Source organism: Culex quinquefasciatus, chromosome 2, assembly GCF_015732765.1.
Source record: "Culex quinquefasciatus strain JHB chromosome 2, VPISU_Cqui_1.0_pri_paternal, whole genome shotgun sequence".
NCBI lineage: Eukaryota > Metazoa > Arthropoda > Insecta > Diptera > Culicidae > Culex > Culex quinquefasciatus.
Window position 1 is genome coordinate 68,739,297 of NC_051862.1, and position 144,179 is coordinate 68,883,475.

A 144,179-nucleotide genomic window follows, 5' to 3' on the forward strand; every position below is an offset into this window, starting at 1 on the left:
TGTGCGCGTGTATGTATGTGTGTTTGTGTATTTTTTTTTGCTGTAACGTAACTTTAAGCAAAACTGAACTTAACTCCACTGAACATTTCAAGTCTCTAAAACAGTAATTTAAATTAATTAGTTTTTTGTGTGATTGGCTGAATGATTGAAAGATTATGTAAATTACTAATGATATATTTGTTTTCAGGGCAAGCTTACTGCTGATATAAGAACAAACGGGTAGCGTTTCTCGGTGGTCGTGAGATCGATTTTATTTAATGAAATTTAGTCCGATAGATTAGTTCGATTAGCACCGCGTCGGGTCAGTTTTGTGTTGCGCGTTCGTCGCCGTGTTTGATAAACGATATAGCCGTTTTTCCGTGTATTATTTCTACGATTTGACAGTATGTGTTTTGTAGGTTCGCTATACGCTTGCGAGGTATAAATTTAAAATTTGAAGAGACGTTTTCCGTAAAACGCATGAAAAAATAATTCTCAGCATTATAGCTCGGAGAGCACGATAACGAGTATTTCTCCTACGCGGTTGTTAAGCCCTTTTTTTAGCTTCGTAACTCATCAGTTATCGGTCGCTAATCTTATAGTTATTCAAAAGTTGAAATCGTCTATGATCCACTCGAATTAAACACTTTACGTAGGGTTTAATATTTTACCTGTTAAATACATTCTTTGTGGTTTTATCTTTCCACAGCCGGCTGTCTAAGATAATCCATCAAAACGTAAATAAATCACAAATAAACGGGAATAGTCTCAACAGCAGCATCCGATTGCTAGCCTTGGGAATAATACATCAACCCATTAAACAAAACTTATCGATTATTTGGGTCACATCATCATCTTCTATGATGAATCCTGACCATTACCCTTCCCTACTAACAAAATCCCAAGTAGAAGTAGTTTTCCGGCACACGCGGGGGGTGTGGATATCGTATAGAACCCACCCTTGGTAGCAGCCTGTGCTAACTAACATTCCCGTCCCGTTCCCTCGAGATCTACAAACTGACATGGCGGGCGCCGTTGGTGGCCAATGACTGTTTCTTATCTACAGCAGCTCTAGTTTTGATGATCTTGATGTTTTATCTTTTCAGCGCATTCATGCATGCTGTTGATAAGGGAAACATCACAAGATCGTTGAAGCGTATGATCGCTAGTGCTGATAGGATTTTACGGTCCTGTTCAGCAACGGAGAAGGACAACCATGGGTGGTCTCTCATGCTCATGCTCATGCTCAAATGCGCTATTTTTCGAAAACACATTTTTCTCCGAATAAAAAAAAAGTCGAGAATCACACACAATTACACGCCACCCACACACCAACGCAAGCACCACTCGTTCCAAATTTGCCAATTTTTTGCTTGAAACGTCATTCAAAGTGCCCCGCAATGATAGAATCATGAAAGAGAAGCAGCTTATAATTCTGAATTTGCGATTTCGAATCAGACTCAAATCCGCGTTTTTCCCCTCCAAGTGTGAGGAAATGCACGGAAAAAAGAGACGATGTGAAAGCTTGAAAAAGTTCTGATAATTTAGTTTGCGCTAATTATTTTGAGTCTTTTTTTTTTGCGTTGAAAAATATCATTTGTAAGCTGGAGCGGAAAAGTTTGCCAGGCTCGCGCTAGGTCTTTCGACAGAGTTTCTTATCATTTTCAGTTACTGTTTTGTGTTGAAACATTCCTTTTTGTTACTTTCAGAATTGCAAAACTTTTATTTTTGTTGAAAACTTTTACCATTGCGATGAAAACGATTTGATTTTATTTTTTAGCTTACAGGCAAATAAAATTTACAATCGTGACTAGTCGATCAACTTCCTCAATGGTAACGTACTAGAGAGAAAATTATACGTTTGAAATTTAACAAAAAAAAACTCATTCTAAGGACTCTGTTGAAGAGACCTCGCGTCGAAAGCAAACATCTGAGCGCCGGCGAAATTTTTTATTTAAACATGAAAACGCTGAAGGAAGAGTGACTAAACAAAAAAAAAAGGTTTTAGCAAGAGAAAAAGAGCAGCTATTCATCTTATAATCTTTTAAAGAGAGTGCAAATACTTTTAGGATTAGTTTGTATGGCTGATTGGATCGAGAGAAAATAAAAACAAGAAGAAAAAAACAGAAAAACCCAAGCAAATTGACACGAAATTAAAATATGTGAAAAGAAAACGTACGATTCATGCTAATCATATTCCTCTTCTTGACAGGTGTTGATGAAAAATCAAAAACATAAAGTGAGGGAAAAATATGCAAAGCTTTCGAAAGAAAAAAGAAACATGAGAAAAAAATGCCGAAACGAATAAAGCTAAAAAATTACAAGCAAAACTACATTTGAATCATCTCAGTAAAATAACAAACAACAGTTACGATAAATCCAAGCGGTTTAATGACATACATATGAAAATCTTACAACAACAACAACAAAACTAACCTAACAATTTTCCGCAGCAAAATGAAAGAACAAAACCAATACCCTTTGGGACAAAACAGCATACTTCTCTTTGTAAATAATATTGAGAATGGTAATAAAATATATTTAAAAGTGAAATTGCCATCTGGTTCAAAATGTTTGAAAGAAATCCTTGGAAATATAAAGCTTTCTATTTTAACTCGCTCAAAATCCGAAAAACTTGTAGAACTTGAAATGTATATAAATAGTGAGTATTTAGAACAGAGCACAGTTATTTGACTCTCACCAAAAATAAATACATTCGCACAGAGAAAGAAAAAGATAGTGGTAACTTGTCGCACGTCGATTTTAGACGATCAGAGAAAAACGCGTTTCAATGTTTGACCTTGAATTAACAAAAAACGAGAGCACTCAATGTATACAATAACAAACACGTTTTGTTTGGTTGACCATTCTGTGCATTGTCCTGGTTAAATTTGGTTGCTTGAGTCCCAAGTTATAATTACAAATGAAAGTCAGCGGAAGAGATTCGAAAAAGATCCGGTGCCCATTCCTCTGGCTGCGACTAAACGGGTCGTTGTAGGCCGTTGTAATTTTTGCGAGGATGAAGGCTCTCCTTGCCTATAACAGGATGAAGAAGGCTTCCCTGTCGACCTGCGCGTTTGTTTCTCAATAGCTTTTAACAAGACGCTCGTAGAAAGCGTCGATGTTGGATCATTTGCCCTTTATTTGTTGAAAAATTTGCCCTTTATTCTCAACACGCAGATCCGGTCATCCACCACCTTCCACTTAATGACTCGGTTCTGCTGGTCCTCAATCACTACGAAACCGACTCCACACATCATCGTTTCGGCGCCTGCAGCAGGTTCTTGGAGAGTTTGAATGTTCCAAGTACACTGAAACCCCGATGGATTATTTCGGTAAGCTTGGCTGCCACATTGAAGCTCCGGTTTTCTCTCGACACCGTAACGGGGGCTTTTGTCTCGTGGCCGAATGGTCTAGCTACACCTACCGAATAGGATGGAGGCCCCCTTCCCTGTCAGCATTCTTCTAAGGACCGCTTAGGTGGAGTCTGTTTTATATTTACGGTACCAATACAGTAAAAACTCAATTAAAGGGTCAAAATTTAGCTTATTATTCTCGTGCTGGTCCCGCTGGTCCAGAAAAGAAACAAACCTGACAACTACTCAATTTTGAGTAGGTTTCGGTTTTGACTCAAGTTGTTTCGAACTTTCTCTGACGATTGGAGCACCCCTCAAATCATGAAGGAACACCTTCTTTCTACAACTTTTGTTCTGTCAAATTATGTTTACAAAACAGTCATAAAACAAATTATTTTGCCAAAACAAACTAAAATTTGGTAATCTTCGTAGCATTTTCTGCAATATCTATCAGCAAAACCATGGAAATTCGCAACGAAGTCAAGACGGTGGACAAGGACTTCGAGAAGAAAAAGTTTGTGGTCCGCAATGCCGCCGACATCCAGCGCGCCAAGCTGGAAAAGCTGATGAAGAATCCCGTAAGTCTCATTGTTTACTTGTGCGTACATACGATTGCTAACTGTTTTCTCGCTACCTCCCAGGAAAAGCCCGTCATAATCCCGGAACACCCGAAGGCGCGCGACTTTTCGTCGGCCATCCCGTCCTTTGTGCGCAACGTGATGGGCTCCAGTGCGGGTGCCGGTTCGGGCGAGTTTCACGTGTATCGACATTTGCGGCGGAAGGAGTACGCCCGCCAAAAGCACATCCAGGAAAAGAGCCGCGCGGAAGAGCTGAACGACGAGTTCCAGGACAAGCTGGAGCGGAACCGGCAGGAGGCGGAGGAGCGTACGGCCAAGAAGCGCGCAAAACGGTTGAAGAAGAAGAAGGCGAAGCAGTCCGGCCGGGGGAAGAAGCCACGAAAGGAGCAGGAATCGGACAAGAGTGAGAGCGATGAGGTGGAGGAGGAAGGGGAGGAGGGTGAGCAACTGGTAGGGGATGGTGAGGAGAAGGAGGTTGAGGAGGGAAAGCAGGAAGCGGGTAAGGAAGATTCGAAGGAGGTTGCGGGAGATACTGAAAATGTTGAAGCGGGTAAGGAGACACCAGAAGGATGATAAGGATCAATAAATGTAACATTTTCTTGTTAAGTTCAAACTTTATTTGGAGTTAATGCTTTAGACAACAAACTTCAGTTTCAATGAATCTTGGAAAACCTCGTGACGTGTTTCAGCATGAAAAATAGGGGTTTTATTTCGAGTCAATGAACTAAAATTGCATGAACAACACTGATAATATTTCTACCGTAAACAATGCTCTCAAAAATGGCTTATCTCGACGTTCTTCGCTCTTCTTAGCCGATCGTAGGCCACCATCGAAAGCGTCTCTTTGGGGTACACGCGCAGCCATCGTAACTCGGAACAATGCTTGACCATGTGCTCCACGGACACTTCGGTGATGGTACAGTTGTGAAGACACAGGATCCTCAACCGGCGCGCTGGACGGCAAATCTCCTCAACTGTAGCGTCATCGACGCATGTCTCGTCGATGTACAGATAGTCGATTCGAGGACACAGCTTAACCAGCTGAATAATCCACGAAGCGGACACATTGCAGCTACCAATGCTCACGTTCTCGAAATTGAACGTCCGGTGTGTAAAGATCGCACGGTTTTCCAGCACGTGGATTTTCTTCAGCGTGAGGTCATTCCTTTGTGGACCATCATTCAGTGAGGTACTCCTGGATTTTAGCTCCTGAAAAGTGCTTAAAAAGTGCAAAAATGCCTCAGGGCAAGAAAAAGAGGCGGTCCTCACCAGCAGGATCGGCAGATTTGAAGAAGCTAAAGAATGCCGAAGCGCTACCTGCAAAGCCAGGCAGTTTGAGCAAGGACGCTCAAAAATTGTCTGGAAACCAGTTCGCTACCCTCCCTGTGGACGTGAGCGAGAAGGAAGAATTTGAACGACGGGAAAAGTTGCCACCCATTTATGTGAAAACATCAAATCTGGTGCTTTACGAGCTTCCATTCGCTTGTGTGCTGATGGACTCAAAATTCTGCTACCTACCAGAAAGGATTACAACTACGTTCGGGATTTCCTGAACAACACAAAGATTGAATACTACAGCCACAGAGTAACCCAGAGTGCCCAGTCCGAAGAAATGTCATTAAATTTTTTGGCTCCATAAGGTTTGCTGGTAGCAGGCGTGCGATGTACCTGCGATGTACCACCAAGTTGAACCAAAAATCAAGAGGCAGTGCGAACTCTGTCTTACTCTGTGCTACAGCCATGACGACCCAGGTAAACGCCCCATGAAACAGGTCCGCCGAGGCCTGTACGACATGGATGTGAGTGTGCTAAAAGAAGAGCTCAAAACTCTTAAGTTGAACGTGATCGAAGTCTTCAAGATGACGAGACACAACAAGGACATCAAGTATCGTGATCAACTGTACCTGGTTCATCTCGAGAGAGGATCGACAACGCCGTCTGAGCTGAAAGCAGTTCGGGCAATTTTCAACATCATCGTGACTTGGGAACGTTATCGTCCAGTGCACCGTGACGTGACGCAATGTTCGAACTGTTTGCAGTTTGGGCATGGTGGAAGGAACTGTTTCATCAAGAGTCGTTGTGCAACCTGCGGAGGTGAGCACAAAACTCAAGCTTGCGAAACAATCAACGAGAACATCGAAGCGAAATGCTTCAATTGCGGCGGCGACCATTCGACCAAGAATCGAAGCTGCCCAAAACGTGCTGAGTTTGTAAAAATTCGGCAGCAAGCGACGACGAGGCACCAACCAAATCGTCGCAAAACACCACCAGCATACACGGACGTGGATTTTCCTGCTTTGGCGTCACCAGGAGCAGGATCTACTCGAGTGGTTCCAAATCTGCAGCCATTGCCGTTGAATCAGCGGCAAAGAGTTGCAGAGCATACAACACCTCCAGGCTTCAGTCAGCAACCGAGGGAAAACCAACCAACATCAACGGGTGAAGGCAGTAGTGACCTGTTTTCACCACAAGAACTTCTGAACATTTTCATCGAGATGACAACAACTCTGCGTGGGTGCAAAACTCGTGCGGAACAAGTAAGAACTCTTGGAGCATTCATCCTAAAATACAGTTCGTAGTTTACTCGTTCTAGTGATTTTGAATATTTCAATGGATTTATTTTTTTAGTTTTAGGTTAGGATTAGCTGTTAAAGTGATTTTTTTTCTTTTTTACCCAAATGTATTCAATTCAATGCAATAATGTAAAACAATTTGAAGCAAATAAATAAATGTGATCAGTTAATAATAAAACGAAAAATACAACAAAGATGAAGAGCATTAGGCCATACCACTTATTATGTAAAAGAAATGTAATTATTATAAGAATGTTCAATAAAGACATATTTAATTTAAAAAAAAAAAAAGATTTCAGCGTGAGGTGACGCAATGATGAGGGCAGTTCGTCGGACAATATCTCCGACCAACTGTGAACGGTACAACTCTCGAGCCGAAGAATCCTTAGATTTTGACAGTACTTGAGGTACGATTGCAGACAGTTCTGCGCTAAGTCAAATGTCTTCAAATCCAGAGCCCTCAGCTTTGGCGTTTTGTGTCCGCAGAAGTTCAGCGATGGACTTCGTACTCCTTGGATTCGAAGATGCGTAAGCTGTACCATGTTGGCAAGGAACGAAGCATTGCTTGTTCCATCCAAATCAACTGTGGTATCAATTTTCTTGAGATTTGGTAGATTTCTACCGGTTTCACAAATTTGCTAAAAATGAGAGGTGATTAGTTGAAAGCCTACCTTTAATAAAATTTAAAAAAATCTTACCGCACTTGTAAGCGAATGGTCCAGAACAAATAGCTGTTCGATCGATGGTTGAATTCGACTCAGCATTACAGCATTGTAACTTTCTCCAGATAGAAACACCGTTCTCAATCTTAACTGATCCATGCTACTCATCTGGTCCAGGACGAATGGTGTAAATCTAATCGCCAGCTTTTCCAGCGTGGTCTGAACGGAACGTATTAAGTGGCATGACTCTAATTGATGGGTGTTGTTTAGCCTTTTGGGTGCTATAAGACTGGTCAAGTTTGGAAATATTTTCGAATAAACGTCGAACGCTCTGGCTGTAAATTCCACATCAAGCGTATGAAGCTTATGCAACTTAAAGTCCGCCGTTCTTGGTTCGTCTGTATATGTGTAGATGGCACCACGTATATCCAGCTCGCTCAGATTCGGCGTGTAACGGAGCATTTCCAAAAATGTCGGAAGTGATATTTCACAATCCCAGATGAATAACGTTGTCAGTCGCTCTCCGAACGATGGCCACCACAGGCCGACCCGGATGATTTTGTTCTGCTGCAATAGGGCAAAAGTTGCGGGAAACAGATTCTCCGGCCGAAACTTTCGATTCATCACGAGCCCACGTGGAAATACAATGCCGAATCTGTTCTGCAACGAAACCTTCCGGTCCACGATTTCCCTCCAACGGCGGCACGTTAGCCGAATCCGCAGCAGCGACTTTTTGTCCAACGTACGGAAAATCATCTCCAGCAGTTCGGTCGGAAGATGCGGGCAAAGATCTGCCGCTGGGACTGCGTCCCCAAGACGGGCCCGTTTCCGATTGCTCGAATCATGTGCTAACGGGCGCGAGACTTTCATTCCGCTTCGGAGCTCCATTTATCTAGGCTTTTGCTACTTAATCTGAAAGAAAAATGATATTTTTAGTTCTAGAATTACAATTTGAATTTGGCACAATTTATTACAATGATTTCTCAAAATTTTCAGGTTCTTGTTTAAAAAAAAAAATAGCAAATAAATTTAGTCAGGTGAAGTGATTCCCGCCAAAACAAGTTAACACTGGAAGAAATCGTTAACAGTTTACTGTGTGGAACGTTTCATCGGACTTGCAAGCGCAACATGCTTCCTCACTTTGACAGTTTGTAACGATCAACTTGCGACATTTGCACTACACTCAACCCCCGGTGGTTGGTCACTTTTTCGTTTGACACTTTTTTAGTTTGTACCCCGTTGGTTGGTCACAGTCAAACTAAAAAGTGACGGACTGTCACTTTCTACACGGCGCTCACGCACACTATCAAAACAAACGTTTGGTAGTGTGTGTGAACTCCGTTTAAAAGGGGTGTCAAACTAAAAAGTGATCCCGTTCGTTTGACAACAGTTAGTGTGAAACAATAGGGGTTTGAGTGAGAGATCTTGCTCAAGCTAGGACAGTACAGATTTAGCCACAAGAACCATGCTCCAGGACCAGTGTCCAATTAGTAAAACAATCAATTCTGACCTACTGTGACCTGCCCCGGGGGAATAATTGGCCACTTGGGTCTAGTAAAAGGCTAGTACGCTGATCGGAAGGAAAGGGGTCAAGAAACAGCTTTACGAACAGCAGAACAAAGAAGAGGTAACGATTTCTTGGGGCTTTTCTTCACCCTCTCTGGCTTGCTTACTCTGCCGCTGTTGCCCATTTGAAATTTTTCTTGACCGATTCCTTCCGAAGTGCGTATACACTCAAACCCCGATCGTTTGACACCAGGTCCGTGATACTGACGTAGCTTGCTGAAGCCGCCACCAAATGTTTGGTGGCGCTGTTTCGGGAATAACATTTCAGAGGGTCACAAATCAAAATATAATAAGTCTTATTTAATTTTTTGGAAAATAATCCTGTAGCTGCTCATATTGATTATTTTCATTAAAATAAACCATAAATGTCGCCAACAACAATATATGTTTAGCATCAGGTCTCAGGCAAAGCTCCCAGCAGGTGTCTTTTTCAAATCCTCTGAAATGTCTTCCGCAAATTCTTATTTGGCCAATGAACATACAGATCATCATAATGTTAATTTAAATCTACAATTGAGGCGGTTGAGCTCAACCATGTTGTTAGGAATCCTTAAGAGCGAGTCCACGAACAGGGCATAGCCCATTGTTAGGGACGTTGTGGGGCTCACGTTGTGGGGCTTTACAAAAAAGCATGTTTTTGAGTCAAACAAACCAACTTCTATGGTACCCCGTGGTTTGAACGTGTTGGTAAATTTTCAACAAGAAAGCCAAAACAGCTAGAAACTAATTTTGTTGTTTTGTGTCTATTCCTACTGAAACAAATTAAAAAATATTCAAATATTGTGCAAAAACATTGCTAAAATCACTTCTCAATTCACCCCATATGTTTCGATTTGCCCCGGATAATGGTACACATTTAATTTCATTTTAACTAACGAAACAAAAATAAAGAAAAAAAATATTTTCGTCCTTTCGATTTTGCGCCCTTTTTGTCATGTTACTCCCCATAATTTTGACACTAGACACCAAAACTTTGGTACTTTTTAGGCTTCAGTGACATTGTATGCAGATGACAGCCGAAGCATCCCCGTGTTTGACACCAACTGTTGTCAAACGAACGGGGTCACTTTTTAGTTTGACACCCCTTTTACACGGAGTTCACACACACTACCATACGTTTGTTTTGATAGTGTACGTGAGCGCCGTGTAAAAAGTGACAGATCGTCACTTTTTAGTTTGACTTTGACCAACCAACGGGGTACAAACTAAAAAAGTGTCAAACGAAAAAGTGACCAACCACCGGGGGTTGAGTGTACCGCTAAAAAAAGGCAAGATGCATGTCAAACTTCATGATTATCACCCACTCTAACTTTAGGGGGGCTGCGGGCGAAAATCGGGCATCCCCAGTGCCACCCACTCTAACTTTAGGGGGGCTGCGGGCGAAAATCGGGCATCCCCAGTGCCAGTTCAGACCCTCTATCCAAGACTCAATCCGCGAAAATGTTGATTTTATATTTGCACACGCACACCAATAAACTTCGTGCATGCCAAAACGCACACTCTCTCTTTTTTCATAACGCGCGAACTGTCAAACTTTTTCGTTTGAACTTTTCAGTTGGCTAGAAAAAAAAATGTTGTTCTGGTGTGTTTTGGTCGGCAGATTAAAAGTAAGTTTTTATCTTTCATTTTCATTCCACCATCACCGTCACTACTACTGCCTCCAGGACACGGTCATCGAGGAGGAGCCGGAGTGGATGGCCGCGGAAGTGGATGGCCGCCGGAGGTTGCGCCAGCGGAACGGAGTCAACTTGGAGAACCGCCCAATCCGGACCATGCTCCAGTGATTGGTTCCGCCGTGCCAACTGGTGCTGGTCATCATGGTGACCCGAAATCGAGCAGGCAACTAACTCCTGGCCCAGAACCAGCAGCACAAAGCAACACCAGCCGCACATTCCGACCCCGCAAGAGCTGTAGATTCACACCCAGAGCATCATGCAGAATGAGCTGCTGCGCAAGATGTTGTACGAGTAGGCCGTCGAACCGGCCGCCGCCAACCCGGCCGTGCAGCAGTTTATCCCGTCCGCCTGCCCCAACATCCAGCGCAGTTTGTCGGCGCTGAGCCAAACGGCCGCCGGAGGGAAACAGTTCTCTGCGCCGCCACCGCAGCCGTCGGTGGCCAACTAATTGTTCCCCGTCGGATCAACCGTGACCGAGCTGACCAACTCGAGGCAGCAGATGCAACCACTCACAACTTCAGGGACGTCACGCCGCCGGAACCGGCCGAGGTCGCTTCGGCAAGAGTACCGTCAGCGGGAACCTCAACTGACCAGCGTTGATTTGCTAGAGCAGCGATTCTCAACCTTCTTCTAGGCTGGTACCCCCTACCATGTAAATCAAGTAGGCTTGGTACCCCCGTTGAGAATCGCTGTGCTAGAGTATTCCGCATTTTGTCCCATTTCTTCTTCCGAGAGAGAATTGACTTCTCGCACCCTTTTTGTTCTGCTTCATCTGCAGGAAAGTAGCTTTCATTTTTACTACTCAAAGTTCAATGTAATTTTTTTAATTTTGTTTGAATGTCCCCCAAAACATTTTTAATCGATTCTTTACTGTGTTTCGTTCCTCAGTATTTCTTTTACGACATAAAGTTTCCATCATTAATACATATTTTTTTAATGATGTAGAAATTCCCAATTATATAAATACATCGATTCAAAGATACAAAATACAAAAAAAAACACTGCTACGAATATACAATTAAACAAAAACACTAAACAACTATAATATTAATATTCTCGACTGCAATAAAAAATATAAAAAACATAGATTAAAAAATCAACAAAAATAAAAAAAAACAAAAATTACAGAAGTTCAAAAATACAAAAATATAAATTAGCAACGTCATGTTGTTTTACAACATCAAAACAGGACACCATTTGTTAAGAAATTTCAACTAAAGTTAACTAAATTTTAATTGAACATAAAAAAATTACCAAAATTTTGATAATTTAACTGAATAATCTTAATAAAAAAATTAAGTTAATTTCTTTAACTTTTGCAATTTTGAGTGATTCTTACTACAATTTACGAAAATTAACAAACTGAAACTAATTTAGGTAATCATTTTAAATTATTTTACTTAAATTAAACTAAATTTAACATAATTACATTAAATTAAGTTAAAATAAATTTTACTAGAAATAACTAAATTCAAACAAATTAAAAATATTTGTAACTAAATTGAAATCAAATTAGCTAAATGTAAACAAAATTAACTAAGTTTAAATCAATTTTACAAAATTAAACATTATTTTACCAAATTTAACAAAATTTTCAAAATTCAACTAAATTCTACAAAATTTAAAGTTTTGTTAAATTTTGATTAATTGAGGTTTAAGTTAAATTCTGCAAAATGAAGTAAAAATTAGTTAGATTATGTTATATTAAGTTAAATTTAGGTAAATTAAGTGAAATTTAGTTGAAGTTAAAAAAGTTAAACTAGGTTAAATGAAGTTAAGTTAATTTAAATTTAAAAAAAATAGTAAAATTAAGGTAAATTTAGTTTAATTAAGTGAAATTTAGTTTAATTCAGTTTAATTTAGTCAAATTTAGTTAAATTTAGGTAAATAAAGTTAAATTAACTTATATTAAGTTTAATTAACTTAAATTTAGTTGAAATAAGTTTAATTAAGTAAAATTTAGTTAAATTTTGGTAAATTAAGTTAAATTTAGTTTAAATTTGTTAAATTGAGTTAAATTTAAATAAACAAAGAAAAAGATAAGTAGAAGCAAGTATATTAAGTTTAATTAGGTAAAATTTAGTAGAAATTAAAAAAAATAAACTAGGTTCAATTTAGCTCACGTAAGTTCAACTAGGTAAAAAGTAGTTAAATTTAGTAAACTAAAGCTAAATTCAGCTAAATATGTAAAATTTAGTTAAATTTAGAAAAAAAAACAAATATCTGAACTCTACTAAATTTAGTTCAATTTAATTAAAAAGGGTTAAATTCAGTAAAATGTTGCTGAGTTAAATAAAATTTTGTTAAATTTAGTAAAATTTGTAAAACTTAGTTAAATTTAGTTATATTAAGTAAAATGAAGTTAAATTTAGTGAAATTAGGTTGAATTTAGTGAAATTTAATTAAATTAAGTTTTAAATTTGGCGAAATTTAGTTCAATTAAGTCAAATTTAGTTGAATTTGGATAAAATAAGTTAAATTAGGTAAAATTAAGTTGAGTAAAGTCAAATTAGGCTAAATTTATCTAAATAAAAGTAAAATAAGGTAAAATTATGTTAAATTTTGTTAATTTGATGTCAATGTAGCCAATTGATTCAAATTTAGTTATTTGTTTAAATTTAGTTAAATTTTTATTTAGTTTAGTTAATTTCAATTTTGTTTAATAAAGTTAACATTAGTAATTTGATTTTAGTTAATTTTAGTAGTAAGATTTAGTTAACATTAAGTGAAATTTATTTAAATTTAGTTAACTTGAGTTAGAGTTAGTTAAATTTAGAAATTAATGATTAAAATGTTGTACAATTGATTTTATTTAAGTTGAATGTAGTTGATTTTAGTAAAATATATGTGAAATTTTGTAGAAGTAAATTGAATTATGCTTCATAAGATTCAGTTTAATTGATCTTAAATTAATTTATCTTAGATTAGTTTATTTGATTTAAAATTAGTTAAATTGATTAAAACTTAGTTGAATTGATTTATATTTAGTCAAATTGATTTTAATTTATGTCGATATCAATTTATAGTGAAATGTAATTAAATTTTGCAAAACGTGTTTTTTTTTTTAAATTTCGTTACAGTTATTTACACTTTGTTACAATGAATAAAATTTAGTTACAATGAGTAAAATTTAGTTACAATGAGTAAAATTTAGTTACAATGAGTAAAATTCAGTTACAATTTGTTAAATTTAGTTGAATTCAGTTATATTTTGTAAAATTTAGTTAAATTTAGTAAAATCTATTAAAATTTAGTAAAATTTTACTAAAATTTACTAAATATTTCTATATTTTACAAATTTCGCAAAATATAACTAAATTTAAATAAATAAAATCAATTGTAAACAATTTTAATCATTAATTTCTAAATTTAACTAACTCTAACTAAAGTTAACTATATTAAACAAAATTGAAATTAATTAAACTTATTTAAAAAAATGAACTAAATTAAAACAAATAACGAAATTGACATCAATTTAACTTAATTTTACAAAACATAACTTTTTTTTCAAACTTTATATAAATTGAATTATTTGTTATTAATTTTTTACTAAATTTCAATAAATTTTACATAAATAAAATCAAATTGAGAAAACTTAACATAATTTTACTTAATTTTACTGAATTTTACTGAAATAAAGATAAATTTAGCATAATTTAACTTTATTCAACTTAATTATACTTAATTTAACAAAATTTAGTTGAATTCAACTAAAATTTACTCAATTTAACCTAATTTCACTAAATTTAACTTAATTTAATTAAATTCAACTTAATTTCACTACAGTTAACTTAATTTAACGAAAATTTACTTAATATAACTAAATGTAACTTAATTTTACAGATTTAACTAAATTTTACTAAATTCATCTACATTTCAATAAATTCAACCATTTTCAATCAAATTTAAATAAATTTAGTGAAATTCAGCTTTTTCATTTTTCTAAATTAAGATAAATTTATATTTATAACTTTATTTAACTTTATTTAGCTAAATTCAAGTAAATGTTACTGAAATAATTTATTTCGACTTAATATAAACTAATTCAACTTAATTTAACGTAATTTAACTTAGTTTACCTAAATTTTACTAAATTTAGCAATATTTAACGTAATGTTACTTTGTTTATTTTTATTTAACTGTATATAAATGAATTTAACTTAATTGAACAATATTTAACTTTATTTAAGTTTATTTAACTTTGTTTAACTCAATCTTACCTTAATTCAACATAATTTATTTAAATATATTTTAATTAACTAAATTCACTATATTTAACGTAAACTAAACAAACCCAATTTAACTTTATTTAATTTAGTGAAATTTAACTTAATTTATCTAAATTTGACTAAGTTTAACTGAATTTAACTAAATTTAAAATCAATCTTAAAATCATATCTTAATTTAACTTAATTCAATTAAATTCACTATATTCAACATTACTTTAAAACTTTAACTAAATTTAAAGTCAACTGTTTCTTACTAAATATAACTAAATTTAATTGAAATAAACTTAATTTTAATAAATTAAACTAAATGTAACTAATATTAACTAAGTTTAACTAAATTTTACTAGATTTAACTTAATTAAACTTAAATTTACTTGGTTTAACTTAATTTAACTAAATTTTGCTGAATTTAACTGATTGTAACTAAATTTAACTTAATTTTATTTTATTTAACTAAATTTTACTGAATTCAACTTAATTGAACAAAATTTAAAAACATTTGACTTAATTTTGCCAAATTTTACTAAATTTTACTAAATTTATCTTAGTTTAACTGAATTTAACTTTTTTTAACTGATCTTAACTAAAATCAATTTAATTTAATTTACCAAAATTTAACTAAACTGAACTATTGAACTAAATTTAACTTAATTTAGCTAAATTTAATTAAATTTTACAAATTTCAACAAAATTTTACTAAATTTAACTAAATTTTACTAAAATTAATAAATTTTACTTAACTTTACAAAATTTAACAAACTTTAACTAAATTTTTGAAATTTTACTAAATTTTACTAAACTTAACTAAACTTAACTAAATTGAACTAAATTGAACTAAATTGAACTAAATTTTACTAATTTTTACTAAATTTACTAAATTTTACCAAATTTTACTAAATTTAACTAAATTTAACTAAATTTAACTAAATATAACTAAATATAAATAAATTTAACTAAATTTAACTACACTTAACTAAATTCAACTTAATTAAACTAAATTTAACTAAATTTTAATAAATTTTACTAAATGTTACTAAAATTTTACTAAACTTAACTAAACTTTACTAAACTTCACTAAATTTAACTAAATTCATTTGAATTTAACTAACATTAACTATATTTTAATAAATTTTACTAAATTTTAATAAATTTTACTGAATTTTATTAAATTTTACTAAATTTTACTAAATTTTACTAAATTTTACTAAATTTTACTAAATTTTACTAAATTTTACTAATTTTTTTAAAAATTTTGCTAAATTTTACGATTTTTTTTGAAATTTTACTAAATTTTACTAAACTAAACTAAATTGAACTAAATTTTACTAAATTAAACCAGAATAAACTAAATTTTAGCTAAATTTAACTAAATTTAACTAAACTTAACTAAATTTATCTAAATTGAACTTAAATAAACTTAGTTTAAATAAATTTTACTAAATTTGACTAAATTTTACTTTTTTTTTAAATTTTACTAAATTTTACTAAACTTAACTAAATTGAACTCAATTTTACTAAATTAAACTAAATTTAACTAAATTTTGCTAAATTGTACTAAATTTTACTAAACTTAACTAAATTTTACTAAATTTTACTAAATTTTACTAAATTTTACTAAATTTTACTAAATTTTACTAAATTTTACTAAATTTTACTAAATTTTACTAAATTTTACTAAATTTTACTAAATTTTACTAAATTTTACTAAATTTTACTAAATTTTACTAAATTTTACTAAATTTTACTAAATTTTACTAAATTTTACTAAATTTTACTAAATTTTACTAAATTTTACTAAATTTTACTAAATTTTACTAAATTTTACTAAATTTTACTAAATTTTACTAAATTTTACTAAATTTTACTAAATTTTTCTAAATTTTACGATTTTTTTGAAATTTTACTAAATACTAAACTAAACTAAATTGAACTAAATTTTACTAAATTAAACCAGAATAAACTAAATTTTAGCTAAATTTAACTAAATTTATCTAAATTGAACTTAAATAAACTTAGTTTAAATAAATTTTACTAAATTTGACTAAATTTTACTTTTTTTTTAAATTTTACTAAATTTTACTAAATTTTACTAAATTTTACTAAATTTTACTAAATTTTACTAAATTTTACTAAATTTTACTAAATTTTACTAAATTTTACTAAATTTTACTAAATTTTACTAAATTTTTCTAAATTTTACGATTTTTTTTGAAATTTTACTAAATTTTACTAAACTAAACTAAATTGAACTAAATTTTACTAAATTAAACCAGAATAAACTAAATTTTAGCTAAATTTAACTTAACTAAATTTAACTAAATTTATCTAAATTGAACTTAAATAAACTTAGTTTAAATAAATTTTACTAAATTTGACTAAATTTTACTTTTTTTTAAATTTTACTAAATTTTACTAAACTTAACTAAATTGAACTCAATTTTACTAAATTAAACTAAATTTAACTAAATTTTGCTAAATTGTACTAAATTTTACTAAACTTAACTAAATTTTACTAAATTTTACTAAATTTTACTAAATTTTACTAAATTTTACTAAATTTTACTAAATTTTACTAAATTTTACTAAATTTTACTAAATTTTACTAAATTTTACTAAATTTTACTAAATTTTACTAAATTTTACTAAATTTTACTAAATTTTACTAAATTTTACTAAATTTTACTAAATTTTACTAAATTTTACTAAATTTTACTAAATTTTACTAAATTTTAATAAATTTTACTAAATTTTACTAAATTTTACTAAATTTTACTAAATTTTATTAAATTTTACTAAATTTTACTAAATTTTACTAAATTTTACTAAATTTTACTAAATTTTACTAAATTTTACTAAATTTTACTAAATTTTACTAAATTTTACTAAATTTTACTAAAATTTACTAAATTTTACTAAATTTTACTAAATTTAACTAAATTTAACTTAATTTATCTAAATTTATCTAAATTGAACTTAAATTAACTTTATTTAACTAAATTTTACTAAATTTTACTAAACTTCACTAAATTATACTAAATTTTACTATATTTTACTAATTTTAAACGAAACTTAACTAAATTTTAATAAATTTAATTTTTTTTCTAATTTTTTCTAAATTTAACTTATTTTTAACTTATATATGAATTCAGCTGAATTTCTTCAACTAAATTTAACTTAAATTAACTTGATTTTACTTAATTTAGTTTTATTTAACTTAATTAACTCAACTTGACTTTTAACTCAATTATTCTAAATTAACCTTAATTTAAAAAAATTTACCTAATTTCAACTAAATTTCAATAATTTCTACTAATTTAAAGTTATTAAAACTATGTTGATTAGTTTAGTAAAATAATTTTATCAAATTCAGTTATTTAAACCAATAGGACCAGTTTAAATTAATTTATACATATTAATCCAACTTTTATTCATATAGGCTAGTTTTAAATAGGTTAAGTGGCTTTTATTGTAATTTTAAAACTCTTTGAATAAACATTTTAATCTGTTTTGTTTTTTTGTCAATCTATTTGTATTAATCATCCTAACCGCTCTAAACTGAATCCGGAAATACTAAAGAAGAAGAAGAAGCACCCCAAAATGCGCCCTGTTCCGCCATCGCTTTTTGCCCGTTATCGTGGTCAAAACGGGCCCAAAAGCGTGCCACAGACGGGCGTAACACAGCGGCCAAAATGCGTAACGCCCGCCTAAATGTTGCATTCTGGCACGCAATGGGCCACAACGAGGGGAAAAAGCGTGCTGAAAATCGGGCCCGCTTTCAGGCAAAACGTCCCCGCTTTTTGGCCGTTTTCCGCCCATTTTTCTATGTGGGCAGTTCAGACCCTCTATCCAAGACTCAATCCGCGAAAATGTTGATTTTATATTTGCACACGCACACCAATAAACTTCGTGCATGCCAAAACGCACACTCTCTCTTTTTTCATAACGCGCGAACTGTCAAACTTTTTCGTTTGAACTTTTCAGTTGGCTAGAAAAAAAAATGTTGTTCTGGTGTGTTTTGGTCGGCAGATTAAAAGTAAGTTTTTATCTTTCATTTTCATTCCACCATCACCGTCACTACTACTGCCTCCAGGACACGGTCATCGAGGAGGAGCCGGAGTGGATGGCCGCGGAAGTGGATGGCCGCCGGAGGTTGCGCCAGCGGAACGGAGTCAACTTGGAGAACCGCCCAATCCGGACCATGCTCCAGTGATTGGTTCCGCCGTGCCAACTGGTGCTGGTCATCATGGTGACCCGAAATCGAGCAGGCAACTAACTCCTGGCCCAGAACCAGCAGCACAAAGCAACACCAGCCGCACATTCCGACCCCGCAAGAGCTGTAGATTCACACCCAGAGCATCATGCAGAATGAGCTGCTGCGCAAGATGTTGTACGAGTAGGCCGTCGAACCGGCCGCCGCCAACCCGGCCGTGCAGCAGTTTATCCCGTCCGCCTGCCCCAACATCCAGCGCAGTTTGTCGGCGCTGAGCCAAACGGCCGCCGGAGGGAAACAGTTCTCTGCGCCGCCACCGCAGCCGTCGGTGGCCAACTAATTGTTCCCCGTCGGATCAACCGTGACCGAGCTGACCAACTCGAGGCAGCAGATGCAACCACTCACAACTTCAGGGACGTCACGCCGCCGGAACCGGCCGAGGTCGCTTCGGCAAGAGTACCGTCAGCGGGAACCTCAACTGACCAGCGTTGATTTGCTAGAGCAGCGATTCTCAACCTTCTTCTAGGCTGGTACCCCCTACCATGTAAATCAAGTAGGCTTGGTACCCCCGTTGAGAATCGCTGTGCTAGAGTATTCCGCATTTTGTCCCATTTCTTCTTCCGAGAGAGAATTGACTTCTCGCACCCTTTTTGTTCTGCTTCATCTGCAGGAAAGTAGCTTTCATTTTTTTACTACTCAAAGTTCAATGTAATTTTTTTTTAATTTTGTTTGAATGTCCCCCCAAAACATTTTTTAATCGATTCTTTACTGTGTTTCGTTCCCTCAGTATTTCTTTTACGACATAAAGTTTCCATCATTAATACATATTTTTTTAATGATGTAGAAATTCCCAATTATATAAATACATCGATTCAAAGATACAAAATACAAAAAAAAAACACTGCTACGAATATACAATTAAACAAAAACACTAAACAACTATAATATTAATATTCTCGACTGCAATAAAAAATATAAAAAACATAGATTAAAAAATCAACAAAAATAAAAAAAAACAAAAATTACAGAAGTTCAAAAATACAAAAATATAAATTAGCAACGTCATGTTGTTTTACAACATCAAAACAGGACACCATTTGTTAAGAAATTTCAACTAAAGTTAACTAAATTTTAATTGAACATAAAAAAATTACCAAAATTTTGATAATTTAACTGAATAATCTTAATAAAAAAATTAAGTTAATTTCTTTAACTTTTGCAATTTTGAGTGATTCTTACTACAATTTACGAAAATTAACAAACTGAAACTAATTTAGGTAATCATTTTAAATTATTTTACTTAAATTAAACTAAATTTAACATAATTACATTAAATTAAGTTAAAATAAATTTTACTAGAAATAACTAAATTCAAACAAATTAAAAATATTTGTAACTAAATTGAAATCAAATTAGCTAAATGTAAACAAAATTAACTAAGTTTAAATCAATTTTACAAAATTAAACATTATTTTACCAAATTTAACAAAATTTTCAAAATTCAACTAAATTCTACAAAATTTAAAGTTTTGTTAAATTTTGATTAATTGAGGTTTAAGTTAAATTCTGCAAAATGAAGTAAAAATTAGTTAGATTATGTTATATTAAGTTAAATTTAGGTAAATTAAGTGAAATTTAGTTGAAGTTAAAAAAGTTAAACTAGGTTAAATGAAGTTAAGTTAATTTAAATTTAAAAAAAATAGTAAAATTAAGGTAAATTTAGTTTAATTAAGTGAAATTTAGTTTAATTCAGTTTAATTTAGTCAAATTTAGTTAAATTTAGGTAAATAAAGTTAAATTAACTTATATTAAGTTTAATTAACTTAAATTTAGTTGAAATAAGTTTAATTAAGTAAAATTTAGTTAAATTTTGGTAAATTAAGTTAAATTTAGTTTAAATTTGTTAAATTGAGTTAAATTTAAATAAACAAAGAAAAGATAAGTAGAAGCAAGTATATTAAGTTTAATTAGGTAAAATTTAGTAGAAATTAAAAAAAATAAACTAGGTTCAATTTAGCTCACGTAAGTTCAACTAGGTAAAAAGTAGTTAAATTTAGTAAACTAAAGCTAAATTCAGCTAAATATGTAAAATTTAGTTAAATTTAGAAAAAAAAACAAATATCTGAACTCTACTAAATTTAGTTCAATTTAATTAAAAAGGGTTAAATTCAGTAAAATGTTGCTGAGTTAAATAAAATTTTGTTAAATTTAGTAAAATTTGTAAAACTTAGTTAAATTTAGTTATATTAAGTAAAATGAAGTTAAATTTAGTGAAATTAGGTTGAATTTAGTGAAATTTAATTAAATTAAGTTTTAAATTTGGCGAAATTTAGTTCAATTAAGTCAAATTTAGTTGAATTTGGATAAAATAAGTTAAATTAGGTAAAATTAAGTTGAGTAAAGTCAAATTAGGCTAAATTTATCTAAATAAAAGTAAAATAAGGTAAAATTATGTTAAATTTTGTTAATTTGATGTCAATGTAGCCAATTGATTCAAATTTAGTTATTTGTTTAAATTTAGTTAAATTTTTATTTAGTTTAGTTAATTTCAATTTTGTTTAATAAAGTTAACATTAGTAATTTGATTTTAGTTAATTTTAGTAGTAAGATTTAGTTAACATTAAGTGAAATTTATTTAAATTTAGTTAACTTGAGTTAGAGTTAGTTAAATTTAGAAATTAATGATTAAAATGTTGTACAATTGATTTTATTTAAGTTGAATGTAGTTGATTTTAGTAAAATATATGTGAAATTTTGTAGAAGTAAATTGAATTATGCTTCATAAGATTCAGTTTAATTGATCTTAAATTAATTTATCTTAGATTAGTTTATTTGATTTAAAATTAGTTAAATTGATTAAAACTTAGTTGAATTGATTTATATTTAGTCAAATTGATTTTAATTTATGTCGATATCAATTTATAGTGAAATGTAATTAAATTTTGCAAAACGTGTTTTTTTTTTTAAATTTCGTTACAGTTATTTACACTTTGTTACAATGAATAAAATTTAGTTACAATGAGTAAAATTTAGTTACAATGAGTAAAATTTAGTTACAATGAGTAAAATTCAGTTACAATTTGTTAAATTTAGTTGAATTCAGTTATATTTTGTAAAATTTAGTTAAATTTAGTAAAATCTATTAAAATTTAGTAAAATTTTACTAAAATTTACTAAATATTTCTATATTTTACAAATTTCGCAAAATATAACTAAATTTAAATAAATAAAATCAATTGTAAACAATTTTAATCATTAATTTCTAAATTTAACTAACTCTAACTAAAGTTAACTATATTAAACAAAATTGAAATTAATTAAACTTATTTAAAAAATGAACTAAATTAAAACAAATAACGAAATTGACATCAATTTAACTTAATTTTACAAAACATAACTTTTTTTTCAAACTTTATATAAATTGAATTATTTGTTATTAATTTTTTACTAAATTTCAATAAATTTTACATAAATAAAATCAAATTGAGAAAACTTAACATAATTTTACTTAATTTTACTGAATTTTACTGAAATAAAGATAAATTTAGCATAATTTAACTTTATTCAACTTAATTATACTTAATTTAACAAAATTTAGTTGAATTCAACTAAAATTTACTCAATTTAACCTAATTTCACTAAATTTAACTTAATTTAATTAAATTCAACTTAATTTCACTACAGTTAACTTAATTTAACGAAAATTTACTTAATATAACTAAATGTAACTTAATTTTACAGATTTAACTAAATTTTACTAAATTCATCTACATTTCAATAAATTCAACCATTTTCAATCAAATTTAAATAAATTTAGTGAAATTCAGCTTTTTCATTTTTCTAAATTAAGATAAATTTATATTTATAACTTTATTTAACTTTATTTAGCTAAATTCAAGTAAATGTTACTGAAATAATTTATTTCGACTTAATATAAACTTAATTTAACGTAATTTAACTTAGTTTACCTAAATTTTACTAAATTTAGCAATATTTAACGTAATGTTACTTTGTTTATTTTTATTTAACTGTATATAAATGAATTTAACTTAATTGAACAATATTTAACTTTATTTAAGTTTATTTAACTTTGTTTAACTCAATCTTACCTTAATTCAACATAATTTATTTAAATATATTTTAATTAACTAAATTCACTATATTTAACGTAAACTAAACAAACCCAATTTAACTTTATTTAATTTAGTGAAATTTAACTTAATTTATCTAAATTTGACTAAGTTTAACTGAATTTAACTAAATTTAAAATCAATCTTAAAATCATATCTTAATTTAACTTAATTCAATTAAATTCACTATATTCAACATTACTTTAAAACTTTAACTAAATTTAAAGTCAACTGTTTCTTACTAAATATAACTAAATTTAATTGAAATAAACTTAATTTTAATAAATTAAACTAAATGTAACTAATATTAACTAAGTTTAACTAAATTTTACTAGATTTAACTTAATTAAACTTAAATTTACTTGGTTTAACTTAATTTAACTAAATTTTGCTGAATTTAACTGATTGTAACTAAATTTAACTTAATTTTATTTTATTTAACTAAATTTTACTGAATTCAACTTAATTGAACAAAATTTAAAAACATTTGACTTAATTTTGCCAAATTTTACTAAATTTTACTAAATTTATCTTAGTTTAACTGAATTTAACTTTTTTTAACTGATCTTAACTAAAATCAATTTAATTTAATTTACCAAAATTTAACTAAACTGAACTATTGAACTAAATTTAACTTAATTTAGCTAAATTTAATTAAATTTTACAAATTTCAACAAAATTTTACTAAATTTAACTAAATTTTACTAAAATTAATAAATTTTACTTAACTTTACAAAATTTAACAAACTTTAACTAAATTTTTGAAATTTTACTAAATTTTACTAAACTTAACTAAACTTAACTAAATTGAACTAAATTGAACTAAATTGAACTAAATTTTACTAATTTTTACTAAATTTACTAAATTTTACCAAATTTTACTAAATTTAACTAAATTTAACTAAATTTAACTAAATATAACTAAATATAAATAAATTTAACTAAATTTAACTACACTTAACTAAATTCAACTTAATTAAACTAAATTTAACTAAATTTTAATAAATTTTACTAAATGTTACTAAAATTTTACTAAACTTAACTAAACTTTACTAAACTTCACTAAATTTAACTAAATTCATTTGAATTTAACTAACATTAACTATATTTTAATAAATTTTACTAAATTTTAATAAATTTTACTGAATTTTATTAAATTTTACTAAATTTTACTAAATTTTACTAAATTTTACTAAATTTTACTAAATTTTACTAAATTTTACTAATTTTTTAAAAATTTTGCTAAATTTTACGATTTTTTTTGAAATTTTACTAAATTTTACTAAACTAAACTAAATTGAACTAAATTTTACTAAATTAAACCAGAATAAACTAAATTTTAGCTAAATTTAACTAAATTTAACTAAACTTAACTAAATTTATCTAAATTGAACTTAAATAAACTTAGTTTAAATAAATTTTACTAAATTTGACTAAATTTTACTTTTTTTTTAAATTTTACTAAATTTTACTAAACTTAACTAAATTGAACTCAATTTTACTAAATTAAACTAAATTTAACTAAATTTTGCTAAATTGTACTAAATTTTACTAAACTTAACTAAATTTTACTAAATTTTACTAAATTTTACTAAATTTTACTAAATTTTACTAAATTTTACTAAATTTTACTAAATTTTACTAAATTTTACTAAATTTTACTAAATTTTACTAAATTTTACTAAATTTTACTAAATTTTACTAAATTTTACTAAATTTTACTAAATTTTACTAAATTTTACTAAATTTTACTAAATTTTACTAAATTTTACTAAATTTTACTAAATTTTACTAAATTTTACTAAATTTTACTAAATTTTACTAAATTTTACTAAATTTTACTAAATTTTTCTAAATTTTACGATTTTTTTTGAAATTTTACTAAATACTAAACTAAACTAAATTGAACTAAATTTTACTAAATTAAACCAGAATAAACTAAATTTTAGCTAAATTTAACTAAATTTATCTAAATTGAACTTAAATAAACTTAGTTTAAATAAATTTTACTAAATTTGACTAAATTTTACTTTTTTTTTAAATTTTACTAAATTTTACTAAATTTTACTAAATTTTACTAAATTTTACTAAATTTTACTAAATTTTACTAAATTTTACTAAATTTTACTAAATTTTACTAAATTTTACTAAATTTTTCTAAATTTTACGATTTTTTTTGAAATTTTACTAAATTTTACTAAACTAAACTAAATTGAACTAAATTTTACTAAATTAAACCAGAATAAACTAAATTTTAGCTAAATTTAACTTAACTAAATTTAACTAAATTTATCTAAATTGAACTTAAATAAACTTAGTTTAAATAAATTTTACTAAATTTGACTAAATTTTACTTTTTTTTAAATTTTACTAAATTTTACTAAACTTAACTAAATTGAACTCAATTTTACTAAATTAAACTAAATTTTGCTAAATTGTACTAAATTTTACTAAACTTAACTAAATTTTACTAAATTTTACTAAATTTTACTAAATTTTACTAAATTTTACTAAATTTTACTAAATTTTACTAAATTTTACTAAATTTTACTAAATTTTACTAAATTTTACTAAATTTTACTAAATTTTACTAAATTTTACTAAATTTTACTAAATTTTACTAAATTTTACTAAATTTTACTAAATTTTACTAAATTTTACTAAATTTTACTAAATTTTACTAAATTTTAATAAATTTTACTAAATTTTACTAAATTTTACTAAATTTTATTAAATTTTACTAAATTTTACTAAATTTTACTAAATTTTACTAAATTTTACTAAATTTTACTAAATTTTACTAAATTTTACTAAATTTTACTAAATTTTACTAAATTTTACTAAAATTTACTAAATTTTACTAAATTTTACTAAATTTAACTAAATTTAACTTAATTTATCTAAATTTATCTAAATTGAACTTAAATTAACTTTATTTAACTAAATTTTACTAAATTTTACTAAACTTCACTAAATTATACTAAATTTTACTATATTTTACTAATTTTAAACGAAACTTAACTAAATTTTAATAAATTTAATTTTTTTTCTAATTTTTTCTAAATTTAACTTATTTTTAACTTATATATGAATTCAGCTGAATTTCTTCAACTAAATTTAACTTAAATTAACTTGATTTTACTTAATTTAGTTTTATTTAACTTAATTAACTCAACTTGACTTTTAACTCAATTATTCTAAATTAACCTTAATTTAAAAAATTTACCTAATTTCAACTAAATTTCAATAATTTCTACTAATTTAAAGTTATTAAAACTATGTTGATTAGTTTAGTAAAATAATTTTATCAAATTCAGTTATTTAAACCAATAGGACCAGTTTAAATTAATTTATACATATTAATCCAACTTTTATTCATATAGGCTAGTTTTAAATAGGTTAAGTGGCTTTTATTGTAATTTTAAAAACTCTTTGAATAAACATTTTAATCTGTTTTGTTTTTTTGTCAATCTATTTGTATTAATCATCCTAACCGCTCTAAACTGAATCCGGAAATACTAAAGAAGAAGAAGAAGCACCCCCAAAATGCGCCCCGTTCCGCCATCGCTTTTTTGCCCGTTATCGTGGTCAAAACGGGCCCAAAAGCGTGCCACAGACGGGCGTAACACAGCGGCCAAAATGCGTAACGCCCGCCTAAATGTTGCATTCTGGCACGCAATGGGCCACAACGAGGGGAAAAAGCGTGCTGAAAATCGGGCCCGCTTTCAGGCAAAACGTCCCCGCTTTTTGGCCGTTTTCCGCCCATTTTTCTATGTGGGTGCATGAGATATCCACGGTTTCTGACACGCACACTATGATGCTGTGTTTATACTACTTTTACGCAGACATAGAGATCTCCACGGTTTCTCTCACGCACACCATGATCTTGTGTTAGTATTTGTATTTAAAGCATTGTTTTGGTTTTGATCGATTGTGATTGGCTGAATTTCAAGCAGCTGATTTTGTTTACACTATTTTTACGCAGACATAGGCAAATCGAGTAGACAAGTCGCCTGTAAAAACCAGCTGTTTACCACGTGCTCGTGGTATAACAAAGGACACAGCTGATTTTGACAGACGAATCATTCTACTCGATTTGCCTGTGTCTGCGTGTAACTAAACTCCAAACTAACACACTCTCGCGCGTGGATATCTCTATAGGCAAATCGAGTAGCCAAACTCGCCTGTAAAAACCAGCTGTTTACCACGTGCTCGGGGTATAACAAAGGACACAGCTGACTCGATTTGCCTATGTATGCGTGTAAATTTTGTTACGAACTAATACACTCGCGCGCGTGGGTATCTCTATGCATAAGCGAGTTCACACACATTACCAAACGCTTGTTTTGATAGTGTGCGTGAGCGCCGTATAAAAGGTGACATTTCGTCACTTTTTAGTTTGACTTTGACCAACCAACGGGGCACAAACTAAAAAAGTGTTGAGGGTTGAGTGTAATTGAATTTGTAGATTCAAATTACAGATTGTCGAGGGAAACAGATTGGCCGATGCAAAATTAATCGGCACTGGCAACGTATGTTTTGCGCTTGCAACCGAGCTTGCAACCACAGAGTAACCCAAAGTGCCCAGTCCGAAGAAATGTCATTGAATTTTTTGGCTCCATAAGGTTTGCTGGTAGCAGGCGTGCGATGTACCTGCGATGTACCACCAAGTTGAACCAAAAACGAGACCAAAAATCAAGAGGCAGTGCGAACTCTGTCTTACTCTGTGTTGCAACAGTTTTGCTGGGCGTAAAGGGCGGTTGGATCGACCAATCCTTTTCCCTTGACAATCTGTTATTTCAGTGCATTTTCTTCAAAAATATTTATTTCCTAGTCACCCTGTGCTTCTTAACACACCTGACACACCTTCTTCAAACTCCCAGTGCAGCTACAACTTTCAACCAAATCTGTCAGCGCGCGGCTGTCAAACTTACCTCCCCTTGCGTGTTTACATCGTGGTTTCGTTCCGTGCTTACACCCTTACCAAAAATCATGATTTTTTGAGTTCCAAATCCCACTTTTCATACGATTTTTTGAGTTCAGGTACCCATATAACCATTTTTATGGTTGTAGTACCTGAACTGAAAAATTCGTATGAAAAGTGGGATTTGGAACTCAAAAAATCATGATTTTTGGTAAGGGTGTACCGCATGTTGCATAAGGCCGTGGAGATCGTCTCGGAGTGTTCGGAAAAAAGTCGCTCAATTTCGCCGTGATTTAGCTGGTGAGAGTTGTTAAACGGTGATTAACGTAAATTCGCGTCGAAAAGTTGAAGTTCTTCGTGAAAAACCCCTTAAAATTTCGTGCATTATACGTCGCAGAACAAAGTTGCGAAATCGCCAAACCCCGATTGCAAAGGCTTGCTGCGGTTGTTTGCCAGAACTGAAAGAGGAGTGGACCGTCTGTGATAGTGTTGGTGCGCGCGGATTCTCTCTCACCGATGGAATCTTGCCACTGCCAGTGAGAGAGCCCAGTCGGTCAGTCTAGATTCTCCCGTCGCGCAGTGCAGAGTTCCTCCGTCCGCGAGCCGCGATTTACGCGAAAAGTGTGGTGGAAATTCTCCAGGCAGATTCCGAGTGTTGAGTGCGTGCGTGCGTGCGTGACAGATTCCTCCCGGTAGGGTTTGTTACTGTCTGATTAGAGCGTGAAACGGGTTTCGTGACCATCAAGCAGGAAGCAGAAAAGCAAGTCTTGCATGTGCTGAAGGGATCTGGGAGATTTTTGTGAAGAGCTTGAACCAGTGAAACGCGGCTGAAGGAAAACGGAAATGGCACCCGGAACGGACAAAGCCACCGAAGAATCGGTCCCCGCGACCAAGACCGGACCGGTCGAGTCCAAAAAGAAAGGTAGGACTGGGTGGAACCACTCCCCGGCATGTCCTGCCGGATTGATTCCAATAATTTTCTTCCTCCCAATCTCGACCTTTTCGCTAATCGATAATCGAAGCCGAGTTCCGCCCGGCCTCAGACAAAGAAAACGGGACGACCCCCTTGTCGTCGTCGTCACCCCCCCTCCCTCGTCGGAGAATCTGCCGGAAACCATCCACCCGAAGACGACCCTCCCCGGCGGAAAACACATGCACCTCGCGCAGTCATATAATCAGTTACGTAATGACCCGTTCCGTCGTTCGTAACCGACCGCCGCGCGAGAGTGACGTTCTGCCGCTGCTGTTGTTAACGCGGGCGCTCTTGAAGAGCGAGCGAACATGGTGATGAATGCCGGCTTTCGGAATCTTGAACCGGAAGCGAATCCGCGGAATCCTTTCTGGTAAGGAAGGAAAAATAACAACACCAAAAAGGAGCACTTTTTTTCGGGACGGTCTTTTTCTTTTTGGCAGTGTCTCGTGAGGGGGACAAGAACCGTCCGGCGAGGAGCTTTTTGGATCGTTGAACAGACTCTCGTGAGTTGCATGTCTCGGAAAAAGAGAGAGTAGACATGGTGAGCTCTCTTGGAGACGGCGAGAGTTGCCGGTTTACAACGAGTTGTGCGTGTGTGTGGAGGCGCGAGCGTACTACAGAAGACCATGCCGGCGCGCTGGAGAAGTCATATGGTGCTGTCGTCGCCTTCGGGAGGTTCTTCAAGGGTTCTTGGGAAGACGGCAATTTTGGGAAGGAAAAAAGTTGTTTTAGGAAAGGGCATTAGTTGATTGATTGATTCCTGCAAGATATTTTTAAGTCACATGGTTGGGATAATCTCAGGGATAATCCGGAGCATCCAATCTATTACTACTACTTTTCGTAGTTTACTTGTCCCTTCCGGGTAGCGCTGTGGTAGCAAAGTGAAACTGCTTCGTTTGCTTAAATCAAATTAACTTCGTTACACATCTTCCATCAGAACTGAGATAAGCAAGATCTGGTACCTCCACTCTTTTTGACGGAATAGAAAGCAGGAGGATGAGCAGGGGAACAAACAGAGGAGATGATAAGCGACGAAGAAGAAATGCTTACAGAGAGCAGCCTTTATCATCGCTAATCGCGTAGACAAACATGAACAGCAGCAGCAGCGCAGGCAAACGACGAAACGGATCGAAACTAGGTCGGACCAACCTCGTGGTTCTCCTCGTGCTTGATGTGCCTCTTGATCATTCAGGTTTCAGATTGCTTCCATTTTAACAGTATCTGTAAAAGTCAATAGCTCCCTCGAGAAGATCAATCTGTTAGCTTTAGTCATGGTGCGTCACACGTCTGTGGAAGAAGTGACGATGAAGATAGATGCATCGAGCAGTATCAGTCGTCGGTCAACTCTGTTTGTAATCGCCTCTTGCTGCAAGTGCCTTCATTGCATCGCGTTTAAAGTGCATCTCAGGCGAGAAGCGGCAGAGGTTGTCAAACACGGGAGTTGTTGCATATTTTCAACGTTGCTTTTTATGTTTGTCCCGCCCGTGTACTTTCATACACTTAGGAGCTCAGGGCGGCAAAGTCCTTGTAGATTAAAGAAAGGCACTAGTGGTTGGTACTAGCAATAGTAGCCGACAGCTATGTTTGAGCAATTCCTGCCCAAAACAAGAATTTAAATTGATTCAAATGAAAATTTTTAGACCTGTTATCCTAGGCCTAGATAAGCCATTTTTGAGAATGACATTTGAGAAGAGCGTAAGTTTTTTTTTTAAATATTTTTGTATTTTGTAATTTAAAAACTATTGTATCTCGAAGACGTTGCATCGTAAAAAAAATGATCAAAGACAAACTTGTAGGAGATAAACAAATTCAGCGAAAGCTCAACGCTACTTTTTGATGGTGAGAGATTTGACAGCTCTTATACTAAATGTCTCGATTTTCATACTTTTTGTTAATATTCTTTTAAAATCAAGTACTCAACATATGAAAAATATATTATTTTGGTGCACAAAATTCCTGCAGGTGTACTTATCTTGATTGCAAATTTTTCAAACAGTTTTTATTGTAAAAACATTCTAGACACATTTTGTACACCTAATCAATCAATACTTTTATCATCAATAATCATTTTATTGCTAAAAAAATAGTTTTCCTGAGCTCCCATATTCAAATACATGCCACTGTGGTTCAAAAGGCTGCTTTTGACGAATTTAATTGATTAGAGCTAAAAGTAAGAATTCTAGCAAAACAATGTAATTGGGCCGATGTCGAAGTGTAAACAAAGAGTTTATCCTGCTCGATCCTGGTGTAAACATCAACTGACGTGAGCAGGATAGACACATTGTTTACACTTCGACATCGGCCCATTTACATTGTTTTGCTTGAATTTTCGTGCTTTGACATGATTTACAACTTTGTTCAGCATTGTCATGGCCTACTTTCGGTGAAATTTCATTTTCAAAATTCTCATCACAGCAGGCTATGGAATTTCTCACTTTTGACATTTAAGAGATAGAGCTTTGGTGTCTTTGGCAAAGTTGTACTGCCGTTCTACGCATAATTGTCCCTTGTTCAAAAAAGTGCAACTGAGAAAAACTGCCGTTCTACGCATAATTGTCCCATGTCATTTTTTGACGATTCTGACTTTTTATCATTTTTAAGTTAAGTTTTACGTATACTTTCAGAAAAACACATAAAATCTAGTACTTTGTTCAGAAAATCATTAAAAACAACACCAAGTCTGTTTGTCCCATCGTTGAACTTCTACGCATAATTGTCCCACTAAGTATTTTCTATCACGAAATCATGAGTTTTACGAAGCATCTTACCTTGTTTGCATGTTTACCTGCAAGAGGATTACAAATAAGGGTGATAAAATGTTAACCGGGGTGATTAGGGACATATAGGGCGAATAGGGACCCACGGGACAATTATGCGTAGAAACACAGAAATCGATCGAAAAATTTCAATCGCGTTTTTCTCGGTTGCCCTTTTTTGAACATGGGACAATTATGCGTAGAACGGCAGAAAACGCGATTAAAATGTTTCGATCAATTTCTGTGTTTCTACGCATTATTGTCCCGTGGGTTCTTATTCGTCCTATGTGTCCCCAATCGGCCCAGTTAGTAGTTTATCACTCTTATTTATGATCCTCTTGCTATACAGTATGTAAACAAGACTCAATGCTTCGTAAAACTAATGATTCCGTGAAAGAAAATACTTGGTGCGTAGAAGTGTACCGATGGGACAAACAGACTTGGTGTTGTTTTTGATGAGTTTCCGAACAAAGTACTAGATTTTATGGGTTTTTCGAAAAGTATACGTCAAACTAAACTTAAAAATGTCAAAAGGTTAAAATCGTCAAAAAATGATATGGGACAATTATGCTTAGAACGGCAGTGTAGGACAGAAAATTTCCTCAACCTTTGTCCAAGACGCCAAAGCTCTACTTTCGTGTTGAATACCAGTTTTGAAACCTTTTTCATAAAACCCTGCCAAAAAACAGTTTTTTGACTATAACTATGTAAAATTTTGATTTTAATCAATTACAATGTTCAGAAGAGTTGTCAGTAACATCAAAACAAACAACTTTGTCGAAGACTTGGTGTCTATATGTGATGAGTTATAGCAAGATTTTGTGATAATTTAGCTAGTTTTCATCAGGCTCGATATACAAAGCCTCGGGCAAATTTGGGCAAAAACCCATACAATAGGCTTCAAGTATGACTATTCGTCGCTAACATTTCAATAGGCGCCATAAACATAGGCTTTGTGTGAGACATAGCGCCTATTGAAATGTTAGCGACGTATTCTACTACAAAATGTCGGGTGAATCATTCGTCCGAAGGTTTACGATCATAGTTTTCCGAGCATTTTAATTTATTTAATTTTTGATGATTATTTAAATGCGCTTAGGACACTTTTGAGGTACATAAGACAGTTTTGCGATTTATTCGGACGCACGGGGCGTGTAGGCCAGGCTATGGTGAAAATTGATGTCTAATAAGACTATTGATGCTACCCTGTGTATTTTTGGGCATATTTTGAAGAGAAAAAAAACCCTTCGGCAAGAGCTAATCTTCGAATATAAAAATCTAGCCAACGGCATTACTTTAGTGACAGTAATTTATTTCAAACATTCCAAAAATGTATTAGCCAATAGGTACCGAAAATCAGGCCGTTGCAGATATTTTTCAAAGTTCATGTTCCCCCCCCTCCCTCTCAAAATTGGTTCGAAAAATCAGGGGGCAAAACATTCTTTTTTTAATCAAACTGGATAATTTCATTGGAATAGAAGTCTAATCAACTCAAAACATTGATTGAACATATTTTGAAGTTTTATGAAATTACAATGTTCAACACCGTAAAAACTTAAACTTATGATTGCGAAACAACTGGACAGGTTTATATTGCATTTAAAAAAAACTTTCATTCAAATGTTGAAACCGTGGAATGTAATTTAATTTTTTTGACATCTGTAAAACCTTTTGCTGTACGGAAGATGAAGCCGAGCATAAGGCAAGCATGGGCACTCATTTAAAAAAAACGTTACTTCATCCACCCTTAGGTGGTTGGTGCCTTCCTCACATTTAGAGGGCTATCCAAAATAGATACAAAAGGGCGGACCATTCAGTGTTCTATCAACTTGATTCATTATTCATACCATCAGATTGGGTAGTCAGATCTTCATAATTCAGGGCACTTATGAGCTTACAACTTTTGATAAAAAAACGAAACTATTGGCACTACGCCCCCCGGGGCATGGCCTTCCTCTAACGTGGGATTTCTGCTCCAGCGCCTCTGACGAGACAGGAGAAACCGGGACCGACGTTTTACTTCACCATCCGATAGAAGCTCAGTGGATAAGGCGGGAATCGAACCCGCGTCTCATAGCATCATCGGGATCGGCAGCCGAAACCGCTACCCCTGCGCCACGAGACCCTCGACAACTTTTGATAGGGTTGTTAAATCTGCAATCTATTGAACTCGTTTGAAAGGTCTTTTGATTACCGTAAACCGGGGTGACTTTGATAGGATTTCAATTTATTTTTGGAATATTTTCCAACTGGTAAGGCTTGTCTTGAGATTATTATTTTTAAAACATGTACTGGGGTAGCCCACACATGGTCCATATACCATTTTTTTCAATAGTGTTTTAAAAAATAGTTACGTTAAAAATTCTTTTTTTGAATTCCGGGGTGACTTTGATAGTCATAGTTTTTCTTGTTAAAATCAGATTAAAGGTGTTCAAACTTTATTTTTACGTCAAATGTAACATTACTAAGGTTGCTAATTTAGTTTTCTAGAAAAAAAATCAATGTTTATATTTAGTTAACTAAGTTTATAAGCTTTTTAACAAAATACATATAAATTTTAGGTAAAATTGTTTAAAAGTCAGAATTTTGCCTGAAATTCGTTAAAACTTGTTATGTTTTTAAAATTATCGATTAATATTGCATTTAAAACTGAATTAGAAGCAAAAATCAAAAGTTTCCACATTTTATATGAAATTTGTTCAACTGAAAATGCCTATGAAACAAAAGATTTTTATTTAATTATGTTTCAAAAACACATAATATTTATTATTTACAAACTTATTCAACCTTCTCTTAGTGGAAAATTGTCCAAAGAATCCGAAAATGCATTCCGTTTTCCGATTCAAAATTATGTTTGTTGAGAAAAACATTACACTTTGAGAAGATTTAAATAATGTTTTTCATCAACATTTTCTTAATTATAGTTAACTGACTTTTTAAACTCTTCAAAATTTTATGAAAAGTTTTTCTTGAGGTACTTTGAACACTTCTCTACCACGGTCAGTATGATTCAATACCATTCCGTACGTATTTTAGTTGTACTCTTCATTTTTTGGAAAAAATCTCAAACCTATCAAAGTCACCCCGGCTATCAAAGTCACCCCGTTTTACGGTACCTATCCAACGACAAGTCGCATGATAGATCCGGACAACATTTTCATCAAATTATCTGAGATCCGGCCTCTAAAAAGTGCATAAAAACACTTAAGTGCTTATAACTTTTGATAGGGTTGTCAGATCTTCAATGGAAAGGTCTTTTGAATACCTTTCTAAAAATATATAACATGGCGGCGTTTCTTACGAAAACCACTCTTTTTACAATCTTCCGGACTTTTGCTAAAATCGATTTTTTAGCATAACTTTTGAAGTACTTAACTAAACTTTATAATTTTCGATAGCGACTTATGGGACCCCAAGACGGATCGAATGAGACCTAAACGGTCCAAATTGGTTCAACCAGTGCCGAGATAATCCAATGCAAATTTTTTTGATCAACATCCCACCACACACACAGACATTTGCTCAGAATTTGATTCTGAGTCGATATGCATACATGAAGGTGGGTCTAGGAGGTCAAATTGAGAATTTCGCTTTTCGAGTGATTTTATAGCCTTTCCTCAGTAAGGTGAGGAAGGAAAAAATGAATAACTGCGACTATTTTCAAATAAGTTACCGTAAACTGGGGTGACTTTGATAGCCCGGGGTGACATTGATAGAAATTTGATTTGGCCACTAATTTTGATAAATCCAATGTAACAGTCACATTTTTGCATATAGTTTCGATAATAAGCTATCCCATGGTTACATACTCAAAATTCTCAAAAATGTTTAGATATTAATTTGACGGGCATTCACCCCGGGCTATCAAAGTCACCCCAGTTTACGGTACCTAAAAATGGCTATAATTTGAAAACGGTGCACTTTATTAAAATTTCACTTAAGTACTTTTTGATTGCAAATTCAATTTTACATCGAAAAATTATTTTGAAATTTTTTGCGACCTTTATTTCGATTAAAAAAATCAGTATTGATTCAAAAATTCATAACTCGGTCAAAGATTTTTAGCCCGTTCTGGAAATTTCTGAAAAGTTGGCATTTTATGTCCCCTAAAACATATTAGAAAATAAAAAATAGTGATTTTTTGCAAATCAAGTTTTAGTGACAAAAAGTGAAATAAAAAATCAGTAAAATTTGTTTTACCGTGTATCATTTTTTTTCAGTGTATTCCTCATCCATACCTACAACTTTGCCCATGACACCAAATCGGTCAAAAAATTCCTTCCAAAGATTCAGATTTTTGAATTTTCATATATCATGTTTGTATGGACAGTTGCCAAATTTGTATGGAAAATTATATGGACAAACTAATGATGCAAAATGGCTTCTGTGGGCATACCGAAGGCACCAAAAAAGTTTCAGTCGGATTAAAACATACAAAAAAAATCGAATGACCGAAATCTCAGAGAATTGATCATATATTAGGTTGTAATATGAAATGAAAGAGAAAAAAAACTAAAGCGGTCAAAATTTAGTGAGCAAAGCTATTTTTCAGTTCCTTTTGGTGTCCTAAACAACTCCTCAAAATTTGGGAACGATTGGTTTAGGTCTCACTTGGCGCAAAGCAATTCAATTGTATGGGAAAACCATTTTTCTTATTTTGATGATTAAAAAACACTTTTCACGCTGTGTTAACACTTAAACTCCCAATCTCAAGAAAAAAGGGGAATTTCCATACAAATTCCCCCTTTTTCTCGAGCTTGGGAGTTTAGGTGTTAAAAACGGACTAGTATTGTTTTGAGCGAGTTGTGGCGCTATAACCACGGCAAATAGTGTCCTGGGCATTCGTGGAAATACAATGTCCCATCCCAGAGGGTCCCGGAGTACCAAACCTTCTTAGCATGGTGCTCCCAACGAATACAACCAAATCTCGGAGCGTATGGTGGTGTGTCCCCACGCTTCTTCCTCCCCTGTCGATTCAGAATTGTGTTGTTGTTCGAACACTCAGTGTTCAAACTCAACCCAATTACGAATCATCTTTGCGATACGGCTTTACGCAGTAGGCCTGGCCGCTTTAACGCTTGTGATGTTTCAATGCATTCTAATGCAATGGCGCACTACAAATGTTAATAAATGACAAGAAGAGTGCTAGGCGTCATCTAACCTAAGGCACTCTCCAGGATCCCTTCGAAAGATTGGCTGCGCTAATCTGATCTGATTAGATTAGATTAAAAACGGACTAGTATTGCTTCAGAAGATGCTCTACAACTTTCCCGTAGAGAGTATGGGAACGTTCTTTTATTACGTAACGCAAAATTGAATTTGATTGTTGGACCCCCTCCCCCCTCTCTCGTAATCAAATGTCCATACAAATTTAAAAACAAATGAATGGAGCGTAACACGGCCTTGGGTTTTCCATGTTTTCCCATGCAATTTTCCATAGAAAATTGCTGCAGAGTATCCAGCATAGGTCAACGAAACTGACAACTCTTTTTACGCGACAACAAAAAATCGCGTAAAAAGAGGTTTGACTGTATACAGATGTAGCAAGAAGACCAAAATCTACTAAATACAGCCTTTATCACAATATAACAACATAAAAAAATCAAGAATTGCGTCCGCGTGTTTGTGACCGACGCAAAAGTTTTCTTATATCCTAAAATAACTCGTGACGACAAATAAAACGACGCGGCACAAAACAGCAATTGAAGTTCAAGGTCCTGGCGATTTTTCAATTCAAACCGCCGTCGCCGACGCTCACGCACAGACTACGATAATGAATCGGCGAAATTACTTTCGCCGACGTGACACGTGCCCCCAAAAGAAATAATACGGTGACGATCATTGTGTTGTTTGCAGCTTTAGACGCCACTTGAGCGGCGGGATTACACAATTTGAATATCTCCGCGTCCGCTGTGTTTGAAAGTGCATTTTGTGGTTTTGAACGGTTCAACCGCCGCCGTCGCGCACTTCTTCTGTGTATAAATTTAGAACACTGTCCGGTAGATTTGTTCCCAAGCGGGATGTATTTTTCTTCTAGTTTACATAACTCGCCGCCGTTCACGCACCAGGTTAACGTTCTTTTCTTTTTTTTCACTCTCATCCACCAGGTAACGGAAAGAAGCAGAAGAACGGCAGCAAAGACAAGGAACCGACGCCGCCAAAGGAACAGCCTCTAGTCAACGGAAATCACGACATGAATGGCCACGCGTCTGATTCGGCGGCGGCGACGGAACAGCAGAACGGCGAGACGAAGAAAAAGTCCGACTCGGAAGTGATGGAGATCATTCAGGACGCCGGGTTTACGGTGCAGATTCTGTCGCCCGGGGTGGAGCCACTGTCGATTCAAGTTTCGAGCATGGAACTGGTGCAGGAGATTCATCAGCTGCTGATGGACCGGGAAGATACGTGCCATAGGACGTGCTTTTCGCTGCAGTTGGACGGCGTAACGTTGGACAATTTTGCCGAGCTGAAGAACGTGGAAGGGTTGAAGGAGGGTTCGGTGATTAAGGTTGTGGAGGAGCCGTACACGATGCGTGAGGCGCGGATTCACGTGCGCCATGTGCGGGATTTGCTCAAGTCGATGGACCCGGCGGACGCTTACAACGGGGTGGATTGCAGTTCGTTGACGTTTTTGCACACGATTACGGCGGGGGACATTTTGGAGAAGAAGAAGGGCCGATCGGACAGCGTGGATTGTACGCCACCGGAGTACATCATGCCTGGAGCGAAGGAACGGCCACTGTTGCCGCTGCAGCCTGGCGTTGGCAAGAAGGGACCGCAGCCGTTGAAGGTGCTTACGACCTCGGCGTGGAATCCGCCGCCCGGCCCACGGAAGTTGCACGGAGATTTGATGTATCTGTATGTGGTCACGATGGAGGACAAGCGGTTCCACATTTCGGCGTGTCCTCGTGGGTTCTACATCAACCAGTCGACGGACGATACGTTCGAGCCACGGCCGGACAATCCGAGCTATCTGTGCCACTCGTTGATCGACTTACTGTCGCAGATTTCGCCGACCTTCCGTCGGTGCTTCGCCCAGATGCAGAAGAAGCGCACCCAGCGACATCCGTTCGAGCGCGTCGCGACCCCTTACCAGGTGTACACGTGGTCTGCCCCGACCCTGGATCACACAATCGATGCCATCCGAGCGGAGGACACGTTTTCCTCCAAGCTCGGCTACGAAGAACACATCCCCGGCCAAACGCGCGACTGGAACGAAGAACTCCAGACGACGCGAGAACTTCCCCGGGAAACCCTCCCTGAGCGGCTACTCCGCGAACGTGCCATATTCAAGGTCCACAGCGACTTTGTCACGGCGGCAACCCGCGGTGCCATGGCCGTCATCGACGGTAACGTGATGGCCATCAACCCGGGCGAGGACGCCAAAATGCAAATGTTTATCTGGAACAACATCTTCTTCTCGCTCGGGTTCGACGTCCGGGATCACTACAAAGAACTCGGAGGAGACGCCGCAGCGTTCGTCGCCCCCCGTAACGACCTGCACGGAGTTCGCGTCTACTCTGCCGTTGACGTCGAAGGCCTCTACACGCTCGGTACGGTCGTTATTGACTACCGAGGTTACAGAGTCACCGCACAGTCCATCATCCCCGGAATCCTGGAACGTGAACAGGAACAATCTGTCGTGTACGGTTCGATCGACTTTGGCAAGACGGTCCTCTCGCACGAAAAGTACCTTGAACTGCTGAACAACGCCGGCAAGCACCTCAAAATCTACCCGCACAGCGTACTCAACGACGACGAGGAAGAAATCGAACTCTGCTCGTCCGTCGAGTGCAAGGGAATCATCGGTAACGACGGGCGCCACTACATCCTGGACCTGCTCCGAACCTTCCCGCCAGACGTCAACTTCCTTAAGCTGGACGAAGAGCTCAGCAAGGACTGCAAAGCGTTCGGCTTCCCGATCGAGCACAAACACAAGCTGAGCTGCCTCCGCCAGGAACTCCTGGAAGCGTTCATCGAGAGTCGCTACCTGCTGTTCATCAAACACGCCGCCTTCCAGCTGCAGCAACTCAACACGAACAAGCGCCAGCAGAAACAGGACACGCCCAGGGACGAAACCAAAGCCATCGAACCTGCTGCCAAGGAGGACAGCACCAACAACAACAAGGAAGAACCCGCCGCCAAAAAAGCGGAACCGAAGGCCGCCACAGGCGGAGTGCCAAAGGTCGAGACGGAGGAGGCCAAGAAGCTGATGGAATCGCTGCTGTCCAGCGACGAGAAGAACGAGAGTCGCGAGGTGGTGAAACGTGCCTGCGAAGCGGTCGGTTCGCTCAAGGATTACGAGTTTGACATTCGCTTCAATCCGGACGTGTACTCGCCCGGCATCCAGCACGTCGACAACCCGAACGCCGCAAACTCGATCAAGAAGCAGAAGCAGCTGGTGAAGGACGCCGCAGAGTTCCTGGTGAAGCACCAGATTCCGAGCTTCGTGCACGACTGCCTCGATCACACCGCAGCACCAATGGACGGTTCAACCCTCACCGAAACCCTGCACAGCCGAGGCATTAACGTGCGCTACCTCGGAAAGGTCGCCAACCTGCTGGCCAAGATCAAGCAGCTCGAGTACCTGCACACGATTGCCGTCTCGGAGTTGATCATTCGCGCCGCCAAGCACATCTTCGTCACCTACATGCAAAACACGGAAATGATGAGCATGGCCGCGGCCATCAGTCACTTCCTGAACTGCTTCCTCACGACGGCAACCAGCGTGTCGAGCGAATCGGACGTGCTCACCAAGTCCGGCTCGTCCGGCAAACAGCAGCGCAAACAGAACAAACGTACAGCCGCCGGAGGCGGCAAGGGCGGCAAATCTTCCTTCCAGTGCACCCAGGACAACAACGAGTGGCAACTGCTCACCTCGAAATCGCTCTGGACCCAGATCCAGCAGGAGCTCAAATCGTACTGGGACTACGACCTGCTCCCAGCTGGGACCGTCGAGTCCGCCGACCCCGTCGTCACGCACAACCAACTGCAGAAAATCAGTCTCCTGCGTGCATTTTGCCTGAAAACCGGCGTCCAAATCCTGCTCCGCGAGTACAACTTCGAGACCAAAAACAAGCCCACCTTCAACGAGCACGACATCGTGAACGTGTTCCCGGTGGTGAAGCACATCAACCCGCGTGCCTCGGACGCGTACAACTTTTACACCACCGGGCAGACCAAGATCCAGCAGGGCTACTTCAAGGACGGGTACGACCTGATTAGCGAGGCGCTCAACCTGCTGAACAACGTGTACGGCGCGATGCACCCGGAGAATGCGCAGTGTTTGCGGATGCTGGCCCGGCTCAGTTACATTATGGGAGACCCGCAGGAGGCGTTGGCGATTCAGCAGCGCGCGGTGCTGATGAGTGAGCGGGTCAACGGAATCGATCATCCGTACACGATTGCGGAATATGTAAGTTGAAATTATCTTCGTAATTTATGTCTGTTGCTGAGCACCTAAAAAATGCATTTGAATTAAATTTTTTTTTATTGTTAAATTTAAACAAAAACGTAATTGCTTCGCGACCTGAGCACTGGCCCACCACACACCCCCACACCAAAAAGCTCAACACTTAACTAAAAGGGGAGCTTTCTGATGTGGACTCCTTACTTAAAAGAGTCCTAACAAATTTTGAAGGCCGATTTTTCACCTTAATTTTCACATAACAATACGAAAATTTTAAATTTTGGTTTCAAGCTAACTTGGTTGATCTTCTGTTTTGCAAAATCCAAATGGAATCGTTTACAGTCTGATAACGGGTTTCACACCGCACAGAAAATTAAACAAACTAAATTTTGATTGAAATTTTCGTTTATAGTCTGATATGGGTTTCACACCATACAGAAGGAATTCAAAATTGGTTGTTTTTTGAAGCAAAAAAGAAAATCTACTAATTTGCTTGAATTTTTTCCAAATATTTTTTTAAAGATCGTATTAATATGCAGAAATTAAGGTGAAAAATCGATCAAATATCCAAACAAACTGTACTCAGGTCGCTTCTACAAACTAAAAGCTCACTACAAAATTTTGAAGTTGGTCCAAAATCAAACTACTTGAAACATAGTAAGAAAAAGAAAGAAAGGAAAATTTAACTAAAAGAAACTAAAAACAAACAAAAACGCAACTAAAATACAAACGAAAATAAAAGAAAAATATCTAGAAATCATTGAAAATTTTGAATATCGCAGTCTCAAGGTCCAGGGTAAACTGTTCCTGGGACTGCGACAATCGTAACACCAAAAATATTTGCAATCTACATTAACTTTAAAATTTGGTTCTGCTTGCAATTCCGTATTGGGAACTGCCGCAGTTGGTTCCAAATCAATTATTACACTTTGAATTTGGTTATCCGACAGTGAACCCGACGGAGTCGGATCCACCACAGATTCATCCGAAAGATTCGAATTAAAATAATTGCACATTGAATTTGGAACTGCCAGTGGATCCGTTGCCAGACCCACCGCAGATTGTTCGAAAAAGTTGCTCAAGTCATCCGACGATGATTCCGGAACCGGGATCGCATCGTAGGCTAATTCCGCCAGCGATCGCGGTCCCGGAAACACCACAGATGGTTCAAAAATACGAATTCTGATACCTGACAGTGGTTCCGGGACCGAAATCGCCGCGAAAGCTAGTTCCGCAAGCGATCTCGGGCCCGGAAGCACCGAATTCCGGCGAATTTCGTTTATCATTCCGAACCATTCTTGAACGGTGGCCTCAGTGGCCACATCGAGGTAATTATTCCTTAAATTTGTCATTTCCACATCCGAAACTTGGTCCGGTGTGAAATTCGAGTCCATTTGGGCCTGAAAAAAAGACCGCAAAATTATTCGGAAAAATTTGAGCAGCATACCTCCGTTCATGATGATTAGTTGGACTCAATTGCCGGTTGCTGGGTAGCCACCCCTATTTATAACTTTTCGGGTTGTTTATTGCTACGGTTGCTACGTTGTCGGGTTGCTACGTTTGCTACGCGCATGCGCACGACTGTTTGTTTGGCGTTCGGCTCGGCTCGCGCAAGCGAAGTTTGGCCGGAGGGGCGGAGCTTCGGTCGCGGTAGGCGTTGCGCGAGTCGGATCGACGAGCTGACAGTTTTGATTAAATTTTCTTTTGTTTTCCTCATTGCAGGCTCCCCTCGCGCTGTACTGCTTCGCCAACAGCCAAATCAGCACTGCCCTCAAGCTGCTGTACCGCGCCCGGTATCTGGCCACGATCGTGTGCGGCGACAACCACCCGGACATCGCCCTGCTGGACGTAAGTTTGCCTAATTTTTGATGTTAAAAATAAGTAAATTTATCGACCACTTTTTCCACAGAGCAACATCAGCTTGATTCTGCACGCCGTCGGAGAGTACGAACTGTCGCTGCGCTTCCTCGAGCACGCCCTCGCCCTGAACATCAAGTACTACGGTGAAAAGTCCCTGAAAGTGGCCGTCAGCTACCACTTGGTGGCGCGGACACAAAGCTGCATGGGCGACTTCCGGTCGGCGCTGAACAACGAAAAGGAAACGTACGCCATCTACAAGCAGCAGGTGAGTTCTTTAAACAGTTCTTGGCCAAGCTAAGAAGTAGATTTTAAACAATTTCTTTCTCGCAATCAACAGTTGGGTGAGGCCCACGAAAAGACCCAGGAATCGTCCGAGTGTCTGCGCCACCTGACCCAGCAAGCGGTCGTCCTGCAGAAGAAGATGAACGACATCTACTCGAACGGCAAGCTGACGACGGGTCTGCCGCCGATTCACATCCAGCCACCGTCGATGGGCTCGGTGCTGGACATGCTGAACGCAATCAACGGTATTATCTTCGTACAAATTAGGTAAACCACCCACAAATGCTCGATATTAAAGGAATTACAATCAAAACCCTCTCTTTTCCAGTTCCAAAGAGATTGCCAACCTGAAGAACGAGATCGAGAAGCGCCAAAAGGAGGGCGGTGCCGCGGGAGAATCCAGCGTAACGCAGGCCAACCAGGAAGAGGTGGACCGCCTGCTGACGGAGACGATGGCCAAAACGGCGGCCGGCATCCCGTTCGAGGAGCAGGACAAGTACGAGCTTCCCTTGCCAGCGGCGACGGCCGGTGATGAGGCCAGCAGCAGTAGTAAAGCCAACCCGGTGGCCTCGTCCAGCTGAAAATCTGGCCGCTATTTAACTCATCATCCCACGCGGCACTGAAAAGAACACACACACACAAAAGCACACTTTTCTACTGAAAACACACAACTTACTTATACAATAATCATCAAGAAGGAAGGAAGGAAGGAAGAAGTTAGTTCTTTAGTTGAGTTGAGAGAACACATAGGTTGCGTTTGTTTTTTCCCTAGTTGGTACGCTCCAGAGGTTAGTTTTTGGAGCGGATTTAGAAGTTGAACTTTAGTTTTGTTATACGTGAGTAGAAGATGAAGGAGAAAACTTTGTTCAATAAGTCTCACGCGATCACTACTTCTTTTTCCAACTCGTTATTATTTCCTTTACATTTTTTTTACTCTTAATTTTAGAGAGCTAGACGCTTTTTTCCGTAGAGTTTTAGAATGTTATGCAGCTTAAACGACGCACATAAAGAAACGATTTCCGTTTTGCCACCACATTTTGTATTCTTTCGCGATTCTCTTTGTTACAAAAGTAAACTAATTAAAAGAAAACATGTTACATGAAAAATGGTCAAACCAAACTAAAAGACACCGTGCAATAAAAAAAAACACATAAACATGCTTGCAATAAAGAAAAAGAGAAAATTGAAAATATATCACCAAAAACTCATTCAAAATGCGCTCTAGTCAGCGATGTTCATCAACTGAAAAGCATGAAAAAAAAAAACAAAACCATAATTATACCCAAGAAGGAAAAAAATAAGCAAATTATGCAAACAAAACCCCAATTTAAAAAAAACACACAACTCTCCTCTTAGGTAGTCGGTAGGATTCCGAAAGAGAAAAGAAGAAAAAAAAACGGAACAAGATTTTAGTTTCTAGTTAGTGGTGCCGAAGAAGGTGCAAAACTGACTGTGAAAGTGTGAATCATACACAAGCAAGCAAGCAAACAACAATACCAAGTAGAGAAACCCATGTAGACTTTCGAATTGTGAGGAAATACATTAAATTCGCGAAGAATGATTGAAAATGACTTATTTATGTTGGTGTTTTACAATTTTGTCACATTCCTGTCTCTATTTAGAAAAAAAAAGTTTGCAAAGGGCTGCAAGATTCCAAGTATCCACAGTGCAGTATTAAATTGAATTAAATTTTATTTTATTTCAAGTAAGCGGAACGGTAGTCCTGTTTGCGATTGTCGAAATCAGGGAAACGATCAGCCAAATGTCAGTTGATAGTAACCCTTGTTATGAGAGTCTGAACAGTATAGCTCTGGTCCTGCACCAGTCCTCCATCTTAAGGCCTCCCCGCATACTAAATGATGACTTGGACATCTGTCTAGCTGGCGGTCGACGAAGTCTTTGTTTCGCATCGTTGTGATTTACGTAATTTGCGTATAAGCTGTGTGGTGCGAGCTCTGTCGCCGTTTTCACACCAGCTCAAACTGTAAAAATTACACCAGCATATCAAGGCTTTCAAGGCTTTCAATGGTATGGCAGATTTTCAAATCAAAATATATTTTTTCAAAGTTTTTTTTGAAATTTTATTAGCTTTTAAGGCTTTTAATAATTTTTTATACTTATAAAAATTGGAAGTTGTCAGATTTGTTTATGTCAAGCTTCGGGTGTGTACCGGGTTCGTTCGACAATTCTAAACCAATCAAAGAAATTGTTTGAAAAAAACCGTTGTTGACGCTGGTAGACAGTTGGACTAACAATCCAAAGGTCGTCAGTTCGAATCCCGGGGTGGATGGAAGCTAAGGTGTAAAAAGAGGTTTGCAATTGCCTCAACAATCAAACCTTCGAACACCTAATTTCGAGTAGGAATCTCGCAATCGAGAACGCCAAGGCAATGCTGTAGAGCGAATAATTTGATTTTGATTTTTCTTTTGTAATTTGTGAATCAACTCCGGACTTGTTTCAGATTCTTGATGGCCGCAATCTGCGTTAAATTAGGTGTTAAACATGGTTTTAATTTTGCGAAATTTAACCAGTTGTGAAAACATTTGAATATGGAGCAATTCTCTACCAAAACCGAAAATGGATTTTATTTGTATTTTTTGATTTGGCTCAAACTTTGTGGGGGCCTTCCCTATGACCAAATAAGCTTTTTTGCGTCATTGGTTCACCCATACAAGTCTCCATACAATTTTGGCAGCTGTCCATACAAAAATGGTACGTAAATATTCAAACAGCTGTAACTTTTGAGTGAATTTTCTGATCAATTTGGTGTCTTCGGCAAAGTTGTAGGTATTGTTGAGTACTTTTGAGAAAAAAATAGGTACACGGAAAAAAAAAATTGCAGATTTTTTAATCAACTTTTTTTTCACTAAAACTCAATTTCACAAAATACTTATTTTTTTATTTCCGAGATTTTTTGATATGTTTTAGGGGACAAAAATCCGCAACTTTTGAGCTATAGAAAAACATGGTCAAAAAATCTGCCGCCGAGTTATGATTTTTTGAAAAAATAGTGATTTTTGGAAAAAATCGAAATTTTATGCAAAAACAAGTTTGACATTATTTTTTAATGCAAAATTGAATTTGCAATCGAAAAGTACTTTACAGATTTTTTGATAAGGGGCTCCGTTTTCAAGATATAGCCACCGAAAGTTTGATTTTAGCGAAATGGTTGCAGTTTTTCGATTTTTAAAAATAGTGACCATAATCGATTGCAAATTCAATTTTGCATTAAAAAAAATGTCAAACTTGTTTTTGCATGAAACTTCGATTTTTTCCAAAAATCACTATTTTTTCAAAAATTCATAACTCGGCGGCAGATTTTTTGACCATGTTTCTCTATAGCTCAAAAGTTGTGGATTTTTGTCCCCTAAAACATATCAAAAAATCTCGAAAATCAAAAAATAAGTATTTTGTGAAATTGAGTTTTAGTGAAAAAAAAGTTGATTAAAAAATCAGCAAATTTTTTTTTCCGTGTGCCTATTTTTTTCTCAAAAGTCCTCAACAATACCTACAACTTTGCCGAAGACACCAAATTGATCAGAAAATTCACTCAAAAGTTACAGCTGTTGGAATATTTACATACCATTTTTGTATGGACAGCTGCCAAAATTGTATGGAGACTTGTATGGGTGAACCAATGACGCAAAAAAGCTTATTTGGTCATAGGGAAGACCCCCACAAAGTTTGAGTCAAATAAAAAAAAATACAAAAAATAAAAATGGTCGAAATCGGCCGATTTTGTAGAGAGTTGCTCTATGATCATAAATAAGTTCATAGTGAATAAATTCAGCCCCTTTAAAAAATATTTAAAAAAAGTATTATAAAATTTACATGATATAACTTTAATATCTGGCATACCATAATTTTCTGTGTACCTTGACCATAACTGACAGCTCGCACGACCTAGCGTATAAGCGATTGACAAGGTGACCTATCCCACTCACATTCAAAATGAACTCTCACTAGAGCAAATGGTTACCGAAAGTAACTGTATCGTTATTATACATATAGCTTTTAGGTATATTTTACTAAAAAAAATATCTTTGCACAGTCTGGACTCTACGATATACAGCGGCACAAAAAAATAGTTTGTGATTGTAGAAGGTATTGTTTTGATTCGCAGCATGTTTAACGCACTGTTGTGGATGTACCTAGCACGGGGTATCCCTTCTACTCATTTCCAACTACCTTAATTATGTTTCGCGAATGGCAAGAAGGCTAGAAATCCGGAAAAAAGGCAGAAGCCCATAGAAAAGCAGACCACCGATGTGCGACTTGGCTCTTGGAACTGCAGGTCTTAGTTGGGTTTCGAATTCGCCTTAGCGAATGAGTTGCAGGTGTTGAACTGGCCAGGTCAGCAGACCAATTCCATTTTTTTTCTGGGTGGCGGCAGGACATCCATGAAGCAACCTGGACATCACCTGACCAACGGACTTTAACGCACCCAGGCGAAGATCGGGAGGCTCAGGTGGGCCGGCCATGTCGTCCGAATGGACGAGAGCCTGTAGGCGATTTCGGTCAGCCACGAAATAAAATACCGAGATTAAATCAATCGAGAGTTTATTAAAAAACGATGTTAACTTTAAGAAGGTTAGAACTCGAATGGAGAACAAAAGAGAATGCGCGCAGCGCGAGTGCGCTACAGTTTTGGTTATCCGAAGTTGGCAGCATTGCGTCAGGGGTGGGAGAAGGGGTCGTCCACTGCTCCGTTAACAGAGCCAGCCTGTCAGAGTGCTTTTTGACCGCGCCGAACCAGCCGGCGGAACAGGCAAGGGAGCATGGAAACCGCGCACACAGTGGGTAGATCAAGTGAATGGTGATATCCGGAAAATCTGTAATCTGGGAAAATGGGGAGTAGCAGCCCAAGACCGAGAAAGATGGAAGAGTCTTATTGCTACAGCACGCGTACCTGGTGCGCTATGCTGATTGGCATGGATGTTTCACTTCTCTTTCTACTCTTATTCTCTCATTTCCCAATAAATACTGATGTGTGTTTAACCTAACAAATACAGTTTATTTTGATTTCAAAACGATGTTAACTTCTGTTTATCATTGAACTATTTTTACTCATTTACTGATTTATTAAATTAAATCAGTAGAAAAGTGTGATTTTGTGTTGGTGTGTGGCCTCATCACCGGTTGTCGCCACTGCTCGTACTTGTCCTGCTCCTCGAACGGGATGCCGGCCGCCGTTTTGGCCATAGTCTCCGTCAGCAGGCGGTCCACCTCTTCCTGGTTGGCCTGCGCCACGCTGGATTCTCCTGCGGCACCGCCCTCCTTTTGGCGCTTCTCGATCTCGTTCTTCAGGTTGGCAATCTCTTTGGAACTGGAAAAGAGAGGGGTTCGATTGTAATTCCTTTAAAATCGAGCATTTCTGCGTGGCTTACTTAATTTGTACGAAGATAATACCGTTGATTGCGTTCAGCATGTCCAGCACCGAGCCCATCGACGGTGGCTGTTCGAGTAGATGTCGTTCATCTTCTTCTGCAGGACGACCGCTTGCTGGGTCAGGTGGCGCAGACACTCGGACGATTCCTGGGTCTTTTCGTGGGCCTCACCCAACTGTTGATTGCGAGAAAGAAATTGTTTAAAATCTACTCCTTCACTTGGCCAAGAACTGTTCAAAGAACTCACGTCCTTCTCGTTGTTCAGCGCCGACCGGAAGTCGCCCATGCAGCTCTGTGTCCACGCCACCAAGTGGTAGCTGACGGTCACCTTCAGGGACTTTTCACCGTAGTACTTGATGTTCAGAGCGAGGGCGTGCTCGAGGAAGCGCAGCGACAGTTCGTACTCTCCGACGGCGTGCAGAATCAAGCTGATGTTGCTCTGTGGAAAAAGTGGTCGATAAAATTACTTATTTTTAGCATCAAAAAATAGGCAAACTTACGTCAAGCAGGGCAATGTCCGGGTGGTTGTCACCGCACACGATCGTGGCCAGATACCGGGCGCGGTACAGCAGCTTGAGGGCAGTGCTGATTTGGCTGTTGGCGAAGCAGTACAGCGCGAGGGGGGCCTGCTCAAATTTTTGCGAATAATTTTCCGTTCTTTTTTTTTAGTCTCAAATGGACTCAAGTGGCACTTCGGACCAAGACCCAGATATTGAAATGCATAGTGTAAGAAATATTAACTCTGAAGTGACCACTGAGGCCACGGTTGACGAATGGATCGGAATAATTAACGAAATCCGCCGTAATTCGGTGCTTCTGGAACCGAGATCGCTTGCGGAACTTGCTTTCGCGGCGATTTCGGTTTCGGAACCACTGGAAGGCATGAGAATTCGTCTTTTTGAACTATCCGCGGTGATTCCGGGATCGCTAGCGGCACTTGGCTACGATGCGATCCCGGTTCCGGAACCATCACCTGGTAGGTTGAGCAACCTTTTCGATCAATCTGCGGTGTGTCTGGAAACAGATCCACTTGCAGTTCCAAATTCGCTTTGCAATTATTTAATTCAAACCTTTCGGACGAATCCGTGGTTGATCTGACTCCGTCGGGTTCACTATCGGGTAACCAAATTCACTGTGTAATTGATTTGGAACAAACTGTGACAATTCCCACTGCGGATTTGCCAGCAGAACAAAATTTCAAAGCAAAAATAGATCGTGAATAATTTTGGTGTTACGATTGTCGCAGTCCCTGGAATAGTTTTCCCTGGTCATTGAAACTGCATTGAAACTGAATATCGCAGCCTCAATGACCAGAGAAAACTGTTCCAGGGACTGTGTCATCAAAATTATTCACGATCTATTTTTGCTTTGAAATTTTGTTCTGCTGGCAAATCCGCAGTGGGAATTGTCACAGTTTGTTCCAAATCAATTACACAGTGAATTTGGTTACCCGATAGTGAACCCGACGAGTCAGATCAACCAAGGTCCGAATTGAAAAATAATTGCAAAGCGAATTTGGAACTGCAAGTGAATCTGTTTCAGACACACCGCAGATTGATGGTGATCCAATCCACCGATGGTTCCGAAAACGGGAGACGAATCGCCTTCCAGTGGTTCCGAAACCGAAATCGCCGCGAAAGCAAGTTCCGCAAGCGATCTCGGTTCCAGAAGCACCGAATTACGGCGGATTTCGTTAATTATTCCGATCCATTCGTCAACCGTGGCCTCAGTGGTTGTTACCACGCGAACAGATAGATGTTTTACTTTTCACCTTTCAAAGAATGGTAGCAAATCGGATAGGAAAATAACAGAAAATGCTCACTTATTTGCATACAAATGTTTTGTGCTCTTACTTGAGAATCATAAGGTTAGAATTAGGACAGGTAAATTTCTCATAGTTTAATGGGACTTATAAGAATCACGGGTAGCTACAGTGAGTCTTCGTAGAAGCAAACATATGCGAAAGAATTATGAGTATCCGTATCACCCATGTGTATGAAGGATGACTGTGCAGGTCCAGGTAGTATGTGAAAGAGAGGTACAACTAGATTTGCCTACCTATCTCGTTCTGCCTAACATCAAGGATTAGTTTTAAATCATATACATCAATAATGCAACACGTAGCTTTAAGTTTATATTGTACATTAAATTCCAAATAAACCAAGTTCGGAGATCACTCCAAAAACAACTGTTTTACTTCAGTCAATTGAGAACTCCTCATCCTCGTATTGGAACGAGCAGCCTCCAGCAGCCAGCAGTCTTCAGCAGTCACCCGGGATCAGCACCAGCAGTTCTACTTGGAGTCGTCGGCAGCCAGAGCGTAAGTTCCGCAAATTAAAAACGTACCCACGCGTTTTTACATGGTGGCTCCAGAGAGGATTAGGAGAAGTGCTTGTCGGAATCAAGCACTGAGGACTCCGAGCTTCCGGTCAGTCGAAATCTGATCGTGATCGTAAGTAAAAGCGTGTCCGACGCTATAGAGCGGACAAGTGATCAAGTGTGAGCAGTGTCAGGCTCAGTTAGTGCAGACGAATTATCGTCAAGAGTGTAAAAGCGTCTCCGACGCTCTAGAGCGGTCAAGTGACCAAGTGTGAGCAGTGTCAGGCTCAGATAGTGTAGACGAGTTATCGTCAATAGTGAATAATCCTGGACAATAGTCCAGAAGAACACCGTGAAATCCTGGGCAAGAACCCAGAAGAAGAAGAAAACAAGAAGAACCTTTTAATAGGTGATTCAACATTAAACTCTACTTCAAGTAAAGGGAAGACTGGATGAAAATCCAGAGATCCGCTTGGTTGCAGAAAATCACCAAAAAATAGTAAAAAAAAAAACCCTTTTAATAGATAGGTGATTTCAAGAAGTGAAGTGAGTGATTAAAGGAAGACTAGAAACACATATATATAAAAAAAAATATATATATAATAAAGGAATAAAAACTGTAAGATTGCAAAGCAGATTTAGTGCAAAGTGAGTGAAAAAAAAAATATATATAACCACAAGTTCTTCCAGGATGCTTTCTTCGGACTGGCTGCGCTTGTGTTCGATTAGATTAGATTAGATTAAAAAAAAAATATATATAAGAAGTAACACAGTGACGTCGAACATCGAAGCTACATCAACGAAGCCTAAGGTGGCTCGAGAAGTACCACAAGCAACGTCGAACCAGGGAACATCGAGCATCAAGGATCGACGAAGCATCATCGAACATAAGGTATTTAGAAATATGGATCACAAATTCATAGTGAATCCAAATGGTAGGTGCAGGAGTTGCACCAATCTTGATGATCAGCACATGCTAATGTGCAGTCATTGTGATCGGTTCTTCCACCTGCAATGTGTAGGACTTGGCCGTATGCCAAATAAGAACGAAAACTGGCACTGCATCAAGTGTGATGCAGTTGCCAAGACTTTACAAAGTTTTGACCAAAGGTCAAACAATTAGAAAAAAGTATTGAGGATGTTTCAACTAAACCCTCAACAGAAAACAAAGATATATTGACTTGCCAGTTTTTACAAGGCATAGTCAATAAATTAGAAGGACTGTCAGTTCAACCAAGAACTGCAGATTCATTTTTATTTAGGCAAACTTTAATAGACTTGCCAAAATTCAACGGCTCTTTTAAAGATTGGCCAAAATTTAAACAAACTTTCTTTGAAACCACCAAGCTTGGTAATTTCTCTGACATAGAGAACTTAAACCGGCTTGAAAGATGTTTAAAAGGAGAAGCTCTACTTAGAGTCAACTCCCTTTTATCGGATTCTAGTAACGTCAGCAAAATTATGAACGTTCTAGAAGAGCGATTTGGGAGTATTGAACAAATTTACAACGGATTAATGAACGATATTATAAAAGTTCGTAATCCGAGTTATGATAACCCAAAATCCATGGTTGATTTTATATCAGCCATCGGAGATTTGGTTATTAATATGGAGAGTCTTCATCATGAAGAATATTTAAACGATCCTCGACTAGTTCGGGATCTAATGAAAAAACTTCCATCTGGTCTTCAGAACCAATGGTTAGATAATATAAACGAATTAAAAACGCTATCATCGCCTATCAATCCTTATAAAGCTCCAACGATAAAAGATTTTTACACTTTTCTAAAGCCAAAGGAAAAGTTGGCTATTGCAAAATTGATCGATTCTGATAGTTCAACTTCAAGAACTAAGTCAGAGCGAATTCTCTATGCACAGGATACATGCGAAACTAGCTGTATCAAGTGCAATTTAAATAATCATAAATTGATTCAATGTTATGAGTTCAAAAATTTGACTCCAGAAGAAAAGCAAACATTTGTAATGGAAGAAAGGTTATGCTTCTCTTGTTTAGGTGCAAATCATTTGGCAAAACAATGTCGATTTGCAAAAGATTGTAACATTGAAGGTTGCAAAAGCAAACATAATCGTCTACTTCATGTGAAGCGGACGGAAAATACTGATTCAGAAATTGAAGACTCGGGAAATGAGCATTCAGTGAATTGTCACGTCAAGAAATATAACAATGTATTCTATCAAATCGTTCCTGTGACGTTAATTAATGGAAGCAATAAAAAAGAAACATTTGCATTCTTTGATTCTGGCTCATCCGTCAGTCTTATAAACGCAAAAACAGCGGTTGAGCTCCAAGCCAAAGGGGCTAAGAGATCTATGACGTTAGCATGGACAAATGGTGAAACTCAAGAAGATTTAAATAGTATGTCTGTTCAGATAAATATTCAAGCATTAAACGGAAGAAAGTTTAATTTGAAAGATTTACGTACAGTTAATGATCTGAAATTGCCAACGCAATCTCTGGACACAAATCGCCTTAAAAAACAATTTCCCCATCTACAGGGTAGTAAGCTGGCATCGTATAATAACGCCATGCCTACATTACTGCTAGGTTTGCCTCATGCATACCTATTTAAAAGCATTAAGGAATTATCAGGAAAATTCAATGAACCAATTGGCAGAATGACCAAATTAGGGTGGGTCCTGTTTGGAAGAAGTAATTTTGGAAAAATCAAAAAGAATCATTTGTTTACGATTCAAGAAGTAAAAAAGAATTTGGTATCTAAAGAAGATGCGCATGAAAATTATTCTCAATGTGCAAAAGAACAATTTGGTCAAATCTCTGAAAGAGAATTTCATCAAGATAAAAAGGATGAAGAATCAGAAGCTTTGCAAAATCAAGCAATAATTGGGTACTAAAGCCCTATGCCAATTTTTATGTACAACGGTAAAAAACACGATTAAAAACCATTTCTGATCACTTTTTTTTCATTTTAATGCAAAAAATTAGTTTGACAAGACAACATTTTTTCGATGGATCAACTATGGTCCCCTTGGAACGAGCTGTCAAGTAGGAGCTTTTCTGTCAAGAAGGACCGCGAGGATAATTTTTCAAAATTGATTTAAAAATCCATTTTAAACTCTTTGTGGTCGTACAAAGGGTCATTGTACTCAGAAAAATAAGCTTTATCGCTGTAAACAATAATATCAGCAATCTAAGCTTCATTTTAGGACCCAATTGTAGGAGCAATCAGCCCAATTACTTGCGTACAAAAACTGACAAACGGAGAAAATATAAAAGAGGTTCATATCTTGAATGATCAGCATAAGGAAAATTTAGATGATTTAAAAACAGAAACGAAATGTGTCTTATATACATGTGATATACCTATTAAATTAAACTTTAAAATGACATGTTTGAAATTCGACATAAAATTGATTAAACAATATTTGCCCATTGTAATGAATTTTCCAATAAAGGAAATAAATACAGTGGACTCTCTGGCTGTCGATCTTCTCAATATCAATATTGCTCCAGCTGTCAATAAATTTTTCAGTCCCTTCAAATAGATTGCTATGATTTTCCTTTCTATAATTTGATAACTCCCGCTCTCGACGGTCCCTTCAATATCGACAACGAGAGAGTCCACTGTATTTATGGTCAAAAACATGACGATAAAAACAGACGTTGTACGATGTGGAACGAAAATGATTCCATATTTTCAATTGATAAAGAAACAAAATTACAACCGACAGTAAATTCGGATCGGTGTGAATTGAAAAATGTAATTTTTCCTGCAAATGATACAAATTTCAATGAAAAATCTCGGTTTAAAAATATTGACATAGTAATTCCAGAAAATTATGTATTAGTTCAGAATAGTTTGAATATAAATTCTGAAATTATAGGTACAAACTTTTTTAAGAAAAAAGAATTTAATAAAGCATCGAACACAACCACACAAACAACAATAATAAACTCAGCGAGTTCAAATGTTTTAAATTCAACGAAATACACTAAAAGAAATTATTTGGCCTATGTGGGTAGTTTGTATGATCCACACGGTCTTATCTTACACATTAAAAAACATGCAAATATTGTTTTAAAAGACATTTGGTACAGCGGTGCTCATTGGGACGACTGTGTGCCTGCAGAAATTATGTACAAATGGCAAGTATGGATAACTCAACTATCATCATTCAAGAATCTTGAACCTAATGAAAATAATATAATTAAAAGACAAATTAATGTGTATTTTGGAAATAACCACAAAGCTTTCATAAGAGTTCAGTCCTTTTGTGATAAAAACATTATCAAGACCACAACCAGATTGGTAAAATCAAATATAGAAACAGAAGTAAACATATCAACACCGCGATCAGAGATACATGATTATATGTTCAAAACAAAACTTTCAAATACTATTTTAAAATCACATACATTCGCAACTAATCAAGTCACGTTTTGGTCCGATTCAAAACGAATATTACAATGGCAGAATTACTCTGGAAAAATAAACAACAATGAGATATTTAAAACTAAAACTAAAAAGCAGATAGATTTAGATCATTTTAAAACAGCAAATAATCAAGAAAAAATCATTCAAAGAACGCAATGGCGTTATGTGAACAACAACAGAGAAGAACGTAACAACACGAACTGGTTTAAAGGTCCAGGTTTTCCTATATAGAATTTTATAAAAACCCGATAATACTCAGAGTTATATTTTTATAAAAGTGCAATAAACAAAACAAAAATAAAATCAGATAAAGTTCGCGGCTTCGAAAATTTGTAAACCAAGGATGCTTTACGGGCCCTGGAATGTTACCACGCGAACAGATAGATGTTTTACTTTTCACCTTTCAAAGAATGGTAGCAAATCGGATAGGAAAATAACAGAAAATGCTCACTTATTTGCATACAAATGTTTTGTGCTCTTACTTGAGAATCATAAGGTTAGAATTAGGACAGGTAAATTTCTCATAGTTTAATGGGACTTATAAGAATCACGGGTAGCTACAGTGAGTCTTCGTAGAAGCAAACATATGCGAAAGAATTATGAGTATCCGTATCACCCATGTGTATGAAGGATGACTGTGCAGGTCCAGGTAGTATGTGAAAGAGAGGTACAACTAGATTTGCCTACCTATCTCGTTCTGCCTAACATCAAGGATTAGTTTTAAATCATATACATCAATAATGCAACACGTAGCTTTAAGTTTATATTGTACATTAAATTCCAAATAAACCAAGTTCGGAGATCACTCCCAAAAACAACTGTTTTACTTCAGTCAATTGAGAACTCCTCATCCTCGTATTGGAACGAGCAGCCTCCAGCAGCCAGCAGTCTTCAGCAGTCACCCGGGATCAGCACCAGCAGTTCTACTTGGAGTCGTCGGCAGCCAGAGCGTAAGTTCCGCAAATTAAAAACGTACCCACACGTTTTTACAGTGGTCACTTCAGAGTTAATATTTCTTACACTATGCATTTCAATATCTGGGTCTTGGTCCGAAGTGCCACTTGAATCCATTTGAGACTAAAAAAAAGAACGGAAAATTATTCGCAAAAATTGAGCAACATACCTCTGTTCATAATAATCCTCAAGATTTGTATGACGATTGTTGGGTCGGCATCCCGCTCGCGTTGTTTGTTGATTCAAACTGCGCAGTAATTCTTAAATCAAAACTTTGTTTCATATTTCATTCCATTATTTAATATTTATTCTTTAAAAGAAATCTACGAATAAATATATATCGATGCCCGTGTGCTCTTTTGTTCTATCTAGATAGGTAAACCAGCAAACTTAGTACAAAAGAGCACACAGGCATCGATATGTTACTGAAAAATTATTTAAAACTTCTCGCAAACAAAATTATATTAAAATAAGGCTTTAGAAATTTATTTTCTCAAATACCTACTACATTACATGCAAAAACATTACAAATAAGCAAAAAGAATTTGCTTCGCGACCTGAGCACTGGCCCACCACACACCCCCACACCAAAAAGCTCAACACTTAACTAAAAGGGGAGCTTTCTGGTGTGGACTCCTTACTTAAAAGAGTCCTAACAAATTTTGAAGGCCGATTTTTCACCTTAATTTTCACATATCAATACTAAAATTTAAAATTTTGGTTTCAAGCTAATTTGTTTGATTTTCTTTTTTGCAAAATCTAAGGAAATCGTTTACAGTCTGATAACGGGTTTCACACCGCACAGAAAATTAAACAAACAAAATTTTGATTGAAATTTTCGTTTATAGTCTGATATGGGTTTCACACCATACAGAAGGAATTCAAAATTGGTTGTTTTTTGAAGCAAAAAAGAAAATCTAGCAATTTGCTTGAACTTTTTCCAAAAAAAATCAAAGATCGTATTAATATGCAGAAATTAAGGTGAAAAATCGATCAAATATCCAAACAAACTGTACTCAGGTCGCTTCTACACACTAAAAGTTCACTACAAAATTTTGAAGTTGGTCCAAAATCAAACTAAAGAGAGGAAAATTTAACTAAAAGAAACTAAAAACAAACAAAAACGCAACTAAAATACAAACGAAAATAAAAGAAAAATATCTAGAAATCATTGAAAATTTTGAATATCGCAGTCTCAAGGTCCAGGGTAAACTGTTCCTGGGACTGCGACAATCGTAACACCAAAAATATTTACAATCTACATTAACTTTGAAATTTGGTTCTGCTTGCAATTCCGTATTGGGAACTGCCGCAGTTGGTTCCAAATCAATAATAACACTGTTAATTTGGTTATCTGATAGTGAACCCGACGGAGTCGGATCCACCACAGATTCGTTCGAAAGATTTGAATTAAAATAATTACACATTGAATTTGGAACTGCAAGTGGATCCGTTGCCAGACCCACCGCAGATTGTTCGAAAAAGTTGCTCAAGTCATCCGACGATGATTCCGGAACCGGGATCGCATCGTAGGCTAATTCCGCCAGCGATCGCGGTCCCGGAAACACCACAGATGGTTCAAAAATACGAATTCTGATACCTGCCAGTGGTTCCGGGACCGAAATCGCCGCGAAAGCTAGTTCCGCAAGCGATCTCGGGCCCGGAAGCACCGAATTCCGGCGAATTTCGTTTATCATTCCGAACCATTCTTGAACGGTGGCCTCAGTGGCCACATCGAGGTTATTATTTCTTAAAATTGACCTTTCTACATCCGGAACTTGGTCCGGAGTGAAATTCGAGTCCATTTGGGCCTGAAAAAAAGACCGAAAAATTATTCGGAAAAAATTGAGCAGCATACCTCCGTTCATGATGATTAGTTGGACTCAATTGCCGGTTGCTGGGTAGCCACCCCTATTTATAACTTTTCGGGTTGTTTATTGCTACGGTTGCTACGTAGTCGGGTTGCTACGGTTGCTACGCGCATGCGCACGACTGTTTGTTTGGCGTTCGGCTCGGCTCGCGCAAGCGAAGTTTGGCCGAGGGCGGGGCTTCGGTCGCGGTAGGCGTTGCGCGAGTCGGATCGACGAGCTGACAGTTTTGATTAAATTTTCTTTTGTTTTCCTCATTGCAGGCTCCCCTCGCGCTGTACTGCTTTGCCAACAGTCAAATCAGCACTGCCCTCAAACTGCTGTACCGCGCCCGGTATCTGGCCACGATCGTGTGCGGCGACAACCACCCGGACATTGCCCTGCTGGACGTAAGTTTGCCTAATTTTTGATGTTAAAAATAAGTAAATTTATCGACCACTTTTTCCACAGAGCAACATCAGCTTGATTCTGCACGCCGTCGGCGAGTACGAACTGTCGCTGCGCTTCCTCGAGCACGCCCTCGCTCTGAACATCAAGTACTACGGTGAAAAGTCCCTGAAGGTGGCCGTCAGCTACCACTTGGTGGCGCGGACACAGAGCTGCATGGGTGACTTTCGGTCGGCTCTGAACAACGAGAAGGAAACGTACGCCATCTACAAGCAGCAGGTGAGTTCTTTAAACAGTTCTTGGCCAAGCTAAGAAGTAGATTTTAAACAATTTCTTTCTCGCAATCAACAGTTGGGTGAGGCCCACGAAAAGACCCAGGAATCGTCCGAGTGTCTGCGCCACCTGACCCAGCAAGCGGTCGTCCTGCAGAAGAAGATGAACGACATCTACTCGAACGGCAAGCTGACGACGGGTCTGCCGCCGATTCACATCCAGCCACCGTCGATGGGCTCGGTGCTGGACATGCTGAACGCAATCAACGGTATTATCTTCGTACAAATTAGGTAAACCACCCACAAATGCTCGATATTAAAGGAATTACAATCAAAACCCTCTCTTTTCCAGTTCCAAAGAGATTGCCAACCTGAAGAACGAGATCGAGAAGCGCCAAAAGGAGGGCGGTGCCGCGGGAGAATTCAGCGTGGCGCAGGCCAACCAGGTAGAGGTGGACCGCCTGCTGACGGAGACGATGGCCAAAACGGCGGCCGGTATCCCGTTCGAGGAGCAGGACAAGTACGAGCTTCCCTTGCCGGCGGCGACGACCGGGGATGAGGCCAGCAGCAGTAGTAAAGCCAACCCGGTGGCCACGTCCATCTGAAAATCTGGCCGCTATTTAACTCATCATCCCACGCGGCACTGAAAAGAACACACACACAAAAGCACACTTTTCTACTGAAAACACACAACTTACTTATACAATAATCATCGAGAAGGAAGGAAGGAAGGAAGAAGTTAGTTCTTTAGTTGAGTTGAGAGAACATGTAGGTTGCGTTTGTTTTTTCCCTAGTTGGTACGCTCCAGAGGTTAGTTTTAGGAGCGGATTTAGAAGTTGAACTTTAGGTTTGTTAAACGTGAGTAGAAGATGAAGGAGAAAACTTTGTTCAATAAGTCTCGCGCGATCCGTTCTTCTCTTTCCAACTCGTTATTATTTCCTATTTTTTTACTTTTAATTTTAGAGAGCTAGACGCTTTTTTCCGTAGAGTTTTAGAATGTTATGCAGCTTAAACGACGCACATAAAGAAACGATTTCCGTTTTGCCACCACATTTTGTATTCTTTCGCGATTCTCTTTGTTACAAAAGTAAACTAATTAAAAGAAAACATGTTACATGAAAAATGGTCAAACCAAACTAAAAGACACCGTGCAATAAAACACACACACATAAACATGCTTGCAATAAAGAAAAGGAGAAAAATTGAAAATATATCACCAAAAACTCATTCAAAATGCGCTCTAGTCAGCGATGTTCATCAACTAAAAAGCATGAAAAAAAACAAATCCATAATTATACCCAAGAAGGAAAAAAATAAGCAAATTATGCAAACAAAACCCCAATTTAAAAAAACACAACTCTCCTCTTAGGTAGTCGGTAGGATTCCGAAAGAGAAAAGAAGAAAAAAAACGGAACAAGATTTTAGTTTCTAGTTAGTGGTGCCGAAGAAGGCGCAAAACTGACTGTGGAAGTGTGAATCATACACAAGCAAGCAAGCAAACAACAATACCAAGTAGAGAAACCCATGTAGACTTTCGAATTGTGAGGAAATACATTAAATTCGCGAAGAATTATTGAAAATGACTTATGTTGGTGTTTTACAATTTTGTCACATTCCTGTCTTTATTTAGAAAAAAAGTTTGCAAAGGGCTGCAAGATTCCAAGTATCCACAGTGCAGTGAATGAAGTTCCCGGTTCTAGAGTTGGTATAAACTGTGATTTAATGCCTTTGCATACTAGGGATGGCCTAGGTGCAGGACATCCTCGAAGGAGCTGAACTAACTGCGATTGTCGTAATCAGGGAAGCGATCAGCCAAATGTTGGTTAGTATTCCTGGTTATGAGAGTCCGAACAGTATAGCTCTGGTCCTGCACCAGTTCCCTAAATGATGACTTGAACAACTGTCTAGCTCTAGCGGACGATGAAGTCCATGTTTCGAATCGTTGTGATTGCGCTGTCTTGCCGCATGTATTTATGTAACTTACGTATAAGCGATTGACAAGGTAGCACACATCATGACGAAATTTGCCTATCCCACTTATATTCAAAGTGAACTCTCACTAGAGCAAATGGTTACCGAAAATTTCTGTATCGTTCAAGGTATCGTTGTTAAGCATATAGCTTTTATATTTTACTAACATCTTTCTCGGACTCGAATGACTCTTGAGTTAAGTGGTCCTTATATGCAAATAAAATAAAGTAGCATCTTTGTCTCTTGAAAGCCTGGACAACGATATACATCAAGTGGAAGGTGGTGAATGACCGGATCTGCGTGTTGAGAATAAAGGGCAAATTCTTCAACTACAGCCTGATCAACATCTACGCACCGACGAACGACAAGCCCGATGACGATAAAGACGCTTTCTACGAGCGTCTCGACAAGACCTATGGAGAGTGCCCAAGACACGACGTGGAAATAGTCATGAATGGCAAGGACCGATCGTCGACTCTGATCAATTCCTGGTAGTGTGCAAGATCCGAGCTAGGCTGTCAAACGTGTTGACCCCGCGGACGGCGAGGATAGCGCGGTTGAACGTCCAGCGCCTCTCGAGCAGCGACGTTGCTGCAGAGTACAGTCGGAAGCTCGACGAGCGGATCAACAAGGACGCGCCTACGGGTAACCTGGACGAGCAATGGAGAGCTCTCCAGAGCATCGTCAACACAACGGCTACCGAAGTGATCGGCACGACCAGAGGACGCAAACCCAAAGGGTGGTTCGGTGCGGAGTGCCAACGAGTGAAGGTCGAGAAGAACGAGGCCAGGAAAAGTATGCTGGTTAAGGGTACGCGCCGAAACTGTGAGCGATGCAGTGAGTTGCGAAGAGCTGAGAAACGAACCCACTGCCGAAAAGAACGGGAGTACGACGAAACGGTACTTGCCGAAGCGGAAGCACAATACAATACGAACGATAAGCGGAGGTTTTACGCAACTGTCAACGGTGAATGAAGGGAAACCACGCCTTCCCCTGTGATGTGCAACGACACGGGAGGTAGCCTGCCGACAGACAAGACTGCGGTGGCGGCTAGGTGGAAGGAGCACTTCCAGCAGTTGTTGTACGGTGAGACACGAGAGGGAATCGTCGAGGACAGGATACACGTTGAGGAAGACGGAAAAGCTGTGGGCCCACCTACGTTGGAGGAAATAGTTAAGGCTGTTAACACTCAAACGCTCGGGTAGTCATTTGACCTCTATTTTTTTCTTAAAAATCTCATAACTTTTGGTAGAATCGACCAAATTGGATGCTTTCGGTTGCAAAAGATCCAGATTTGTCTATATTTTGAACTGACAGATGAGGGACAAATATGGTTCACTTTTATCGGAGATATTCCGGATTCCGTTGGGGTACCTCGGCCATCCTATTTGGGGTTTTGGTCAATAGAACTAAAACCATTTCACAGAACAATGCCGGAAATAATGCAAAACTTCAAGGCATCAAGGAATAAACTTGGAGACGGTGAAAGATATTTACTCCCGACTGAAGGTACAAGCAAGGCGTGTAGGACTTGGCATGAATACGACGAAGACGAAGTACATGAGAGGAAGGGGTTCGAAGGACGTCGGCCCCAAAGGCTCACCCCTCTAACTGTGGATGGTGATGAGTCGGAGGAGGTGAACGAGTTCGTGTACTTGGGATCGCTGGTAACCGCCGACAACGACACCAGCAAAGAGATCCGGAATTGTATTTTTGCTGGGAATCGTGCGTACTTCGGATTACGGAAAACCCTCTCTTCGAAGCTGACGATGTACAAAACATTGATTAGACCGGTAGTCCTCTATGGCCACGAGACCTGGACGATGCGGCAAGAGGACGAACGTGCCCTTGGAGTGGAGTGCAGGTGTATGACGGAGTGTGGCGACGACGCATGATTCACGAACTGCACGCGTTTCTTGACGAACCGACCATCGCCACCCAGGCGAAGATCGGGAGGCTCAGGTGGGCCGGCCATGTCGCACGAATGGACGATAGCCAGCCTGTCAGATTGCTTTTTGACCGCGTCGAACCAGCCGGCGGAACAGGCAGGAAAGCATTTAAAACGGTGGATAGATCAAGTGAATGGTGATATCCGGAAAATCTGTAATCTGGGAAATTGGAGAGTAGCAGCACAAGACCAAGAAAGATGGAAGCGTCTTCTTGCTACAGCACGCGTACTTGGTGAGCTATGCTGATTGGTATTGTATGGCATGGTTGATTGTGTTTCACTTCTCTTTCTACTCTTCTTCTCTCATTTCCCAATAAGTACTGATGTGTGTTTTCCCTAACAAATACAATTTTCTTTGATAAGAAAACTTCTGTTTATCATTGAACTATTTTTACTCATTTACTAATTTATTAAATTAAATCAGTAGAAAAGTGGGGTTTTTTGTTTGTGTGTGTTCTTTTCAGTGCCACGCGGGATGTTTTGGCGCGTTTTTGCCATCGTCTCCGTCAGCAGGTTGTCCACCTCTTCCTGGTTGGCCTGCGCCACGCTGGATTCTCCCGCGGCACCGCCCTCCTTTTGGCGCTTCTCGATCTCGTTCTTCAGGTTGGCAATCTCTTTGGAACTGGAAAAGCGAGGGGTTCGATTGTAGTTCCTTTAAAATCGAGCATTTCTGCGTGGCTTACCTAATTTGTACGAAGATAATACCATTGATTGCGTTCAGCATGTCCAGCACCGAGCCCATCGACGGTGGCTGGATGTGAATCGGCGGCAGACCCGTCGTCAGCTTGCCGTTCGAGTAGATGTCGTTCATCTTCTTCTGCAGGACGACCGCTTGCTGGGTCAGGTGGCGCAGACACTCGGACGATTCCTGGGTCTTTTCGTGGGAAAAAAATCTCAAAGTAAAAATAGATCGCAAACAATTTTGATGTTACGATTGACACAGTCCCTGGAACAGTTTTCCCTGGTCATTGAGGCTGCGATATTCCACATTTTAAATGGTTTTCCTGGAATATCGCAGTTTCAATGACCAGGGAAAACTATTCCAGGGACTGCGACAATCGTAACACCAAAATGCTGGCAAATCCGCAGTGGGAATTGTCACAGTTTGTTCCAAATCAATTACACAGTGAATTTGGTTACCCGATAGTGAACCCGACGAAGTCGGATCCACCACAGATTCTTCCGAAAGATTTGAATTGAAATAATTGCACATAGAATTTGGAACTGCAAGTGGATCCGTTTCCAGACACACCGCAGATTGATCGAAAAGGTTGCTCAACCTACCAGGTGATGGATCCGGAACCGGGATCGCATCGTAGCCAAGTGCCGCTAGCGATCCCGGAATCACCGCGGATAGTTCAAAAAGACGAATTCTCATGCCTGCCAGTGGTTTCGAAACAGAAATCGCCGCGAAAGCAAGTTCCGCAAGCGATCTCGGTTCCGGAAGCACCGAATTACGGCGGAATTCGTTAATTATTCCGATCCATTCGTCAACCGTGGCCTCAGTTACTACTTCACAGTTAATATTTCTTACACTATGCATTTGAATATCTGGATCTTGGTCCGAAGTGCCACTTGAGTCCATTTGAGACTAAAAAAAAAGAACGGAAAATTATTCGCAAAAATTGAGCAACATACCTCCGTTCATTATAATCCTCAAGATTTGAATGACGATTGTTGGGTCGGCATCCCGCTCGCGTTGTTTGTTGATTCAAACTGCGCAGTAATTCTTAAATCAAAACTTTGTTTCATATTTCATTCCATTATTTAATATTTATTCTTTAAAAGAAATCTACGAATAAATATATATCGATGCCTGTGTGCTCTTTTGTTCTATCTAGATAGGTAAACCAGCAAGCTTAGTACAAAAGAGCACACCGGCATCGATATGTTACTGAAAAATTATTTAAAACTTCTTGCAAACAAAATTATATTAAAACAAGGCTTTAGAAATTTATTTTCTCAAATACCTACTACATCATTACATGCAAAAACATTACAAATAAGCAAAAAGAATTTGCTTCGCGACCTGAGCACTGGCCCACCACACACCCCCACACCAAAAAGCTCAACACTTAACTAAAAGGGGAGCTTTCTGATGTGGACTCCTTACTTAAAAGAGTCCTAACAAATTTTGAAGTCCGATTTTTCACCTTAATTTTCACATATCAATACGAAAATTTTAAATTTTGGTTTCAAGCTAACTTGGTTGATTTTCTTTTTTGCAAAATCCAAATGGAATCGTTTACAGTCTGATAACGGGTTTCACACCGTACAGAAAATTAAACAAACAAAATTTTGATTGAAATTTTCGTTTATAGTCTGATATGGGTTTCACACCATACAGAAGGAATTCAAAATTGGTTGTTTTTTGAAGCAAAAAAGAAAATCTAGCAATTTGCTTGAACTTTTTCCAAAAAAATTTCAAAGATCGTATTAATATGCAGAAATTAAGGTGAAAAATCGATCAAATATCCAAACAAACTGTACTCAGGTCGCTTCTACAAACTAAAAGCTCTACAAAATTTTGAAGTTGGTCCAAAATCAAACTACTTGAAAAATAGTAAGAAAAAGAAAGAAAGGAAAATTAAACTAGAAGAAACTAAAAACAAACAAAAACGCAACTAAAATACAAACGAAAATAAAAGAAAAATATCTAGAAATCATTGAAAATTTTGAATATCGCAGTCTCAAGGTCCAGGGTAAACTGTTCCTGGGACTGCGACAATCGTAACACCAAAAATATTTACAATCTACATTAACTTTGAATTTTGGTTCTGCTTGCAATTCCGTATTGGGAACTGCCGCAGTTGGTTCCAATTCAATAATAACACTTTGAATTTGGTTATCCGACAGTGAACCCGACGGAGTCGGATCCACCACAGATTCGTCCGAAACATTTGAATTAAAATAATTACACATTGAATTTGGAACTGCCAGTGGATCCGTTGCCAGACCCACCGCAGATTGTTCGAAAAAGTTGCTCAAGTCATCCGACGATGATTCCGGAACCGGGATCGCATCGTAGGCTAATTCCGCCAGCGATCGCGGTCCCGGAAACACCACAGATGGTTCAAAAATACGAATTCTTATACCTGCCAGTGGTTCCGGGACCGAAATCGCCGCGAAAGCTAGTTCCGCAAGCGATCTCGGGCCCGGAAGCACCGAATTCCGGCGAATTTCGTTTATCATTCCGAACCATTCTTGAACGGTGGCCTCAGTGGCCACATCGAGGTAATTATTCCTTTCTACATCCGGATCATGGTCCGGAGTGAAATTTGAGTCCATTTGGGCCTGAAAAAAAGACCGAAAAATTATTCGGAAAAATTTGAGCAGCATACCTCCGTTCATGATGATTAGTTGGACTCAATTGCCGGTTGCTGGGTAGCCACCCCTATTTATAACTTTTCGGGTTGTTTATTGCTACGGTTGCTACGCGCATGCGCACGACTGGTTTGTTTGGCGTTCGGCTCGGCTCGCGCAAGCGATGTTTGGTCGAGGGCGGAGCTTCGGTCGCGGTAGGCTGTGCGCACCTCGGGTCGTTCAGTTGAAAATTTGGCAGAATTTTTTTTTTCCACTCAAATTCTTAATATTTTTTCTTCAACAGATTTAGCAAATTTTGAAGCCCAGATTAGGACAAAATGGTACCAAAAAGGAAATCCGAGGAGGAAGAGTTATCCGCAGAAGAAGAGGAAGTGAAATTACCACGATTTACCAAAGAAGTCGTAAAAACCACATTTTTCAAGCGATTGCTAATCAGTGGAAATTTATTGTGATTATATTTTAAGGTATAAATTGCGGAAGGAAACAAAAATAAAGAATACCTACTTGGAACAAAAAATGCCACCTCTCCAGTCCAGTTTCAACAAAGCGTCCTCCTTACTTCCTTTTTCGGTACTTGGTCCGTCCACGTCGCCGCTTCGAACTTGGAGTCTTTGGCGACGATCCGTTGGTGGTGCTCTTCTTGTTGTAGTTGCGGACAACACCCCGCGAACCGCTGTTCTGCACTCCACCCAGGCTCGGCTTCCGGCTCGTGACCAGATGCTGTGTCACCAGATCTCCCAGCTCGCCCTGGTAGGCCAGCATCGACAGGAACGTGCAGATAAACTCGTCGTAATTGTGCGTCCGGCGACAGTCGTCCACCTTGAACATGGCCCGCTTCTCGTTCTCGTCGCACAGATGCTGCTCGGTGATGTTGATTTCCGACTCCAGGTTCTTCAGCAGTGACAGGAGATCCTTCGGGGAGAACGTCCCAGCTCCAATGAATGCTGGCGGGGGTGAAGGCGGAGGGTTCTCCTTCTTAATCTCAGTTTCGCCAATGATTTCAACCGAATCCGAAGAACTGTTCAACGACACCAGCGACTCCAACTCCTTGGACATTGCCACCGCAGGTTCGTCCTTTTCGTGCATCTCCAACAGCTGCGAGTATTCAGAACTCAGCTTCACCGTAGATTCCTGCTCCTCCTTCTTGATCTTGTCCACGGTTTCCCGGATCTCCGCCTGCGATCGACTCTCCAGCTGTTTGCTCTTGAGCAACTTCTCCAAAGCCGCCGAAACTATCGTCTGATTCGTGCGCAGCATCTTTAGCTTGTGTGTGATGGCAATCCGACGGTCCGGAACCACCGCCATCAGGTTGAAGCGAATGTCCTGCTCACCGGTAGAAATTCCCAGCCGGTCGGACATGACCCGGCGAAACTTGTCCGTCCAGTCTTCCTTTTCGCCCCACGGACCGTGGTCCATCGGGAAGGGCTTAAGTCCGTCCAGCTCGAACAGGTGCCCGTTGATGGGACAGAAGCTAACAAAGTGGAACGCTTCGCCGGTAAATCTCCCGGTGCTGACGCCCGAGTTCCGGTCCATACGGCGCCGAGCCTGTGGCATCGCGTGCGAGTTGTGCGCACAGGCCAGCTCCGGCGTGTTCCCGATGGCCCAACCCTTGTTGTCCGGGCACATCCCTTTCGTGTGCACCTTCAGCCGGCTCAGTGTCGTTCCCAGATCGATGTCGGAACAGTTCAGCAGAACCGACAGCAGCGCATGAGTGGCGCAACTGTTCGGAACGACCTGGTGGGCGAAGAAGATCGAGTTGACCGCCTCCTCGTCCTTGACGTACATCTCCGTTGTGGTTTCGACGATCTTACGTCGGGCGCGCCGCTCCTCGATCCATCGGAACAGAAAGATAAAGCCAAACACGGGCCCTTCGATGGTCTTTTGCAGATCGTAAATTTCCTCCACTTGTACGCCCTTTACGCCGAAATCCTCCAGCAGTAACGTAAACAGGCCGGGGTCACTCTCCAGCTCGAGCCACCCGTCCGTTAGCCGGTTGATGTCCACCGGCATCGTGGCAAGTTACCCGCGGACAGGCACGGGATGGAATATTCCAATTTTTTACGGGAGAAATCGTGCAAAATATCTGACGATCGAAAACTATTTTTGTTTACAACGCGAAAACGGCTTGGCTTCGAAGGAAACGTCAGAATCATGGGTTCATTTTGGAAAATGAACGCATCAGGTTCAGGTGTGGTCACAATATATGTAAAGAGAAAGGGACCATCCATAAACACGGGGATGCTTCGGCTGTCATCTGCATACAATGTCACTGAAGCCTAAAAAGTACCAAAGTTTTGGTGTCTAGTGTCAAAATTATGGGGAGTAACATGACGAAAAGGGCGCAAAATCGAAAGGACGAAAATATTTTTTTTCTTTATTTTTGTTTCGTTAGGGGAAATCTACCCTTTCCAATCAAACACCTATCTTCGTCATATGGAGAGTTTGATGCTCGATTAAAGCTCCAAAAATACTATTTGGGCTATAAACTTACCAGCAACAGCACCGCCTCGAGTAAGCACGCAAATGTATGCCACTTACTGGCCAAAAAGATCACATTATATGCACTTTTGATCATAATTTGTATTTTGCGAGACCACTTCTCATCATTTTGTTGGCACACACAGTGACACACACGAGAATCCCTCAAACGCTTAATGAATATCGCCAAAATTACCTTTTCACTTTCGCTTACTTTTTCACGGCGCTTAAGATATGAAATTGCTTCCAACTACCGGCAACATGTTCTTTTGATCATTAGTAAGGCACTCACTTGAAGAATAATCCCGAAAAATATAATAAATTAGCAGCGCCATCAAAAAAACAAACGCGTCAAGTCGTTTGACGTTTCAATTTTCAATTTGCATTCCAACCGAAGGCTGAAGAAAACCGAGCGAGAGACGAAGGCAAAAAAGAACAAAGGCTGGCCGTCAACACCACCAGCAGCACAGCCAGCGATGCCAGGAAACTTTCCTATAAATGCCACTTTTCGTGAGTGTTCGTTTGAACTGTCAGCGCAAATGGCAACACTCGACAGAGTGTTGGAAGAAAAAGAACTAAGCCGATATTAGAAAAATGGGCGTGGCCCAATGCATTCGCCTCGATTAGAATACCCTTGGGAATTTTTTTGTTAAATGCTTGGTAAAGAAATAGAATAACTTTTAGTGAAAGTGAAAATAAACAGAAATGTTCACAAAAACTTGCTCTACTCGTTGGTGTACTTGGTTTTAGTAAAATTCAAGGGAGACTCTAGATTATCCAGCATCATTCAAACACGACCGCTTATTAGGATTAAAATGGGTAGATTTCCCTTGAGATTTCCCCTAGTTAAAATGAAATTAAATGTGTACCATCATCCGGGGAAAATCGAGACACATGGGGTGAATTGAGAAGTGATTTTAGCAATGTTTTTGCACAAAATTTGAATATTTTTTAATTTGTTTCAGTAGGAATAGACACAAAACAACAAAATTAGTTTCTAAATTTGAACTTTTATGTCTAAAAACAGCTGTTCTGGCTTTCTTGTCGAAAATTTACCAACACATTCAAACCACGGGGTACCATAGAAGTTGGTTTGTTTGACTCAAAAACATGCTTTTTTGTAAAGCCCCACAACGTCCCTAACAATGGGCTTCCCTGTTCGTGGACTCGCTCTTAAGGTTTTCCAACAACATGGTTGAGCTCAACTGCCTCAAATTGTAGATTTAAATTAACATTATGATGATCTGTAAGTTCATTCATTGTTGGAATTCGAGCGAGAAGAAGGAAAGCATTTCTCGCTCGCGAACGAGGGAGAGAACTTGTAGTACTTTTCTCTTCTCGCTCGCGCTCGTATTTTCGTTCGCGATCTCGCTCTCGCCGCGAGCGCTCGCGAGCGCCTCGTGCTAGCCGTTCGCCCCAAGCTAGAAATTTTTTTATCAGGCTTATGAATACGAACCAGGCGATGGTATAGAGGTGTAACTTAAATCGCTGTGTTGTTTTTTGTTCGTTGTTAACACGTTCAACTTCTCGCGAACGGGCAATTCTGCCTCGCGAGAAAGCCCGTTCGCGAGCGGAGGAGAGCACGGGCAATCGGTGAGTTTCTCTCGGCAGCTCGAGACTCGCGGCGAGAACTCGAGAGAGAGAAAATTTTCTCGAGAGAGCGCGATAATACCAACACTGGTTCATTGGCCAAATAAGAATTTGCGGAAGACATTTCAGAGGATTTGAAATAAACACCTGCTGGGAAGCTTTGCCTGAGACCTGATGCTAAACATATATTGTTGTTTTCGGCATTTATGGTTTATTTTAATGAAAAGAATCAATATGAGCAGCTACAGGATTATTTTCCAAAAAATTAAATAAGACTTATTATATTTTGATTTGTGCCCCTCTGAAATGTTATTCCCGAAACAGCGTCACCAAACATTTGGTGGCGGCTTCAGCAAGCTACGTCAGTATCACGGGCCTGTCCATAAACCACGTGGACACTTTTCAAGAATCTCAGCCCCCTCTCCTTCTCTCATGGACAATTCTAGAGTTTTTTTTGAATAGGTCCTATAAACATATGAAAGACAATAGTTTATAGGACCTTTTCAAAAACAACTCAAGAATTGGGTACTAAAGCCCTATGTAAATTTTTATGTACAACGGTAAAAAACACGATTAAAAACCATTTCTGATCACTTTTTTTCATTTTAACGCAATTTTTTTTTGACAAGACAACATTTTTCCGATGGATCAACTATGGTCCCCTTGGAACGAGTTGTCAAGTAGGAACGAGGTTAATTTTTCAAAATTGATTTAAAAATTCATTTTAAACTCTTTGTGGTCGTACAAAGGGTTAATGTACTCAGAAAAATAAGCTTTATCGCTGTAAAAATTAATATCAGCAATCTAAGCTTCATTTTAGGGCCCAATTTCCATACAAAACGAATCTTTTTGGTATGGAGCGTTAACTTTTATTGCAATTTATTACCAGGTAAATATTTATTTTATTTAGGCGGATGCTTATTTTGACAGTTTGAACTATTTTGCTAATTCTTAAGCTTCAGGAAACTTTTTCACAAGCTTCCCATGCGCCAGTGCCAACGCACACCGCGGGTTTGGTTTTCTAGCTTCGGTACGTGCCTGAACCCATTTATGTATTGGTATCTTGGTACATCGTACCAGCGCACCACGACACTCTCGGCTCGCCCCATCGGTTTTGTGTCTGGCACTCACCCATGGCATGAACCCAGCGTGCCGTGGTACGTGTCGTGGTATTGAACCCGTTTTGTACCGCCAGCGCGTACCACGACACGTACCTCGGCTCGTAACGAGTGAAGCACCTTGGCTCATATACCGGGTTCATGCCATGGGTGAGTGCCAGACACAAAACCGACGCGGCGAACTGAGAGTGTCGTGGTGCGCTGGTACGATGAACCAAAATACCCTCGGTTCGTGTGAGTCGGGTACGGGTGTAAACCGAACAAAGCAGGCGCAAAGCAAACCCGAGGAACAAGCGTACCGCGTGTACCGCACGGTGCAGGGAAGCTTGCTTTTTCACAAAACTCGAAGTGTAAAACAATAGCTGACCTTCCAAACTACCTCTCAACACTTCTGGATTTGTTTAATAGTAACTTGTGAAATCCTGAAAATCTCTGGACGTAATATTTGAACAAACCCTTAGGACCCCAAAAAGAACTGAAAAATTGCTGTGCTTGCTAAATTTGGACAACTTTATTTTTTCCATACAACCATATTACACCCTAGTATACATATTTACTGTACGCCATTTTCAAACGATAGCACATGGCTAGTGTATCCGCGGCTGAACCCGAATGAACACTCGCGCGGTGAAACGTCAGTGACGCAAAATCTGACGTTTCTCGTTCGGTCAGCTGCGAGTTTTCGAGTGTGATTTTCATCGTCGGATTCGTTTCCGTCCTCTGTCTCCCGGAATCGACCACAAATTTCGTGTTTTCTAACGCAGGAGCAGGTTGTAATCCGTATTATTGTTGAAAATAGTAAAATATTTTAATTATTATTGATTTCAGGCAAAGAAATTTGAAGATGGTTTTTGTGCGATCGATGTTGAACTCTGCGAAGCGCATTCCGATGATCCGATTCCGCAAGGGAGGGCCACATTTGGATGCCGCTGGCCAGTCAGCTCCCGCTACCCAAGCCGGACAAGCCGTAAGTGGGGCACAACCTGTGAGTAACGGGACAACTCCTTGGTTAATTGCTCTTGTTGCTTAATTTCTTCACGCTCGATATCTTCTATTTAGTAGATTACATAATTGTTTATATTTGCCCGTGGCCCAGGGCCAAACAAGTTCCACTGAAAAGTAATATTCTCCCCTTCCCTTTGCAGAGATCTGTTTCCACCGGGGAAGCCATCGAGGAGTGGCAACTGCCGGCCCGGTATCGTAGGAAGCCAATCGACGACGTTGAAATCGAGTGGATCAACCGCGGAGGACCACCGGCTTAAATCCTGCCGAAGCCGGATCCTAGTCAGATAAAATTACACTCTCGCCCACACAAAAAAAAACTCATCTACCACATAATTATCATATTGTCGTCATTTGCGCAAGAAGCGTGGGATTTGGTCGAACATCCCAAACAGCAGCAGAAAACGTTTAATTTTTGTCTGGACGAAACCGTATCAATATCAACGAAGGTGCTGAAATATTACCATGAAACCGCAAACCGCAATTTGGCTCCAGTGGTGACGAGATAAGAACGATTGCCGCGGAGAGATGTTGTTTTCTTTTCATCAAAATTTAAGAGTCTTGCCGATTTGAACAGCTGCAAAACAGGAGCGAGCCAATCTGTGAAAAATTGAAATGTTTGCTGCTGTGCTGATAATCGTCTCAGTGCAAGTCGTACGATGGCGTTAAAACGTTTTTAAAACTGTATTTATTATAACAAACAAATAATTCAAATAAAGGTTACGAAATACTACTATTTTTTTCGCTTTATTTATGATGTTCTCTATTCAATTGAAATCCAAATAGGCTTCCTAAAGCTAAGCTTTTATTTTGCTATGCCTGCAATTATATGATTTGTACATCTCGCATGGGTTTAACAGTTCAAAGTAAAAAGTAAATTGAATATACCTATGTATAACTCTTCTTCGGGGTGTCGGTGGTAAGCGTGGTTGCATCTCACCCAGTCGGCTTGAAATTTCTTAAATATAAAAAAAATGTAAATTCGAAATTCTTAAATTCAAAAATTTAGAACTACAAAATTTTTAAAATTACAAAAATACGTAATTATGAAAATATGAAATTATGAAGTTATGAAATTATGAAATTATGCAATTATGAAATCATAAAATAACGAAATTATGAAATCTTGAAATTATGAATTTATGATATTATGAAATTATGAAATTAGAATATTATAAATAATAACAAATGTATTGACAGTTTTTTTTTCCAGCGTCAACGGCCAGCCAGCGACGTGGGACGACGACGTCAGGTACCTGGGTGTGGTGCATGACAAAAAGCTGAAGTACGACAAGCACGTGAACAACATCATCGAGAAGGTGGATCGTTCCACCAAGGCGCTCTACTCCCTGCTGAATCGGCGGTCGAAGCTGAGCATCAAGAACAAGTCGCTCGTGGTCAACTGCATCATCCGTCCAATGCTGACCTACGCTGCTGCGGTCTGGGGCAACTGCGCCAAATCGCACCGTAAGCGACTCCAGGTGAAGCAGAACAAGCTGCTCAAGATGGTGCACAACTTGGACCCGTGGTACCCGACCGACGATCTACACGAGCTGGCCGGCGTCGACACCATCGACGCAAGCATCGAAGAGGCAACGAGAACCTTCAGGACTTCCTGTGGGATGTCAACGAATCCGCTCATCGAAGCACTCCTCCGTCAATAACTGTGATATTAGTCTTAAGCCAAACATAGATCTAGGGTTTTTTCTCAAAATTTATTTTCCCTAAAAGAGCACGCAGCTAGCTACATCTAAACTTAGAAACATGTACCCTTCCTGTAAAGGCTTATGAAGTGATCTCAGTTGAAAGGTTCTCCAAATCTCTGAATTGCAAATGTAACATCCTGAAGCAGAACTGTTAAATTCTAATAAACACCAATTGAATTGAAAATTGAAATTGACAGTTTTTTCTTAAATAAAATTCTTAAATTCTCAAATTTTTAAATTCTTAAATTCCTAAATTTTTATTTTGTTTTAATTTTCACGCGTTTTAATTTTTATTTTTTAGGTTTTTCAAATTTTGAATAGTTAAATTTGTGAATTTGAAAAAAAATAATTCTTTGTTTTATTAAATTCCTATATGATTAATTTTTCATTCCAGAATTTAAAATAATTAGGATTTTGAAAAAAAAAACTTAAGAATTTCGAAGTATTCGTAGATTTGTATTTTAGAATTTCTATACATATATTTCAGATTTTTTAAACTTTTGATACCTATTTCAACTTGTAATTTCTGAAATTTTTCAGGTTTCGAATTTTAAAATTTTTGGGCTCTTTAATTCCCGCCAGTGTGGATCAATCGGACAGCGCAGGGGACTTATAATCCAGAGGTTGCTGGTTGGTACTAACAATAAACAGGTGGCGACAAGATGGCCGACTCTTTTCGAAAACAATATTTTCGAAAAATTTTAATCAAGATTAACATTTCAAAAGGGCGTAATATTGAATGTTTGGCCATTTTAAAATGCTAGTCTTGATTCAAACATTTTGAAAATATTGTTTTCGAAAAGATCGGAACATTTCACGAATGTTTCATGTTTAAACATTGAAAATCGGTCTTTTAGTTGCTGAGATATCGATACCGTAATCTGGGGTGAATCGGGACTACAGTCTGAATAGGGACAGCAGTTTATAGAGCACTTAAAGCTTTTAAATAAGGAAATGGATGTACATATTTTGTTGGCCTGAGTCTGTTCTAACCGAAACCAACCAGAAAAATCAAAATATTGTGTTCCAACATGGTTAAAACTGCTGTCCCAATTCGCCCCATGTGTCCCGATTGACCCCAGTTTACGGTATTAGAAAATGGTGGGTTGTTTGGGCGGGACTTAAAAAAAATCAATTATCCTGTTTCCTTATCTTTAAACTGCTGTATCTCGGCAACCAGAGGTCCAATCTTCAACGCCTCTTGGACAATTTTATAGCAAATTTTCTAAACTATTCAAAAAAATATTTTAAGAAATGGTCATTCATGGTCACTATTTTTAAAAATAGAAAAACTGCAAATATTTTGCTAAAATCAAACTTTCGGTGGCTATATCAGCCTTTTATCAAAAAATCTGTTAAGTACTTTTTGATTGCAAATTGAAATTTACATGAAAAATAGGTCAAATGTTTTTTGGAATAAAATTTCGATTTTTTTTTCCAAAAATCACTATTTTTTTTCAAAAAAGCATAAATCGGTTGCAGATTTTTTGACCATATTTCTCTATGACTCAAAAGTTGCGGAGTTTTGTTCTTTAAAACATATCAAAAAATCTCAAAAATAAAAAAAAATACGTACTTTGGGAAATTGAGTTTTTGTGAAAAAAAATAATAAAAAAAATCCGTGTACCTATTTTTTTCTCAATAGTCCTCAACAATACCTACAACTTTGCCAAAGACACCAAATTGCTTAGAAAATTCCTTCAAAAGTTACAGCTGTTTGAATATTTACGTACCATTTTTGTATGAACAGCAGCCAAAATTGTATGGAGACTTGTATGGGTGAACCAATGATACAAAATAGCTTCTTTGGTCATAGGGAAGATCCTCACAAAGTTTGAGCCAAATCACAAAATACAAATAAAATCCATTTCCGGTTTTGGTGGAGAATTGCTCATATACCTGAAGAGTGGCTGTATATTTTCCTTTGTATTTTTATTTATTTTAATTTTTAATTTTTAAAGGGTTAAAATGGATGAACATAAACATTTTTATACATGTTTCTATTGTGAAATTAACTCTTCTCGGCTATTTTCTTTTTTACCTGTTCGGGTGTATCATGCATTTTTCATTTTTTTTCATTGAAATGTTGGAATTCTGACATGTTTTTTTTTTAATTTTGAGACTTGATTTTCCAGCTTGGTGAACCTCGTTTTACGATAAACGTACCGCTTTTGCATTATATATTATATTAAGGGATATCCCCTGAAACAAAAACACAAGATTTATCTTAAATTTCCACGGTATAATCTCAATTTTTCACCCGCAATAAAATATCCGTTATTAATTCCGCAAATTAAACCATTTTATCGGTCGATAAAAATCTCACTTCTGCCGGTGATCCGGCAGATACAGGATACCGACAGCTGCTGCTGCACCCGACAAACTCAATCAATCAACGCACTTAATCACATTTTAAGTGCGCGTCGGAATGGTGATGCCTCATCGCTACTCCTGGCCAATCAAATTGTGTTTCCCGATACAGCTGCAATTGAATGGAAACCTGCCACAATTCATTAATCAGTGCTCCTTCATTAAAGGCATTTTCATTCGCCTCCGCTCATTATCGTGCAAATAATTGGTGGTATTTTTGAAATTTTGTTTTAAAAATAGTTTATTTTTAAGCACGGTTAAAAATGTATTAAATAATTATTTTCATCGGAGTTTCATAAACCCATATTGAAATTTGTATTGCAATTTTACTTGTTGTCAATGTACTTATATATCACACTGACCACAAAATCCACGGTTAATTATTTGTCGTTACCGAAATGAAAAGAATTTTTAAAAATAAACCACTCGTTCAAGCACGAATGATGACTGCCAATTTGGACAAAAGAGAGTCCTTTTTTCATCAACCCACAAAAGTGCTCAAAATGAGAGTGCGGGTGGCATTTGATTAAAATTTTCCATTTTTGCAACAAAATTAAAATATCGAATGGACAATAAAATCGAGGCCACACGTGTGCGTGCTAGGGTGGAGGGCTGGCAAAAATGAGCACGAGGACGACAGATGATGGGCAGAGTGAAAATGCATTCCCGGTAGATTTTTTTTTAACGAGGGATGAAAAAAGGTGTGAAAATTGCGTTTTTCTCCTAGTTTAGCAAAATTGCTGCCCAGTGCATTCTGTTGATGGGCTCTCTTATTGTGGCCTACGTGAATGGAAATCTAAAACACGTTCTGCGAACACAAAAACGTTGATGGTTGTTGGACAGGTGTTGAATTGGAAATTGTTGTGTGGACTATATGAGCTCGAGAAGATTGCTTGTGCGGGATTGCTATTAGTTTTTTATTGGAGATTTAGGTAGACATGGAATACGTTTTTATTCCATAATAGTGGTTTATGCCTATTTCAACTCTGATCGAAAGTGGGTCACCCAAAAGATTCGAAAATATTATTATTGGACTTTTAAGGAGAAATACTAAGATGTTTTCATCGAACTTCGGTAATTTCGGTACATAATTGGGTCCCAAAATGAAGCTTAGATTGCTGATATTATTGTTTACAGCGATAAAGCTTATTTTTCTGAGTACAATGACCCTTTGTACGACCTTAATGAGTTTAAAATGGATTTTTAAATCAATTTTGAAAAATTAACCTCGCGGTCCTTCAGAAAAGCTCCTACTTGACAGCTCGTTCCAAGGGGATCATAGTTGATCCATCGAAAAAATGTTGTCCTGTCAAAAAAAAATTTTGCATTAAAATGAAAAAAAGTGATTAGAAATGGTTTTTAATCGTGTTTTTAACCGTTGTGCATAAAAATTGACATAGGGCTTTAGTACCCAATTATAATTCTAGATTAAATTTTCAAAACAACTTATCCCTCATGGGTTTCCTATGCAGATAGGGCATTTTGAAAATTTAATCGAGAATTTAAAGCACCAAAATTTATCAACACATTCACACCGAAGAGTTGGTTTGTTTGCATCAGAATCCGCTTTCTTTTTCTCCCAATAGGGGAAATATAACCATTTTAATCACTCTAAGTCGTTCGACCAATTCTCATCACTTTTGCAATTTTCCGCTATTAAATCAATATTTTTTGATACATAAATAATGAAAAATTGTTTGCTCACTTTTATTTGAGCTTTTTGTTACTTTGGAACTGTCAAAAACACTTTATTAAAGCTGTAATTCGTGATCAAAGTGCTGATAGGCCTATAACAAGGCCTATAATAGAAATAGGCTGAGAAATGGTATGTTTCCCCTAGTTGTTTTCCATGCGACTGACAGCTGATTTTAAGGCCTACCACCCGATAACAGATAACATATTTCGCCTTTTTGACATTTTTATGCCCGCATCTGACCCGCCCCGCCGTCTATTTTGTCGGTCGTTGAGCCGACGGTCGTTTCCAACGACCGAGTCCAGTTAGGAACTGATCGTACAATACATAAATCTGTAATTATTGTACGATCCCGCTGAGAATTTTGGCTCGAGCCTCGACTCAATTCAGGCTCGATCTCGAGCCAGATCGACTCGAGGCTCGAGCCAAAATTCTCAGTGGGATCAGTTCCTAACTGGACCACGCAGAAAAATAAGGCATATTTGAATCAACAAAACGTTTTGATGATTTGAAAATCATGATTTTTAGTGAATCAACGCTAAAGTCAAAGCAGCATTTTCAAAACAACAAAAGACTTTTGTGGAATTGAGAAAATCAAGGTTTGTTTCAACGCAATTTTTTTGTTGATTATATTCAACAAAAATTGTTGATTCAAACCTCGTACAGGCTGATTCTACAAAACATTTTTCTGCGTGACTCGGTCGTTGGAAACGACCGTCGGCTCAACGACGGCGGGTCAGATGCGGGCATAAAAATGTCAAAACCTCTCCCTCCTCACTTCGTCTCACCATCCAGTGTCAGCTTTGTTGACAAACAAACGGAGCACGCGGTCGCATGATGGCGGCATCGAGCCAGAATTAGAATTTTTTTCAAGAAAAATATTTTTCCGGCTGAATAAAAAATTTGCGTGCATGTTCAAACAATTATTTCTGATGTCGGAGAAGTAATTAAAAATGAAAATTGTTATCCACAATTTTTCTATAAATTGAACTTTTTCACACCAATTGGGAACCCCTAGGTCAATTCACGATCGTTTCCAATGACTGTGAGAATATGCCAGAAAATCCAGCTACCAGCTAAATCCACAATAACATAAGTTTTCTTGAATAAGGCATTTTACCAACGCATTCATAGTATGTTTACATGGTAGCTGGGCGTTTGATTTCCTATCTCTTTCTACACAGCAAATTCTGATGTTCGTTTTCAGTTAATATTTACTGAAAACTGCACTACTGACATTTTCAGTTAGTTTTTCGCTGAACTTCAGTAAAAAATTGTATGGAGCTGTCAAAGTTTGCTGAAATTTCAGCAAGTTTTCATTTACTGAAAATTTCAGTAGGTAGTGCAGATTTCAGTAAATTTAACCGAATTCAGTAATGAGAAATTGGTGTGTAGCGAAAGTTTTTTGTCAGGCGACTTCTAGCTGTTTTTTTTAACTGACCGCCGGATATGTCAGCCAACATACTTCGCAGGGCTGTGACAGCTACAGCTCTATCATTGTTTGCATCAGGACACTGTTCGTATTTATTGGGTTAAGCTTTATTTTTTCACTGGGCCTAGAAAGCCTTATAAGGCTGGTACAAATTTTATTTAAAGATTTTGTCTCCCCCCCCTTCAAAGTTTGCCAGAAAAATCAGGGGGCGAAAAAACTTTTTTTTTATAAACTTCAAAATTTAAATGGAAATTTAAGTGCAATCAGCTGAAATCAATTTAAAATGCATTCCCCTGCGTTTAGAATAATTTTTAGCATGTTTGGGTTGATTTAAAAATCCTAAGAATTTTTGAAAATTTTCGATGTTTATTATCGCTCGAAGTTTTTTTTTCGCAAAAAAAATTGTTTTCGTATAATCTTAATTTTTTTAGTGTAAAATGCATTTTAAAACTTTTTTCCATGCAAATGTTGAAATTATGGTTAGTTATTTCAATATTTATAGTTTATAGAAATAGTTGGTAGAATACAGACAATCATATCTAGTTGTATATATTTGGAAGACACTAAGACTAAGACTGAATTTTGCATTACATGTGATTATGTCCTTCATTTCATTTTGGTATCAATCCAATTTTGAAAAAAAAGTATAATTAAATATGGTCTTTAGCTCGATGCAATGCTCCCTTCACTCAAATAATATAGTTCTAAATTTCAACATGGAATATTAGAGTGTAACAAAAATGACTTTTTGGCGGGCATTCAAGGGTTTGTTCCGGTGGGCATACTAAGCCCAAATCCAAAATATGAGCTTGATTGGACGTAACTTTGAAGGTCTGTACCGAGCTCCAGAGTGCTCCAAATTTCAATGTTATATACCAAAAGATGCGCAAGGATCTGGCCTACACGCCAATGATGTTGAAAATAAACGCTTCAGTGGCCAAAATGCCTCAAAAAGTGACATTTTTGGAAAAATCTTTTTTTACGGGTTAAATCCCATTTAAAATTGAAGGGCGGAGCGCCAGCTCCTGTTACGTCCAATCAAGCTCATATTTAGGATTTTGGCTTAGTATGCCCACCGGAACAAACCTTTGAATGCCCGCCGAAAAATCATTTTTGTTACATCCTAATGGAATATATTTTTTGGATGTGTTTACTAATTATCTATTAATAAAATTTACATCTATTCGAAATAGTTGTTAATTGACACTTTTGTAAAAGACCAGATATAGTTTTCATTGATTTTTTTTATTTTCACTTTTTAATTTATCATCAAACCAAGGGTTTCTAAAAATTGTAACCGTGATTACAACAATAAATTGTTCAAAGGGCTTCCTGCCCACAACCTGCTTAGTCGCACCTTTTTTTTCACCCAACAACAAAATTTAGCGCAAAATTTATATATTTTAATTTCCCCTGCATTATTAACGACATTGCACACCGCTTTATGAGTTCCGTTCGAGAGTTCGAGCAAATGAAAAAATCATGCATTGGCCGCCGTTATGTTAATCACCTGCACATAAAAATAAACCCATAATACTTGGGCGGCCCACCATTCCACCACCAGTCATTCATTCATTCATTCATGAACCGCGCCGACTTTCGTCTATGGGGTTTCGTTCGCCCAGTTGTTGTTATCACCTGGCCACGCAAAACGGCAATCAGATCGAAAATGGTGTGGCACCATTAACGCAAGTGTCGTTGCATATTTTCAGTGCTTTTTTTAATGCTTCACTTTTTTTTACGTGTGCGGGCCTTTACTTTTCAATTATAATCGCTTTTATTGATTTTAATGTTGATTCATAATGTACATATTCAATTATCTGGGCACGCACGAGCGATACATTTGGATTAGGGTGATGAGTTTGAATAAGAGAAAATATAAAATTGAAAATAAACTAAATTGGATGAAACCAGTAGTAAGTAGTGCATCATACAAAAGGTCAAATAACAGATTAAACATAAACCATAAATTCTTAAATATCAAAGATTACTGCCCTAATTAAATTTCCACAAAACATCCTTTTGGGATCACGTCGACATTTCAGAAAGGAACCATGCGATCCCACCGTAAGGTCGGTGAAGTGTTTCCGGTCCGGCCTGGCTAGAGAAATGCAATCACGCACCAGCACCAGGAATTATTTACTGGTCACCACCATAAGTGGTGGCCACCACGTGGAACGTCACGTGGTCCTGCGAAACCTAATGAACACTGCTGCGTTAAGGAGCAAAATGGTGTTTTTTTCCTCTCCTATCACACATGGGGTGTTAAAACGCGCACACGTGTGACGCCATCGTCATAATGGTGAAACGTGGTTGAACACGTGTGTCACTTCGTATGCGTATAGCTCAGTAATTATAGTGCTCAGATAGTGGCGTGGCGGTACAACTCTTTTAACTGCTTTTTAATCGAATATATTTGTTTTCTGTGTTACACTTAATTTGCATGTTTGTGTCAGCATTTTAAATCTAATTATCATTGAAACATGGAATGCGATTTATCTAAAGCATGATAATGGCATAACATAGACATGGAATTTCGTAAAAAAAATGTGATAAAGAAACTTTTAATTTGAAATTGAATGCCCGATTTGATGGCGTACTATATGGAGAAAAATGATTTCCCACAATCGTTCTTGAAAAACGTACCATACGATTTAAACACTTTTTTCGTGGTTCCGAATTTCATAGACGCTTGTTCATGATTTTGGGAACTCATTTTTCTTTGAACGAGTTGTCAACAAAGATGCTTTCTGTCAAGAAAGATCGTGAAGTTATTTTTTCAAAGATGATTACAAAATCAATTATAAAACCTTTGCGGTCGTTCAAAGTGCCATTATACCACTGATAAAAATAAGCTTCGTCGTTGTGAACAACAATATCAGCAATTTTCGTATTGTACTACCCATTTTTTAAATTCCTAATTTCTTATAAATTAATAAATACTTTAATTCTGAAATGCAGACTTTTATTTTTTTTTGAATTTCTGAATTCCTATTCCATTTTATAAATTAGAAGATTTCTGTTTTTTTAACATTTTGGTTTTTGCCTTCCTCACCTTACTAAGGAAAGGCTATAAAATCACTTGAAAAACGAAATTCTCAATTTGACCTCCTAGATTGAATAGGGTAGGAGGGTAGTCATCAATGAGACACTTTTGGTTTTTAACATTCAACGATTTTTGTATTTTTTTCATCAGCATGTTTTTATGAGCTTTTTGTTGCATTTACTTTCTTTTAATGTGTTCATCATTTCATCATTCATTTTACATCATTTATGATGTACCAAAAGTGCACGTCATTAATGATGCGAATTTACATCAACTTCATTGGAAATTTACATGCCATCCGACGTAATCATGTCGAACAAACAGCGCTTTGAAAACATGTAAATTTCCGATGAAATCTACGTAAATTTACCGAAATCCAAATTTTTTTTACTCCGTTGAATCTTAAATCCGATGTAATTTTCATACGCTTTTAGGCTTTTATTGCACGTTTAAAATATGTTTTGCCTTTAATCAGAATTACAATTTTTACTCCTGAAGTGTATTTTGAAAACGACTCATGCACCGTATACATAACATAAATTTATTTGAATTACTCCAATTGATATTGAAATGAGATACAAAAAAGATTTACATAATGTTTAAATGTGGTGCATAAAACGTCTTCAAGCGAAGCCAGAGTTAATCTGGTAAAGACAAAAAATAGCTTTTAAAACAACAAAAATAATTAGCCAACAAGCGTTTGAAAACTTCATCAAATCTAAGATTCAACAGAGAATTTTACTAAATTTTAGCCAGTTACTTGAACAGCTTTATAATAAACTTCAGCTCTGAGTTGGAAATGATTCAATCCCTTTAAAGGAAAATTGCCTGACCAATCTAAATGAAACCCACACCCATCACCTTTCTCTCATAACACGGCTCGTGTACTATCTTGTGACATCTTTGAAAAAAGCAGACGCTTACGAGATAGCTAAGCAGCTACGATAAGTCGGCTTATAAGTATTGTGTGTTTATAGAGTTATCTACGTGCGCATGTATTGCGTATATGTTCACGAAAAAGATTGAGGTTAAATTTTGTACCGGCCAGCAAAACAAATGGCATGCAAGTGTGCGTGAGCGCGGTCTTAGATAACTCTATAAAAAAAAGTTGTGTGTGTGTGTGTGTAATGTTGAAATATTGCTTAACTTACTTGATCATGATCCATTTCAAATGTCATCGACCGACATTTGGTCTCACGCTTACATGCCAAACTTCATCGAAGACCCGTGATGGTGTAACTACAGTTTTTCCGTCGCTTCTGGGATGTTCATCAATGGCTGGGTCGCAGGTGTAGGCCGGTTTGACACGATCGATGGAAATTCGTTGTGTTTTCCCGTTAATTTCGATGTCCATGTGCTTCTTGTCACGAGCAACCACCTTGAACGGTCCCTCGTAAGGCTGCACCAACGGTCTCTTCACTGCATCAATTCTCACGAAGACGTGAGAGCACTTCTCGAGCCGGCGGTTGACGAAAACAGCTGGCTTGGCGTGGTGATCTGGATCAACCGGTTTCAGCTTACCCATCGCATTCCGGAGCTGCTTAGCGAACTCCGTCCGGTCTTCGTTGTTGGTTTGCTGCTCAAGAAACTCGCCAGGCAATCGTAGAGTTTGTCCGTATACCAACTCCGCCGCAGAGCATCCAAAGTCCTCTCGGAGCGCGGCCCGCAAACCAAGCATGATCAACGGGAGCTGGTCGCACCAGCGCTTGGAATCCACCGCCATTATGGACGATTTCAGATGCCGGTGGAAGCGCTCGATGATGCCGTTCGACTGTGGGTGGTAAGCTGTCGTCCTGATGTGCTTGCAACCGATGATCCTGGAGAGCTCCCGAAAGAGTTCTGACTCAAACTGCCTGCCTTGGTCCGTAGCGATGGTTTCCGGAACTCCAAACCGACAAATCCACATTTCGCACAGCGCACGTGCCACAGTTTCCGCTGTCATGTCGGGTAACGGCATTACTTCGGGCCAACGGGTATATCGATCAATAGCTGTTAGCAGATACCGATTACCATTGCACGGCGGCAACGGTCCAACAAGATCGATGTGGATGTGGCGGAACCGGCTGTTAGGGGGAGCAAACTTTTCCAGCGGGGCCTTGGTATGCCGATGGATCTTGGATCGCTGACACTGCACACAGGATTGGACGTAGTGTTTGACGTCCTTATTGATGTGGGTCCACACGAAGCGGTCCGTAACCATCCGCCGAGTCGATCGTATACCCGGATGCGCCAGGCCATGGATGTGCTGGAGCACCAGTTGGCGGTGTTGTGGTGGTATGTAGGGCCTGACCTTACCTTGTGAAGTGTCGCAGTAGAGTGGCTTCGGCGTTAATGGTGTTTGACGGAGCTCAATTTTCAGTCCTGTCGACGAGCTCAGTAGGCGCTGCAGTTCGCTGTCGTTTGTCTGATCTGCTACGATCTGTCCGTAATCAATCGGCGATGGAGCTGCTACGGCTTCGATCCGGGACAACGCGTCTGCGACGACATTGTGTTGGCCGCTGATATGCCGGATGTCGTTGGTAAACTCCGAGATGTACCGCAAGTAGCGATCTTCGTGGGGGAGCCTACTGTTTGGGCTGGATGTCAGAGCAGTGGTCAGTGTTTTGTGGTCTGTGAAGATGACGAACCGCCTCCCATCCAGCATGTGCCGGAAATATTGCACCGCCATTTTCATCGCCGTGAGCTCCCGTCCAAACGTTGAGTACCTCTGCTGGGATGGACTGAACTTCTCGGAGTAGAACCCTAAAGGATTCCATTGGCCGTCGGCGAACTGCTGTAGGACTGCTCCAGCTGCTGTATTCGACGCATCGATCAGCAGGCTCAGAGGCTTCGTCGAATCCGGATAGTGCAGGAGAGTCGCGGTGGCCAACGACTGTTTGCACTTTTCGAATGCTTCCCTAGCATTGTCGGTCCACTCCAGCTTCCGCGAATCGTTCTTCTTGTTGCCCGGTATCAAATCTCGCAGGTGAGACTGCGTGTCTGTCGCGTGCGGCAGGAACCTTTTGTAACAGTTAACCAGGGCCAGAAATCGACGAAGCTGCTTGACGGTTGACGGCAACTTGAACTCGGTTACAGCTTTAACTCGATCGGGCAGTGGAAGGATACCGTCACCGCTGACGGTGTAGCCCAAGAATTCCACAGTGCTTTGCGCGAAGTGGCTCTTCGGAACGTTGATGACCAGCCCGTACATCTGCAATCGCTCGAACACTTTGCGCACGTGCATGTAGTGCTCGTCGGGAGAAGCCGAAGCAATGCAGATGTCATCTACGAAGACTACGACGTACTCCATGTCCGCGAAGACCTTGTGCATAAACCTTTGGAAGGTCTGGCTGGCGTTGCACAAGCCGAACTGCATTCGGGTGAACTCGAAGAGCCCAAATGGAGTAATCACCGCCGTTTTTGGAATGTCGTCCTCCTCAACCGGGATCTGATGATAAGCCCTTTCGAGATCGAGCGTGGTGAAGATCGACTTCCCCTGGAATGCGTTCAGTAGATCGTGAATATGCGGGACAGGGTAGCGATCAGGGACGGTCACCTGGTTCAGGCCGCGGTAGTCTCCAACAAATCTCCATTGGCCGTTCTTCTTCTGCACGCAGTGGAGAGGGCTCGCCCAGCTGCTGCTGGACGGACGACAGATCCCGAGTTCACTCATGACCTGAAACTCCTTCCTAGCGGCTTCCAGCTTATCTGGTGCTAAACGTCGACATTTGCTCGACACCGGAGGTCCCTTCGTTTGAATGTGGTGCGTGACGTCGTGTTGCGCAGCAGATTTCATGGTCGTCGGAAGAGTGACGTCACGGAACTCGACGAGCAGGTCTCGAAACGGATGATCCGTGGCCACGACCGTTACGCTGTGGACGCTTGCGGTTGTTAGACCGCCGGTAGACGACAGTTTGGTGAGTCCGTCGATCAGACGGCGGTGTTTCAGGTCAACGACGATTCCGAAGGCCGCCAGGAAATCCGCACCGATTATAGCCATTCCAACGTCAGCGACCAGGAAGAGCCAGTTGAACCTGCGTCGCAGTCCCAAATCGGTAGTCAACACGCGCTTGTCGTACACCTTGATACGAGAGCCGTTGGCCGCGTGTAGATCGAATGCCGCTGCTCCTTTCATCCGGTCTCTGTTAGTGGCCGGAATCAAGGAGACGTCCGAGCCTGTGTCAATCAGGAATCGTGTGTTGCTTGTGCGATCATACAACAAAATTCGGCGGCTTTGAGTACTTCCGTCCACCTCCGCCGACTGTGGTGAACGAGGAACTAGTTTTTTTGATTCTGGAACTTGCAGGGGTCCCGACACCTCAGAGCACGGCCGCCGTACTTCCGGTGGAACCAGCAGATTTCGTCTCCGTCTCCATACGTGCTCCGGGAACTGGATCGCGCTGCTGAACGGCTGCGGGAGGAGCTTCTGCCGCGATCAGCTTTGAGGATACGAATTTCTTCGGTGAGAGCAGCAATTTGGCAGCGCAGATCGGAGTCTTCGGGCTTCGTCGTGGGACCGCAGGACGCGGCGGAAACGTGACGCGTTGAGGAATCCATCATTTTGTCCGCAATTTCTGCCAGCTTGCCGACCGTCGTCCCGTCGCTGATTGTGAGAATGTTCTTGACGTCCGGCGGGAGTCGCTGAAGGAACAGCATCTTGAGCAAGTCGTCGGAGATTTTCAGACCTGCCGAAAGTTCCATCATTTTTGCGAGCAGATGGGTCGGCCGCATGTCCCCCAGATCGCAGGCATTCAGAAGGCGTTCCAATCTGCCCTGAGGCGAAACTTGGAACCGAGAAATCAGGCGCTCCTTTACCGCTGCGTATTTGTTCGCTTCCGGCGGGTTCGTAATAATGTCGGCGACGTGACAAATCACCGTCTGGTCAATCTTGGCCACAATGTGATTGTACTTGGTGTGGTCCCGCACTACGTTGGCCAACTCGAACTGCGCCTCCGCTTGTGCGAACCACATGCCCGGATCGTTCTTCCAGAAATCCGGAAGTCTTACGGCCACGCTGGCGGCCACTGCTGCGTTTTCGGCGACGGCAGGATCGGGGTCGGGCATTGTCGAAACTTCCGCTTTTACGCGTCGGGGTCACCAATTGTGGGGACCGATTCGGGACTCGTGAATAAAACGAACCGTCTCGTTCGAGGTTAGAAAACAGTGTGTTTTTATTCATGTGGTTTTTCTCTCTTCGCGGGTGTGAGTGTATGCGTGTGCTATTTAACGGGGGGTGCATCAATGCGATTGATTGCACCACCACAGAGGCATTACGAAAATGAAAAATAATACTTACAGATCTTGGAGCTGTAAAGCCTTTTTTTAATGTGTCATATGCCACTTGCTGAAATGTATCAGTCTCGGATGGTCCACTCCGGTGATTTACAAGCGAAATGACCCCGATAGGTAAAAGGTTTAACTGGGCGAGTTTGACCAAGGTGTCCACCAGATGGCGTCAGTATTCGATGGAATTGTATATGCGGGAATTGCGCTTTCAAGCGGAGTCTTGAAGAGGTCACTTCGTGGCATTGGGCATGATGGGATAGTTGGCTAAGGTCCACATCAGTTCCCGGCACGAGTGCCAGAAGAATTTGGACTGAATGAAGCGTTTGGATGGTCCTGTTTTCCGTGGGCAACTAAATGTTGATTTAACTTATAAGAAAAACATATCCTGAAAAAGAAAAAACTTTAAAAATATGCAGAAAAAACTGATTATTTGTTATTAAACATTTGAAATACTTACTTTTCCTTTGATTTGATTGGTTTTTTTTTTGCTCCGATTGATTCGAATACTCACGAATGGCAAGTGCTTTCAATGTTTACATCAAATCGCTAACGTTTTGGTTCAACGGCCTGACAATAGAGATCAAGGGAATGATGGAAAGAGAGGAATCACAAATCCGTATAAATAATTTCAAGATTGTTCAGGTGTAAACCGAGAACGCGACCAAAAATTAAAGTTGAAGAATAAGGCTTTTAACTGCTTATTTCATTGTCGATGTACAGGCCGCCGCACGGTTTAATCATTTTCTGACGTACATTCAATTTTGCAGTCCAAAATCAGTCATTGAATTAAAAAAATAAAATTCTTTTTCAAATTTTCTTTTCTTGATTTGTGTGCACCTACGTCGAAGACCAAGATTGTTTACTTTTTGCTCTTTGGTCTGACAGTCTTGGTCTGACAGATTTGGTCTGACAGCTTTATCATGGATTTTGGTCTGGTCTAGGCGAGGGATAGGACACAGCACCTTCCTGATAGAGATATCCACGCGCGACAGTGTGTTAGTTTGTAACAAAATTTACACGCAGACATAGGCAAATCGAGTAGAATGATTCGTCTGTCAAAATCAGCTGTGTCCTTTGTTATACCACGAGCACGTGGTAAACAGCTGGTTTTTACAGGCGACTTGTCTACTCGATTTGCCTATGTCTGCGTAAAAATAGTGTAAACAAAATCAGCTGCTTGAAATTCAGCCAATCACAATCGATCAAAACCAAAACAATAATTTAAATACAAATACTAACACAAGATCATGGTGTGCGTGAGAGAAACCGTGGAGATCTCTATTGCACGGTCAGCTGGATGTACTCAAAATCAAGTTCGATTCACTCATTTTGGACCATGCGTGGAGGAATTCATTTATGAGTTCAATGCTGAAACTCATAAATGAGTTTAGCGCTCGAACTGCCGAATGAGTAGTTTGGCTGGACCGCGATTTTCGGCTGTTTTAATGAAAATTACCTTAAAAACTTTTAAATTTTTGAATGTTACTACTAAATTAAGTGATTGTTTAGTTAAATAAATCATTTTAGTACTCGAGCAACCCAGAAATGCTGGTTATAATTTATTTATTTAATATTCAATATATTTAAAACGCTTGCACAGGTTTTTCTTCGAGATGGCCTTCGGTGCTTATCTTCCGGTAACGGAATGCAAATCAGCTCATCTAGCTGACCTAGATGCAGGATGGCGGGATCGGTAGGTAGAACCTATGATGGCGACCATTAGCCGGCACAAACGCCTCCTGGACGGTGCGGCACTCCGTCATCTTGGGCTGTTTCTTCAGCCGTTTGAACACCACCGAGTGGGGAGGATAAAACATAACCCCTTCCCCCATGTCCGTCCCGCGAACCAGTTCCGACCGTCCCCGTTGTGTTCCGGGAACCAGTTCCATATATCCTGTTGAAAGAAAGTGTGTTTGCATCTTCCGACCAATGTGGAATGTCAAAATCAGACGGTTACTTTTCTCCTCCGTCGGTTTTGCACCTTCCGGATTGTCCGGAAGAGGCAAAACAAAGAGGAAAACTTCTTCCTGCAACATATTTTGCAACGTCCGAACAATTCTGTTTGACCATCCGAATTGTCCGGGCGTTGCAAAATATGTTGGAGGAGGAAGTTTTGCCTCTTCCGGACAATCCGGAAGGTGCAAAACCGACGGAGGAGAAAAATAATCTGCAAGGTGCATAATTGTTTTTGAACCATTCAGACAACCCGGAACTAGATCCGGTTAGTTTTGAAGAGCATTTTACAAGAGCTTACCTGTTACGAACTGGACTTAGCCGCAAAACTTGAAAGACTGCAAATATAAATTAATTTAAATAATACCATCCGTAAAGTCTACAAGGATTGTCCGGGAGTTGCAAGTTGGAAGATTAAGGTCTTCATTTGCGTTTGAATCTTCCAACCAATCTGGAATTTCCAAAAACAAAGGTTGACTTCTCACCTTCGTCCGGTTTTGCACCTACCGGACCGTCTGGAAGATGCAAAAGCAAAAGACATACATTCCTCCTCCAACGAACGTTGCACCTTCCGGACTTCCAAAAACAAAGAATGAAATGTTTCTCCAGCCAAGTTTGTACCTGCCGGACAATCCGGATTCCGGATGGGGCAAAATTTGTTGGAGGCGGAAGTTTTTCCTTTGCTTTTGCATCTTGAGACAGCGGAAACTGGATTGCCACTTTTGCCAGCTGGAAAAGTGGTCACTCTATCCTCCCGGACCACTTCGGCAAGGGGGAAGTAGATTGACATTTCTTCCAGCTGGCAAAAGTGGACCACCACAACTCCCGGACCTTCCGAAAAGAAAAAGCAAGTTTGCCACTTCCACCAGCTGGAAAATGGAAAACTGAACATTCCGAACCATTCGGAGAAGTGTTAAGTAAAATTTCCATTTTTGCCAGCTGAGAAAATGTGCCTCTGCTACACCCGGAACGTTCCGGGAAAGAAAAAACAAAATTGCCGCTTCCTGAACTGAACTTACCTCGACTTAGAAAAAAAGCTGACTGCTGCTGACCATTTCTTCGCCAAGTCCAAACTACTCAAACGCCAGTTCAGCTTTTGAACTGTCGTTTGAGTGAAAAATCCACTCATAATCAAGTTCAGAAAACCACTCATTTTCAGTTCGAGACCTGAACTTGATTTTGAGTGGATTTGAACTTGATTTTGAGTACATCCAGCTGACCGTGTGGACAGGTGAGCGAAAAAATGTCGGAGTTCATGTCGGAATCAGCTGCAGACAACTTCCCGGTACAGACTTTTTGTTGATTGTAAAGAGTTTTGGTTAAGATTTGTAGAATCTCCTAGTGTTTTATAGGCAGCGAATGACATAAATGTTAAAGCTGCCTGAAATAAATTAACCAACACCACCTAGTGTTTTACATGGAAAGTACCTATAAACAAAGGGAATAAGACTTTTTTTTCAGATTTGTGAATTATATTGAGTTTTACACCGTGACGTAATTCGACAGCTCTTGTGCACCAAAGCGTACACGCACCCTCATTTTAAGAGAGACACGTGGAAAATGAAAACAGTGCACGCGAGCTGTCAACATATTAACCTCTAAACCGAAGCTGCGTTCTTTTTCAACAAAACTTCAACCGGATTATAAGACGGAAAATCGGATTTTTAGACCCCCTCCCTCCCCCCCCTTGTAACAAAATTTTCATAAAATTTTGAAAATTTTGTATGGAGCGTAACACGACCTCCCCTCCAATTGCGTTACGTAATAAAAGAACGCTCCCTTAAAGCCTCAATCTGACCCGTCGACTGTTTCAACGGCTGTTTCAAAAATAAAAAATGATCTTGTAAACTTACATTCTACGTAAGTACAAATTATGAGATTGAAAATATATTTTGCAACACCCTTTTGTGCCCAAAAGAAGGAATGGATTATTTTCATATCTGGAGTTTTTTTTTTGAAAAGGTCCAATAAACAAAATTTCCAGTTTTTGCTTTTAAGGTGTTTTTGAAACCGCCTTGAGTCAGGGGTATTAAAAAACACCCAAAAAGCAAAAACTTAAAATTTTGTTTATTGGACCTTTTCAATAAAAAACTCCAGAAATATTCGGGATGCTAAGATTCGGTCTTATATTTATAAAATTTGCCGTTTCTCACAATTTTTACGATTTATTTGGCAAAGCTCTTGATAGAAACTTGCTAGCTCACTTAGAAGTGAAGAACTGTGTTAAGTTTTGAATTAATCGATTTCTGTTGAAAATGACTTAGAAAAGCTGCAAATGTAGAGAAGCTGCAAATGCAAATCTCAATAATTAAGTGCTCGATGGAATCACTGCTGTTCCTCTAAAATCTATGATTACCAAATGTAAAAGTTTATTTTTAATTTTACCTACCAGCTAGTCGATCACCCTAATTCGAAAACATTTGCAACTCCGACATCTTGGTGCATGCACCTTCACGCTTACCAGGGGAACTCAAATTTGAGTGGATCCAATCAAAACGGCGCAAACCGTAGCCATACAAATTTGACATCTAGTACCCGAACTTAATTTTAACATGGTGAAGCCGATCTCAAATTTGACATGGGCTGGGTACCGGAAAAATCCTCCAGGAAAGCAAAAAAATGGTTCCGGGGGACGGATATCGGTTCGGAATGATAGTGAAAAGGAAATTGTCGTTTTGGGCTATTTTTTGTTAATTTTATTTGAATTTTAATGGTGTTATAATTTAACTTAATTCCATAATTTTCAGCATTAGGAGCAACGGATCCTCCTCCAAACCTTCGTGCTACTGCTCGTACCGGAGGATTGCCACCCGGGACATCGTGTTTAGCGGAATTCAACGGAATTGACTACGGGTGGACGAGGACTAGCGAGTGACACTTGTCGACATCGTTGGAGAGTTCGGTGACAAGGTTGCGCGGGCTATCGGTTCGGACGATTAGAATAACGATTACGTTCCAGCGGCCGGATGACGATGCTCTTGTTGAGCGGATCACCGAGGACGATCAGCCAGCTATCAAAGACGGACAGGCAGAAGGCTTGGCCTTGGGTGTGCGTTCGCAGGTCGGCGTGCGTTCGATGGCGGGGAACCGGAGACGGGTGCATCCTGGGCGACGTAGCCACGTTGCCGGGCAAGAACGGTGTTCACGGAGGAAACGCAATCGGCGGGGGCTTGCACTTGGACGAAGAGATACGATTCCATGAGGCGGGGTGTGGCCATGGGGAAGGCGGAGTAGGCGACTCGACGGGCGGTTGGGATGATTTGGCGACCTCGGCGGTGAAACGTTTCATGGGCGATGGATTGGTCGATAATTTTGAACTTGACGTTCCGAATGGGTTCTTCGCAGAGCGGTCCATCGCGCGAGCCCAACTGGAAGCCTTGCACGATGGAGTCTTTGACGTGACACTGGTTGACCTTCTCCTGGATGCGCCGCTTCAGTTTGTCCTCGACGGCGCTGACGAGCGAGGCCTTGATGTGCTCCTCGGTGATGGTTCCGGTGCCCTGGGCCGACGGGTTCTACGGGGAGAAGTTATTAACGCCTGAGAAAGAAGTTTCTTCAAGTTTTACTCACATATCCGGTGTTGTAACCGCCGGCTGTGGGCATTCCCTGCGGCATGTACGGTGGATAGCTGGTTCCAGCTCCGGACGGTTGGCCGTAGCCAACGTATCCTCCTCCGGCGGCCGCCGGGTACGGTGGAAACTGTTGCTGCTGCTGCTGCGGATACGGACAGTACGGACTCTGGGTGCTCGTCGGTGGTTGAGGCATGAAAGATTCTGCAAAGAAGCCTTGTTCAAGATAACAATTCCCAAATTCCAAAGAGATCCCCGCACTTACGTGTGGGATACGGTGTCTGCTGCTGCTGCTGCAGCGGCATCACTTCCGTCTTGGCCGCATTCTTGGGCTTGGAGTAAACCGGCGGGTAATCCCCGAAGGTGACGATCATCACCTGTATGAGCCCGAGCAGGTCCGAATGCGCCGGGTTCCAGTCGTGCAAGTACGGCAGATAGATCTTCCCGTTGTGGTCCACGTACATGGACACATTGATGTGCATGTCGGACGTCGGCTGGACGTAACAAAGGGGCGCGTATCTGGGATGCGTGTCCAGCAGCCAGATCGCCACCGGAATGTGGTACGTGTTGCCCTTGTACCGCACCAGAATGGTTCCCTTCAGGTTGAGCAGCTGCTTCACCGTGCCATGGTTGAATGCTGCGAGAAGATACTAATTAATAACTTCCCCCAAACGAACCCCCCGGAACCACTCACCGTACTCCTCAACCCGATAGGCCAACGCTTTGTACTGTTTGAGGCAGTCGACGGACAGCTTTTCGTCGACGAGGATGTGTGTGCTGGTGTTGTACGGGCCGAAGGCCAAAATCGCTGGTGATGCGAGCAAATCCCAGTCGTAGTTGACTCGGAAAAACACGCCTCGTCCTCGGCCAGGGTCTTCGCCAGCGGTTCTGCAATCATCGTTCTTTTTGTTGGACGCCTCGGCGAACCACTTGAGCGAACTCGTCTCGACGACACGGCCACTTTGATGTCAATCTCGGAATACATCTTGCGCAGGTGCATCACGCAGTTCACCGGTGCCGAGATCACGTGCTCGCCGGATTCATGCAATCGAGTAAAGGGTAGGATTTGTTGACCTTGCGCAGGCCGTCCATTATTTTCGGGTGTTCCGACGGGTTGACCGGTTCGATGGCGATCTTGATGATGGACTGGGTGTTTAACTTGAGCGGCCGGTAGATAAACACGTCCTCGTTCATGTTGACATCGGTGATAGTAGAGTGATTCGAAGCGGCGATGATAATTTAATGCCCGGCCTGGACGCGGTTCAACTCGACCTTATAACGCGCCTCGTAGATCAACAACAGCCCGACCTACAGCGTATAGGAATCTTCCTCGTCCACGAACGAGTAGTTCTCACCAAGCACTCGAACCTCCTGCCCGGCGTGCAACGTCCCGCTCATAATCCGCGCCAACACCTGGAAAAACGTACAATCTTCGAGCTGTGCACCATCAACTGCGCGTTCTGGTCACAGCTCAGCATGTCCTGGCAGATTCCGTGTAAATTTGGCCAATCTTGCGTGTTCAACGCACATGTCCACAAACCCATAAAAATCACAAATGAACCGAATATAAATCAACCTCAACAGCGGCCTTATAATGTACTTGATCTTCTCCTTTGTCACGAGAATTTTCAGCATTGGCAAGGGTATCCACATCCCCGACGACCTGCATCAACAGCTTGCTCAGCGGTTCCAAAATAAATTTCACAATGCTCCTCTGCGCGGCTTCTTCGTAAACTTCAGGTTCTAATTGTGCTGGCGTGCTGTTTCAGGATACTCTTGCCACGGTCGTATCTATCGTTGATGTCCGGGCGCGAAAGCTTAGAAGACTTGATTTTTCGCAGGCCAACATGCTTGACCGAGTCCTACTCACGGACCACGTGCGATGCGATCAGCGTAGCTTGCCTCCGATCACTGCTTGCACCTAGAATCAAGAAAAAAAAACATTAAAATGACCTAACAAATCATTGTTTCACCTACCGGAAGTTATCTGGTCATCGTGTCCATTGTGGCCAGCAGCAAGAGTTTGGTAACACGGTAGCAATTCTGTTCCAGCATGTAGGCGGAGTGGCCGAAAGACAGCCCACGTGGATCCTGCTCAGAATGTGCAGATGCCTTCCACCCGGTAAAGTCCGGCGTCGGAACAATCACCTCCACGTCAATGCGTCTCTGCTTGTGCAGTGCCTGGTCCTGATCGTCACACCGATTGCTGGCGCTGTGCACGCTGTCCTTTCACTGAAACCCAACCGTCCTGTAGAGCACTTGGTTAATAGTTTGGTTGGCGTACAAAAACGCTTCGCTCCGAGTCGATCTCGCACCCGCGTCGCTTATCTAGAATCCAAATACAGCGCATTCCTGGGGAGCGCGGTTCCGGGTTGGAACTCCACTAGATTGGTCCGAAAAACTCGACGAAAGGTTTGCCGGCAGGAACCGGTCGTAGCAGCACCATCTTCATGCGGCCGGATTCGAAGGCCGTGTGCGCGTTCGGATCGCACATGTTGATGTTGGCGGGGATGGCCGGAAAGATCCAGGAAATGATGCGCCCGAGATAGTCGCGGTTGTTTGAGAGCAGGGTGGTAGCTAGGCGAGCGAGCTTGTTCAAGTTTTGGATCGTATAGTTCCGACGGCCAGTGGTGACCGTTATCATAAGTGGATTCGCTTGGAACACCAAGAAGTAACCGTAAGAAATCAGCTTTGCCTTCAAGTAGCCGTTCAACTCTCCGATCGGGTTGCGTCGAGCTTCCGTGTTGTGCAGAATTCTGAACAGCTCACGTCGGTCCAGGTTGCTGTAATCCAACTCGAACTCGAACCGCTTCTGCTCGGCCAAATTGTCATCGAACAGGAAAAGATCGTAGAAAAACTGACGTGGAGTGCTCAGCAGATTAAAGTTGGAGAAATTGCGCAGCTTCGGGGCTACCGGACATTCAATTGATGCCACAGATTCCAGCTCTTCTGCCGACACTCCTCGCCGCAGTACATGAAGAAGACGCAGCCCGGGCAAGGAATCAAGCTGTTGCTGAACTTGACTCCGCAGTTTTTGTAGCACAGCTTGAAGTCAATCACCGTCAGCAGCGGTTCCGCACATAATCACGTCCCCGGATTAAAGTCCTATTCGGCGACCAGGATTCGCCGGTAATCAAACCTTATTCCCTTGGCCAGGAGGGCTTGATGTCCACATTAATAATCATCCGCGGGCTTGGAACCTTCGAACGGCCAGCGGCAATCTGCTGCTCGCCCTGCTCGAAGTAAACCGCCGACCTTCAAATTCAAAAAACATACATCAAAACATAACCTCAATCAAACCACACACGCCTCCCGCCCTACCGATTCCCGTATCCCGTGGCCAGCTGGTCTGTCTCCTTCTCCGTGAAGCAGATGCTCCGGTTGTACCACACCAAAGCTTCCCCATACTTCCCGTCCAGATAGAGCCGGTTTCCGGTGTTGCGAAAGCGGGCCGCGTCGGCGTCACACTTGCCTTGATGCGGAACCAGCAGCAGATCCGAAGTCCTGCCGTAATGGCCCCACGCTCGAGGAGCATCTCCTGCAGCAGGTCGATGGCACTTGTCGCCAGGGGCGGCGGAAGCAAATTCGGATTCATGGTTCGGGCAAGATTACTCCCTTTCAATCACAATCCGGCCCGATTACGAACTGATTGGCAGCCGCGAACCTTCCGTTCCAACCTTTAAGGTTTCTTAATATTCTTCCGGAGCGGGGTTTCGAGCAACTGTTACGCATCGCGACTGTCCCATCCGCGGAATTACGGCAGATTCGTGGTCGAGTCAAGCAGTAGCAAAGTTTGTCCATCGTTCAGCACCTTTTCCGGCTGCGCCATGTTGCGAAGACCATAATCGAGAATTTGCTGGGCGGCAGATTGCACCTGACCGGAATAGCCATCCGGGACGTGAACTAGAGGTGCATGATCGTTCCAAGGGCGGCCAGCCATACCGTGAACAGGACCTCGATCGGTTCCAAGCTTGACCGCGGCCGGGATTATCGAGAGAGCAAGTAGTCGCCCAGATTATTGCCGAACTTTTGTGACGAGGGAGCAGCTACAGCGTTACGAAGCTGGTGTGGAGTTGTCGTGCAGGAGAACGCGCTGAATCTGCAGCCTGAACCTTCCTGTTAGCCGCCACCGGCGATGCCGTCAGCGGTCGCTTTCAACTGCTTCCGGCGGTCCTTCCACCGGCGGACATTTCGATGGGTGGTGGTTCCGGCGGGACGGTCGTCTTCCAGGAGGGTCATCGATGAGTATCAAGAGCTGAATATCGAAAGATTAAAATACAAAAAGATGGTAAAGCACAACTGCGAAAAATTCCGGAAGTATTTGTTGATTTTACTCTTGGATGGCAACGCCCTGTAGAAACAACTTTTGCTGCTTCTTGGCTTCCGGTTTCTCTAGAGTGTTAATCAACTCGGTGCGCCATGAATGATGCTGTAAATCATACAAATAAGTGATATTTTTAATAAAAAAAATAATTTGGCAAACTTACCAGAACACCCGCTTTGAAAACGCTAAGTCCCTAGAACTGTCACTTTTTAAATTTCAGCAAAGTCACCAAGCAAAATGAAGTTCGGTTCAGTGATCTCAAATTTGCGAAATAAAATCAAAACAAACCCATCTTAAAATTGACATCGCTGAACCGAACTTCATTTTGCTTGAACGAACTTAAAAATTGAGTTCCCCCAGTAAGCGTGTTGGTGAGTCAACATCCTTGGCACATGTCAACCAGATGCGCGACGAACATTTCGGATGAACACTATCAGTGTGAATTAAGGTGCCTCTCGCTCACACGTTATGACAACTTTCATTTGAGTGAGCGAGATAAACTTTTTTTTGTTACATTCTGAAAAGTCTTTTTGAAAATTTCATTTAATGTTCGTAGCGAAAGATTTGGTTTCCAAATTTAACTGTCACTTGAACCCTAGAATTATAAAAATCTGTCCCAAAAGTGGTCCCACGAACAAAAAATCCTGTGTCCCAGAGTGTGGATTGTTAGCGAATTAGTTACCGGACGCGTTGTGTTCCTATAAACCCGGATTCTGCGTCGGGTAGCTGCGGGTCAACACGATGGACGAAAGTTTCACGCCGACTGGAATCTCAATTTTCCGGTGCTGCTGCGCCTTTAGGAGGTTGAAGTGTAGTTGCGGGATAATTTGATGCGGAAGTTCATGATCTAAGCTGCGGTCACTAGCAATCACCAGAACGAGTGGGACATACACATATAGCAGATTCGGGTACACTCGACGTGGAGAGGACACGCTTTCGCTGGAACTAGCCGATCATGTTTCACCCTGCAACACCCTTACCAAAAATCATGATTTTTTGAGTTCCAAATCCCACTTTTCATACGAATTTTTCAGTTCAACCCATATAACCATTTTTATGGTTGTAGTACCTGAACTCAAAAAATCGTATGAAAAGTGGGATTTGGAACTCAAAAAGTCATGATTTTTCGTAAGGGTGAACTTTAACCCTTTCGAGCCTGATGGGTTATATATGACCCAAATATCAAAATTTCCAAAACTAGCCTATAATTTTCGTATGGCCATTAGAATCATTTTCCCATCATTGACTAAAAAAATATTTTTTTGAAAATTCAGGCCTGAAAGGGTTAAATGAGTCGGTAAGATGTTGGTTAAATTGAGGAAAGGAACCATGAATCGTCAAATAGTGAAACAAATATTTCGTGAGAGCCATCACTTAATCGTCCGAGGATTGTAAGAACGGTTTCGCATTTGTTTTCGTACTGCACCCTTTCAAAAAGCCTTCGGGGTCTCCGGAAGGAAGCGTTTTGGAGACAAGATTGTTCGATTGTTTACAAGGAGGCAATCAGCACAAGATGATACACAGAACTGGGAATTGAAAACAGTTATATTATTTAATTTACTTACCCGGTTAACTTGCCGAAGTTTAGCGGAAGATCCCTCATCATTTCCCCTAAACCGATTCGTTTCCTGCAACTCCGGACAGATTCTCTCCGGATTGTTCCCGTAGACGTCACCGGACTTCACTGATACTGGTTAGGATGGCCTTCAGAAATTTAATGATGCTTTAGTTATAACTAGATTCCCAAACATTGTTTCTAACCCCAACGGAACTTATTTTTTTCTTTATTTTTTTAATTCTTGCCGTCAAAAGCCGATTTGAGAAAACTCTGTTAAAATCTTTATCATAACTATCGTGAGTTGCACTTAAGCATCATAAGCGATCACTAATTTACTTGAATTTACACTAGAAGTTAACATTTGTCTACAAAAATCATCCGCGCCTTCAGCCGCAATCGTCAACAATGTTGAACTGTCAAACAACAGTTCGAATGAAATGTAAGTGTCTTGAACATTTACATCAAGCAAATTTTACATGAAATCATAATTTACATTACATTCATAAATTCAAATTTGACATTTGGCACCAAAATCAAAACCTTTTACATGACAAACACGCATTACATTGAATCTCATTTTACATGAAGGCTCTTTAAGTGCAAAACAACTTTTTAAATCGAATTTCAAAATTACATTGAGCATGTTTACATTGAAAGCATAGTTTCAGTGCCGTGTAAATTCACACTTTTTTTTCTGTGTACACGGATAGAAATCCTGCAAGCAATTCCGGTAAGTTGTTGAATTCGACAACATGTAAATGTTTCCAAAATTGTCATCATTTTTCTCGATTTCACTGCAAATGTTTCCATAATCGATAGCATTGTTGTACAAAATCGAGAAAAATGTTGACGATTTTGGAAACATTTCTAGAGTTTTTTTTTTAAAAGGACCTATAAGCTATTGTCTTTCATATGTTTATAGGACCTTATCAAAAAACTCTGGATTTCCATGTTGTCGAATTTAACAACTTAGTGATACCGGATTTGCTTACAGGATTTCTTTCCGTGTAATATTGACCAAAATATGGGATTGATATTACTTCTACAGCCCGAGTTATTCAACTGTCTCATTGTAGACGCACTTGGCAGGAACAATGAGGCAGCTGGGGAACACTGAGACACTCTACGAAAATTAATAATTTTCTAGTAAAACGTCATGTTTTTGTATTGTTCCGTTGCAGGCAACTTGCCTTAATTATTTTAAAGCAATTTTACCAACTTGAAACTTTAATTAACAAAAGTTATACTAAAAAGTATTAAAATTTTGTAAAACCCAGATATTTAAACCAAATAACTTTATATTTTTTGTTAAATGGATTTAAAACTCCATAAATATGGCAAAAATTACTTTCAATTCATGTTTTGAAAGAATTACATAGATTTTGATATGTTTATTTAAGAAAAATAAAAGTGTCTCATTGTTACCCATGGGCTGAAAGGAGTGGGGAACAATGAGACAGTCCTGGATTCTGGGTATATTCTTAATTTGTGTCTGTGTGTGTGGTGGGAAGTTGATCAAAAAAATTTGCACTGGATTATCTCGGCACTGGCTGAACCGATTTGGACCGTTTTGGTGTCATTCGATCCGTCTTGGGGTCCCATAGATCGCTATTGAAAATTATAAAGCTTAGTTAAGCACTTCAAAAGTTATGCTAAAAAACGATTTTAACAAAAGTCCGGAAGATTGTAAATAGGGTGGTTTTTGTAAGAAACCCCGTCATGTCATACATTTTTAGAAAGGTATTCAAAACACCTTTCCAACGAGTTCAATAGATTGAAGATCTGACGACCTTATCGAAAGCTATAAGCACTTAAGTGTTATTCATGAACCTTTTAGAGGCCGGATCTCATATATTTAAATGAAAACGTTGTCCGGATCTATCATGCGACCTGTCGTTGGATAAGTAATCAAAAGACCTTTGCAACGAGTTCAATAGATTGCAGATCTGACAACCTTATCAAAAGTTATAAGTACTTTAGTGTGTATATACACTTTTTCTAGGCCGGATCTCAGATATTTTTATAACAATAAGTGTTATTTATACACTTTTTTGAGGCTGTGTAGTGTATTCACTTTATGAATGTGGGGAAGGCACCAACCACCTAAAGGTGAATTACGTAACGTTCAGTATGTTTCCTTGATAATTTTCAAATTTCATAAATTTTACATTTTTAATTTTTTGAATTGTTAGATTGAAACGGAAAGGCCATATTGGAACCACGACTCGAGGTTTTAGGAGCACCTTTAAGGAAGATGCCGTAACTTCAACAAGTTCTGATATTTCTTTTTTTTGTTTTTTTTTATCATTCTAAATTTTCTTTTGTTTTTGTTTTATTTTGAAATTTAAAATTCTAAGCTTCTGAGTTTTATTTAATTTTTAATGTGAATTTTGTTAACATTTGCACTTTAGGTTTGTTAAATTCTTAAATGTTAGATCTTTGCTAGAATGTTTGCTCAATTATTCGATATTTCGTGACGGAGGGGCGGTACGACCCCTTCCATTTTTAAACATGCGGAAAAGGCATGTTTTCAATAATTTGCAGCGTGATTTGGAAATATGGTGTCATAGAGACTTTTATGTAAAATTGGACGCCTGATTTGATGGATTACTCAAAATTCCTAAAAAACGTATTTTCATCGAAGAAAATACAAAAAGAGTTTAAAACCTTCGCAATTTTTCGTAACTCAACTGTAAAACAAATGGTACATGTCATTTTATGGTACTTTTTGAATTGGCAATAACTCAGAAGGGTCGAAAAATAGAAGAATTTTTAAAAATGTTTTTGTATTTTTTTCGATGAAAAGCATAATTTGGAGCGCCAGCGGTTGCATACGAGGGGAGATTTAGCACTACAAACGCTGGAATAATCTAAGGGGTATTTTTCTTTAAGCTCGAGATAGCTTCATTTGAAATTGTCTAATTTTCAAGGAAAAAGGGTATAACACCACCCAAATGAAATTTAAAAATTGTCCAACTATATGTTTTTTCATGTAATTTTGCCCGCTGAATCTGAATCTGCCCTCAGAATTGAGCCAAAGTTAAACAAAAAATCGATTTTTGTTCATATTTTGGCTTATAGGACAATTTTACATAGAAGGTTTGCTCCGATGCTTTATCTAAATTTGGTCGTAGAAGGCGTTGCTTGGATTGGCAAACCCAACAACTTTCTAGATGAAAAACAAATTCCAAACACATTCCTGAAAAGTTAGATATTAAAAATCACCTAAATCGTGAACCACCCTAATCAACCAAATCAAAAGTTTCCCTTTTCCATTTGCAACAACTTTCCTGAAGACACTAAAGCTCCAGAACATTAAAATTTTTCGACAAATCCATTTTCCACGTAATTTTGCGAATTTTGCACAGTGGTCCAGTGCAATGTCCGTACTGATTGTCGTAGACGTAGCCCGCCGAGGCAACTGGATGGTTGGCGGTGAATGACCCAATAAAAATCAATCAAAAGTTACATATTTAAACTCATTTTAAGCTTATTACATTTCTTAAAATGTTAAAACATTTCTTATGAGGAAAAAAAATATTATTTTCTCTTATAATTTAATTCATAGTTTCTATCTGTCGTTTAATCTGTCCATCGTTCCAATAACAATATGAATATGATCCAAAAAACGACGACCCCATTCCCCACAAAAGCCTCCTCAAATCCCTAAACATTGTTCAAACTGTCAACAGCTACCCGTCACCGTGTAGGCAAATGGCGTAAATCAGGCCCCTCCCAGGAGAACCATTGAGCCAGCAAACAGCTCCCCATTATCCCACACTTTTTTCCCTCTCTCTCTCTTCCAAAGTGACGACACTGTTGTTTTGCATATTTGTGAATGAATTTAATGAGGTAAAAAATAAACAGGCGACGATACTTAGTCCCGAGCAATTTGGCAGCAAAAATCTGTAACTTTTCGCTCGAAAATACTCCCCGTGCGGTGGGAAACTTTTCCCCCAGACTTCTTGTCGAGCCCATAACCTTGCCCAAAATGGCCCCTCAGAGGAGGGTAGGGAGGAAGGAGCAATCTTTGGTCCGAAGTTGGTCTCCCAAATGAATCAATTTTATGGCGAACCTAAAATGTAAACTCCATTCAAGCGACAAAAGCTTTGTGAATAGAATCGTGTTGGAGGGTTTTGGTTCAGACTGGAAAAGCAATCAAAAGACTTTTCTCGGTTCGAGTCTTGGCTTGGGCAGGCTTCTCAAACCGAGAAGATTAAGTTCTTCTGAAAAACTAGATTCGCAGTCCATTTTTTAAGGTTCAGTTTCGGGAATCGTGAACACAAAATAACAGCTTCCAGCGCAATAAATCTCAATGAAACTCCACTAAGTTATTCATTGAAAGATCCAAAGAAGAAACCGCTCTACGGCCGACCGCAAGTGGACACTTTTTCATTTTTCTTCCCGTTATTGGAAAGTGTCGTTCTCCTCGTTTTTTTTTTGTTCATGGAAAGCCAAACGAGGTCAACCTTTTCGGACGTTTGCGGTAGAACTTGTATCAACACAAGAGTCGTTACAAAAAAAGGAAAGCCCCCAAAACCCAAAGAGACTGCACCAGTTCTTTCCCTCAAAAAATGTCGTAGGTCCTGACTGTAAGTGGCAGGACGATGCTGGCTTCTGGACCCGGGAGCAATCCGCAACCTATACGGTCCTAGCTTGGAGAGTCAATGGTTTTTTTTTCTGACCATTCCGGAGGCTATTCGACTATTTCGATTTTTGCACTATTCCGAAGGAGACCGCATGTTGGTTCACTCTTTTTGATTGCTGCTGCTGGCTGGATTCGGTATTCCCTCAGAGTGTTAAGGCAACAGCAAGAATGAATTTGTAATGAGCTTTGGAAAGGGTTGAAATTTGTAATTGAAACTGTCATATTTTATTTGTTATCGAAAATAAATAGTTAGTAGATGCGTGTTGAAATTTTGTTGTTATGATAATTAAAGGAGGAATAAGTGAAATGGAGGTTATGTGAATAATCGCAATGAAAATTTATTTCGAAAAAAAACTGTCCATACGTTAAGAATTTCAGAGTGAAATGATCTAAAATCTTTTAATAAGTTCATCTATGGAATAATAAATAAATTTAACAAAAAAAAAAAAAACTTATTAGTTCAAAAAAGTTTTTGTCTATTGAACTTTATAAAAAAAACTAAACTTATCTTAATAAAAATATGTTGGTTGTCTTCTCAAATTCTATTAGTTTTATTGTGTCGAGCAACTTTAACGACAAGCTAACATTTAGTTTTGTATGCTGGATGTTTTTTTTTTTCTCTAAATTTCAAGTTCCCATATAAATGGGTCTACCTCATTTCCCCGAATGCCATTTCCCCTAATCGGTCATTTCCCCGAATGCCATTTCCCTGGAATGACACTTACGCTAATTGCCGTTTATTTAAATTTAAATTTTCCCGAATTTTCATATCCCCTACTCATCATTTTCGCTAAAGCCTTTTTCCATGACTAACAGTTATTTTCTTTCTCAATTTTACCGAACATACAGCTTTTTCGGGTATGCTGTTGAATAAATGTTGTAAATTGGGTAGTAAAGCCCTTGGTAATTTTTTCTGAACAACGGTAAGAAACACGAATAAAAACCATTTCTGATAACGTTTTTTTCATATTTATGTAAAAAAAATATTGACAAGACAACATTTTTTCGATGGATCAACTATGGTCCCCTTGGAACCAGCTGTCAAGTAGGGGCTTTTCTGCCAAGAAGGGCCGTGAAGTGAATTTAAAAAAAATAATTAAAAATCCATTTTAAATCCTTTGCGGTCGTTCAAAGGATCATTGTACTTAGAAAAATAAGCTTTATCGTTGTGAACAATAATATCACATATTTAAGCTTAATTTTAGGACCCAATTACAGTCCAGACTCGATTATCCGAAGCCTCGATTATCCGAAGTTTCGAATATCCGAAGTTCGATTATCCGAAGGTTTGTATGGGGCTTCGGATAATCGAGTCACGAACAATTTTTTTCGTTTTTTTTTCTTTTTATTGTTTTAAACCTAAAATTTGAGTTCTGCAACCCCATTTTAGTCAAATTTGAATAGTTGATTGCCTATTAAATATTAAAATGCATTTTTCAATATTTCAACGCCGCCATATTGGCCGCCATCTTGGATTTAAAAGTTTTAAATCACTTTGACGTAGTTTAGGGGTCATACTTAAGCTCGACAATAAAAAATTAGGCATCGATTTTTTTTATGATTTGATTATCCGAAGTGAAATTTGTCTGAGGCCTTCGGATAATCGAGTCTGGACTGTACTAGATTTTTTTTGTTCAATTAACATTTGTATTCAACCGCATAATTAGATGTTGTTTTTGAGAAATTTGCAAAGAAATTTGTGTTTTATCGAATTTTGTTCAAGAACCCAAAAATCGAACAAATAGGTACATAAGGCTGGTACAAATTTTATTTAAAGTTTGTGTTGATTATACTTTTCGCCAAATCCCAAACCAGCAATGTGAATAAATGTGAAACAACGTGCGCGCGCGCTCCGGGGTACCGGGCATTTCCGCTTGACCGCGTTCGTCGGAATGGCATTCAGGGAAATGACTTTTCAGGAATATGACTAATCGGGTAAGTGGCATTCGGGATTGTGGCCCATTCGGGAAAATGGCAAATGGATGTGGACGATTAGGGGAAAAGAGAAATTCGGGTAAATGGAATTCGGGGAAATGACTATTAGCGGAAGTGTCTTTTCGGGGAAGTGGCATTCGGGGAAATGTCCCTTCGGTAATATGGGTTTAGGGGAAATGTCATAGATTCCATATTAATAATTATTTAACCTGGATCGATTCAGATTCTACAGGACTCTAGATCACATGTTTGAAATGCAACTTTGTTTTCTGAAATTTCAATAGTTATTCCTTCCAATGATTCTAAAGATCATACATTAGTAGAAAATGGATTATGGATGAGTACTCAATCAAATCGTAGCTGCAAAAATACATATTTATGATTTTTTCACGGAAAAAAATAATATTTTGAATGGTTGCAATTATAAACCTTTTTAATGTATTTTTACCAAAGCTTATGTGGAAAAAGTGCTATTACACAGAAAACGATGTAAATTTACTGATTTTTCGAGGTTAGATCTGTGAAGGTCAAAATGTAAGGCATTGAAAGCTGCATAAAATGTCGTCCTCAACTCAATTGAAGTTCAATAAATAGATTTTAATCTCCGATCAAGACTGCAATACTTAAATATATTAAGTTCGAATCATGAGTTTATAGTTGAATTTGAGTGGGTTAACAGCATGTTTTATTTAGTTGCAATTCAGACTGTTCAGATTTATAAGATATAAGATTTCAATAAAAAGATTTCAATTCCAACCCAAAACAGCACTCCAACCCTGACCCAATCTTCCCAAAACATCGTTTAGTTGATTAGCTTCGTTTCCATAAACACCACTCGACCGGTACAATGTGTGTTCGATAGCACATGGTTTCGATTCCCACCCCGCATAAAAAAGTACCATATAAAAACTTTTTTTCATATGGTAATTGAACTTTAAACTATATTGTTACTACCATTTCCAAAAATGTTTGACTACTATTTTAAAAATGGTATTTATATGGTTGGCATGAATTTTTACTATCTCACAAATGGTTTAACCATCTGGCATAAGGGTGGTTAGCAATGGTAACCTTAAAAAACTCAGTACTATTTTCGTCAAAAAACTGTTTGTTGTATGGTAAATAAATGGTTTAAGTACTATTTGGCAAAAAGTAACCTCAAATCAAACAGTTCACAAATAGTTTAATATAGTTAAATTTTAATTTTGGGAAATTGAAAAAAACGATTTCACAAATAGTTACCATTTCTCAAAGTGTCATTGTATGATCCAATATGGTAATCAAATGGTTATTTTTTATCCGGGACCTTAACAATTTGCGGAGAACCTACAATCAGATGCAATCTTTGCTGCAGCAAAAAAAAACCCTTCCAGAAGAAATGCATCCGGGCAAAAGCAAAATAAAAAGATTCCGATGCAAAAGCGAATCCGTTTTTCTTTTGTTCGCTCGCCAGGACGAGGACGATTTAGAGAGCCGGATGACAATCTCATCGACGACGGTCACCGTGTGAAAGCCACCACGGTGATGTGGTGATCCTTGGCCATCCGGATGCAGATTGTGTGGCATCGGAATCCGAACTGCAAGCCATGTTTTGCAGTTTTCACATGTTGTGGAGTTTTTTGTCCTGTACTGGTAAAGTCCGCAAAAAAGAAGGTAGAAAGCCTCCAAGAATCAGAATATCAGCGACATCATGGTCAGGGTTGTTCAATTTGGCAGCTTCAGGCTATGAAGTCATCGACTAAGAGTCCAGTTGGATCTGGACCAAATCTCGTAATCGTATGAGGTTTCAAAACGTTCTACGGAGACGCCTGGTATTTCATAACAATTTTCAAGCACCGCGCGTCTCCATCAAACCCAAACCATTTCAACCTTTTTCCTGAAAGTGGTCAGAATCGATTGAATTAAGTCTGATTCAACGACCTACCCTAATAAACCCCGCCGTGATGGCCCCCACCGGGACCAATTCCAGGAAAAAGGCATGAGCGTATTAATGAAAAAAGGTCCAAAGGCTGTGTGAGTTTGGGCTTCAAAAGAACCAAGGTAGCAAACATTAGGCACTTGCTACGGGTTCGGATTTGGGCCGGCTTGGGATTTTGGGAAAACATGGAAACCACCGCACAAGAACGATAGACAAGTGAGCAGCATGCATGCAGCAAGAAAAAGGCTAGAGCAAGAATAAATACACACGCCCGAAGATGCATCACTGAACCAGTTTATAAGGAAGAGGTTTGGGAAATGTGGGGTTAAAACGCATAAATTGAGACTCTTGAAAACAATTTTAGCATTAAGTTGGACGGAGTTTATTTTTAAAATGACTTTCAAGAAATGATTCAAAAACAGCATGATTCGAAAAAAGGTTCTCCGATCGAGCTCAAAAATTTTCTGAGGGGTCTTTGGCCGAAATAATCAGACCCGTATTTTTTTGTTTGGTCACTAGGGTGACCTACGCCGTGTTAGGGTGGTCCGAAAATGGCTATTTTCGTCGTATTTCGTATTTTCGGTCTGAAAAAAACAAAAGAAATTTTTAAAAGTTAAAAAGTCTGAATTTAAAATTATTCAGAACTAGTTTTGTTTATAGAATTATCGATTCATATTGCATTTTAAATTGAATATTTTGTATATAATTTGTTCTACTGAAAATTTTTCGTATTGAGCAGTTCTCTACGGAATCCGTATTTTTTCTTTAATTTTAATTTTTGTATTTTTTAATCCTGCTGAAACTTTTTTGGTGCCTTCGGTATGCCCAAAGAAGCCATTTTGCATCATTAGTTCGTTCATATAACTTGACATACAAATTTGGCAGCTGTCCATACCTAAATGATAGGTGAAAATTCAGAAATCTGTATCTTTTGAAGGAATTTTTTGATCGATTTGGTGTCTTCGGCAAAGTTGCAGGTATGGATGTGAACTACACTGAAAATAATGATACACGGTAAATTTTTTTAGTGATTTTTAATTTCACATTTTGTCACTAAAACTAGATTTGCAAAAAACACTATTTTTATTTTTTTTTATTTTCTGATATGTTTTAGAGGACATCAAATGCCAACTTTTCAGAAATTTCCAGAATGGGCAAAAAATCTTCGACCGAGTTATGATTTTTTGAATCAATACAGATTTTTTCAAATAATCGGAATATTGGTCGCAAACATTTTCAAATTCATTTTTCGATGTGCAATCGAATTTGCAGTCAAAAAGTACTAAAGTGAAATTTTGATTAAGTGCACCGTTTCCAAGTTATAGCCATTTTTAGGCAACTTTTTTCAAAATAGTCGCAGTTATTCATTTTTTTAAATTAGTGCCCATGTTTGCCCACTTTTGAAAAAAAAAGTTTTGAAAGCTGAGAAAATTCTCTATATTTTGTTTTTTTTTTTAAACTTTGTTGATACGACCCTTAGTTGCTGAGATATTGCCATGCAAAAGTTTAAAAACAGGAAAATTGATGTTTTCTAAGTCTCACCCGAACAACCCACCATTTTCTAATGTCGATATCTCAGCAACTAATGGTCCGATTTACAATGTTAAAATATAAAAACTTCGTAAAATTTTCCAATCCTTTCAAAAAAAATATTTTCAAAAAGATTAAATCAAGACTAACATTTCAAAAGGGCGTAATATTGAATGTTTGATAAAAATAAAATTAATAAAATTTATTATTTAGAAACTATTTTTTTCTTCTCCTAGAAAAAAAAAATATCCAAAGAATCCAAAAATGCATTCTGTTTTCCAATTCGAACTCATTTTTATTAAGAAAATTATATCACTTTGAGAATATTATAATATTGCTATCCATCAACATTATTGGTATTCAATTTGTATTAATTGACGGAAAATTCTCAAACCTTTCAAAATCACCCTGACTATCAAAGTCACCCCGGTTTACGGTATTGTTTTTGTTTTAAAAGCAAAACTTGAAATGTGAATAGTTCACCAAGTCCCACTTTACCCCACAACTCCCATTCAACCTAATCGCTGCAACTGCCACCACACCGAGCAGCCAATGCATTCCTCTAATCCAAATCCAAATCACATGAACCCCAAAAGTTAGCCAACCGAGAATGCAACGATTGGAAATTTCCGATCTTTATCTTGTGCTTGCCGGAGCATTTGCGTCACAGCTCCAAAAGCTGTAGACGTTGAAATGCAGAGCTTATTCAATCTATTTTAGATGTTTTCATCTTCAACCCTTGGACGACTTTTTCCTCTGATTTTTCCGGCTTTCTGTGTGTGTGTGTGTGTGTGTGTGGATGTTTTCTTTTTTGCTGCTCACATTGCACACATTTCCGTTTTTCCTCTTGACTAACATGCAGGGTGCGCGAGAGGGAAAACAATTCAATTCTCGCAATTGCAGATTTCCGCTTTTTCTCCCTCGATGTTGTCCCGGAAATATTGTTTTTGCTTTCCCTTCGGTGTCGCTTTTCCGATTTTCCGGGAGGTTTTTACCCGACCTCGGGTGCGCTTTCCGGGTGGAGCCAGTATAAATTCGAGAGGTTGAGCGTTTTTTTGTGTGTGTGTGTCATAATTTAACTTCATTATTGTACTCATCTGACAACAGCTCATTAATAAACTATTTATTAACGCAAACAATTTCCCTTTCCTGTGCTCTTAGCGTAGCTCGAAGCCGTGTCTACATACATAATTTTACCCGGGAAAACGTGAAAACAACATCCGAAACAGGAACATGTTGGAAAAATTATAAACATCCACAGATACACACTATAACAATACACAATGGCAACTATTACGATAAATAAATTGCTCAAGAGTGTTCCCGCCTCGAAAGGGCAATCCTTTGACACACATTTGTTCGCTCGCTGCAACAATTTATATATTTAAATAAATAAATTTCCTCTTGGCGTGGGTGGCAGTGTGGGTGCGTTTTCCAGCCATTTTCACCCACCCTCGCGATCCGTTATCCGGTCAGTTATTTTTCATCACCCTCGTACTTGTGGCGCTGCTGCCTCACCTGAACATTAAACACAAACTGAAAACAGCATAACACAAGCATAAGTTCCGCACCCTGCCAGCTGGAAATCTCATCCACAAATTATAATGTTAGAGCAATCAGTTTTTTTTGCGGGAAATTGAGTTCTAATGAAACAACTTGATTCCAAATTTTAAAACCTGATTTTAATTTCAAATCTCAAAAAGTTAAAAAAATCAAACCACCCTAATGTCCCAACCCACAAAGCTCAAACCCTTTCGGATAAAAGGTGCAGGGGAATGACACCTTTCTCCCCCCTTTGGCCACCACCAACAGCAGCACATTTGCTTATAATGAGCGAAATATGAAAAGCAAATTAACACATTTTCATAACAATTTTGCCCCCTATCGGCGCTCTCTCATCGTCAGTTTTGAATTCGTTTAAAGCAGCCCATTTGGCCCACTCTCGACGAGCGTCCAATTTAAAATCATTGTGGTTATCATTTACGCGTTTGACTCTTGAAGGTGAGAGTGGAACATGATTTTTTCATTTAGTTTTTGAGAGGTCGCTGTTGGAAAGTTAAATTTGAATTGCTTAATAAGGTTTTCAGTGTTATTAATATTATTAAGACGGAGTTCAAACAACCCTTTTTAATCTGAACAATTCTCCACCAAACCCGGAAATGGATTTTACTAATATTTTATTATTTGGCTCAAATTTTGGTGGGCCATTCCAATGACCAAATTAGTAATTTTGTGTCTTTGGTTCCCCCATAAAATCTGTAAATTTTCAAGAATTTTATTTTAATTGATTTGGTGTCTTCGGAAAAGTAGGTACATGGATTTTTTTTGTGATTTTATAATTAACTTTTTTTCACCGAAATCCATTTTTTACTGTGCGTCTAACTCAATTCGAATTTTTTTAAAATAATTTACTGGTTCTCTAGGATTTCCCAAATCGGCTTTTCTTATTTTTTTTATTTGGATGAAACTGCCCACGCATTCCCTTTATCAAAAGAAATCATTTGCATAGTTAGTTTTTCCATAAAAGTCTCCATACAATGTTGATGGCTCGTCATTATGGTGACAATAAAAAAATTACATCAGGGATACCCTCTGATTCGATTCCTTAGGCAAAAATAAGTATCTGTGCAAATTTTGAGCCAAATCGGTAAAGGTTCAGGGGTCGCTTTTTACCGTTGAAGTTTATATGGGGAAAATCGCAAAAAATGTATGCAGAAAAACATCGTTTTAATATTTTTCTGCCAGACCCATATAAGCCAATTTCTTTTCATCGCATCTATATATATAAAAAATTTCGATGGTTTTGTTCGAACGCGCATCAGTTGATAACGGAAAGTCGAATCGGAGCGCTCTTTGTTGCGTTGGGTTCGTATAAGCCCAAGGAAGGTTTTTACGCTAATTAGTTGACACTTTGGCCACTCTGGAACCGATTCCGGAAAATCTGCAGATTGTATGGGAAAATCTGCGTAAAATCAAATTTTGATCACAGGAGGCTGCATAAGCAAACAAGCAAAAAACGTCAACAAACGAAAAAAGGGCAGGACGAAGTTTGCCGGGAAATGCTTGTTGCTTATAACTCATCAGGATCAACTCGGATCTTCTTGCACCCTTCGACAAAGTTGCAGGAAATTAAATTTCCTACAAGAATCTCACACTTGGACACCACCTGCGCCACCTGCTGCCAAAATCCTGAAGCGATGTTGTTCCCCATACATTTTAGCGATTTTCCCCATATAAACTTCAACGATAAAAAGCGACCCCTTAGCCTTAACCGATTTGACTCAAATTTAGCACAGTAACTTATTATTGCCTAAAGCAGTGGTTCTCAACCTTTTTCGTTGCATTCCCCCCTTGGCTTATTTAAAGGACCTTCATTACCCCCTCCCTCATTTTCAAATATTTTTTGGTTAAATTATTTAACAATTAATAGTAAAAGATTGATGTTTTAAAATCAAAAGTAAACAAATCATACAAAAAATTTAAATTTGAGATTGCGAAATAAAATGGACCACTTCTGTTCTTTTAAATTTGTTTGATTTAATCAAAAATAATAGAAAAAGTTTTGTTTAAAAAAAATTAAAACATAGGGATTAAAAAAAAAGCTGAACGCAAAAAAGAAATGAATTCTAATATCTTTAGGAACAAAAAAGTCTTTGTTAATGATAAAAAGAGCAAAACAACAAAAAACATATAAAAATTTATTTATACAATTCGTTTGATTTAATCAAACATAATTGAAAAAGTTTTGTTCTCAGAAAAGAACAAAAAGATTTTAAAAAAAGCTAAACGCAAAAACAAAAATTAATTCTTATATCTTTAGGAATAAAAAAAGTCTTCAATTACTTTGATTGAAAGAGCACAACAACAAAAAAACATAGAAAAATGTATTTTAAAGTCTGACAGAATCCAATCTTACATAAATAATTGTGAAGATATTTTTATTAAATTTTAATTTTGAATTGAAGAACTGTTTGACAACAAAAATTTAAACTATCAGTTTAATTATTATTATTTTTAAAATATTTTTTTTATTACAAGAAATTTTGTTTTATTATTCAGCATAAACCTCACCAAAATGCTAAAAGAAAATCAAATCAGACAGTCACAAACAATATTTCCAATGTATTTTAAAGATCAGCTGAGATTGAAACGACAGCAAAAACACAAATTAATGAAAATGACAAACTGCAAAAATAATCCAAATTTTTAAAAATAAATCTATTTCAAATAATTTTAAGAACTGATCAAAATTTTCTGAATCTTTAAAACTTCATGGATTACTAAGAAAGTATCAGAAAATGATTAAATTTTTGAAAACACGTTAAAGACGTTAAATTTCTTTTGCATCCTCATTCCCCCCCAAGAATGCCCAAATTCCCCCCCAGGGGGGAATTCCTCACCGATTGAGAAACACTGGCCTAAAGAATCGATCCAGGGGGTATCTCTTCAGATTTCCCAAAATTTTCATTTTTTCTTGTCACCCTACTTTTCATACAAAAACGGTATGTATGAAATGAAGAATCTTGAGAAGGAATTTTTTTATCGTTTTTGTGTCTTCAGCAAAGTAGTTGTAGGTTATGTTAAGGACTTTTAGGAAAAAATAGGTACACGGAATAAAAAAACATTTTCATTTAACTTTTTATCAAGCACTAAACTGCCCATGATCGCATAAATGTCCCATATGCATTTTCATCCCTTTTGAGTTATTGATGCAGTTTGGTTCAAAATCGTGTGCTCTTTCAAAAGAGCCTATAACATCCAGTACTTTGTTCAAGAAATCAGGAGGAAATCCAGTTTTTTCGTGAAAACTTAACACGTAGCCTTATGTGTGGGACAAACTTGTTTAGCTGTTTTTGCATATGAGACATTTATGCGAACATGGGCAGTAAAGGCATCACTTTTGAGGCATAGTGTGAAACTGGTTCAGGAGATGTGATTTTTTGAAATTAGTTGTTTTTTATATCGAAAATCTAGACAAATATTGAAAATTATTTTTTAAAAGCTAAATTGAGTTTGCATCAAAAATTTTAAATAAAATGTACCATTTTCAAGTTAAAACTACTTTTAGGTGAAATCTTTCGATTTTGTAAAGATTTTTTAGTTTAAAACATAATTTTTGAAAGAATATCTCTTGTGAAATAAATATTATAAAAGCTGAGAAAATGTTCTATTATTTTCTTTCTGGAACTTTGTAAATCATGCAAATTATTATTTATGAAAAGATCAGAAAATTTCGCAAAAGTTAAGATTTTTCACATTGGAAATTGGAATAGTTCCGAGATATCATCAGTTGAAAATTACAGGCTAATTAGGTGGCACTTAGAGAAAGGCTGTTCCTCAGAAACTACCTGATTGCCCAATTTTCAAAGTTTCAAAGAGACAAATATAGACAATTTTTCTCAGCTTTTTAAAAGTATTTTTATCAGATGTGCTATCAAAAGTATTTTTTTGAAACTCAGAAAACTGAAACATTTGAAAATTTACACGTAAAAGTAGCAATATCTTGAAAACGGTAAATTTTATCAAAAAATTGTAGAGTACGTTTTGATTGCAATCCATCGAATAAATTCCAGAAAAATATTTGTTTGAATTTCATTGTCAATTGTGATCACGAATCCAATTCCTACTCTGACTCATGCGTCTGGAGATTTAGCGACTCAAACTCCAGCTCTTAAAAAAACCCAACTCCACCGATTTCGACTCCAATAACAACTCCCAAACAAAGTTGTGGAAACTAGCCAACTCCGACTCCGATTGTAATATTTCCTAATTGTAACGTTTTTCTTTTAAGTTGAATAAATTCTTCAGAGCAAGAAAAAAAAAACATTTCAAACTAAACCTTCAGAGTAAAAAAACCCAAAAATTTGCCATAATTGTAACAAGATCACCGGCGGTGCCAGAAAGGGTGCTGGAGCCTGGAAGATACGCGGCTGCCATCATCGTGCATCAGCCGGGTGATCCGTCAGAAAAATGTAACAACCCCGTCAGCAGTTTGGCTTTCCCATAATTTTTCCACCTCCTTCATCATAAAACACACAAATGCAGGCAGAGGGTGTGTGTCTATTTTTAAAGAAGAACAAATTTCATTTCTAATTTCATAGACGAACAAAAATTTATATTTGTGCATGGAGTTCTGCAAAAAAAAACATACTTTTGAATCAGCTAACTTGCCAGAGACCTGCTCAGGTATGTAATGTAATGGAGCATAAAGAATGACTTCCATTTCAGCGCATACCGTATGAGAAGCAACGTGGCTTGGCGGCGGCGGCTAGCTGACCGGAACCGGAAGGTACGGGTTAGCGGACGTGTGGAGTCCCCTACGGAGTTCGATGGGTGGGTGGTCGGCTTCATCGTTCTTAGCTTAGCTCGAGCTTTCTCCTCGAGTTGGCAGAACTGCTGCTGCTGCTGCTAGCTAGCTTGCTGGTTTGGGCCCAGCTCCAATAACTCTTTGACACACCGGGCGACGGAACCGGGCTCGGGTTTGGGTGGTCCTGGGTTGTTGAATGGATGATGCTGGATGGTATACCTGCAGAAGGAAGTACCAGCAGCAGCACCAGGTAAGTTAGTACATATGCAATGCACGCGGGCTGCAAAAAGGCTGAGAGTCGTTGTGCACGGCACGATTTAGCTCAACCTACCTAAATATGACTACACTTAGTTTAATATTCATTAGTGTCGGGACAATCCGCCCATGGAACGCTATGTAGGGTTGGTTGCTTGGTTTGGTGAATAGCGGCCAGCAGGGTGGCAGTTAGTGCCGAAAGAGAGATGTGCGGCCAGAGTTGGCTAATAGGGGAGGTTCAAGTCTGCTTGAGGATGACAGTATTTTGAGCACCTGAAAACTACAATTTTGGAAAACGTTGTACTGATTTTGATGTTCTTTGTTTATTCTAACCGAAACCAATCAAAACCAAGGGTCCTGATTTTCGGTTCAATGAACAGAAACCACTCACTCATCGCCTATCCATTCGCCACCTATTCTAACCCGCTAGCATTCATGAGCGAATGATACTCGCAAGCAGCCAGCGAGTGGCCCGAACTGTTCACTAAGTAAACAAATACATCGAGAAAATATTTGCCTACTCTGTCGCTCGACGACACTCACACACTACCATGCACAGCGAAGAGCCATTCTCACAAAATGCCAGCGCGGCGTCTTTTTGTCTTCACGCCCTCAGTTTGCCATCAATTTGATTTTTTCTTGGTGAAAGTTTCTTTGAATGGTGTCTATAATGTTATGAAATCAAAATAAATGCACAATTTGATTGATAACATTAATTTTAGGCAACCCAAATCAATGAGTTTAACGCAGCACTGAGGAAAAAGAATGTAAGATTTTCATAAGACTACATCTTATGTGCTGCCTGATTTGAGTATCCACTAGGCTCTCGCGATTTTCATAGACAATCTTATGACCGTCACTATAAATTCATATGGTTATGACTAAACTTTACTTATGTATTTGGTCCACTGTTGATAGACTATGGGCTTCATAAGAAATTCTTATGGAATTCATCTGTAATTTTTCAATGGTTTTCGCGTATGATGCTAGTGTGAAATTTTTTGACATTTCAAGATGGCGAAAGGACGGATCGAGCAGACAATTTTAAACGCTCGCTACTCCAAATCGCCCCGTAGTTCGTTCCGGTAACTACTTCACAAAGCTGCCGCCGCCGCTATGAGTTTTACTGCGACCTCCAAGACAAAGGTAAGTTCTGTGGCGGGTGTTTCGTGGGTTTTGGTTCGAAGTTGAATATTTTGATTTGGTATTTCAGGTAATATCAATGGCCGTTGGTTCCGCCGGCGCCCCCCCCCCAGCATCCTTCAGAAGGATCCGGAGAATAGCATCGGTGAGGACAGTTCCGAGCAGCGGTCGAAGGTTTAAGTTTGATTGACGCGGTCATGCCGAAGGTGGTGGCCATCCGGCAGAACATGCCGAATCACCAGCAAAAGACGATTAAACCGGAGTCTGCGTAAACCAACGGGACGACGAGCAGCGGAAGGAAATGAAGTTTTGGGTGTATTACGATAATTTAAAAATATATACGTTTGAAATTTAAATACATTTTTGTTTTCATTCAATTAAAAATAAGAAAAAATGGGTATAAAAAACAATGTTTATTAATATAATCTCCATGAGCATTGCCATATATTCTGTACAGAATTCCATCTATGAATGTCATAAGATAACTCAATGGAAATCTTAATTGACGGCTTTGTCAAATTTCCCCTCCCAGCCATAAGAAAATCTTATGACATCCGAATAAAATCCTGATGTCGAAAGGTCATAAGACGTTCTTATGGATTTTTCCAGTACTTTTTTCTGAGTGAGCGCATCAGAGAAAAAATGTTTTCAGTTCAGAGTGTTCGGTGACGTTCGGCCTGTCTGAGCCGTTCGGAGACTGAGCCGATCAAAGAGAGAAGGAGAGTAGAAGAAAGAGTGTTCGAGAGCGAATGGTGTGAAAGTGACAAACAGTAGGAATTCATCAGGGCAGTATCGCGTCGCCTGCAGTCATATATGATGACCTACCCCGGTTTCCCCTAAACTTGGTTTCTGGTAGAAAGAATGGTCGATCCCTTGAAGTAGCAGTCAGCAGCAGCATGCCAGTAGATTTATTCATTCCAGAGAGGTCTAACAAGAACACACGAAAAGCACACACGAAACTCTCACACATATCCACGACCGCCACTTCAACCAACCAACCAACCCAGCTGCAACTCGGCAGGACACCAGCCCATATTCCTGCCGGATGGGTTGTGGATTTGTAACAGTCAGAGTGTCGCTCCGGTTGAGTAGCGTTTGCTGGCGCTGCTGAATGATGTCACAGGAGATGTCCTGAACGACCTGCTGCCCGGGTTGGCGGTGGTGGCGTTGTTGGGAAATGGCAAACGCGTGCGTCACGACATCAGGTAGTGTGCGCCAGACTTAAATTTTACACTGCAGGCGTTTTGTATTACCGGATAGAGCAGCTTGTTGTGTACCGGAGAGCAAGGAGTAAAAAATCAGATTGCCTACAAGTTGCAGTGGTGTATCCAAGTAGAAAAATATTTATAAGTTCCAGGAAATTTAATTACTTGAAAGTGAAGCAGTTTGCTCCTGAAAATAATTAGGGCTACATCTACCAAGTGGATTCAGTTACATTTATTTTTCTGAACATATGGGAACATGCCAATGTTAATATTAACATTCCAGTACATTCCAGACAGTATATTATTCGAAGGTTCCGGATAATCAAAATGTGAACAAACATATTTTATAATGTTTAATTTTTTATTTTCCTGCTTTCAACATAAACTCCGAGCTCTGCGACTCATTTTTTTTTTAAATATTGCAAACACATTAAACATTGCTTATATTTTTGTTAGAAGTTAGAACGGCAACTTCGTTGGTTCTCGGGCATAACTCAACCATTCGTGACAATCTTATTTTTGTGAATTATTAAGGATGTCTAGATGATCCTAGAACTTTGCAGAACTCAATTATATCAAACCTGCAATTTTTGCGATTAAAAACATCGTTCCAACTTTTGCAGAATTTTGGACGATTTTTTTTACGATTTTTTAATTTTAATATATAGACATAAGGGGTTTGCTTATAAACATCACGAGTTATCGCGATTTTACGAAAAAAAGTTTTGAAAAAGTTACTTTTTGCGTTCTCTTTGTTTCGTCGTCCGTGTCTGTCGCGGGTGGCCATGAACGGCCATGATCGATGACGACCAACTTTTTCAAAACTTTTTTTCGTAAGATCGCGATAACTCGTGATGTTTATAAGCAAATTGTCTGCTCTACAACTTTGTAGAACATTGTTACACTCTAAAAAATAATCCTGCAAAGTTAGAAAAAACACGAAATTTTAAAATGAAAAATTTTGTTCTAAATGAAAAAATGACCCTTCTGGGTCAATGTAGATTCGAAAAGTACATTAAATTTCCCATAAAATGACATGTTCCTAAATTTTTTACAGTCGAGTAACGGAAAATGGGAGAATTTTTAAAACTTTTTTAGTGTTTTTTTCGATGAAAAATACGTTTTTTCGAAATTCTGAGTACGCCATCAAATCGGGCGTCTAATTTTACATAAAAGTCCCTTTGACACAAAATTTCTATCTCATCACCGTTTCAGGCTGCAAATTATTGAAAAACACCTCTTTTTTCGCATGTTCAAAAATGGAAGGGGTCGTACCGCCCCTCCGTCACGAAATATCAAAAAACGGACCTCGGATTCGTGATCAGGGACAAAAGTTACCCCTTAGGACAAAGTTTCACGCAAATCGAAGAGGGGTCGGGGCAACTGCTGTGTGAGTTGGCAGAGAATTACCCAGGTATGAATAAGGACTACAATGAAAAAAAAAAAAAATATACACGGTAAAAAAATTGGTGATTTATAATTTAACTTTTTGTCACTAAAACTTGATTTGTAAAAAAACACTTTTTTTCATGTTTTACGGGACATCAAATGCCAGCTTTTCAGAAATTTCCAGGTTGTGCAAAAAATCTTTGACCGAGTTATGATTTTTTGAATCAATACTGAAACATTGGTCGCTCAAATTTTGCAACTTCATTTTTCGACAATATTTTCAAAAAAATTTAACCAAGACTAACATTTCAAATAGGTTGAACATTTAATATTGCGCCCTTTTGAAATGTAAGTCTTGATTTAAAAAAAATCGTTTTCGAAAAGATCGGAAACTTTCACGAATGTTTCATATTTTAACATTGTAAATCGGACCATTAGTTGCTGAGATATCGACATTAGAAAATGGTGGGTTGTTTGGGTGAGACTTGGTAAACGTAAATTTTCCTGTTTTTAAACCTTTGCATAGCAATATCTCAGCAACTAAGGGTCGTATCAATTAAGTTCAAAAAAGCAAAATATAGAAAAATTTCAGTTTTTCAAAAATATTTTTTTCAAAAGTTTGTCCAATGTGCACTAAATTAAAAAAATGAAAAACTGCGATTATTTTGAAAAAAGTTACCTAAAAATGGCTATAACTTGAAAACGGTGCACTTTATCACTACAGTACTTTTTGATTGCAAATTCGATTTTACATCGAAAAATAAAGTTGAACATTATTTGCGACCAATATTTCGATTTTTTTTTTTTTAATCTGTATTGTTTCAAAAATTATAACTCGGTCAAAGATTTTTTGCCCATTTGTTGGCATTTGTTGTCCTCTAAAACGTATCAGAAAAAATAGTATTTTTTGGCAAATCAAGTTTTAGTGACAAAAAGTGAAATTAAAAATCACCAAAAAAAATTTTACTGTGTATAATTTTTTTCAGTGTAGTCCATATTCATACCTACAACTTTGCCGAAGACACCAAATCGATCAAAAAATTCCTTCAAAAGATACAGATTTTAGAATTTTCACATATCATTTTTGTATGGACAGCTGCCAAATTTGTATGGAAAATTATATGAACGAACTAATGATGCAAAATGTCTTCTTTGGGCATACCAAAGGCACCAAAAAAGTTTTAGCCGGATTGAAAAATACCAAAAAATATCGAATGACCTAAGCCTCAGAGAATTGCTCAAAAGGAGGTGATAGTATAGGCCAAATACTATCAAAAACAAATATAAACTAAACAAGATAAATGCAAATTAAAGTTTTTCTTAAAGTTTTTCGAAAAAACAAAAGTTGCTCAAAATTACCTCCTAAACACGGGAAAATATAAATTTTCTTATTGTTTTTGGCTGTTGAGGGTTAATTAAAATTTGGAATCTGGAGGTATTTTTTTGAATCTTAGAAATAATGCACTGTTTACGATTTAAATTTATTTTAGTTAAAATTTTCAGAAAAAATATTTTTTTTTCAAATACAGTTCAGCTTTGATTATCCGAAGGCCTTGGCAAAATTTCACTTCGGATAATCGAATCATGAAACGAAACATGTTTTGTTGTCGTATTTTTGATTGTTGAGCTTTAGTATGACCCTTAGCTACTCTTCAGTGATTTAGAATGTTTTAATCCAAGATGGCGGCCAAAATAGCGATGATAAAATATTGAAAAAAAAATGCATTTTTTAATTTTACAGGCAATCAACCATTCAAATTTAACTGAAATGGGGTAGCAGAACTCGAATTTGATGTAAAAATACGAAAAAAAAAAAACATTTTTTTGTTCGTGATTCGATTATCCGAAGTCCTATACAAACCTTCGGATAATCGAACTTCGGATAATCGAGGCTTTGGATAATCGAGTCTGGATTGTAGCACGGACGAACGGACATGACACGGGGTTTCAAAAAGTGAAGCAGGTTTTCTTTTACTTCTTCTTGGCGAAAACCTGCGCAAGCGAGATCGCTTATGTGAAAATCTTCGCGCCACAGGGTTTAAAACGTAAACAAAGCGAGCTGATGATGCAAATTCATGGACACTTTTTGAAATGGTCGTATGAATTTATATTAAAAATACAATTTCTATCAATTTTTCGGCAATTTTAGTATCCATGATAAATTACATAGAATAATGAAGACAAACCTAATGCCAAAAACAGTTTCTAGCACCATACTAATGCTAAATGTTTTAATTAATTATTGCATAAGACATTTTGAGAAATAATGCGTAATAGCGCGATGCTACTTCGACAACTTGAATGTAGATGGCGCAAGCGATAGTTTGCTTCAGAAATTTGAAGATTTTTTTTTCCTGGAGTCATGTCCGTTCGTCCGTGATTGTAGTATCCATTCTCATCCAATTCCGAAAAAATATATTTGAAAGACTGAGCAAATTCTCGTCAGTTTTTTGTTTTGAGCATTTTTGATCGAATTTTTGGTTGCAAAGAATTAAAATAACAAAAAAATGAGTTTGTGAGTCGTGTTAAAACCATACACATCAGAGTAGAGCTGGGTGTTTCCTTGAATCAAAATAATGGTCCCAAAATGTAAAAAAAATCAAAATGAGTTGGAGTTGAGTAAATGTGTTTTGTATAATTTGTAACCGAAAATATCATTTAGCGTTTCTAGAAGTTACAAAAATGCTATATTTATTTATATATATATTTTATCTAATTGTTATAAACACCAAAAGGTTTACATTCATGTTTTATTCAGTACGACACTGACCGACTTGAAGCATTATTGCATACACAACAACAAGTCACCAGCTGGCTTGTTTAGCTGATGGGGGTTGAATTTTGAAACCTGCTGCTGCTGCAAGTCGCAATGTGTCAAACCTACACAATCTCACTACACCACCAAGATTCTCCTCCGACCGTCGTTCATCTGCTGAGCAATTCTCTACGATATCGGTCTTTTTTCTTCAATTTTAATATTTGTATTTTTTAATCCGACTGAAACTTTTTTGGTGCCTTTGGTATGCCCAAAGAAGCCATTTTGCATCATTAGTTTGTCCATATAATTTTCCATACAAATTTGGCAGCTGTCCATACAAAAATGATGTATGAAAATTCAAAAATCTGTATCTTTTGAAGGAATTTTTGATCGATTTGGTGTCTTCGGCAAAGTTGTAGGTATGGATACGGACTACACTGGAAAAAATAATACACGGTAAAAAAATTGGTGATTTTTTATTTAACTTTAACACTAAAACTTGATTTGCAAAAAACACTATTTTTATTTTTTATTTTTGATATGTTTTAGAGGACATAAAATGCCAACTTTTCAGAAATTTCAGGTTGTGCAAAATCATTGACCGAGTTATGAATTTTTTATCAATACTGATTTTTCAAAAATCGAAAGTCGCAAAATTTTCAACTTCATTTTTCGATGTAAAATTGAATTTGCAATCAAAAAGTACTTTAGTGAAATTTTGATAAAGTGCACCGTTTTCAAGTTATAGCCATTTTTATGTAACTTTTTTCAAAATAGTCTCAGTTTTTCATTTTTTTAAATTAGTGCACATGTTTGTCCACTTTTGAAAAAAATATTTTTGAAAAGCTGAGAAAATTCTCTATATTTTGCTTCATCGGACTTTGTTGATACGACCTTTAGTTGCTGAGATATTGCAATGCAAAGGTTTAAAAACAGGAAAATTGATGTTTTCTAAGTCTCACCCAAACAGCCCACCATTTTTTAATGTCTATATCTCAGCAACTAATGGTCCGATAATTAATGTTAAAATATGAAACATTTGTGAAATTTTCCGATCTTTTCAAAAAAAATATTTTCGAAATTTTCAAATCAAGACTAACATTTTAAAAGGGCATAATATTCAATATTTGGCCTTTTTGAAATGTTAGTCTTGATTTGAAAATTTTGAAAATATTGTTTTCGAAAAGATCGGAAAATTTCACAAATGTTTCATATTTTAACATTGAAAATCGGACCATTAGTTGCTGAGATATCGACATTGAAAAATGGTGGGCTGTTTGGGTGAGACTTAGAAAACATCAATTTTCCTGTTTTTAAACCTTTGCATGGCAATATCTCAGCAGCTAAAGGTCGTATCAACAAAGTCCGAGGAAGCAAAATATAGAGAATTTTCTCAGCTTTTCAAAAATATTTTTTTCAAAAGTGGGCAAACATGTGCACTAATTTTAAAAAATGAAACACTGCGACTATTTTGAAAAAAGATACATAAAAATGGCTATAACTTGAAAACGGTGCACTTTATCAAAATTTCACTAAGGTACTTTTTGATTGCAAATTCAATTTTACATCTAAAAATGAAGTTGAAAAATTTTTGCGACCAAAATTTCGATTTTTTGAAAAAATCAGTATTGATAAAAAAATTCATAACTCGGTCAATGATTTTTTGCACAACCTGGAAATTTCTGAAAAGTTGGCATTTTATGTCCTCTAAAACATATCAAAAAATAAAAAAAATTAAAAATAGTGTTTTTTTGCAAATCAAGTTTTAGTGTTAAAAAGTTAAATAAAAAAATCACCAAATTTTTTTTACCGTGTATTATTTTTTTCCAGTGTAGTCCGTATACATACCTACAACTTTGCCGAAGACACCAAATCGATCAAAAAATTCCTTCAAAAGATACAGATTTTTGAATTTTCATACATCATTTTTGTATGGACAGCTGCCAAATTTGTATGGAAAATTATATGGACAAACTAATGATGCAAAATGGCTTCTTTGGGCATACCGAAGGCACCAAAAAAGTTTCAGTCGGATTAAAAAATACAAAAAAAATCGAATGACCGAAATCCTAGAGAACTGCTCTGCTGCTCTTTCACAAGTGCTGCACTCCGTGCTAGTAATGGGAAAAATCCTCCTTCTTCGGGTCTTTTGAGCAATGTAAATTAAATTTATTATTTATAAGTTTAATGAAAACATACACAAACACACGTGCGCTTTCCCATGCACGTGTGCGAGCGTCGACGTCGGTTGGAAGGAAGAAGGATGCGACGATCCTGTCAAGGATGCTGTGTAGAACGCGACGAGAAGCCTACGCCAAGTCTCCCATGTGCAGCTCTGGAGATGGGTTGATTCGAATGAATTTTCCTCGTTGCGGTGGTCCAGTCACACGATTACGCCCTTTCATTTGCTCTCTCTCTCTCCCCGTATCCGGGTTGGACTTTTCCTCTGGGGCCAGTTCCGGAGCCCGCGCAGCACATGATGGTCGCCAGGCCAGTAAGGCAGACATCCGAAGGCGAAGTCCGCACTGCAGGGAAACTAGGTCGTTACGGTGAATGGATAGTTTTACAAGGATAATCATAATTTACTCCACTTTCTTCTGGGGTTTTTTTTTCGGGGTTGGAATTTCCTTTTCGCAGTGCGTTAGTTAGGTTTTTTTCTCTCATGTAGGGTAGGGTAGTCATCAATGAGACACTTTTGGTTTTCAACTTTCTACGATTTTTCTAATTTTTTCATCAGCATGTTTTAATGAGCTTTTAGTTGCATTATCATTCTTTTAATGTGTTCTAACATTGACAAAAATATGAGATCGATCCGACATCTACAGCCAGAGTTATTCAACTGTCTCATTGTAGACGCACTTGGCAGGAACAATGAGACAGGTGGGGAACAATGAGACACTCTACGAAAATCAACATTTTTCTAGCAAAACATCATGTTTTTGTATTGTTCCATTGCAGGTGACTTGCCTTGAACATTTTAGAGCAATTTTGCCAACATGAAACTTTTAATAACAAAAGTTACACTAAAAAGTATTTCAATTTTGTAAAATCCATATATTAATACCAAATAACTTTGTATTTTTGGTTAAATGAAGTTTAAACTCTATAAATATGCCAAAAATCACTTTTAATTCATGTTTTGAAAGATTTCCATCGATTTTGAAAAGTTTATTGAAGAAAAATCAAAGTGTCTCATTGTTACCCATGGGCTGAAATGAGTGGGGAACAATGAGACAGCCCTGGATTCTGAGTTTATTCTAAATTTTGGCCAAATCTAATGAAAGGACATTGTAGCCCAACTAATCCCTATAGAACGTCGAAAGAAATTTTAAGAAATATTAGTTTTGGTGTAAATGGCAGCCTATGAGCGAAAAAGTTTTTTTTGTCCATAATTTACTTTTACACCCCAGAATCAAACATTTATGAATTACTTTTCAAGGGAGCGTCCATAACCAAAGCCACTAATATGGCAGACGTGTATCCAGTAGACACACCTTTCCCCCAAATATGAACCTGATTGGTTGAAACTACGACTTGTGAGAGCCATTTTATCATTGTTCCCCGTGTCTCATTGATGACTACTCTACCCTAGGCAATATTTTCTACTTAAGGTTAGTGACATTGGTCCGGGGTTTTGTTGGAGCAAAATGCAGTTTTGTGCAAAAATGACAGTACCTTGAATCGTAGACGATATTCCTCAATTTAGTTGTTTGCCAAATAATGTTCTAAGATGATGTTAAAAACCTGATTTCCAAATCTTTATTTCTGGACGGGGTTTGATAAAAAGTGAGGTCAAAGAAATAACAACCGGGCTGTTCTTATTGTAACGATGTTTTGTATTTTTAAAAAAAAAAAAAAAAAACTTTAAGCAGTGCCGTAGGAATGTTAAATGTTAACTGCATCACGTATTAACACATCGCCATTGTGAGCTACTTGATACACGTCCTATCTTTTTACAACAGACGTTTCACAAGATAGCACACAAGCGATCATATTCTCAAATGTGTATGAACATTAAAAAAACACAGAAATTCTTTTTGTTTTGAATTGACTTGCTCTCGCTTCAAAAATGCTTAAAAATAATAAAAATAAACCTTGAAATTATGATCCTCTAATAGGTTTAATTTATAAAATAATAAGGGGCCATCCATAAACCACGTGGACACTTTTTTTAAAACTTCCAAAACTGTTCCGATACTGTGGAAGGACTGTTTAACGTCATTCGAACTTTGGACACTTAGTAGCATATCATTTTTGTTATAGCTGGCGAAAAATCCTGTTATAAGTTGGAAAATTTTAGCAATGTTTCATCAGAATTTTAAAATTAAAATGATTTTGAATCCCGGACACCGAAAAAGCTGAATGTAAATCTGAACACTTTTTCTTCGAATTCCGGACACTCGTTTCAGCTTATGAATCGCACAATTGCCCACTAAAGTTTTGGTGATTGGTATACTTTGGGGCTTAACGGTGCACATCAACCAGAGCTTTTTGCATCAAGATTTTTGCTACACACATTTTAGTATCTTCAAAACTACGGGAACAATCGATATATTTTTTTGTTCATCGCCAAAAATACTTTCTACAAAGCATTTTACCACAAAGTTTGACTATTTTTACAATCCGATTTTTGCAGGGTTGGGTCCAAGGTTGGGACCGTAAGTTTGTCAATTTTGGAATAAGATGATAACAACTTCCTTCGTTGCTGTGTACCCTTAAACAATCTACTAATTTCAAAACAATCTATATTTTGTAGAACAATTTGCTGGGAATCTGAACCATAAACTTCCACTTTGCTTACACAGTAAAAAAAGTAAAAAAAATGTTTAAATTTAGACGGTGTGATTTTGGGAGGTTCAATTTTACCTCTTTTATAATAAAATTTTACCTCAATTAAGACTGAAAAATTTACATTTCAAGAGAAAATTGGTAAAAATTACGCATTTTCAGAGGGGACCATCCACAAACCACGTGGACACTTTTTTGAAAATCTCAAACCCTCCCCCCCCATCGTGGATAATTTCCATACAAATAAAATCTTTTTTGTATAGAGCGTGGACAATCGCCAACCCCCCCCCTCCCCTCCTAAGGTGTCCACGTGGTTCCCGAGGTAAAATTACACATTTTTCTGACATAAAAGATCTACCTCTTCCCAGATGTTTCTATGAAATGTTTTAGATTTTTGATAAACTCCTATTTTAATTTTATTTAATTGTTTCGGCATTCACTCCAGCATCCTAATAAATTTATAATAAAGTTGATGTAAAACCTGATACTTCGGATATACATTTTTGAATGATTGTGTGTTTTTTATGATTTTTTTTCTCAATTATTTGGATATCAAAACTTCTGCCAATCGAACTACGAAAAACTGTTTTGATGCTGTTTTATTATAGGATTTTTTAGCAAAAACATGACCCCAACACATACATTTAAATGCTCATGAATAATGTAATCCAGTTTAGCTGAGATGGAATAAGATAATGAGCCACTCGAATTTGTCAAATTTAGGATTATTGAATTATAATTTGATGTTTATAAGAAATAAAAAATAAGATATGTTTCATGTTTCGATTGTTCGAACTTTGAAGGATCGCATACTCAAGGTTTCTGAATATCGAGGCTGGACTGTACCTAAAGCTGGATTTTATGTGTTTTACCAAGCTCTGTGAATTTGAAATGAAAGCTCCACATCAACGTCGTTGTGCTATCTTGTCGCACCCGCCATTTCGACGTTCCGAGAAAACGCGTTTTAATGTTTGACCTTGAATAAACAAAAACGAAAGCACGCAATGTAAACAATAACAAACACGTTTTGTTTGGCTGACCATTCTGTGCATTGTCCAGAAGTTTGGTTGAAGTTGGTTGCTGGAGTCCCGAGTTATAGTTACAAATGTTTACGGTAGTCTAACTTGACGTGCGTCAAACGCGGTCTAACCTGAAATCCCTTTGGCCAGTTGTCGCACTTACATCAATTTTCAGGGAGTGACAAGATAGCACGACAAGATTAGAACTATTTTGATATGAAAAGTGACAAAAATTTTCGGAGCTTTTTTGGTTTTCATTGAACATCTCAGGATTGAAATCGATTTTGGGGATCTGTGAAGGTCAAAAGGTGAAAAATTGTGAGCTGCACAAAATGGCATTCTTAACTCAGTTTGGCCCAAAATGCACGTACGACAAGTTAGCACTTCGGTGACGACATTAAGACCTTGTGACAAACTAGTTAATTATTCCGCAATCCTTCCCTCAATATTAAATTCATTTTAAATTCAACTCCTCCCACTCTACACAGAATATCGATCAGATAAGCACGTACAACAACAAGCCACCTGACCAAAACATATCTTGATTTAAATTAGTCGGTTAGCATATCACTCCCTTGGGGGAACTGCCCATACAACAAAACACACAACCAGAGCAGAGTGGTTGTGGCCAGGTGCTGAGATGAATAAATGTCCTGGCCATTAATTTCCAGGTGAGCCCATCCCCGTCAGCAGAACCTTTTCTTAAAGCCTTCGAAAGTGCTTATCGTGCGCCATCTTGAAACGAGCTTCGATTGACTATCGGAATCATCTTCTGTTAAAGATAACAAACCGACCGACCCTTCAGATGCAGAACCGCTCGCTCCGGTTGCCGGTTGAATCCGTTTGATTTCATTTCCCGAAATTGGTTCCGCAGAAGCAAACAGTTTTACCCGCACTTGAGTTGGTTTTAGACATTCATGGCCCCGACTGAATTGAGATACGCTCATCTTGTACGGTAGGAACGCGATGGTTTGACACCTTTAATATTGACAACTAGTTTCGTCAAACCATCGTGGTCTCACTGTACGCAATCTTCCGGCTGGGAAAAGGTGTGTGCATGTGTGGAACTGACACCGGTGTACAACAATCGTGGGTGTGCAAAACCCGCTCAAGGATCAGTATAGGCACTGGCACTTGGCATTCTTGGTCGAGTTCTCCCCTGGTTAGGGAAGATATCCCGGAATACGGGAATGCTTTGGACACGGCCGAGGGATTTATCGAAACACTTGGCGTGCCTGCTTGCTTATGTGTGCTTTGCGTTTTGCTTCATGCCGGATGGTCATTTAAATCCTATCAGCATTAATTTCGTGATGGTCAGGGCCAGTGCAGGAGTGGTGGCCAGTTCTTGGAGGTTGAATGCTACGGATGGTGTAGGGATGATCGGCGGAATAACTTTCGAATTGCAATTTTCTGGAAATTTTAATGAACTAGTTTTTCTGCTTTGAGTTCCGTATAGATTTTGTTGAATAAGACCATTTCGTCACTATAGAATGACAGAAAAAGCAAGTATTTTCAAAAAAGAACAATATTGCTCCACCGCAACACCATCAAATATGCATCTGCCACTGCATTCTACCTGAACACCTCTCCATCGACGACGACCGGTCATCAAACTGGCCAATTCCCGGCGGCTACTCGACAACCACCCACCAGAAGTGGCCAATCGAGCTATTCTCCCACTACTTCTAGTGCCGCTACTGCTGCATCTTAAGCAAACATAAACAAAAGCACACCGAATAAATAACACTTTATCCCGATGTTTATCTCTCATCGAGTCCTGTTCCGGAGCCACTCCCGGACAAGACTGATTCCTTGCGGCCACAGCAGCAGGTCCACCGTTGCGGACAGCGGCGTCATGTGGAGTGCCATCAGTGTTTGCCACTATACCGAATGGGGGCCAATGGGGGAGCAAGGGAACAGTAAATTTTATGACTCCTGCTATATAGCAGCTGCTGGCCATTTGGCTGTTGCACCTCACCTTAACCACGGTGGAATTCGGATGAGGACGAAATGGCTTCTGGTTTCGGGGGGTTTGTTGAAATTGGCCAGATTTCTAGGTTATGACTTATTTACTTCGAGGTGACCGAAAATCATCGTTAAATCAGGATCAATAAACATGAAACTTTTGATTTTTGAAAGAATCTATTACAATATTAATTCATGTAAGAAATAAAAATCTTGACATATTATCTCAGATTCACCCATAAAATACAAAATACTCCCAATTTGCTCACGATCCGCCATTTTCGCCAACGGCGGCTGCCCCGATACTTTGCGATTATCTGCAGCGCCAGGATCTTTGGTCGCGTTTCCGGCGCTTGAAAGCTTGATTCGCCCGTCGTCGCTCGAAACAGCAAAGCACTTTACGAGGCAGGCAGGCAGCAGCAGTGTGGACAGAAAAGTGCATCGGAACTAACTCCCACAAGAAGCTTCTCCTCGACCAGGCCACGCTATCGAAAGCTGGTCGTTTTGTGGGGATCTCTGGAGGTATTTAGGGTGGGGAGAGGTGTTCTTGTATGATTTGTGAAAAATTTGAATTATCCTCTGATATTTATTATGAAACATGATTATAAAGTTTTTGAAAAACATTTACTTAAAACCCATTTAATTTGATTGGCTTTCGAAGCTAAGAAAATATATTTAAGAGAAATTGAATCATTGTTCCAATCCAAAAAATATACGATATATTTTTTTTATCAACTGCTTCTTTGCTTGAAGTAAGCCTAAAAGCAGTAACTCATTTCGATTTCCCACACAAAGATGTCGTTTTTGATACAAGCTTTTAATTTTCTAATAAGACAAATATACATCATTTTATGTTTTTGTCTCAACCTAACCTCAACCTCATTCAACTCAACAGTCTATTGTAATATATTTGAAATATATCGTCTAGCATTAATTATTGGAAATATACGTTACACTATAGAAAAAAAAGGTTCATGAATTCGATGATATTTTGCATTTTAATTTAGCATTTCCACCTAGCCCATCCACCTATCAGTTTCATTTCTTCCTTCTGGTATTTGAAAGTTTAATTTCACCGAAAAATATTGATAACGCCCATAATTTAATAATACAGAAAATAAAAGTAATTTAATGTATTAAAAATAGTTTACAATCTATCGAACTACCGTCAACTGGGGCGAATCGGAACAGCAGTCTGAATAAGGACAGCAGTTTTTAGAGCACCTAACTGAGCTTCAAATGTGGATCATGCAAATCTGCATCGGTAGTTTGTCTGTTTTGTTTCTTTTCTAACCGAAACCAATCAAAAATATCAATGTGTTGTGTAACAACATGGTTAAACTTGTGTCTAGATTTGCCCAGATAACGGTACGTAGTTTTGAAATCAAAAGCAATCTAAGTCATACTCCGACAACTCATACAGCAGTTGCCACGACTCCTCTTCGTTTTCTGTGAAACTTTGTTCAGCGGAATTATTTTGGTCTTTGCACCTTAAAAAATCTTTTCAAAAGCTCAAGATTGAGTTTGAGGGATTAAACTTCGAAAAACTGATCAAAATCAATACTTTTTCAAAAAACTTTTTCGTAAAATTCTGATGACTCCTTTAAATTTCATGGAACTTATACATAAAACAAATATTTTTGTCTGCCTTGTAACTTAGTACAACATAGGTAAACTCTTAAAAATTACCTTGATTTTTGACAGTTGAGTAACGGGACATGGCAGTGATTTTGAAATTATTTTTTTTTGATAAAAAAAAAAACGTTTTTAGGAATTTTAAGTACGCTATTAAATTGGGCGTCAAATTTTACACAAAAGTCCCACACAAATTTAAATGTTTTTTTTTTGTAATATAAATCATATAATCGTTTAATCACTTAATCGTGAAAACAACATTGAATTGAAAGTAACATTCCGCTGCGCAACCAACAAAAAAAGATTTTTATTGTAGGAGTTGTGGAAAAAACATTTTTTTAATTCATAAAAAATGTTACTTAATCCACCTTTAGGTGGTTGGTGCCTTCCTCTCATTTATAGAGTGATTCCAACCCCCCTAAAGTATCCAGTCCATGAATGCCCGCCAAAAAGTCATTTTTGTTACATCATAGTCCACATGTTTTATGGATCGTAACGTGATCGCAGCACCTAAGAGGTCCTAATAAAAATAAGTGATGAGTAAACAAAACAGACTACCTACAGACTTTTTGTCAAGATTTTACAGACACCGCCTTTGAGGAAAATGGCATCCCTCTACACGGCTTTTTCATGGCAATCAGACCCGACCATTTGAGGTTATGTCAATTCAGACCATTTTTTTAAACTGCTTGTAATTTTAGATAGGTACGTCAGATCTGGAAAATTTTTAATCCACAAGAAAGGCCATTTAAGAACCTGTCGAAAAATATATAATATGGCAAGTTTTCATGCAAAAACCACCCTTTTTGCAAATTTATATGCAGCAGTTTATTAAGCATAACTTTTGATGTGCTTTACTAAATCTTATGAATTTCAATAGCGACTTATGGGACCCCGAGACGAATCGAATGATGCCAATACGGTCAAAACCGGATCAGCCAGTGACGAGGTATTGCAGTGACATTGATTTGGTACACATGTCTACATACAGCCAAACACACAGATATTTGCTCAGCTGGTGATTCTGAGTCGATATGTACAAATGAAGGTAGGTCTAGGAGGTCTAACTAAAAAGTTCATTTTTCGAGTGATTTTATAGCCTTTCCTCAGTAAGGTGAGGAAGACGAAAATAAGGGTATTTTTCTGATGTGTACCATTTTCCTGAGAAGTTCTAAGCAATACCTACAATTTTGAAGAAGACACCAAATCAACCAGACAATCCTTTCTTGTGAGATCTTGAGAGATTTTTAATAATTTTAAAGCCGTTTTGTATGGACAGCTGCCAAAATTGTATGAAAACTTGTATGGACGAAATAATGATTCATAAAAAAAGACACACAAAGTTTCACCAAATAAAAAAAATCAAAAATATCATTGTCCGAAGAGATTTCCAAATCTATGGGATTTTATTTTTGATTATTTTTTACAGAAATGAATGAAAAAACATTAAAGTTCAGGATTCAAACATTTTAAAATTTGTAGAATCATTAGAATAGAGTTTCTCACCCTTATCTCTTCTGTCCTCCACAACCAACGCTCGCGCCAATGCCCCGAAAGACCACCGTCCTGGTTGTGCCACACTCCGGCTCTAGATTTATAGCCGGCTCATCAATAACCGGAACATCGGCAGCAGCTTCGAACGATTTCAGCGTGTACAATTTTTGAGTGTAGACTAAAGGGGAAGGAGTTTGGTGGGTGAAGTGGCTCCACAAGGAACTAATAGAGCATCCCCTCTCTAGCTCTCTTCTCCCTCTATGCCGTCTTTTATGATCGGGACTTGGGTTGTAGAAACTGTTGGCGGAAGTTGTTTCCGCTCCTTCCCTCTTTCTGAAACCCGGGGGGAACGTTGCAACCGAACCGATAGCCCGACAACACTACATCAGGAATCGCGCTGACTTTGCAGAAAACGGTATGTTACCAGCTTTGTACGGCGGGCCTCCTGAAGTCGGCAAGGTCTAGGGCTTCCGGTCCTCAAGGATGCCACTCTTGGATGAGGCGTTGTGGGGACGCGAGGATTAATAAACAGCCTCCGCTTGAACGTCTTCTACGACGGTGGCTGAATGACCTATTAGAGAGTCCCGGGGGAGAAAGTCACCGCCTGGCAGTAGTGATTTTGAGTTAATACTCTTGCCTTAAGATGCTTGCCGGGATTCAACTCAACGAGCCAAGCTGGAGCTTGTTTCGATCGATTTTATTGGTCATTTTTCATTACCGTAAAACGGGGTGACTTTGATAGCCGGGGTGACTTTGATAGGTTTGCGATTTTTCCGCAAAATGAAGAGTACAATTAAAATACGTAAGGAATGGTTTAGAAACATACTGACCGTGGTAGAGAAGTGTTCAAAGTATCTCAAGAAGAACTTTTCATAAAATTTTAACAAGTTTAAATAGTTAGTTAACTATAGTTAAGAAAATGTTGATGAAAGTCATTATTTTAAACTTCTCAAAGTGTCATGATTTTCTCAATGAACATGATTTTTAATCGGAAAACGGAATGCATTTTCGGATTCTTTGGACAATTTTCCACTAGGAGAAGGTTAAATAAATTTGTAAATGATAAATAATATGTGTTTTTGAAACACCATTTAAAAAAAATCTCCAAATTTATAAGCAATTTCAGTTAAATAAATTCCATCTAAAATGTGAAAACTTGTGATTTGTGCTTCAAATTCTGTAACAAATGCAAAATAAATCGATAATTATATAAACAAATCAGTTTTAACAAATTTTAGGCGAAATTTCGACTTTTTAACAATTTTACCTTAAATTTATATGTATTTTGCTTAAAAGCTTATACACTTAGTTAAATAAATATAAACATTGTTTTTTTTTTCTTAAAAACTATATCAGCTACTTTAGTGATGATACATTTAGGGTACAAATAAAGTTTGAACATCTTAAATATGATTTTAACAAGAAAAACTATGACTATCAAAGTCACCCCGGAATTAAAACTAAGAATTTTTAACGTAACTATTTTTTTAAACATTATTGAAAAAACTTTTATTCCGACATAGTGCATGGACTTTGTGTAGTCTACCCCAGTACATGTTTTAAAAATAACAATCTTGAGAAAAACCTTACCTGTTGGAAAATATGCTAAAAACAAATTGAAATCCTATCAAAGTCACCCCGGTTTACGGTATCAATTTTGCGAGGGAAGGGAACCTTCTTTCAGCGTTAAGGCCTGGTCGCAGGAGGGCATAAATAAGGATCAGCAGCAGCAGAAAGTTGCTGTTGATGAGTGAACTCCTGCTCGATGGAGTTGAGCTGCACTAGCAGAAGGGAAAGGGTTGTAGGGCAAATTTATGTGAGTAGATTTATAATTGAAACGACAGCTTGTTCAGGGAAGAATGGAACGAAGAGTTATTAAATTTTCTAGGGAACGGATGCGCTGTTTCTGACGCAGATGCTTTATTATTGATTCACTTACTTTGAAAAATTAAGTCAGCGGAGTTGATAATTTGGAAAAACAATAATTTCTTTGTACTGTAACAAATGTTATATTATTCGATACTTAAAAGGAACCAGATTTGGATATGGATAACGCCCCAGCCAAAAAAATAATTCATTTAATTTATTTAAACGTTGGAAAATTTACAACCGAAGATAATTGGGCTTGTCGAACTCGCGTTGCTTCGAAGTTGCCTCCGATGTCAGGCGGAAAATTTCGAATTACCAGCCAGCCAGCCAGTGCCACATTAATGCCAATCGACGGGAAATTACACTCATGGCAAAGAACCAATTAATTTAAAATTAATTCATTATAAAACATTACTCCACAGTACATTAATCCACATTGACCGATGTGGGTGTGTGTGTGCGTGCGTGTAACTCACCCGTGCTCATCTTTACAAATGAGACCCCAAACGTGCCCCCTCCCCCCCCCTTAAATTAAGCAGAGGGCAGCAGTAATAGGGCTTGCCGGGAATAAAATTTAAACTTTTATCTGTTGCTGACACGAAAATTAACGCTATCGGGGTTGTAATTTGCATACATGAGCAAGCTCCGCCACCTTGCCATCATCCCGGAGTGGCCTCCTCCGGACAAACGATGACGATGGATGACGATGGGCCACGTGGACGCTACAGTGGACATTTACGAGGAAGCGATTGAATCACTTGGCTGTCGCCGCTGGAACGCACTCATATAACTGTACACTAGGGTGGTAGGAATGGGATATTCGCTTTCAGTTTAAAGTTACTTTTTCAGTTATTTTTCCATCTGCATCCCGTTGCGTTGTTGACATGAATTGCAAAAATGGCTAACACGCTCAAAAAAAGGGCGTTATTGGAAAAGTTACTCTCCCAATAAAAGGTTGCAGAACAAGATTTTTGATTTTTGGGAAAAATCTAAAATATTGTCACATAAAATTAGAAAAGAAACATTTTTAGATGCGGTCCCCTTAATTTCGGATATATGTCCTATAGGAAAATCATAATCGACTACAAAAAAAAAAAAAAAAATTAAGCCAAATCGATCCTGCTGGTTTGACGTGGAATCGAAAAACTAAAAAACTAAAAAAACTAAAACTTCTTGGAAATTTTCTATTGCATAAAAAAAAAAAAAACATTTCGATTTTTCAGAATCAAGTTTCGAATGGTCAGTTTTAAATGTCGGGTTAAATTTCAGAATTTCGATTTTTTTTACATTTTCATTACACAGTAAAAAAATTCATGGTAAAGGAGCGGCCGTGGCTGACTGGTTACGGTGTTCGCTTTGTAAGCGAATGGTTCTGGGTTCGATGCCCATCCGCTCCCAACGAGAAAGTTAAGAACACATAAATTTGAAATGATGAATATGAACGAAAATTCAAAATCGCTCGAGGCGGGGTTCGATCCCCCGTCCTTTGGATTGGTAAGCAAAAATGCTAACCACTAGGCCATGACGACTTGGTGAGTGTGGACTGGAATTAGGAATACTGTTACAGAGAGCGAGTTGTGGCGCTATAACCACGGCAAATAGTGTCCAGGGCATTCGTGGAAATACAATGTCCCATCCCAGAGGGTCCCGGAGTACCAAACCTTCTTAGCATGGTGCTCCCAACGAATACAACCAAAATCTCGGAGCGTATGGTGGTGTGTCCCCACGCTTCTTCCCCTGTCGATTCAGAATTGTGTTGTTGTTCGAACACTCAGTGCTCAAACTCAACCCAATTACGAGTCATCTCTGCGATACGGCTTTACGCAGTAGGCCTGGCCGCTTTAACGCTTGTGTTGTTTCAATGCATTCTAATGCAATGGCGCACTACAAATGTTAATAAATGACAAGAAGAGTGCTAGGCGTCATCTAACCTAAGGCACTCTCCAGGATCCCTTCGAAAGATTGGCTGCGCTAGGGTCTGATTAGATTAGATTAGACAGTAAAAAAATTCATGGTAATATTACATCTGGGATGGAGTACATCTTTTATGTCAGAAAAAATGAGTAATTTTACCACTTTTCTGGTGTAATGTCACTTTTCCGTCTAAATTGAGGTAAAATTACAACATTAAACCTTCCAAAATTACACCTTCCGAATTTACACTATTTTTTACAGTGTACCTTAACATTATAAATCAAACTGAAAGTATCTAAGATATCAGACCATCAGGCAATATCAGGCAAGATCAAAACATTTTTCAAAAGGGTCTTTTGTGGTCTCTGTTGCAAGTTTCTGCTCATTTCTAGGCGTCCGAAGGTTATGTGTGGTGAGTCACTCAAAACCTCTTTTACGCTAATGGACCGATGTTTTACTTCCCCATCCGATAGAAGGCGTGATCAGGCAAATCTCGTCTCGAAAAATGCCACCGGGTCCGTCTGGGATTGAACCCAGGCCATACTGGGGTGAGAGGCTACCACGCTAACCACTGCGCCACCGGACCCGGCTCAAAGTCAAAAAGTGCAAATTGTAGCAGCTATTTGAAAATATGTTTTGCATGGCTGGTTTTCCTTTATAAAGAATTTTTAATTTGCAAGAAACTGGAAAAAACTTTACTTGAAAATGCCTACAACTTTAAAATGGCAAAAAATGGCTTTAGAATTTTTGTTTGAATATATTTTAGATTTTTTTTAAAGATTTTTTTTCGGAACTTTTGTATCAGATTTTCCTAAACTTTAGCACAAATGATGCCTTTTTTAGTCCACTAAAACCAAAAAAAAAATCGAAAAAAAAAATTAATTCTAGTAAAGGCCATTGCAAATATTTTTTCAAGATAATGGCGCCTTCATAGTCAGTTTAAAAAACCAGGAAGTAAAAAATGCAAGAAACACCAACATTTTAAATGGAATTCAAATTCTAATCAACTGAAAACAATTAGAAATTTAGTTTCCTGCGTTGAAAAGTATGTTTAGCTCGATTAAATTATGAAAAATTGTGATTTTTTAATTAACTTTTTTTTACAAAAACTGAATTTCTCAAAATCCGTATTTTTTATATGACAAAACCCCGCATCTTTTCATTTTTTATGATTTTTTAAATAATGAGGCCGTTGCAAATATTTTTTAAGTTTATGTCCTCGGCTCTGACCAAAGTCGAGGGGGGCAAAAAAATACAAACAAATATTAAAATTTAAATAACAAGCCTAGGTTTCAACATTTTTATGAAAAAAGTGATTTACAATGCATTTTACACGCGCCCAATTCATAAGTTTTCAAAATATCGAGGTATAGACGGATTTTTTTTTTGCGAAAACAAAAACTTTTTGTCGGCCTGTACATTGGTATATCATGAAAATTTAAAATGTTTTCAAAGGAGTTCAAACATGCTGAATATGATTATATACGCAGGAAAATGTATTTTAACTGGTTTTTAGTTGATTAAACTTTAATTTTCATTAAAATTTTGAAGTTTTTCGAAAAAATATATCTGTTGCCCCCTGTATATTCAGGCCGACTTTGAAGGGGGGGGGGGAACATATACTCTTAAAAATATTTGTAACGGCCTGATTTTTGTAAAAAAAACTTGTACTAAACATTTATATTACGCACATTACAAATGTTTCAATATTACGCCCTTTTGAAATGTTGATTAACTAAACTTAAAAAATAAATAAATCGTGGACACTATTTAAAAAAATTAAAAAAAAAACCGGATTTTTCGGACAAAATTAAACATTGAATTGCATTATTTTGAAAACGGTGCACTTAATCAGAAAAATTGTAAAGTACTATTCGATTGCAAATTCGATTTTACATAAAAAATATGATATACAAATTTGAAGCAGAAGATTTGTTTTTTTTTATAAATATCAATATTTTTAAAATAATTCATAACTCGTCTTAAAAATTTTGGTCCATACTTCCGAATGGCTTAAAAGATGCGGGGTTATGTATCCCTAAAACAAATAACAAAATTCGAAAATTGAAAATTTGGATTTTAGGAAAATTTTGCCCTCTGAGTTTTCGGGCCAACTTTGTACGGGGGAGACAAAAACTTTAAATAAAATTTGTACCAGCCTAATTATAAAATCACCAAAAAATCCAATTTAATCATTTTTTTTAAAGTTACAGATTTTCGAATATTTACGTACCATTTTTGTATGAACGGCTGCCAAATTTGTATGGATATTTGAATGGGCCAAATAAAAAAATTGTCGAAATCGACCGATTTCGTAGAAAATTGCTCCAGGGTTCAAAATTATCCCTTAGTTTCATAAAAATCGAAAAGGGCTCAGGGCAACTTCTGTGTGAGGATGACTCTGACAATTTCCTTTGAATTTTTTTTTTGGGTGCCGTACTTCGAAATTTTACATAAATCGTCAGTTGTGTGCTATCTTGTGACAATTTAGTACTTTTCGAAAAAATCGATTTTTAAAGTTTGTTGGTAAATAATTTCAAAACTATGAATGATAGAGCCAAACTTTTTGAAGCAATCGGTTCGTATACTATCGCTTAACAAACGCTCCAAGTTTCAACTAATTTGGTTACACCAGTTAAAAGATACAGTAAATAATGTAAACAAAAATCTGAAAAGCACGTGTCACAAGTGTGTTTCGAAAGTAAATTTGTACTACGTGTCACAAGTGTGCACAGAATTCCCATACAAACTAAAATAAGCTTAAATCAATAGCTTAGCCGATTTAATCACTATATTTCTGAAAACAAAAGATTGCATTGCCTTTAGAAAGTGTGTATCAACATAAATTTGTGAAAAACAAGAAAAATTTTCCACATTTTCCAACAACATGTATGACGTGTCACAAGTGTGCACAATCATTTTGATGCTAAATTGGTCTATGTCACAAGTGTGTATTGCGATATCCGGGAAACGGAAGCGAGTTCCCAAAATCGGGTTAAAGCATCTTGTAGTGTTTGTTAAGTATAGCAAAACGTCATCATTAACTCATTTTCGACCAAATGGTCTATGTCACAAGATAGCACACAACTGACGAAATGGAAAACAAAAAGCGAGCCCAAATATGCTGAAGATGATTTTGAACGCAGGAAAATGCAATTAAAATTTGAGAAGGTTAGACTTTTGTTTCCTTTTAAAATTTGATGGTTTTGTGAAAAATATATTTGTTTTACCCCTTTTTTACCGTTTATAAAGAGTGGCAGACGACATACATTTAAAAAATTGCATCGGCCTAAATTCGACAAAAGATTCAGATTTAACATCTCTTTCATGAGATAAAACGTCCAATTTTAAGATAAACTTTCAAATGAACCACCCTAATAGCTCTACGCTATGTATCCCGGCACTCTGTACAGATAACACAATTATCAAATTTATACTGCATTACATAATTTTCAGCAGCAGCACCAGCGCGCAGTACATCTCCGCTAGGACACGAGCGCGCGGGATCATGAATATCAATGTGGACAACGAGCAGCTGAGAGAGCTGGTCACGGGTTTATGGTCGCTCGTAGCCGTACCCGTTCCGATGACACGGAAACTGGACTGCATTTATATGCTAAAGGATTGTGCGCCCAGATGGACGAACGGGGCTTGTGGAACAGGCTTCGATCAATCGAATTCCCGGGTCCAGAAGGGACTAGCTGTGGACAATGGTATTAATTCCAGAGAAATTAACTTATCAATGTGAGATGGATTGTTTGGAATGTTTTAAGGGCACGTGAAATCTCTTGTTTAGGGGGATGCTTTTAAATCTAACGTTTCTATATGGGATCGTGGACATTTTTGATGTTTATATTTTTTGTTTTTATTTTTTTACAAAAAGGCTTTATTTTCCAATTCAAATCTTATCAAGGGGCATTTTTGAACACTTTACGAAAAATATTGGAAACAAATTTGTTAATTTTTAAAATAATCATCAAAATTTACCGTCAAAACTTGTTACACTTCTTGTTAAAAATTAAAAAAAATGGTTTTGGCCATCTGCTCGACTTAGTTCAGAGCCGAGGGACGAAACTTTAAGTTAAATTTAGAATGAACACATTTCGGACGAAAAAAAATTATAGAAGTTGTTTCCATAAATATCACAAGATTTTGTCGAAACCTGAAGAAACACCATCTGATTTGAAAGTGACTTTTAGAGATCGACTTATATTTTAGATCAATTTTGCCTACATCTGTATCAAATTGTTGTAGTAAACATTTTTAATTATCCCAAGTCTAATTAAACAGTATCGGAATACTTTTGATTTGTTTGACGTTGAAATGTTGCAATGTATAATTAAAAAAACAAACAAATCTTTTCTACTCTGGATTTAAAGTTCTTCAAATTTATCATCATTCAGGATAGTCTATAATTAATTCAAACAAATTAATTGCTCGATAAATTAAATCCAACCAATCCAGCACACCGGCTTAAGCACGTTATCGTGCGCGATTAAATCAAACCGATGAAATGCCGAGCTGTCAGTGCAAAGTAAACATCAAACGTCGAAGCTTTAATACCCCTTCCACCGTCCCCTCCATTTCCACATTGCTGCGAGCAGAGAAAATGCCTTTAAATCCCAAAGCTTTCGCCATTTACCTCCCACTCTCCTTCCTTTCCCCCAGTGGCCGGTAATAGATCCGACCATCACGAACCGTCCCCAAACGGGCGGCCACCGCGACCACATCGGCAGTGGTGATGATTGATACGATTAATATAAATTCTAGCAGTGAAATTAATTGCTTTTTGGACTATGCCTATGGAGTTCGCTGACCAACAACTGCTGCTGCTGCTGCTGACTGTAGTCGTCCTGGTCCTGGATGGTCATGGCAGAAAATTCTCGCCCGCTTCCCCCCCCCCCAACTTTTTCCCACCAAGTCCTCCGTCATTTGCACAATCCCACAGGGAAATTAATGTACAGGAAATTATCCGATCATCATTATCACAACATTATCATTATTGCCTATTGCCATCGACGTCCGTCGTCATCGTCGTCGAGCTCCGACTCGTTTGTTCGTATTGTTATTGGGGGCCTTATATGATGGCCCAGTTTGGGCTGGGAAAAACAACCCCATGCCAGTGGGTTGTGGTGGTGGTGGTGGAGTTCAAACAACCCCCCTCTTGACCTGTCCCAAAACAAACTCCCACCAGCTTCGCTGTGCAAACAGTTGTGTGGGATATTTTGCCACAAAATATGGAAATGATGGTAATAAAATATTTTAATAAATTCAATTTAAATTAAAGTTGAATTAGTTTCCGAAAATAATATAATCTAATAAACGGGCACATTGGGTCGTCCCTTCGTCTCGATTTGACGTGCTTTTTTTGCTGTCCTGTGGACCCTTCCTGGATAGTGGAAAACAAATCATTAGTACACTGAGAAAAACTGTATGTACTATGAATTTAAGTTTAGATTTGTTTTTGAGAAAAAGTTTAATTTAGCTTGATGAATCTGAATCATATTTCTGCCATTCTATTTCTGGAATCAACTTAAGGGGTTACATACATGTAGAAAATCACAAAATTTCATATTACAGAAAATTTATTAAATCCACTTAAAAGATGATTTTCAATCACTCCTGAAAGTTTCATGAAGATACTTCATGATTTAATTGAGCTAGAGACGATATAAGCTCAGAATTTTGCCATGCGCAAAACCAACAGTCTAACTTTCTGAGCGTTTTTCTCTGAACACCAAGTTGATTTACGGGTGCCACGATATCTCGAGATGGGATAGACCAAATTGGCTGAAATTTTGGGTGAAGACTCCCAAGACATGTCCCGTGTGCATGACGAAGCCCGATTTAAAAGTTTTGAATTTTCAAAAAATACAACAATTTGGATTTGGTCGAAGCAATGTTGAGATACCCGCACCCGTTTTCTGAAACTGCTAACTTCAAATAGCTATATCTCAGCAATGATCAGTGTTGCAAATGAGTGATAAAAAAGCTATCAATAGATTATCTCTGCACCAGAAATATCCGAGAGTATAGCGGCCGTCACTATAGCTTGTGAGATCTTTTCTTATGCCTCGTGAGTCCCAGCGATGTCATTCTCTCTCTATCACTCCTCCCCTTTTCCTCGACTTTGCCCTCTCACCGCTGAGCCTCTCAATATCTCCGAAAACTGCAATGAGAGAACGCGATCGATCGATCGAGATGGCGATTAGGAGCCGACCACGCATGACGTCCCGTTAAACTGCGTTTGCGAAATTGGTTTTGTGGCGGATTTTGTGGTTAAACGTTGTTGCGGTAGGATGATTGTGGAAGCGGGAATGAGAGAGAAAAGGAAAATGTCAATCGCGAGTGGGTAAACATGAAATCACGTTCGGCTAAGTTCGGCGCTGAGAGTTTCAATGAAGAGAGAAGAGCAGTTGTATTTGAGGCATGAATATTCAGGCAGGATAATTGTAGTTGCTGAGAGCTGATATTTTGATATTTTAACAACCCTGGCAATGATATAACCAAATGTCTCCAAATTTGTTTTGTTAATAGATGAAAATGTATATTTTAATGCCCTGAAAACAGATTTTGAAAAAAGTTTAATTGTGTGCTCAAACCGACCTCTGACATTTTTGCCGATTTGAGTAAAGTTTAATGATTTTTAGATTTTTAAACCAAGATGGTGATAAAAGAAATGAGAAAGATAAATTCTATAATCAATTCAAAGCTGAGTTCAATCGATGCCGTTTTATTTCAACAGTTTTTGAAATCTGTTAAATAGAGTTCAACTATTTACATGATTAAAAATCGGTAAAAACTAGTAAAAACGATTAGTGTTTAGAGAAGATTAAGTTTGTGTCTTTGGCAGAGTTTCAGGTTAAGTTCCCAAAACTTTTTAGAAATGAAATTAAAAAAAAGTGTATTTCCCAAAACACGTATTTTTGTTCAAACGTTTTTAAAAGCCAAAAAGATACTTGTTGTTTACTACTTGAGAGAGGTGCAATACTGTTGAAGATATTGAAAATATGTTTGCTTAAACTGGTTTTTGTTGATGAGTAATTCTCTGGAATGTTTAGTAATTGCCTTTAATCCAGCATTTTTTTCAAGATGTTTGATTTTCTATTCTTTTTTCATAATTATTGCGTTTTATGCAAATCTCCATACAATTATCCGTACTGGTCCTAAAAAATGGGCATAGACAAATTCGAAAACTTTTAACATCAGAAGATGTTTTTTTAATGTATAATATGGAAATTTGAGATTTTTTTTAAATTTTCTTTTTTTTTTAATAATTTTTTTTGAAAACTTAA

The 144,179-nt window shown here is 38.0% G+C and overlaps 8 protein-coding genes, 2 long non-coding RNA genes and 1 pseudogene across 11 annotated transcripts; 4 read left to right on the top strand and 7 right to left on the bottom strand.

The window, feature by feature from the left end:
- The first annotated feature begins 3,728 nt into the window (after positions 1 to 3,728).
- Positions 3,729 to 4,486, top strand: LOC6032401 (PRKR-interacting protein 1 homolog). The gene is made up of 2 exons (XM_038250413.1): positions 3,729 to 3,913; positions 3,977 to 4,486. Exons 1-2 carry the CDS (start codon positions 3,797 to 3,799, stop codon positions 4,484 to 4,486), a joined length of 627 nt encoding a protein of 208 aa, XP_038106341.1. The 5' UTR covers positions 3,729 to 3,796.
- A 201-nt stretch (positions 4,487 to 4,687) lies between these two features.
- LOC6032400 lies at positions 4,688 to 8,085 on the bottom strand. Its single transcript, XM_038250414.1, has 3 exons — positions 7,185 to 8,085; positions 6,787 to 7,124; positions 4,688 to 5,078 (listed from the first exon to the last, which is right to left on the bottom strand). Exons 1-3 carry the CDS (start codon positions 8,034 to 8,036, stop codon positions 4,688 to 4,690), a joined length of 1,581 nt encoding a protein of 526 aa, XP_038106342.1. The 5' UTR covers positions 8,037 to 8,085.
- Positions 8,086 to 28,110: 20,025 nt separating this feature from the next.
- LOC6032395 (clustered mitochondria protein homolog) lies at positions 28,111 to 44,734 on the top strand. Its single transcript, XM_038252347.1, has 6 exons — positions 28,111 to 28,805; positions 37,720 to 41,027; positions 42,744 to 42,869; positions 42,931 to 43,146; positions 43,219 to 43,430; positions 43,492 to 44,734. Exons 1-6 carry the CDS (start codon positions 28,727 to 28,729, stop codon positions 43,742 to 43,744), a joined length of 4,194 nt encoding a protein of 1,397 aa, XP_038108275.1. The 5' UTR covers positions 28,111 to 28,726; the 3' UTR covers positions 43,745 to 44,734.
- A 3,511-nt stretch (positions 44,735 to 48,245) lies between these two features.
- On the bottom strand, positions 48,246 to 49,520 carry LOC6032399 (clustered mitochondria protein homolog). Its single transcript, XM_038250415.1, has 6 exons — positions 49,396 to 49,520; positions 49,051 to 49,207; positions 48,798 to 48,989; positions 48,660 to 48,725; positions 48,551 to 48,618; positions 48,246 to 48,489 (listed from the first exon to the last, which is right to left on the bottom strand). Exons 1-6 carry the CDS (start codon positions 49,518 to 49,520, stop codon positions 48,246 to 48,248), a joined length of 852 nt encoding a protein of 283 aa, XP_038106343.1.
- An 8,819-nt stretch (positions 49,521 to 58,339) lies between these two features.
- On the top strand, positions 58,340 to 60,332 carry LOC6032396 (clustered mitochondria protein homolog). Its single transcript, XM_038254856.1, has 4 exons — positions 58,340 to 58,495; positions 58,557 to 58,772; positions 58,845 to 59,056; positions 59,118 to 60,332. The coding sequence occupies exons 2-4, from the start codon at positions 58,710 to 58,712 to the stop codon at positions 59,368 to 59,370; spliced, it is 528 nt and encodes a 175-aa protein (XP_038110784.1). The 5' UTR covers positions 58,340 to 58,495; positions 58,557 to 58,709; the 3' UTR covers positions 59,371 to 60,332.
- A 2,772-nt stretch (positions 60,333 to 63,104) lies between these two features.
- Positions 63,105 to 65,886, bottom strand: LOC119766049 (clustered mitochondria protein homolog). The gene is made up of 3 exons (XM_038250416.1): positions 65,780 to 65,886; positions 63,368 to 63,577; positions 63,105 to 63,306 (listed from the first exon to the last, which is right to left on the bottom strand). Exons 1-3 carry the CDS (start codon positions 65,884 to 65,886, stop codon positions 63,105 to 63,107), a joined length of 519 nt encoding a protein of 172 aa, XP_038106344.1.
- Positions 65,887 to 66,421: 535 nt separating this feature from the next.
- Positions 66,422 to 68,123, bottom strand: LOC6032393 (ubiquitin carboxyl-terminal hydrolase calypso). Its single transcript, XM_038257028.1, has one exon. The coding sequence runs from the start codon at positions 68,016 to 68,018 to the stop codon at positions 66,564 to 66,566; it is 1,455 nt and encodes a 484-aa protein (XP_038112956.1). The 5' UTR covers positions 68,019 to 68,123; the 3' UTR covers positions 66,422 to 66,563.
- Positions 68,124 to 71,804: 3,681 nt separating this feature from the next.
- On the top strand, positions 71,805 to 72,932 carry LOC6032392. Of its 2 annotated transcripts, none has more exons than XM_001842945.2 (3): positions 71,805 to 71,964; positions 72,023 to 72,179; positions 72,340 to 72,932. In XM_001842945.2, the coding sequence occupies exons 2-3, from the start codon at positions 72,039 to 72,041 to the stop codon at positions 72,454 to 72,456; spliced, it is 258 nt and encodes an 85-aa protein (XP_001842997.2). In that variant the 5' UTR covers positions 71,805 to 71,964; positions 72,023 to 72,038; the 3' UTR covers positions 72,457 to 72,932. The 2 variants fall into 2 exon arrangements, with proteins under 2 accessions (XP_001842997.2, XP_038113809.1); XM_038257881.1 differs by having other exon boundaries at positions 72,023 to 72,161.
- Positions 72,933 to 89,438: 16,506 nt separating this feature from the next.
- Positions 89,439 to 90,849, bottom strand: LOC119767496. The gene is made up of 3 exons (XR_005277548.1): positions 90,681 to 90,849; positions 89,963 to 89,999; positions 89,439 to 89,602 (listed from the first exon to the last, which is right to left on the bottom strand). It is a non-coding gene; the product is annotated as an uncharacterized LOC119767496 (long non-coding RNA).
- A 1,517-nt stretch (positions 90,850 to 92,366) lies between these two features.
- Positions 92,367 to 95,580, bottom strand: LOC6048872 (annotated as a pseudogene).
- Positions 95,581 to 97,348: 1,768 nt separating this feature from the next.
- LOC119767821 lies at positions 97,349 to 97,861 on the bottom strand. The gene is made up of 3 exons (XR_005277728.1): positions 97,718 to 97,861; positions 97,565 to 97,659; positions 97,349 to 97,485 (listed from the first exon to the last, which is right to left on the bottom strand). It is a non-coding gene; the product is annotated as an uncharacterized LOC119767821 (long non-coding RNA).
- Positions 97,862 to 144,179: the final 46,318 nt, after the last annotated feature.

Bases quoted from the DNA above. Each gene is read 5' to 3' on its own strand.
- LOC6032395 (XM_038252347.1), top strand. From the start codon at position 28,727: ATGGCACCCGGAACGGACAAAGCCACCGAAGAATCGGTCCCCGCGACC. The intron at 28,806-37,719 runs GTAGGACTGGGT...CTCATCCACCAG, and splicing joins GGTCGAGTCCAAAAAGAAAG to GTAACGGAAAGAAGCAGAAG. The intron at 43,147-43,218 runs GTGAGTTCTTTA...CGCAATCAACAG, and splicing joins ACGCCATCTACAAGCAGCAG to TTGGGTGAGGCCCACGAAAA.
- LOC119766049 (XM_038250416.1), bottom strand. From the start codon at position 65,886: ATGGTTCGGAATGATAAACGAAATTCGCCGGAATTCGGTGCTTCCGGG. The intron at 63,578-65,779 runs GTATAAGAATTC...TTTTACTTTGAG, and splicing joins GGTCCCGGAACCACTGGCAG to ATTTTTTTCCCACGAAAAGA. The intron at 63,307-63,367 runs GTAAGCCACGCA...TCGCTTTTCCAG, and splicing joins ATTATCTTCGTACAAATTAG to TTCCAAAGAGATTGCCAACC.
- LOC6032399 (XM_038250415.1), bottom strand. From the start codon at position 49,520: ATGGTTCCGGAACCGGGATCGCATCGTAGCCAAGTGCCGCTAGCGATC. The intron at 48,619-48,659 runs GTCGTCCTGCAG...CTACTCGAACAG, and splicing joins GCCACCTGACCCAGCAAGCG to CCACCGTCGATGGGCTCGGT. The intron at 48,490-48,550 runs GTAAGCCACGCA...TCTCTTTTCCAG, and splicing joins ATTATCTTCGTACAAATTAA to TTCCAAAGAGATTGCCAACC.
- LOC6032392 (XM_001842945.2), top strand. From the start codon at position 72,039: ATGGTTTTTGTGCGATCGATGTTGAACTCTGCGAAGCGCATTCCGATG. The intron at 72,180-72,339 runs GTGAGTAACGGG...TTCCCTTTGCAG, and splicing joins CCGTAAGTGGGGCACAACCT to AGATCTGTTTCCACCGGGGA.
- LOC6032393 (XM_038257028.1), bottom strand. From the start codon at position 68,018: ATGCCGGTGGACATCAACCGGCTAACGGACGGGTGGCTCGAGCTGGAG.
- LOC6032400 (XM_038250414.1), bottom strand. From the start codon at position 8,036: ATGGAGCTCCGAAGCGGAATGAAAGTCTCGCGCCCGTTAGCACATGAT. The intron at 7,125-7,184 runs GTAAGATTTTTT...TCTCATTTTTAG, and splicing joins ACCATTCGCTTACAAGTGCG to CAAATTTGTGAAACCGGTAG. The intron at 5,079-6,786 runs GCTGAAATCTTT...TGGTCCACAAAG, and splicing joins TCATCATTGCGTCACCTCAC to GAATGACCTCACGCTGAAGA.
- LOC6032401 (XM_038250413.1), top strand. From the start codon at position 3,797: ATGGAAATTCGCAACGAAGTCAAGACGGTGGACAAGGACTTCGAGAAG. The intron at 3,914-3,976 runs GTAAGTCTCATT...GCTACCTCCCAG, and splicing joins AAAAGCTGATGAAGAATCCC to GAAAAGCCCGTCATAATCCC.
- LOC6032396 (XM_038254856.1), top strand. From the start codon at position 58,710: ATGGGTGACTTTCGGTCGGCTCTGAACAACGAGAAGGAAACGTACGCC. The intron at 58,773-58,844 runs GTGAGTTCTTTA...CGCAATCAACAG, and splicing joins ACGCCATCTACAAGCAGCAG to TTGGGTGAGGCCCACGAAAA. The intron at 59,057-59,117 runs GTAAACCACCCA...TCTCTTTTCCAG, and splicing joins ATTATCTTCGTACAAATTAG to TTCCAAAGAGATTGCCAACC.